Source organism: Bombina bombina, chromosome 2, assembly GCF_027579735.1.
Source record: "Bombina bombina isolate aBomBom1 chromosome 2, aBomBom1.pri, whole genome shotgun sequence".
NCBI classification, from domain to species: domain Eukaryota; kingdom Metazoa; phylum Chordata; class Amphibia; order Anura; family Bombinatoridae; genus Bombina; species Bombina bombina.
Window position 1 is genome coordinate 692,986,232 of NC_069500.1, and position 144,179 is coordinate 693,130,410.

Here is a 144,179-nt window from a genome sequence, read left to right on the forward strand (position 1 = left end):
ATTACTTAATGGGTAAAGGTGTCCAATGGGTATGCGGGCTCCAGGAAGGAGATCGATAGGGCAATCGTATGCCCTATGAGGTGGCAGATTCTCTGCCTCGGTCTTACTAAAAACATCTTTGAATTCAAAATATTGAGAGGGTAAGCCCTCAGAATCAGTAATAGTGTGCAACAAAACAGGACTAGGGAAACATGTTTCTTTGCAATAAGTAGAACAAAACTTTATTTGAAAAGGGTGCCAAACAATAGTGGGGTTATGAAGTTGTAACCACTTCATCCCGAGAACCAAACAAAAATGGGGAGAGGGAAGAACATCAAAAGAGAGTAATTCGTAGTGTCCTGAAATATTCAGCATGAGTGGAACAGTCTCATGAGTTATAGGTCCAGAGAACATGAGTGATCCATCTATGACTCTGATTGGTATGGGAGTGGTTTTCTTTATTAGAGGTATATTTTCCCTAATGCAATAGTCCTGATCCAAGTAATTCCCTGAAGCGCCAGAGTCGACAATGGCATCACTGATCCTCAGTTGACTTTGCTCCAACTGTAGGGAGACAGATAAAGTACAATAAGGAGAATGTTCAGGAGAAGGTAGAGAAGTAAAAAGGTAAGTGGACTTACATTTTTTGTTCTTCAAAAGTAGGGAACAGTCCTGAACAGCGTGACTTGGGCTAGCGCAGTACAGGCATAGATTCCTTAAGCGTCTGCGTTGTTTCTCCTCTTGGGAGAGGGGACCTCTAAGGAAGCCAATCTCCATGGGTTCCACAGAGGGTTTCGTAGCAGAAACACTGCTTGGGGTCGAAGAGCCAGAAGTGGGTTTAGGTTTTAGGTCTGTTGCATATTTTTCTGCCTTCCTTTCTCGTAGACGGCGGTCTATCTGAATAGCTGTTTTCATAAAGGCTTCCAGGGTTGTTGGTAATTCAATTCTGGCGAATTCGTCTTTTAAAGACTCTGAAAGTCCCAACCGGAATTGATTACGCAGGGCGACTGGGGTCCAGAGAGCATCAGTGGCGAACTGTTTGAAGTCTGTGATATAGTCCTCCACAGGTCTCTTTCCTTGTTTTAAACTCCTCAGACTCATCTCAGCAGTAAGCTGAATATCTGTGTCCTGAAACATTTCATCCATACTGGTGAAGAAATCTACAAGGGATCCGAGAATGGGATCCTGGTTCTCTATGAATTTATCAGCCCAATTTCTAGGATCCCCCCTGAGAAAGGAGATTGTAGTGAGGACTTTCACTCTCTCAGTGGGGTAAGTCCTAGGTTTCATTGAAAACAATAAAAGGCAGGCGTTTTTAAATTGCCTATATGCTTTTCTGTTACCACAGAAGAGGTCTGGAAGAGAGACTTGAGGTTCAATAACAGTTTCAGTCTGGTTGCCCTTTATAGAGATAGACTCTGTAATTACTTTTCTGAGTGCAGCATTCTCAATTTGTAAATCATGCAGGCCTTGTGCCAGTTGATCTACCTTTTGATTGAGATTATACACTATTTGATGTAGGTCTGCTGGTTCCATATTTTTTAGGCTCAGTATTATATCAGGAACTGGTAAATATGTGTATAGGTGGAACACAACTGCAGAATGAATAATAATATGTATGTTACACAGGACTGTCTAAAACCTCTATTACTGAAAAGGCTTCCTCCAGTCATGTGAATGAGTATAATATAACAAGCATTGATAACTTATTCAGCAGAGAGTGAATAAGAAAATGAAATATACTGTTAAGATCACCCTTAGATAATAACAGGAAAAGGACAATGAGATAAAGATTCAAACAGGCAGCATATCAGCATCAGAGAACCAAACAAGTGAAGTTGCGGTTTAGGCTTTAAAGTTCATGAATAAACTTCTATCTTTAATACAAGTCTGAGTTGCATATGTTATGAGATATAATGTTTAGCTGTAATTTGTACCTTGGTTATGCAGGCAGCCAGGAGAGCAAGCAGGGTTACCTTCATAGGTGTATCAGAGCAGTTAGTGTGTGACCGGAGCAGACCCGGAAGTGACGTCACGGTGAGTAGCGTAATCGGGAGAATCCGACTGACAGGCTGAATGTACAGTGAGGGTATGAGCTGCGGTAAAAAGAAAGCAGCGAGAGGAAATAGAAAAACACAGTAGGTACTTTTACCCCACAAGGAGAGAGAGTGACATAAAATAGAATTCCAAAGTAGATGTTGCTGATTAGGAAAAAGGCTCAGAACTCCGTATTACAAGGTAGAGAAGGAAATGGCTGAGCAGGCAGGTAATCCTCTCTGTAGCGAAGATCATCAATACTGAGCAAGGTGTAACAGGTGAGCGGCACTCTTAAGGAAGGAGGAACAAATCAGAAAATAGTGGGTGTAGCTAGGAGGAAAATGGGTTGAACCAGGCAGAACCTGACATGCAAACACAATACGCAATAGAACAACTTGACAATCTAAATAACTCTGAGTGGCAACAAGATAAATTTAGTCTAAAATGGATAGATTTTATTAGACACTATAAGAATACTAATATACAGAATCAGTTTTTATTCTCATGAGATAATACGACAAAATGTATTTAAGAATAGGTATTCGGGGCAAGGGGTTTCTTTTTTCTCTTTTTTATTTATTTATTTATTTTTTCCTCCCTTTCCCCAACTCTCTCTTTTTTTTTTTATACAAAATTTGAAAATAGGTTTCTGACAAACGATTTTCTTTTTTTCTTTTTTTGGTGGTCCAACCTTCCTAACTAAACTAAAGACTGATTTTGTGAAAGGAATAAATTGGACGGTCAGTAATGGCAACTGTAATTATAACTTGGTTTTTGAATATTTGTGTATAATATAAACTGATATTGTAATATGATTTTTGTCGATTTAGGCTAAGTTCTGCACTAAAGATTACTGTGACAAATAGAGAAAAGTTAAATTGCTAGAAGTATATGATTTGTGTTTAAATTGTGAAATGTTATTTTTCTCCTTTTGTACTATTTGTATATTTAAGCTGTAAACGATACAGTGGTACTGTTTCTGTCTTTTTTATTCTTTTTTTTTGTATTTACATACTTTGATCTTTACTAATAAAAAAGAATTATATAAATAATAGAATATGTGTTTATGCAGGAAATTATGGAACCTCAGTTTTATATTTTATATCTGGTAGATGGGGCCCACGTCTTACCATGTAGAGGATTTATCGGTTTATCTATTCTAATAGGGTTAAGGCAGATGTGGGGCAGTATTTGTTTGGACGCTTACAGACCAGAGTGGTCTAGAAAAGAGAAAAAAAGAGTTCAGCGGGCAAAAGCCGCTTATGTTAGAAAAGGAGGGGGATATAAGGGAATGGAATGGAATGGGGGGGGCGGAGCCATCTAGAGTGTCAATTTAGTATTGTGAACGGGACTGTTAGAAGGCTTATGATCTAGTTACAAATTTACAGGTAAAGTTATGCATAGGGGAGACAAATATGTAAAGATATGGTGTAGAAGCTATGTGCGAGATCATTCCTTTTCCTAAAGATAAAATTAGCACACTTAGGGCTATTCAGCAAGTAATGGGGAGACTATACCATTTTAAGCCTGAAGATGTCAATGAGCATTAGTGACTAACCTGCCCTACTAATTAGTAGCCTGCAATAAGCTCTACATAAATACAGCATCAAAGCATTAAGCATAGAGCAACTATAAGGCTATATAAGCAGGCCTTAGTACAAAAAGCAATGTATGGGACTCTTATAATCTAATGATCTGTCTTATACCAAATATCCAATTATAGGCAATCAGGAGGCCATTGGATCACCAAGAAGGCAGTCAGCTAAATATTAAGGCCTAGATTTGGAGTTTGGCGGTAAAAGGGCTGTTAACGCTCCGCGGGCTTTTTTCTGGCCGCACCATAAATTTAACTCTGGTATCGAGAGTTCAAACAAATGCTGCGTTAGGCTCCAAAAAAGGAGCGTAGAGCATTTGTACCGCAAATGCAACTCTCGATACCAGAGTTGCTTACGGACGCGGCCAGCCTCAAAAACGTGCTCGTGCACGATTCTCCCATAGGAAACAATGGGACTGTTTGAGCTGAAAAAAAACCTAACACCTGCAAAAAAGCAGCGTTCAGCTCCTAACGCAGCCCCATTGTTTCCTATGGGGAAACACTTCCTACGTCTGCACCTAACACTCTAACATGTACCCCGAGTCTAAACACCCCTACCCTTACACTTATTAACCCCTAATCTGCCGCCCCCGCTATCGCTGACCCCTGCATTTTTTTTTTAAACCCTAATCTGCCGCTCCGTAAACCGCCGCAACCTACGTTATCCCTATGTACCCCTAATCTGCTGCCCCTAACACCGCCGACCCCTATGTTATATTTATTAACCCCTAATCTGCCCCCCACAACGTCGCCGACACCTGCCTACACGTATTAACCCCTAATCTGCCGAGCGGACCTGAGCGCTACTATAATAAAGTTATTAACCCCTAATCCGCCTCACTAACCCTATCATAAATAGTATTAACCCCTAATCTGCCCTCCCTAACATCGCCGACACCTAACTTCAATTATTAACCCCTAATCTGACGACCGGAGCTCACCGCTATTCTAATAAATGTATTAACCCCTAAAGCTAAGTCTAACCCTAACACTAACACCCCCCTAACTTAAATATAATTTACATCTAACGAAATAAATTAACTCTTATTAAATAAATGATTCCTATTTAAAGCTAAATACTTACCTGTAAAATAAATCCTAATATAGCTACAATATAAATTATAATTATATTATAGCTATTTTAGGATTAATATTTATTTTACAGGCAACTTTGTAATTATTTTAACCAGGTACAATAGCTATTAAATAGTTAAGAACTATTTAATAGTTACCTAGTTAAAATAATAACAAATTTACCTGTAAAATAAATCCTAACCTAAGATATAATTAAACCTAACACTACCCTATCAATAAAATAATTAAATAAACTACCTACAATTACCTACAATTAACCTAACACTACACTATCAATAAATTAATTAAACACAATTCCTACAAATAAATACAATTAAATAAACTAGCTAAAGTACAAAAAATAAAAAAGAACTAAGTTACAAAAAATAAAAAAATATTTACAAACATAAGAAAAATATTACAACAATTTTAAACTAATTACACCTACTCTAAGCCCCCTAATAAAATAACAAAGACCCCCAAAATAAAAAATTCCCTACCCTATTCTAAATAAAAAAAGTTACAAGCTCTTTTACCTTACCAGCCCTGAACAGGGCCCTTTGCGGGGCATGCCCCAAGAATTTCAGCTCTTTTGCCTGTAAAAGAATAAATACAATACCCCCCCCAACATTACAACCCACCACCCACATACCCCTAATCTAACCCAAACCCCCCTTAAATAAACCTAACACTAAGCCCCTGAAGATCTTCCTACCTTGTCTTCACCATCCAGGTTCACCGATCCGTCCTGAAGAGCTCCTCCGATGTCCTGATCCAAGCCCAAGCGGGGGGCTGAAGAGGTCCATGATCCGGTCAAAGTCTTCATCCAAGCGGGGCAGAAGAGGATCTTCCATCCGATTGAAGTCATCATCCAAGCGGCATCTTCTATGGTCTTCCATCCGGAGCGAAGCGGCAGGATCCTGAAGACCTCCAGCGCGGAACATCCATCCGGACCGACGACTGAACGACGAATGACTGTTCCTTTAAGGGACGTCATCCAAGATGGCGTCCCTCGAATTCCGATTGGCTGATAGGATTCTATCAGCCAATCGGAATTAAGGTAGGAATTTTCTGATTGGCTGATGGAATCAGCCAATCAGAATCTAGTTCAATCCGATTGGCTGATCCAATCAGCCAATCAGATTGAGCTCGCATTCTATTGGCTGTTCCGATCAGCCAATAGAATGCGAGCTCAATCTGATTGGCTGATTGGATCAGCCAATCGGATTGAACTTGATTCTGATTGGCTGATTCCATCAGCCAATCAGAAAATTCCTACCTTAATTCCGATTGGCTGATAGAATCCTATCAGCCAATCGGAATTCGAGGGACGCCATCTTGGATGACGTCCCTAAAAGGAACCGTCATTAGTCGGGAGACAACGGAAGAAGAGGATGGATCCGCGTCGCCTGCTTCAAGATGGACCCGCTCCACACCGGATGGAAGAAGATCGAAGATGCCACTTGGAGAAGATGTTTGCCGGTCCGGATGTCCTCTTCTTGCCGGATAGGAGGAAGACTTTGGAGCCTCTTCTGGACCTCTTCAGCACCGGATGATGGATCGCCAACCCCCGCTTGGGTTGGATGAAGATGTTGGAGCCAGGACGGATCGGTGATACCTGGATGGTGAAGACAAGGTAGGAAGATCTTCAGGGGCTTAGTGTTAGGTTTATTTAAGGGGGGTTTGGGTTAGATTAGGGGTATGTGGGTGGTGGGTTGTAATGTTGGGGGGGGGTATTGTATTTATTCTTTTACAGGCAAAAGAGCTGAAATTCTTGGGGCATGCCCCGCAAAGGGCCCTGTTCAGGGCTGGTAAGGTAAAAGAGCTTGTAACTTTTTTAATTTAGAATAGGGTAGGGAATTTTTTATTTTGGGGGTCTTTGTTATTTTATTAGGGGGCTTAGAGTAGGTGTAATTAGTTTAAAATTGTTGTAATATTTTTCTTATGTTTGTAAATATTTTTTTATTTTTTGTAACTTAGTTCTTTTTTATTTTTTGTACTTTAGCTAGTTTATTTAATTGTATTTATTTGTAGGAATTGTGTTTAATTAATTTATTGATAGTGTAGTGTTAGGTTAATTGTAGGTAATTGTAGGTAGTTTATTTAATTATTTTATTGATAGGGTAGTGTTAGGTTTAATTATATCTTAGGTTAGGATTTATTTTACAGGTAATTTTGTTATTATTTTAACTAGGTAACAATTAAATAGTTCTTAACTATTTAATAGCTATTGTACCTGGTTAAAATAATTACAAAGTTGCCTGTAAAATAAATATTAATCCTAAAATAGCTATAATATAATTATAATTTATATTGTAGCTATATTAGGATTTATTTTACAGGTAAGTATTTAGCTTTAAATAGGAATCATTTATTTAATAAGAGTTAATTTATTTCGTTAGATGTAAATTATATTTAAGTTAGGGGGGTGTTAGTGTTAGGGTTAGACTTAGCTTTAGGGGTTAATACATTTATTAGAATAGCGGTGAGCTCCGCTCGGCAGATTAGGGGTTAATAATTGAAGGTAGGTGTCGGCGATGTTAGGGAGGGCAGATTAGGGGTTAATACTATTTATGATAGGGTTAGTGAGGCGGATTAGGGGTTAATAACTTTATTATAGTAGCGCTCAGGTCCGCTCGGCAGATTAGGGGTTAATAAGTGTAGGCAGGTGTCGGCGACGTTGAGGGGGGCAGATTAGGGGTTAATAAATATAATATAGGGGTCGGCGGTGTTAGGGGTAGCAGATTAGGGGTACATAGGGATAATGTAGGTGGCGGCGCTTTGCGGTCGGAAGATTAGGGGTTAATTATTTTAAGTAGCTGGCGGCAACGTTGTGGGGGGCAGGTTAGGGGTTAATAAATGTAATACAGGGGTCGGCAGGGTTAGGGGCAGCAGATTAGGGGTACATAAGTATAACGTAGGTGGCGGTCGGCAGATTAGGGGTTAAAAATTTTAATCGAGTGTAGGCGATGTGGGGGGAGCTCGGTTTAGGGGTACATAGGTAGTTTATGGGTGTTAGTGTACTTTAGGGTACAGTAGTTAAGAGCTTTATGAACCGGCGTTAGCCAGAAAGCTCTTAACTCCTGCTATTTTCAGGCGGCTGGAGTTTTGTCGTTAGAGCTCTAACGCTCACTTCAGAAACGACTCTAAATACCAGCGTTAGAAAGATCCCATTGAAAACATAGGATACGCAAATGGCGTAGGGGGATCTGCGGTATGGAAAAGTCGCGGCTGAAAAGTGAGCGTTAGACCCTTTAATCAATGACTCCAAATACCAGCGGGCGGCCAAAACCAGCGTTAGGAGCCTCTAACGCTGGTTTTGACGGCTACCGCCGAACTCCAAATCTAGGCCTAAGTGTATTAGAGGATTTATAGAACCAAATGTAAGTGAGATAAATACTGGAAACAAAAGAAAGTTCAGGAGTCCCAATTGTAAAAATAATCCAACGAACTTTATTGTGAAAAAATAATAAAAGTAAATAGTGACACCAGCAGAGTAACAGAGAAACAGCTGGTCCTACTAGTTTCGGCTAGTTGCCGTAATCTAAGACCTGCTGTGTACTACAACAAGGGCGTTTAAAAGTAGTGCTCTACACAGGTATTGGCTACTGGGGATACAACAATTACCTCCCACTTAACCCATTATTGGACAAATAGCATTTGGGGTTTTACAAGCACAAGCAACATTAATTGACAATTAGGCTGACATGTTAGAAAATACATCACATCAATGCATATGTATATATACTATTGGTTACAGAATACAGAAATATGGAGGTTACAATAATAAAGGAAGACATGCAGTAATAGATGTAAGAACACATTTCAGAGTGATCAGTGCATAAACACAAACAAGCAAAATTAAACCTAATATGGCTTATACCTAGATAAACAAAAGTAGATAGAAATATATAAACAATGGATAAAAAAGTATATATATATATATATATATATACATAAGCAAACAAATGTCAAACATCAAAAGTCCCCAAATGAACCAATCACATATAAGGTTCAACAACAATAGGTGGAAAAAATCTCATTCTCCATTATTATCTATTGTGTGGAAACTATAGTTTGATTTGACTTCATTTAAGAAATATGCTTATAAGTATAGCTACAAGTTTGTCAGAGCAAGGTATATAATTAAAGCTGTATATTGGAGTAAGCAAAAGAAATATACCTAGCAAAGCCAGAAAAAGTCTGGTACTAGATAGAAAGGTATATGGGGAACAAAAAGATTCCAAATGCTGAAACTCACAACCTAAAGTATATTCCCATGTATACATACAAAATACAGCCAAAAATAGCCGGAAAAAGAGTCTTTATGTTTGAAGTGTATATATGCTGGTCAGCTAAAAATACTAGAATATATATATGGCGGCACAGGTGCCAAACAAAAAAGTTCAGCACCAGTGGTTTATTAAATCAAACTCCGAATTGAAGGAGTCTGAGTACGGAGTTTGAATATCCAAAATGCCTCTTGGCGTGCTAAAATAGCATCTTTGTCTCCCCCTCTAGACGGTCTCCTAATGGCTTCAATCGCCCGCCATTTAAAAGATCTAACATCTCCACAGTGAATTTCAATGAAATGCCTGGCCAACTCAGAACAAGTTTTTTCATTTTTGATATAGCCTAAGTGTTCACGCACTCTTGTGCGGACATCTCTGGATGTCATACCAATATATTGCAAATGGTGAATATTACATTCAATAAGATAGACTACATAGCTAGTTGAGCACTTGATGCACCCTTTTGTCTCATATGTCTGATTTGTGACACATGAATAGAAAGTTTTACCTTCTATTATGAAGTCACAGGCCTTACACCTTGAGACTCCACATTTATAGGTACCATTCACAGAGAGCCAGGTAGATGGTTTAGGATCCTGTGGTAGTTGACTAGGAGACAGGATATTTCCTAAAGTAAGGTTTCTGGAATAAACACATTTGAAACCTTTTTCCACTACTGGTTTGAGTTGTTTATCCCCATATAAAATGGGAAAATATTTCTTTAAAATATTGCAGATTTCATAAAATTCTGACGAATATTTGGTTATAAAATGTGTGCGTTTATCAGATATTTTATTAGTTTTGCTCTGCAAAATGTCCTTTCTTTCAGTACTGGTGACTTACTTCAAGACATTATTAACCAGTGAGTGGTTATAACCTCTCTCCAGTAGTCTGTGTTTTACCTCTAGGCTCTCTGATTCCCTATTGCAGATCATTCTAGCCCTAAGCAATTGCCCCTTGGCAATGCCTTTAAAAACATGTTTAGGATGGGCACTTTTTTATGTAGAAGGGTATTTCCTGCAATAGGTTTCCGATACAATTTTGAGTTGATAGTCCCAGTTTTTATCTCCCCCATAAGGCTGACATCCAAAAAATGAATTTCAGATTTCTGCCACTCATGGGTGAATGTAACTCCATTGTTACTAGAGTTGAGAAAATCATCAAATTCAACAGCCGTCTTTTCATCTGAGGACCAGATGATGATCAGGTCATCAATAAAGCGTTTATACATCTGTATATATTGTGTGAAGGGGTTTCTATCTGCATAGACATAATTGATCTCTAACCACCCCATAAAAATGTTGGCATAAGAGGGGGAAAATTTGGCCCCCATGGCGGTGCCCTGTCTCTGCAGATAGAAAACCCCCTCAAACACAAAATAATTGTGCTTTAACAGAAAGCTGGTCACTCTGATGACGAAATCAGCCGCTGACTTGTTCATAGAATAAAAAGATTCCAAGAAGTATTTAATGGCATTGAGGCCCATATCATGTGGGATGGTGGAATACAAAGACACCACATCTATAGTAAGCCAACTGCTCTGTGGTGTCCAAACCACCTCTTCTAAAAGCTGTAGAATGTGTGTGGTGTCCCTGATATGGCTGTAGAGTGAAACGACAATGGGTTGTAAGATGGCGTCCAACCATTCTGACAATGGCTCCAGAAGGGAGCCAATGCCAGAAACAATTGGACGTCCCTTGACTTCCTCTAAACTCTTATGTACTTTTGGCAGATGATGGAAGATAGGGACCACTGGGTTATCAACATATAGATAACTGACTGTGTCATCATCCATGAGGTCCAAGTATCTTCCATCATCTAACAAGCTAGATAATTCTCTTTGAAACTTTTTAGTGGGATCATGTGGCAATGTGCAGTAGGTGAGTGAATCACTCAATTGTCTCACTGCTTCAGAAATATAGGAATCTTTGTCTAAAAGAACCACACTTCCACCCTTGTCAGAATTTCTGATAATGAGAGAATCATTATTTTTAAGAGCACTCAACGCCTCTTTCTCTCTTAGTGACAAGTTGTGGGAGGTTGGTCTGTCAGAATAGTATAGCGAAGTTAAATCTTCAACCACCCTCTTATGGTAGAGTTCTAATGTTTTGCCTCTACTTTGAATCGGGTAAAACTTTTGATGGTGGTTTAAATTTTGGAAAAATACCCTTAGCAGAGTCTTCTAAGGTGTCAGATTCAATCTGTAGACTTTCCAATGCAGTAATATCACAAACATCCTGGAAATTACTGATATTGGAGTAAAGAGGTTCGGTTGTGTTTGGAGTAACAATGTTGTCAGTATTTGTGTATGTCAATTCAGAATTATGAAAATGTTTCTGAAGGGTAAGCTTTCTTATAAATCTGTTTACGTCCACTATGGTGTTAAATAAATTAAAACTATTATTTGGACAAAAGCCCAAGCCATAGTTTAACACCCTAATCTCAGTAGGAGTAAGTGTGTGCGAAGACAGATTTATAACGCTACCTAAGTTGGACGTTTGTTGTCTCTCAGACAATACCTGTGTTTGCTCCCCACATCCGTTCCTCCCCCTGTGGGTTGTTTGAGGACAGGCCAAAAAACCTGCTGTTTGTTAGTGTTATCAGATAACACATTGGACACCCCATCATCCATATTTGACCTAACAGTACCACAATTCCCACTTGTTAGATTTTTACTCACTTTGAGTCTAGCTCCTTGACTGAGTTCTATATCAGTACTGCTAGTATTGCTGGATGCAACTTGTAGATTTAGAGATGTTAGTGGATCTACTGCTAGAGGAAAAGATACAATTTCATTATCAGATCCTGAAAAATCCTCACCTGATGTGGTAGCAATAAATGATGAATGTTCATCATCTGTGGAATCTGTGTCTGCAAAGCTAACCTTTTTCTTATTTTTATTTTTGTTTTTATTTTTGTTTTTGTTTTTTTGATGGCTGAATAATCTACCACCTGATTCCTCACTTCCTGAGGCTTCACTCCCTTCAATAGTACTAGATTTGTTCCTATTTTTGTTATTTTTGTTTTTATTTTTATTAGAATTTCTGCCTCTGAACCTAGCTTGTTTTTGCCATATAAATACTTTTCCCTTACTGTAATCTCTCTGATCTCTGAGAAATTTGGTATGTTTAGTAGAAATGAGGGTTTTTCTGTTATTCTCAACTACCTCAGCCAATAATTTGTCAAAGCTACTATATTCTTGTAGCTCTTTATATTTTGCAAGATCATTTTGAAGATTAACAATATCATTCCTCACTACTTGAAGTTGATTAGACTTATACTTAACTAACAAAACCATCAATCTCAGTGAGCATTCAGATAAAACATCATTCCACTCACCAATAAATACACTATCAGTGATGACAAAATTAGGAAACTTTTTTACCCTCAAAACTCTAGGTATCATTTTTAGATCAAGGTATTTGTTAATAATCCATGTGTCCAATTTAAGACGAATTTCCTTTAACCTTAATATTTCCAAACTATAAAACATGTCCCCCAATTTAATGTCTCCGGATTCCTGGATAAAGAAATCTTCCAGCTCCAACCCTTCAAAGTCACAATCACTAGGGGGTAGTAGTGAATAAAACTGTGTTGATACTGATGCTTCCATATTAGGATATGGTGTCAATTATTTTACAAAAAAAGTCCCAGATTCAGCCTCCAAAGAAACAGGAAAAAACCATAGGGATCAAGGAAAAACACAAATAGTAAACAGCGAATTTCCCATAGGTATACTAACCCTGTATCCAATAAATGATATGGTATGATATATGCACATTCGTGGCAAAAAAGTCATGTGACCAAGATAGCTTTATAACCCCCCAGGGAGAGCACACTATATGTGCACCAAGTAAACCTGTAAATCCAGACAGAGAGAATGCAGCAACAGTTCCAAGGAGACAACTTTCAAACTCACCCCGCAAGTGCTGCTAGGCGTATTCAATCCTCCTTGTTCTTTGGCTTTTCCGTTTACTATGCAACAAAGGATCCCACGTCTGCAGGATACAGGCTCCGTCGTCCCGGTGAACCGCAGCTCCGGTGCGGAATTATTCACTAGACGAGCCTCCTTACGCAGCGTTGCCTTTGATTTTGCAAAACCGGCGTGTGACGTCACGCCGGGGGCGTGCCAATGCAGGAACTTGCAGCGTGTGTATCTCCCAAAATCTTGGTGCCGTTTCTTCAGCTCTCCTAGGGGAAACAGGTAAACCAGCAACTTGCCATAGAGAATGTTGAGGCTGTATGGGCTCCTGATGAAAAGCGGACTCCTTGTAGCCCGTAGGTAATAGAAACAAAAGAAAGTTCAGGAGTCCCAATTGTAAAAAATAATCCAACGAACTTTATTGTGAAAAAATAATAAAAGTAAATAGTGACACCAGCAGAGTAACAGAGAAACAGCTGGTCCTACTAGTTTCGGCTAGTTGCCGTAATCTAAGACCTGCTGTGTACTACAACAAGGGCGTTTAAAAGTAGTGCTCTACACAGGTATTGGCTACTGGGGATACAACAATTACCTCCCACTTAACCCATTATTGGACAAATAGCATTTGGGGTTTTACAAGCACAAGCAACATTAATTGACAATTAGGCTGACATGTTAGAAAATACATCACATCAATGCATATGTATATATACTATTGGTTACAGAATACAGAAATATGCAGGTTACAATAATAAAGGAAGATATGCAGTAATAGATGTAAGAACACATTTCAGAGTGATCAGTGCATAAACACAAACAAGCAAAATTAAACCTAATATGGCTTATACCTAGATAAACAAAAGTAGATAGAAATATATAAACAATGGATAAAAAAGTATATATATATATATATATATATATATATATATATATATATATATATATATATATATACATAAGCAAACAAAGGTCAAACATCAAAAGTCCCCAAATGAACCAATCACATATAAGGTTCAACAACAATAGGTGGAAAAAATCTCATTCTCCATTATTATCTATTGTGTGGAAACTATAGTTTGATTTGACTTAATTTAAGAAATATGCTTATAAGTATAGCTACAAGTTTGTCAGAGCAAGGTATATAATTAAAGCTGTATATTGGAGTAAGCAAAAGAAATATACCTAGCAAAGCCAGAAAAAGTCTGGTACTAGATAGAAAGGTATATGGGGAACAAAAAGATTCCAAATGCTGAAACTCACAACCTAAATTATATTCCCATGTATACATAAAAAATACAGCCAAAAATAGCCGGAAAAAGAGTCTATATGTTTGAAGTGTATATATGCTGGTCAGCTAATAATACTAGAATATATATATATATATGGCGGCACAGGTGCCGAACAAAAAAGTTCAGCACCAGTGGTTTATTAAATCAAACTCCGAATTGAAGCCATTAGGAGTCTGAGTACGGAGTTTGAATATCCAAAATGCCTCTTGGCGTGCTAAAATAGCATCTTTGTCTCCCCCTCTAGATGGTCTCCTAATGGCTTCAATTGCCCGCCATTTAAAAGATCTAACATCTCCACAGTGAATTTCAATGAAATGCCTGGCCAACTCAGAACAAGTTTTTTCATTTTTGATATAGCCTAAGTGTTCACGCACTCTTGTGCAGACATCTCTGGATGTCATACCAATATATTGCAAATGGTGAATATTACATTCAATAAGATAGACTACATAGCTAGTTGAGCATTTGATGCACCCTTTTGTCTCATATGTCTGATTTGTGACACATGAATAGAAAGTTTTACCTTCTATTATGAAGTCACAGGCCTTACACCTTGAGACTCCACATTTATAGGTACCATTCACAGAGAGCCAGGTAGATGGTTTAGGATCCTGTGGTAGTTGACTAGGAGACAGGATATTTCCTAAAGTAAGGTTTCTGGAATAAACACATTTGAAACCTTTTTCCACTACTGGTTTGAGTTGTTTATCCCCATATAAAATGGGAAAATATTTCTTTAAAATATTGCAGATTTCATAAAATTCTGACGAATATTTGGTTATAAAATGTGTGCGTTTATCAGATATTTTATTAGTTTTGCTCTGCAAAATGTCCTTTCTTTCAGTACTGGTGACTTCCTTCAAGACATTATTAACCAGTGAGTGGTTATAACCTCTCTCCAGAAGTCTGTGTTTTACCTCTAGGCTCTCCTTTTTGTAATCTGATTCCCTATTGCAGATCATTCTAGCCCTAAGCAATTGCCCCTTGGCAATGCCTTTAAAAACATGTTTAGGATGGGCACTTTTGTTATGTAGAAGGGTATTTCCTGCAATAGGTTTCCGATACAATTTTGAGTTGATGGTCCCATTTTTTATCTCCCCCATAAGGCTGACATCCAAAAAATGAATTTCGGATTTCTGCCACTCATGGGTGAATGTAACTCCATTGTTACTAGAGTTGAGAAAATCAACAAATTCAACAGCCGTCTTTTCATCTGAGGACCAGATGATGATCAGGTCATCAATAAAGCGTTTATACATCTGTATATATTGAGTTGGGGATAAACAACTCAAACCAGTAGTGGAAAAAGGTTTCAAATTGCTTAGGGCTAGAAGGATCTGCAATAGGGAATCAGATTACAAAAAGGAGAGCCTAGAGGTAAAACACAGACTACTGGAGAGAGGTTATAACCACTCACTGGTTAATAATGTCTTGAAGGAAGTCACCAGTACTGAAAGAAAGGACATTTTGCAGAGCAAAACTAATAAAATATCTGATAAACGCACACATTTTATAACCAAATATTCGTCAGAATTTTATGAAATCTGCAATATTTTAAAGAAATATTTTCCCATTTTATATGGGGATAAACAACTCAAACCAGTAGTGGAAAAAGGTTTCAAATGTGTTTATTCCAGAAACCTTACTTTAGGAAATATCCTGTCTCCTAGTCAACTACCACAGGATCCTAAACCATCTACCTGGCTCTCTGTGAATGGTACCTATAAATGTGGAGCCTCAAGGTGTAAGGCCTGTGACTTCATAATAGAAGGTAAAACTTTCTATTCATGTGTCACAAATCAGACATATGAGACAAAAGGGTGCATCAAATGCTCAACTAGCTATGTAGTCTATCTTATTGAATGTAATATTCACCATTTGCAATATATTGGTATGACATCCAGAGATGTCCGCACAAGAGTGCGTGAACACTTAGGCTATATCAAAAATGAAAAAACTTGTTCTGAGTTGGCCAGGCATTTCATTGAAATTCACTGTGGAGATGTTAGATCTTTTAAATGGCGGGCGATTGAAGCCATTAGGAGACCATCTAGAGGGGGAGACAAAGATGCTATTTTAGCACGCCAAGAGGCATTTTGGATATTCAAACTCCGTACTCAGACTCCTAATGGCTTCAATTCGGAGTTTGATTTAATAAACCACTGGTGCTGAACTTTTTTGTTCGGCACCTGTGCCGCCATATATATATATATTCTAGTATTATTAGCTGACCAGCATATATACACTTCAAACATATAGACTCTTTTTCCGGCTATTTTTGGCTGTATTTTTTATGTATACATGGGAATATAATTTAGGTTGTGAGTTTCAGCATTTGGAATCTTTTTGTTCCCCATATATCTTTCTATCTAGTACCAGACTTTTTCTGGCTTTGCTAGGTATATTTCTTTTGCTTACTCCAATATACAGCTTTAATTATATACCTTGCTCTGACAAACTTGTAGCTATACTTGTGTTGAACCTTATATGTGATTGGTTCATTTGGGGACTTTTGATGTTTGACTTTGTTTGCTTATGTATATATATATATATATATATATATATATACTTTTTTATCCATTGTTTATATATTTCTATCTACTTTTGTTTATCTAGGTATAAGCCATATTAGGTTTAATTTTGCTTGTTTGTGTTTATGCACTGATCACTCTGAAATGTGTTCTTACATCTATTACTGCATGTCTTCCTTTATTATTGTAACCTGCATATCTCTGTATTCTGTAACCAATAGTATATATACATATGCATTGATGTGATGTATTTTCTAACATGTCAGCCTAATTGTCAATTAATGTTGCTTGTGCTTGTAAAACCCCAAATGCTATTTGTCCAATAATGGGTTAAGTGGGAGGTAATTGTTGTATCCCCAGTAGCCAATACCTGTGTAGAGCACTACTTTTAAACGCCCTTGTTGTAGTACACAGCAGGTCTTAGATTACGGCAACTAGCCGAAACTAGTAGGACCAGCTGTTTCTCTGTTACTCTGCTGGTGTCACTATTTACTTTTATTATTTTTTCACAATAAAGTTTGTTGGATTATTTTTACAATTGGGACTCCTGAACTTTCTTTTGTTTCTATTACCTACGGGCTACAAGGAGTCCGCTTTTCATCAGGAGCCCATACAGCCTCAACATTCTCTATGGCAAGTTGCTGGTTTACCTGTTTCCCCTAGGAGAGCTGAAGAAATGGCACCAAGCTTTTGGGAGATACACACGCTGCAAGTTCCTGCATTGGCACGCCCCCGGCGTGACGTCACACGCCGGTTTTGCAAAATCAAAGGCAACGCTGCATAAGGAGGCTCGTCTAGTGAATAATTCCGCACCGGAGCTGTGGTTCACCGGGACGACGGAGCCTGTATCCTGCAGACGTGGGATCCTTTGTTGCATAGTAAACGGAAAAGCCAAAGAACAAGGAGGATTGAATACGCCTAGCAGCACTTGCGGGGTGAGTTTGAAAGTTGTCTCCTTGGAACTGTTGCCGCATTCTCTCTGTCTGGATTTACAGGTTTACTTGGTGCACATATAGTGTGCTCTCCCTGGGGGGTTATACAGCTATCTTGGTCGCATGACTTTTTTGCCACGAATGTGCATATATCATACCATATCATTTATTGGATACAGGGTTAATATACCTATGGGAAATTTGCTGTTTACTATTTGAGATAAATACTGGCCTGGTTAGTAAATTCCATTGATCACTACTGTAGTATGTGGACTGCTTATAATATTTTAGTGAGAGCTAGGGCTAAACCAGTCAGAGCAGAAAGACACAGACCTATACACATGCACATAGATACATCTACAGATATATACACAAATGTAAGTTAATAATCATTGCTTAGTCTACTTTCTCTGGGACATATATGGGTACACAACTGAGCCTGTCACAGATAAATATGGAGATATAACTTGGGAGTACATACATATAATCATAGGCATATGAATCTGTATAGTAGAGGTTTCATAAAGGAGTGATATATGTCTAGGGAGCTGGGACACACAGGCTGGCAGTGGCAGGCTGGCCTGGCAACTGAAATTAGATTACACTAGCAGACTGATGTAAAAGTTGTTTTTTTTTAAAAAAATTACACTAATGTTACAACAGATATGAGTGGTGGCACTGAGGAAGTAGGCACTTTATATGCTGTGAGCCTGACACACAGGCTGGCAGTGGCAGGCTGGCCTAGCAACTCAAATTAGATTACACTAGCAGACTGATGTAAAAGTTTTTTTTTAAAATTTACACTAATGTTACACCAGATATGAGTGGTGGCACTGAGGAAGTAGGCGCAGTATATGCTGTGAGCCTGACACACAGGCTGGCAGTGGCAGGCTGGCCTGCTGGCAACTGAAATTAGATTACACTAGCAGACTGATGTAAAAGTTTTTTTTTTTTAAATTTACACTAATGTTACACCAGATATGAGTGGTGGCACTGAGCAAGTAGGCACAGTATATGCTGTGAGCCTGACACACGCTGACAGGCAGGCAAATGCAATTAGATTACAAAGAAAAAAAAAAAAAACGACTGATGTTCTAGCCCTAAAAAGGGCTTTTTGGGGCGCTGTCCTTACAGCAGAGATCAGATGAGTCCTTCAGGACTGTAGTGGACACTGAATACACTAACCTAGCTATCAATTTCCCTATAAAAGCAGCAGCAGCAGCAGCACTATCCCTCCTCTCACTAAGAATGCAGGATCAGAATGAATCTAATATGGCTGCTGCCCAGGAGCTGGGAGGGTCTGGGAGGGAGTGTCTGCTGCTGATTGGCTGAAATGTGTCTGCAGACTGTGAGATACAGGGTCCAAGTTTACTCAATGATGACGAATAGGGGGCGGATCGAACATTGCATATGTTCGCCCGCCGCAGCGAACGTGAACAAGCTATGATCGCCGCGAACTGTTCTCCGGCGAACTGTTCGCGACATCACTAAACCTCTATTGTTGAACCTTTCTTTTAATTCAAAGCTTTGCTTAAGGTAGTCAGTGTCATCTGAACATATCCTTTTCGTTCTGATGAATTGACTTTCAATGATCCCCTTAAAAACATGCTTAGGGTGTGCACTTTTAGGGTGTAACAGGGAATTCCCAGCAATCTTTTTATAGTAGAGGTTAGTTTTGATTTGTCTTGTCCTAGTAGAACCTGTAAGTTCGATGTACAAAAAGAACATATTCTCCTTATCCCATTCAAAGGTGAATTAAACTCCTGTATCTTGTTCATTTAGATACTGAACAAATTGTTCAGCTTCTCTTTTCCCTGATCCCCAGATGATCAAAAGATTGTCTATGAAGCGCTTATATAAAATAATGCTTCCTCTCATGGGATTAATGTCTGTATATACAAATTTGCACTCAAGCCATAAAAATGTTGGCATATGGCCCCTATTGCCATGCCTCATAATTGCAGGTAAAAAGTTCCCTCAAACATGAAAAAGTTATGCTCTAAGAGGAATCTTGTAACCCGCAATACATATTCCTTTTCCACGTGACTCATGTCTGTGTCTAAGTCCAGAAAATAACCAATGGCTAAAAGGCCTTTGTCGTGAGGTATACTTGAATACAATGATACGACATTGATTGTGAGCCAACTGTGTTCCTCTAGTCATTGAATAGACAAGACATGGGTGGTGTCTCTCAAATAACTGTGGAGTCCCTTCACTATATATGTACTTACCCTGCAGGTATCCTCCAAACTCTGTAGTATAAATAACTGTAATCCCTTACACTTAAACACACACCGTTTTTACCATCAGTAGAAACACTTCCCTGAGCAAAGGTGTAAGTCTCACACAACAACAAGGTAATTAAAAAAAAATTAAAAATATGCTATGCTCAACCAATCTAGATGCTGTGTTTTGCAGAACTACACAATGTGAATCTACTAAGTTTGATCAGGAATCACTGTATTTATTTTCTCATGACCCAGAATCCCCCTCTCAACAGACAGAATATAGTGAGTGTGTTTATGGGGGTAGATATACATCAGTAATATGGGTGATTGTTAATATGGTTTAGTATAAAAATAGCAGGAAAAATTAATATTTACCCACACAACTGATAAGAAACTATGTTACGCACTTTTGAAACTATGTAAAGTTTCAGTTTTATAGATACATTTCTTAATTGCTTCTGGCAGTTTGACTCTAAAAAGCAAATTAAATCAATTCAGCTGAGCAAAGAATATAAAATATTTATAGTAAAATGCATATAGAAAATCATTACCTAATGGGATAGATGTGTTAGATTTCTTGAATCATGAAACATTTTCTATTTAACAGAAATATAATTTCAGAACTTTCTTTTGGATGAAGATTTGGGAAATGATTTTAACCCCCCCCCCCCAAAGTTAAAAATAAAATCATAACAAACTGAAATACAGCATTTATTTTTTCAAAGTGCAAGATCATAGCTCACTACTTTAAGCAGTACAAGCTCAAAATCCTGAAGTATATTTATAATTCTATAAATAACATTTTTATGAATTGAATTACAATAATTGAAATTACATTGCATACATGTATTTTAATGAATCTTCATCTTGTCTAAATTATTATTTATTTTTTTACAAAAAAAAGTGGTAGTGCTGCAGACTTTAAATAGTTGAAATGACAGAACAGGGTAGTTCTATCTCAAGCATGTATCGCTGTATGCTTTTACCTAAGGGATACTATTAATTGCTTTGTATCTTTATTAAGATCTCAAGCAAACTGCTGTTTGAATCAGTCTTTTCTGCCTTTGAAAAAAGTGAGGGGTCAGAAAATCAGTAACTGGAAAGATATGGATGGTAAAATACATTTATGTATTGAGCTATCTTGAATGGGATTTAGACATTATATGTAAATACAATATCTCACAGCTTCACAAAATAGTTATATTATGTACAAGTAATCAGAGTGATAGACAACATTACATTGTGTATTGCCTGAAAACCATTCTTTTTAGTTCTACTTCACTCTGTAGTCACTCCAGAATTATTTTTTTTATTTAGCACCATCAATCATAAAACTTGCTTAGACACAAAAATATAAAGTGAAAGACAATATCTAAACTAACTCTAAAGATGTGATGTGGTAACTTAACAAGGGGGATTGTCCTCTACAGTCAATCCCAAAAGTGCAAACAATTTTTTTTTTATTAAGAAATGTGCGCTAAAAAAGCAATCACACCCACCACTACGTGTTAATAAGAAATGTACTAATATAAAGCAATGTTAAAATCAATCCTAAATAATAACCACCAGTGGTGTTATGAAATGGATAAGTCCCCAATGCAAGCTTGCAACAACATTTAATTAAAAAAGATAGAAAAAATTATAAAAAGCCTCTATGGCATAGTTCACAGTATTGCTGATTTTCCAGAGAAGTAATTAACAAACCACTGAACCACAATCTTAAGAAGCCGTTATTTGATACACGGTCAGAATCCAGACACATTCAAAGCCACCATGAGCTCACCTTGTACATCCAACTTCGTGTGTGTACTTGTTCTACTTTATTGCAGTCCTAACTTACTTATATATACACTTCTAGGTGATCAAGAGTGTAGCCACTTCGGCTTTCCTACTATCGTGCCTCCAGTCACATTATTCTTGCAACCAATCAAATTCTCTTTTGTATGTGTTAGCATCAAGACGACATTCAGGTTAAAAAACAAACAGCACTCTATATTAAAAGCGCAGGTGCCTGCCCTGCTGAAATCATCTACTGATTATATGATATATAAATATATTTTGTTTTATTAAATCACAACTACTTTATCAGAATACCACACATTTAAATTGTATTTAGGGGAAAAATGGGGCTTAATTACCTTTTTGCCCATGTCAATAATTTGTTAAGGTTTCTAAGCGTGTTCTGTTCAATATAGATTCCTATGAAAATGTCTCTTTTTTACTGCCATGCTGCTCCTGGTTAACCTTTTTATCAATGAGATATCCCTAATTCTAAAACTCAGCTTTCTCTACCACTTACATTATCTTTTAGTGTCCCTATGCCCCCCTTCTTACTAAAGCTGATGCTTGTCCTTATATCACTGGTAATCTATATTCCGTTACCACAGACTCACTACAAGTTTTATTTCATCATATTCTCTGTAACATTGTCTTTTAAAAATAGGAGGAGCTGAAACATTTTGTTTAACTGCACTTACATCATTACCCTCTTTATAAAACATTTTAAGGGGTATGAAGTCACATTTAACTTTTATGATTCAGACAGTGCATATAGATTCAATTGACAAAAATAAAAACATTAGATTTTCAAGTTTGCCATTTTCTCTTGGCTCATTTCCATGAGGGCATAATGAAGCAGGCCCGTGAGTGTACAAGTGTCTTGGCCACTATGTATAGCAATGTATATTTAGCTTATTCTATATTGCCCCACCAGTTACTACTTACCTTTTTCCTATCCTTTGCCTCCACCATTAGCTATTCAACCAAAAACAGCCACCCTATATAAATCTAATTCCTCCAACAAACAAAACTAACATAGGTGTTGATGTTTGTTCTGTTACATTGTGTGTTTATTTTTAAGACAAGATAAAGTTGTTGGATTTGTTTTCTCATTTTTCTATAAAGTGGTTTGTGTTGCTTTCTTTCACAGTATTCCAATATTTCAATAACATGGATCAGCCTCTTTTTTGCTTCATCATGTATGTTGTTTGATGTTATTTAGTATTTGATGAACTCTGCACTGACTGCTTGAAAACAGTTGCTGAGCAGGAGGTGATTAGTGCCTTTATTTAACATCATAACACAAAGTAAAGATTATCCATTTACAAAGAAAGCCCGTTGATTGATATACATACAGAAATAATAGGCAGCAGCAATTACATTCATGAACAGAAAAGTAACTGGAGTAGTGAGCCATCAGAAAATGCAGCTTCCATATCAGAAACACCAGAGGGTAAGGTAGCAACTCAATTTTTGTAAGAGGTAAATATTTCAACAATATAAAAAGACAGTTAAAAATATTTGAGGTCTGTTTTAATACAGTATATGTCCTACCATTGCTATTTTATCATTTGAATCTGCTTATCCATCCCAGTTCAAGTTATAAACCTCAACTTTCTTCAACTCCTGGTGAATAAATCAAATGTATTTTGACAGTCTTAGAAAATTGCTCAGTGTGCCTAGAGGGATTTGGCTGCACCTCACTGATGAGGCCCACACTAGGCCGAAACGTACGTCTGGGGTTTTGCCGTTTCTCTTGTTCAGAGAAGGATTGCCTGGTATTTCAGGGCTGGACTATACTGTTAAATCAGGATCAGACTGATATGCTACAGGACAGTTTTTCTCTGTGAAAGGCACATGTTGAGCAAAAAGAGGCTGCTTCTTGGGTGGTAGCTAGCCATAAAACAAACTATTATGCTATTGTTCGTTCCCAGGTTGAGCGCTTCTCTCTTTTTATTTATATATATATATATATATATATATATATATACACATACACACAATATATATATATATATATATATATATATATACACATACACACAATATATATATATATATATACACATACACACAATATATATATATATATATATATATATATATATATATATATATATATATACACATACACACAATATATATATATATATATATATATATATACACATACACACAATATATATATATATATATATATACACATACACACAATATATATATATATATATATATATATAAACATATATATATATATATATACACATACACACAATATATATATATATATATATAATTTTAAAAGCCCTTTTACAGTTTTTAGTATGTTTCAAAAATAAAAGCTTATAGCTTAACATGTATAGTCACTATCAGTGAACTTAATGAATGCATTACTATGCCATATTAAGTCACCACTATACAAAAATGACCACTGTTAGTCCTAATATTTGCAAATTACTGAAAAAAGAGAGAGAGATAGAAAGAAACCATAAGTATTTAAATTTTCAAAATATGCTGAACTAGTTTTTATGAGAGCCGTAACTGATAGCTGTAGAGTTCTCTTGGGACAACTAATTTGCCCTCAATTTTGAGGTCACATTCATGAATCAACTAGTTATTTAAACCAAAACTATAATAAATAATTAAAGGGACATAATGCTCATATGCTAAATCACTTGAAAGTGATGCAACATAACTATAAAGAGCTGACTGAAAAATATCTCCTGAGCATCTCTATGTAAAAAGGAAAAATTTTACCTCACAATTTCCTCAGCTCACTAGAGTAAGTGCTGTGTAAAACGTTATCTTTCAGTTACTGCCCGGCTGCAGGTAAAAAAATAAAATAAAATGAAGAAATGAACAGCAGCCAATCAGCATCAGCAGTACTGAGGTCATGAACTCTTTTACTGTGATCTCATGATATTTCATAGTAAACTTCCTTAAACTGAATAGGGAAATAACATGAGTGTGCATGAGGCACACTCCCTTGCAGCTCCCGGGACAGGTATACAGATTTTCTGCTTAAAGTCCTTTACAACGGGGTCTGAATACTTAGGACATTTTAAGGTAAAATAAATTTCTTTTTTACATAGAGATGTTCAGGTAATATTTTCTAGTCAGCTATGCTGCATCACTTACAAGTGTTTCGCCATTTGGGTATCATATCCCATTAATCATGGTTTTATTGTATAGTGAAGTTGACTATATTGTCTGTCAGTCAGAAGATACAATGACCTAGATTTATAGATGCTCATGAAAAGGTAAGACCATGATTGAAATTAATTGAACCTCTCTTTAGCTGTCTTTTCCACTGTTTGGTTTGTGCTTGTTTTGTCCATTAACCAATATAGTTGCATGAGATGCCTGATACAAAATATCTTATACATCAAATAGAGCTGTTTGGAATGTAAAAAAAAAAAAGAAAACAATAATTACAGCCTCAGCACTTAGGAAACATGCTAGCAAAACTCTGAACATTGAAGCAGGGAGTATTGTAATAAACTGTTGGTGCAAAATGTGCACCTTTGTTTAATTTCTGTACATTTTAGAGATATATATCCTCTAGCTAGTATTATAATACTAAAATTGGTGCAACATGTGTGCCTTTGTCTAATCTTAGAGCATTTTTAGTGGTATATACCCTCTAGCTAGTATTATATTAATATTGGTGCAAAATGTGCGCCCGTGTTTAACCATATAGAATTTCTGTGATAAATGCTCTCCAGCCAGTTTTTATAACAACTATTGGTGATAAATGTGCACCTCCAATTGATTAAATAGCATTTTCGTGACCTATATTTACTAAGCTTTCAGTTATTAAAAAATAGCTGGTGCAAAATGTGCGCCTTTATTTAAATATATAGCATCTTAGTGACTCATATTTACCAGCTAACATTTGTTTCACAGCTGTAATTTAATTTGCCTATATGCTCTTAGACCAGTAGTACTAATACTATACAGTGGTGACTACCCTACCTATTCTAAGCTATAAAATATATATTATCTCCTACTACATTAGGTTTGCAGTCCCATACGACTAATGTTTGGTCTTGCAGAGTAGATAGAGGCCACACGATAACCATAAACATGCTCTCTATTACCAGTATACAATCTAATCTGAATACTACCATCTTAATTTAGCTCACTAATTTAGTCACAGTATTCTATGTGATTAAGTTTATAATTATACGTATGAACATAGACCATTAGAGTGACCACACAAGGGAGGAAACCGTTTCCAAATACTTATACCTTTGTCCCTCAAAAATAAAGTAGTGAGTAGATGTATTCCTAATACATTGGATTCAATATACAATCCTTTTCTTTTCTTTTGATAATTTGGTTTTGACATCATATCTGTGAGTTTTCTGTTCTATGTTAGCTGTGATACATTGGTCACTGGGGGACACCCTGGTGTACCATTTAACTGCAACAATAATCCAGCCCCTACTTACTAGCATATATGGCCTAGCATACGGTCAATATATTTTTACAATACTGCATCATTTTGTTCACTTTGTGGTTTTAATCATTTATTTTATACGATTAATTAAAAGTTAAGTTTTACCCCCTTCTTTCGGGGAATAATCTATTTCTGTCCACCTATAAGACATATCCAAAAGTGTTGTGACTGCTAGTTAGGACACACTTCTCAAGTGTTTTTCACTTGATATTTCTCTAATGCTAGCAAAACTGTTTATGTAAATGACAAGGCTGTCTCTTTTTTTCTTTTAGCACAGGCCCTGGGATCTTCTGCACTAAACTATAAGCACTGCCTGGGGCTCTGTGAAAAAGGCCTGGGATTAGTGCAGCTCTCCAGCTCACTAGAGGTAAGTATAATGCTACAGATTAACTATTTCACAGGTAGCAAAGGAACATTTACATTTGTTTAAAATAAACTAATGTAAATGTTCCATGAATATTCAGTATTTGTTTCATTTTAAACTAAACAAATAGTGCAGCAGACAAATATTCAGAAAAATACAATTTTCAGAATATTTGTTCTGAAAGATTCAGACAAACTTTAATTTTTTTGCAAGTTAGATGTGGCTCTACTGATTGTAATGGAACTTAACTTGCAAAAGGGATGAGTGGCAAGTACTAATCTTTATGAATTCCTCAATTTAATAGTTGTGATGTTGAGGTGAATTTTTGTAGTGAGATATTAGTTTCATGGACAGATTTTATTGATTCTAGGCCTATGTTTAATATAAAAGCAATTATGCTAAGAGCACTTGTAAGTACACCCTTTTGCTAACTTTTACAAACATTGTTTTTTCAATTATTTAATCAATATTGCATATAAAATCAACCCACTTCCTGTCCCACAACTACTTGCTTGACCCCATGCAATCTGGCTTCCATCCTCAACACTTAACTGAGACTGCCCTCACCAAGGTTACTAACAATATTGTTTCTGCTAAAAATAACGACCACTACTTGATACTTATCATACTTGACCTATCAGTTGCCTTCAACACCGTTAACCATCCCCTCCTCCTACAGACTCTCAGTTATTTGGTCTCTGTTACACTACCCTCTCTTGGATTCACTCTTATCTCTCTAACAGGCCCTTTTCTGTCTCATTTATTGGTGAATCCTCCTCTTCAATGCCCCGGTCTGTTGGAGTACAACAAGGCTTTGTCCTGGGTCCTCTACTCTTCTTGATTTATACTTCTTCACTTGGTAAATTTATTAACAGCTATGGCTTCAAATATCACCTCTATGCTGATGATACTCAGATCTATCTTTTTTAACCCTGCTCTCTCTATCTCTTTTTTCTCATGTCAGCGACTGCTTAACTGGCATTTCTTCCTGGATGGCCTCTCACCACCTAAAGATTAACATGAAACAAAAACTAAACACAAAGGTACATTAAACACACTCAGAGTGTCCCCTTATATATTTGTAACTAGAAGTCCAAATATAGAATTAGTGCATGTATTAGTAGTGGGATCCAAGTATCCACAAAATGATTTCAAATAATTGGATGCCCCAAGTAAAGAATGTCACTATACAGTTCACTGATATCCGATGTATGTATATACACAGTGGTGCTGACTCAACCAGTAAAGCGTTAAATAGGTGTTTTTTGTCTGTGACCCTTATTTGATTTTTTGGCATAGACCAATACACTTGGACATTCATTGAGCACTTTACAAATTTGAAGTAGTCTGTTTGCGGCATCACTATATCCACATCACCCCAAATCTGCTGCCTCTTAATTACACTTCACTCGAACTTATCCTTCATCCTCCACATCCAAATGCTCTCTTCATCCTGTCACAACCGCCTAGACACTATTTCCAAAAATAAACAAGATTATTGTCCAAGAGAGAATTCATTATATATATATATATATATATATATATATATATATATATATATATATATATATATATATATATATATATATTTTAAATAATATAAAAGAATGATTGTGTTAGAATTATTGATGGTGGCACAATGCTAATTAATGTTTAGACACAAATCAACACCCACATATATCTATCAATCTATCTATCTAACATAACTGTATTTGTCTTTTTAAACTTGAGGGAGACTGACCAGCTCCCATTGGTTAAAGCACCCCACCCAAGTGTAGGTGTGCTCATGACAGTGTTATGGAGTTGCATATAAAGCCAGGGAGTCCCATTCTATGCAGTAATGATTTGAGGCAGAGTACTGCAGTGTTAGAATTCTATTTTAGAAAATAAGAAAGAATGTTTCAGCCCATAACGGCTAAATATTAGAGCGTTAGGACCAGTCAATATTGGGACACCTTGTAAGTTGGTGACTGGCTAAGCAGAATATAGCCATATTGTGTGACTAAGATCACAATTTTATTTAAAAGTATAGATGTTTTTGCAGGTATTTTTTTGTAGCATTTATAAATGTGTTGTTGAAATCTAAATGGATGTGCGCCAATACCTCTTGTTTTTGTTATTATTTGATCATTTTTGGCAGCACTCACAAGTGTATATATATTTTTGTAAGGTGTGCTTAACCAAACTGTATTTGTCTTTTTAAACTTGAGGGAGACTGACCAGCTCCAATTGGTTAAAGCACCCCACCCAATTTCAGGTGTGTTCATGATAGTGTTATGGAGTTGTACATATAAAGCCAGGGAGTCTCATTCTATGCAGTAATAATTTGAGGCACAGTACTGCAGTGTTAAAATTCTATTTTAGAAAATAAGAAAGAATGAATTCAGCACATGAAGGCTAAATATTGTAGCGATAGGACCAGTCAATATTGGGACACCTTGCAAGTTGGTGACTGGCTAAGCAGAACATGGCCATATTGTGTGCCTAAGATCCAAATTTTATTTAAAAGTAGAGATGTTTTTGAAGGCATTTTTTGCAGCATTTAAAAATGTGTTGTTGAAATCTAAATGGATGTGCGCCAATACCTCTTGTTTTTTTTTTATCTATCTATCTATCTATCATCTATCTATCTATCTACACTAAGGGTCTAAAGACAGCTACTCCATAACTTGTCCGCCTGCTCTGTGGTTGCGGACATCATTCCACCCGATCCTGTACGATCGGCTGATTGACACCCCCTGCTAGCGGCAAATCTGCAGGGGGGCGACATTGCACAAGCAGTTCACAAGAACTAAATGCCGACAATGTATGCACTGCCGATAAATGCCGACAGTGTATGCTGTTGGCATTTATCAATATGCGGTGGACATGATACGCTACATCGTATCATGTCCATCCGCACTTTTATAAATCGGCCCCAATATATGTAAATAAAGACCAAGCATATTTTTAATGCATGGACATTTTACCTTGAAGGAACACCAGGATTAAACATTTCAGTGCAACTAAACCAGCAGACTGATTTAAACCTTCATTCTTTTTCAAAATAGAGGCTTGTTTTTTCCTAAACTTTCTAAGGTAATTCCAGTTGAATAAACAAGTGCTTTTAATAATCAATAATATTGAGGTATCTTCAAGCTTTAATAATTGCAATCACTTTTTAATGTAAAGTTGTATACCCCCAAATTAAATAAAAAAATAAAATTTAAAGGACAATTTAAAGCACAATTTTGTAAAATGATTTAGCATGATAAATAGCACAGAAGTAGATTTAGTATTTCAGTAACATGAAAAATGTATTTTAGAACATTATCTTTGATTTATGTTTGGTTAATTCTCACCAAATAGTTATTTACATACGGCTAGATTTGGAGTTTTGTCGGTAACGACCCGAAAAACTAACGCCTGCTTTTTTCTGGCCGCACCATAAAAATAACTCTGGTATTGAGAGTCCACAGAATGGCTGCGTTAGGCTCCAAAAAAGGAGCGTAGAGCATTTTTAACGCAGCTTCAACTCTCGATACCAGAGTTGCTTACGCAAGCGGCCAGCCTCAAAAACGTGCTCGTGCACGATTCCCCCATAGGAAACAATGGAGCTTTTTGAGCTGAAAAAAAAACAAAAACCTGCAAAAAAGCCGCGTTCAGCTCCTAACGCAGCCCCATTGTTTGCTATGCGGTAACCTTCCTACGTCTGCACTTAACACTCTAACATGTACCCCGAGTCTAAACACCCCTAACCTTACACTTATTAACCCCTAATCTGCCGCCCCCGCTATCGCTGACCCCTGCATATTATTATTAACCCCTAATCTGCCGCTCCATAAACCGCCGCTACTTACATTATCCCTATGTACCCCTAATCTGCTGCCCTAACATCGCCGACCCCTATATTATATTTATTAACCCCTAATCTGCCCCCCACAACGTCACCTCCACCTGCCTACACTTATTAACCCCTAATCTGCCGACCGGACCTGAGCGCTACTATAATAAAGTTATTAACCCCTAATCCGCCTCACTAACCCTATAATAAATAGTATTAACCCCTAATCTGCCCTCCCTAACATCGCCGACACCTAACTTCAATTATAAACCCTTAATTTGCCGACTGGAGCTCACCGCTACTCTAATAAATGTATTAACCCCTAAAGCTAAGTCTAACCCTAACACTAACACCCCCCTAAGTTAAATATAATTTACATCTAACGAAATTAATTAACTCTTATTAAATAAATTATTCCTATTTAAAGATAAATACTTACCTGTAAAATAAATCCTAATATAGCTACAATATAAATTATAATTATATTATAGCTATTTTAGGATTTATATTTATTTTACAGGTAACTTTGTATTTATTTTAACCAGCTACAATAGCTATTAAATAGTTAATAACTATTTAATAGCTAAAATAGTTAAAATAATTACAAAATTACCTGTAAAATAAATCCTAACCTAAGTTACAATTAAACCTAACACTAGACTATCAATAAATTAATTAAATAAACTACCTACAATTACCTACAATTAACCTAACACTACACTATCAATAAATTAATTAAATACAATTGCTACAAATAAATACAATTAAATAAACTAGCTAAAGTACAAAAAATAAAAAAGAACTAAGTTACAAAAAATAAAAAAATATTTACAAACATAAGAAAAATATTACAACAATTTTAAACTAATTACACCTACTCTAAGCCCCCTAATAAAATAACAAAGCCCCCCAAAATAAAAAAATGCCCTACCCTATTCTAAATTACTAAAGTTCAAAGCTCTTTTACCTTACCAGCCCTGAACAGGGCCCTTTGCGGGGCATGCCCCAAGAAGTTCAGCTCTTTTGCCTGTAAAAAAAACATACAATACCCAAGCCCCCCAACATTACAACCCACCACCCACATACCCCTAATCTAACCCAAACCACCCTTAAATAAACCTAACACTAAGCCCCTGAAGATCATCCTACCTTGTCTTCACCTCACCGGGTATCACACCGATCCGTCCTGGCTCCGATATCTTCATCCAACCCAAGCGGGGGCTAGACATCCACTGAAGAAGTCCAGAAGAGGGTCCAAAGTCTTCATCCTATCCGGGAAGAAGAGTAGATCCGGACCGGCAACCATCTTCTTCCAAGCGGCATCTTCTATCTTAATCCGATGAGGACCGGCTCCATCCTGAAGATCTCCACCGCGGACCCATCTTCATCCGTCGACGTCCAACTGAAGAATGACGGTTCCTTTAAGGGACGTCATCCAAGATGGCGTCCCTCGAATTCCGATTGGCTGATAGGATTCTATCAGCCAATCGGAATTAAGGTAGGAATATTGAATTGGCTGTTCCGATCAGCCAATAGAATGCGAGCTCAATCTGATTGGCTGATTGGATCAGCCAATCGGATTGAACTTGATTCTGATTGGCTGATTCCATCAGCCAATCAGAATATTCCTACCTTAATTCCGATTGGCTGATAGAATCCTATCAGCCAATCGGAATTCGAGGGACGCCATCTTGGATGACGTCCCTTAAAGGAACCGTCATTCTTCAGTTGGACGTTGACGGATGAAGATGGGTCCGCGGTGGAGGTCTTCAGGATGGAGCCGGTCCTCATCGGATGAAGATAGAAGATGCCGCTTGGAAGAAGATGGTTGCCGGTCCGGATCTACTCTTCTTCCCGGATAGGATGAAGACTTTGGACCCTCTTTTGGACTTCTTCAGTGGATGTCTAGCCCCCGCTTGGGTTGGATGAAGATATCGGAGCCAGGACGGATCGGTGTGATACCCGGTGAGGTGAAGACAAGGTAGGATGATCTTCAGGGGCTTAGTGTTAGGTTTATTTAAGGGGGGTTTGGGTTAGATTAGGGGTATGTGGGTGGTGGGTTGTAATGTTGGGGGGCTTGGGTATTGTATGTTTTTTTTTACAGGCAAAAGAGCTGAACTTCTTGGGGCATGCCCCGCAAAGGGCCCTGTTCAGGGCTGGTAAGGTAAAAGAGCTTTGAACTTTAGTAATTTAGAATAGGGTAGGGCATTTTTTTATTTTGGGGGGCTTTGTTATTTTATTAGGGGGCTTAGAGTAGGTGTAATTAGTTTAAAATTGTTGTAATATTTTTCTTATGTTTGTAAATATTTTTTTTATTTTTTGTAACTTAGTTCTTTTTTATTTTTTGTACTTAAAGGGACATTCCAGTCAAAATTTAAATGCACATAGATTAATTACATATGTGAATAGAAACATGTTTACAATATACATGCATTAGCAAAAATGCTTCTAGTAAAAGTTATCATTGTTTTAGTGTTAACATTTTTTCTCTGCACGTTCATGTGAAGTATAGCTAGATAGTGTCACTGCACTCACATTTTAAATACTGCAGCTGCTCAGATCATCACAGGGGCTTGTGTCATGTAACCAATTAACAAATTGAATCATTACCAGATGGTACAAGCACCTAAGGCTCTCTGAGCAAGTACTGTGTATAAAATGCTGGTGCACATTGCATATGTAAATACTCTTTTGAAACAGCTATAGCTTTTATTAGAAGCATTTTTGCTAATACATGTATATTACAAAATTGCTTCTGTTCAATACTGAAATGCATCCATGTGGTTTCCAATTTTGGCTGGAATATCCCTTTAAGCTAGTTTATTTAATTGTATTTATTTGTAGCAATTGTATTTAATTAATTTATTGATAGTGTAGTGTTAGGTTAATTGTAGGCAATTGTAGGTAGTTTATTTAATTAATTTATTGATAGTCTAGTGTTAGGTTTAATTGTAACTTAGGTTAGTATTTATTTTACAGGTAATTTTGTAATTATTTTAACTATTTTAGCTATTAAATAGTTCTTAACTACTTAATAGCTATTGTAGCTGGTTAAAATAAATACAAAGTTACCTGTAAAATAAATATAAATCCTAAAATAGCTATAATATAATTATAATTTATATTGTAGCTATATTAGGATTTATTTTACAGGTAAGTATTTAGCTTTAAATAGGAATAATTTATTTAATAAGAGTTAATTAATTTCGTTAGATGTAAATTATATTTAACTTAGGGGGGTGTTAGTGTTAGGCTTAGACTTAGCTTTAGGGGTTAATACATTTATTAGAGTAGCGGTGAGCTCCAGTCGGCAGATTAGGGGTTAATAATTGAAGTTAGGTGTCGGCGATGTTAGGGAGGGCAGATTAGGGGTTAATACTATTTATGATAGGGTTAGTGAGGCGGATTAGGGGTTAATAACTTTATTATAGTAGCGCTCAGGTCCGGTCGGCAGATTAGGGGTTAATAAGTGTAGGCAGGTGGAGGCGACGTTGAGGGGGGCAGATTAGGGGTTAATAAATATAATATAGGGGTCGGCGGTGTTAGGGGCAGCAGATTAGGGGTACATAATGATAACGTAGGTGGCGGCGCTTTGCGGTCGGCAGATTAGGGGTTAATAAGTGTAGGTAGGTGGAGGCGACGTTGAGGGGGGCAGATTAGGGGTTAATAAATATAATACAGGGGTCGGCGGTGTTAGGGGGAGCAGATTAGGGGTACATAAGGATAACGTAGGTTGCGGACGGCATATTAGGGGTTAAAAAAATGTATTCGAGTGTCGGCGATGTGGGGGGACCTCGGTTTAGGGGTACATAGGTAGTTTATGGGTGTTAGTGTACTTTAGAGTATAGTAGTTAAGAGCTTTATAAACCGGCGTTAGCCCAGAAAGCTCTTAACTACTGACTTTTTTCCTGCGGCTGGAGTTTTGTTTTTAGATGTCTAACGCTCACTTCAGAAACGACTCTAAATACCGGAGTTAGAAAGATCCCATTGAAAAGATAGGATACGCAATTGACGTAAGGGGATCTGCGATATGGAAAAGTCGCAGCTGAAAAGTGAGCGTTAGACCCTATTTTGAGTGACTCCAAATACCGGCGGTAGCCTAAAACCAGCGTTAGGAGCCTCTAACGCTGGTTTTCACGGCTAACGCCAAACTCCAAATCTAGGTCATAGTTAATAAACCAAAATATGTGTATTTTAGTGGCATTATATTAAGATATCTATTTCAAACCATTCCACAGCTTTTTTTTTCCACCAATGGGTACTTTTAAACTACAGAGTTGACTTTACCTGAATAGTGCATGCTGTTAAACTAAAAGCATTCCTTTCATAATACGGCTAACTAAAAAATAAAGTCCATCTGGGAAAAATATACTTAATATACCGTACATCAAAATCTATCTTTTCTTTTCATGAAAAATTCTACTTAAATTGGAGAGTCTATAAATTAAGTTTATTATCACATAGGAAATCCCATACAAAATTGTATCTGCTACAAGCCTATTATTAGTAAACTATTATCATTAGCTTTTCTTATCGTACTAATCAGTCAGTTCATTCTCAGATGACCAGTGCTAGAGGAAATTGCACAAAATAACTTATTATTACTTATGGATTTGTACAGCATTTCTAGATTAGTGTATTATTCATGTGCACAATTTAATAAAATGTGTGCACAAAATAGACTTACTTTGGAACCATTAAATTACATTTGAGGACCCTATGAGGACACATTTACTTTATTATTTTTATGTGTGTTAGTGGCACAAAATGCATGCTGTATTTTACAATTTAACATCAGTATTACAATAAAATAATGGTATCATTTTTCTAATATTTATTTTAAATGAACAGCATTTGCTTTTAACCCCTTAGACCTGTTTTAAATACATTTTGGCCTCTATTGAGTGCAAGAATTTAACTTATTTAGTTGATTTATTTAATGTTTTTGTTCTTGCAATTGCTGTCTAAAAGTTAGATGAAGAGCTGTGCTTTGGTTTTTAATTTAATGATATTTTTGCAAGTGTGAATTGCTTAATGAAAAAAAGTCTACTTAGCACATTTTCTTATACTTAAAGGACATAAAACCCAAAACTATTATTTTATGATCCAGTTAGAGCATGCAATTAAAAAAAAAAATATATATATATTTTACTTCTATTATCAACTTTTCTTTGTACTCTTGGCATCTTTTGTTGAAAAGCAGAGACATAAGCTTAGGAGTGTGCACGTCTGGAGCACTATATGGCAACAGTTTTCACGAATGATATCCATTTGCAATAGCATTAGATGGCAGCACTATTTCCTGCCATATAGTGTTCCAGACACCTACCTAGCTATATTTTCATTAAATTAAATACAATTTAATAATAGAAGAAGGCTGGAATATTTTTTGAGTTTGGGTATCTTATCCCTTTAAGATAATATTCTTGCTCAAGCATCTAACAAATCAAGATGAAGTTCAACAATACTTGAAGGGATAGAAATGTCAAAAATGAAAAGTGCATGGGTGTACTTACATTTGAAATATTAGCATTTTTGCAGTATACTTTGTCTAGCAAAAATGCTTCTAGGAAATGTTATTACTGTTGTTCAGAGGCATACACACATTTCCTGACCTGTGTACCAGTATTTAATCACCATACCTACTCAGAGAATTAGCAGTGGTGTTTATTGCTTCTGAAGACTTCATTTGTGTCAAACAAGCCACTGCTGACTCTCTAAGAAGGTGCAGTGTTTAACTATTGGTGCATGAGCCCTCACAGGATATGCGTGTATGCCACAGAAAAAACAGTAGTAACTGTTTACTAGAAGCATTTTTGATAATGGAAGTATATTATGGGGGATCAGTGAAAAAAGTGTTTGATCAGGGATCCCCCTGCATGTCATGTGCATCAAAGGGTTTAAATGAAATAGTTTTTTTCTATTTCAATGACTATAAAAAATGTATATGCAGCATATGTACTAATATCAGTTTATTCAATGAAGATCATTCTCTCTGCTGTTTAGGGTGGGTTTTACATTTCTCTAAATGTAACATTGTGACTGCTATAGAATACAGCAATGCATTGCTTTACAATGCACTGCAGTAGTATACAGAACATTAAATAATCTAGGCACAAAAATCTTATACAAACAATATAAGAGGGAATTTTATAATCTGATTATTAAAAATTATACAACTTCTTACTATTAATATATTACGTCATTGACAAAGGAACATTTAGGCCCAGATTACATGTCATGCGTCAAACACCAATTTTGCAATTTTCCCTGCGCTGCCATTACAAGTTTTAAAATAACTTACTTTTTGCATGCTCTACGGTGCGTTAAGCCACATATTTTTTTTTTAAGGTAGTTAGTTTATTTTAATTGTTAATTGTTTACTTTAATGTAGGTATATTTTAATTGGGGATAAGTAAGGGGGTGTTAGGTTAGGGGTTTTAGGTATTAGTTGAATACTTTGCAATGTGGGGGGATGGTGGTTTAGAGGTTAATAGTTTTATTTAGTGGTTGCGATGTGGGGGAATGGCCGTTTAGGAGTTAATAGTTTTATTTGGTTGTTGCAATGTGGGGGGATGGCCGTTTAGGGGTTATTCATTTTATTTAGTGTTTGGGATGTGGGGGGGGGTGGCGGTTTAGGGGTTATTAGTTTATTTAGTGGTTGCTATGCAGGAGGATGGTGGTTTAAGGGTTAATACATTTATTTAGTGGTTGCAATGTGGGGGCTGGCGGTTTAGGGGTTAATATGTTTATTTAGTGATTGCGATGGGAGGGGTGGCAGTTTAGGGGTTAATAGTGTAGTTTATAGGTGTAGGTGTACTTTGTAAGGTATTTTTGATGAGTTTTGTGAAACTTTTTTGTTTCGCGAAACACATTACTACAGGTCTTTGAGTGCGGAATGGATCGTTGTGGTATAGGCCATATTGCGCACGGTAAAGACAGAATGCCCGACTTGTAATACCAAATCAATGAATACAAATACTCTCTGAGAACAGAGAGAGAAGACACTGTTTTTGCTCCCAAAATAGCTTAATCAAAGACTGCTAGACAGATCAAAAGGTATAAATGAATTAAAAAAAGTAACATTTAATAAAACATGAATAAAAACAATCTCATACAGTGATCACATGTATCTAATACAATTAGTAGCTACAGAAAGTTACAATCATAGCACAAAATAAAAAATAAAAACATAACTTTTTATTATCCCTTCTCTTCAACCACATCTCCAGAACTATTGTGATTTTGTTTTACGTTTTGGGATACTGCACCTTTTTTATGTTTGTTCACTCTGTGTGACAAACTATATGCCATTGCTTTTATTTTTTTTATTTTGTGTTACAATTGTAACTTTCTGTAGCTACTAATTGTATTAGGTACATGGAATTACTGTATGAGATTGTTTTCATATTCATGTTGTATTAAATATTACTTTTTTAATCCATTTATACCTTTTGATCTGTCTAGCAGTCTTTGATTAAAGGGACAGTCAAGTCCAAAAAAACCTTGCATGATTCAAATAACATAATTTATGTAAGAACTTACCTGGTAAATTCATTTCTTTCATAGTCGCAAGAATCCATGAGCTAGTGACGTATGGAATATATATTCCTACCAGGAGGGGGCAAAGCTTCCCAAACCTCAAAATGCCTATAAATACACCTCCCACCTCACTCATACCTCAGTTTAATGTATTACCGAGTAGTGAGGTGTAAAAAAGTAGTAAAAAGCATACAAAAATCATAACCACAAAAAATAGTGTGGGTCTCATGGACTCTTGCCACTATGAAAGAAATTAATTGATCAGGTAAATTATTACATAAATTTTGTTTTCTTTCATGTAAGTGGCAAGAGTCCATGAGCTAGTGACTTATGGGATATAAGTGTTACTATGTAGGGCACACTAAGAGGCTCATTAGAACTAGATAAAATGAGCATTGTTGCAATATCAAAAATAAGCTAGAAACCCATAGTGTGTCGGGACATCATAAGTTTTACCATGATGCTAATACCAAAGGGCTTGGCATTATGATTATTGATTGGATTCCACCTAACAGCTCTAATAACAGGTTGAGGAGTCTGCGACAATGTGAAACCTTTTGGATCCACGAGCTACAGACACTCAATACTGAGAGTTCCAAAAGTCTGAATATTGATTTAGACCTGCAGATTTTTAAGTAACCTTCTATAATGTTTAGGGCAGGTTACTAACAATAATATAATTTTTTTCATTAACTTCACCTCTTAGCCACTGCATACTCATATTGAGATCAACTTATGATACAGTTATGAGTACAATCAGTTGTTTCTAGGGTTTAGTCTTATTAAGGCTTGCCACTCCCAAATCAAATTTATATCATCTAGCCCAATATTTAGATTACATTATATATGGCATTATAGAACCCATATATGTTGTGTTGTATAGATATTTTTTTTTAAAAAAAGCAGAAATATATTAATTTCTTTTTTAATATAGTATTAATGACCTTTTAACTTTTTGCAATACTGTGTTCTGATATATCTTTGTTTTTGTTCATAGTAGAACAATAGATGGATACAAACTTTCCATGCAACTGTTATGCATGGTGTGTCACTGTTTCATTCTGACCAATTGGAGACATTTACTTGTTGGGAAGCCTTTATAGCCCGGATGTTTCAAAATAATCTCAGACTGCATAATCTCTTGAGAAAGTTGGGTCGGAGTAGAGTAACCAGCCAGTCAGTCTTCTCTGCATTCCTTCGGACGCCAGGTCGGTGTGAAGCAACTCCCAGCCTCTTGTTTCCAAACAGCGATCCGGAAGCGCTTGGAACTTTGCAAGGGACAGGACGGAACTCTCTCTCCACCACCTATGGCCCAAGCAGGATGTGGTGATTTACACACGATATATACATTGACTTTTTTTATTGTGCACATTGTGCGTGTGATTTTATTTATGCGCATGTTAACTACATTAAATCTCAGTTTTACCTTTAGAGTGGCGTGCACTCTGTTTCTTCTTTTGTCACTTATGGGATGTAATACCCAAGATGTGGATGTCCATGAGTCACTAGAGAGGGAGGCATAAAATAAAAACGGCTATATCCGCTGAGAAATGAAATCCCAAAAAATAATTGTTTTCTTAAAAATTTCAAAAAACTCAAATCAAAGGCACTAGAATCAAACTGAGACAGCTGACTGAAGAACCTTTATACCAAAGGCTGCTTCCAAAGAAGCAAACACATCAAACTGGTAAAATTTAGTAAATGTATGCAAAGAAGACCAAGTTGCTGCTTTGCAAATTTGATCAACTGAAGCTTCATTCTTGAAAGCCCAAGAAGTGGCAACTGATCTAGTAGAATAAGCTGTAATTCGCTGAGGCGGAGACTGCCCCGCCTCCAAATAAGCTTTGTGGATCAAAAGTTTCAACCAAGATGCAAGAGAAATGGCAGAGGCTTTCTGACCTTTCCTGGAACAAGAAAAAATAGCAAATAGACTAGAAGTCTTTTTGAAATCTTTAGTACCCTCAACATAATATTTCAAAGCTCTTACCACATCCAAAGAATGTAAAGACCTTTCAAGAGTATTCTTAGGATTAGGACACAAGGAATGAACAATAATTTCCCTATTAATGTTGTTAGAATTTCCACAAAACAGCTTTATCTTGATAGAAAATCAGATAAGGAGACTCACAAGAGAGAGCAGACAATTCAGAAACTCTTCTAGCAGAAGAGCTAGCCAAAAGAAATAACACTTTCCAAAAAAGTAATTTAATATCCAGAGAATGCATAAGCTCAAAAGGAGGAGCCTGTACAATCTTCAATACCAAATTGAGACTCCAAGGAGGAAAAATAGAGTTAATAACAGGTTTGATACGAATCAAAACCTGAACAAAACAGTGAATATCAGGAAGCTTAGCAATATTTCTATGAAATAAGACAGAGAGAGCATAGATTTGTCCTTTCAAAGTATTTGCAGACAACCCTTTATCCAAACCATCCTGAAAAAATGGTAAAATCCTAGGAATTCTGAAAGAGTGGAACACCATGAAATATAGGTTTTCCAAACCCGATGATTAATCTTCCTTGAAACAGACTTACGAGCCTGTATCATAGTGCTAATCACTGAGTCAGAGAAACCTCTATGACTATGCACCAAACGTTCAATTTCCATGCCTTCAAATTTAGAGATTTGAGATCCTGATGGAAAAACGGCCATTGAGACAGAAGGTCTGGCCTTAAAGGAAGTGGCCAAGGCTGGCAACTGGACATCCGGACTAGATCCGCATACCAAAGCCTGTGAGGCCATGCTGGGATTGTTCCATTATAATCTTGGAGATCACCCTTGGAAGAAAAAACAGAGGTGGAAAAATGTAAGCAGGTTGGTAAAACCAAGGAACTGCTAAAGCATCCACCATCTCGGCTTTAGGATCCTTGGACCTGGGAAGCTTCTTGTTTAGATGAGAGGCCATCAGATCTATTTCTGGAAGACCCCACATCTGTACAAGATGAAAAACACATCTGGATGGATAGACCACTCCCCCGGATGTAAAGTCTGATGGCTGAGATAAGCCGATTGCCAATTGTCTACACCTGGGATATAAATCACAGAAATTTGACAAGAGTTGGATTCTGTCCAAGAAAGTATCCAATATACTTCTTTCATTGCTAAAGGATTGCAAGTCCCTCCTTGATGATTGACATATGCCACTGTTGTGATATTGTCTTGTCTGAAAACGAATGTAAAGTTCTCTCTTTAATAGAGGCCAAGCCTGAAGAGCTCTGAAAATAGCACATAGTTCTAAAATATTGATTGGTAACCTTGCCTCTTGAGGATTCCAATCCCCTTGTGCTGTCAGAGACCCCCAGACAGCTCCCCAACCAGTAAGACTTGCATCTGTTGAGATCACAGACCAGGAAGGCCTGACAAAGGAGGCCCCTTGAACAATAAGGTGATGGTTTAACCATCAAGTCAGGGAGAGTTGAGTGTTGGGATTTAAGTATATCAACTGTGATATCTGAGTATAATCCCTGCACCATTGATGCAACATGCAAAGCTGTAGAGGTCTCATATGAAAACAAGCAAAGGGGATCATGTTCAATGCTGCAGTCATGAGACCTAAAACTACCATGCACATAGCTACTGAAGGGAATGATAGAGACTGAAGGTTTAGACAAGCTAAAGCCAACTTCATTCGTCTCTTGTCTGTTAGAGAAAGAGTCATGGACACTGAATCTATCTGAAAACTTAAAAAGGTAACCCTTGTCTGAGGAATCTAGAAACTCTTTTTGTAAATTGATCCTCCAAACATGTCTTTGAAGAAACCACACTAGTTGTTTTGTGTGAGATTCTGCTAAATGAAAAAATTGAGCTAGTACCAAGATATTGTCCAAATAAGGAAACACCGCAATACCCTGCTCTCTGATTACAGATAGAAGGGCACCGAGAACCTTCGCAAAAATTCTTGGAGCTGTCGCTAGGCCAAACGGAAGAGCGACAAATTGGTAATGCTTGTCTAGAAAAGAGAATCTCAGATAATGATAGTGGTCTGGATGAATTGGAATGTGAAGATAAGCATCTTGTAAGTCTATTGTGGACAGGAAATGATCTTGCTGAATAAAAGGCAGAATAGTCCTTATAGTCACCATCTTGAAAGTTGGGACTCTTACAAAATGTTTTAAAATTTTCAGATCCAGGATTGGTCTGAACGAATCTTCTTTCTTTGGGACAATGAACAGATTTGAAAAAAAAATCCAAACCCTGTTCCTGCTGAGGAACTGGGACAATCACCCCTTAAAGCTCTAGGTCTGAAACACACTTCCAAAAAGCCTAAGCCTTCGCAAGGTTTGTTGGAACATGAGAAAGAAAGAATCTTCCCATGGGAGGTCTTATTCTGAAACCTATTGGATACCCTTGAGAAACAATATCCTGAATCCACTGATTTTGAACAGAATCTGTCCAAATGTCTTGAAATAATTTCAATCTGCCCCCCACCAGTTGAAATTGTTTGAGGGCCGCACCTTCATGCAGTCTTAGGGGCTGGATTTAGTTTATTATAAGGCTTGGATTTATTCTAATTTGGAGATGGTCTCCAATTAGAGCTAGAGGCCTTAGGGGAAGGAGAGGTTTTTTGTTCTCTATTCTGGTGAAAGGAACAAAAACAATTGGGAGCTCTGGGGGAAAATCCACTATCACTGGGGGAAAATCCCTTTCCCCCAGTGATAGTGGAGATAATAGAATCCAATTGAGAACCAAATAAATTATTACACTGAAATGATAGAGATAGTAATCTAGATTTAGACACCATGTCAGCAATCAAGATTCAAGCCATAAAGCTCTTCTAGTTAGAATAGCTAAAGACATAGATTTAATATCAATTTTAATTACATCAAATTTAGCATCACAAATGAAATGATTAGCATGTTGAAGTAAAAGAACAATGCTAGACAGTTCAGGACCTGATAACTGCTGTGCTAAGCTGTCCAACCAAAAAGTTGAAGCAGCAGCAACATCAGCAATATAAATAGCAGGTCTGCGAATATAGCCAGTAGGTAAATATGCTCTTCTAAGATAAGATTCAATCTCCCTATGTAAAGGATCCTTAAAAGAAGTACTATCTTCCATAGGAATATTAGTAATATGTTTGGAGATAGCATCTGGAATAGGAAAAACTTCAGGAGTAACCTCAGAAGTTTTAAAAACAGAATTCAAACAATTGCTAGTTTTGTTATCAAGAGGACTAGATTCCTCAATACCCAAAGTAAACAATACTTCCTTTAATAAAGAACAAATATATTCAATTTTAAAAAGAAAAGAAGATTTGTCAATTTCAGTCTCTGATGCAGGATCATCTGAGCCAGAGAGATCCTCATCAGCAGAGGATACTTCAGTATGCTGTTGTTCAATACAAATTTCATCAGATTTAAGAGAAGTTTGGAAAGACCTTTTATGTTTTTTTGAAGGTAGCATAGCAGTCAAAACCTTCTCTATGGCTGCAGCAATATCATTTTCATATCTACAGGAATATCATATACATTAGACTGTGAAGGAATAACAGTAGATGTATTTGTACTTATAGAAACATTATCAGCATGTAATAATTTGTCATAACAAGTGCCACATATTTGAGCTGAAGAAATAAGATCAGCTAATTTACAACAAACACACTTAGCTTTGGTAGAATTGTGTTCAGGCAGCTAAGTTCCTACAGTAACATCAGAGGCAGGATCAGTTTGAGACATCTTGCAAAATGTAACAAAAAATTAAAAATAACATTTAAACAAAATATCCCATTTCCTCAAAATAGCAGTTTCAGGAATGGGAAAAAATGCTTATGATAAAATTCTTATATAAAAGTAAAATCAAAAGCAAACATCATAGCCCTCTATAAACAAATGAGAGCAGTGAGCAAAAGAGGGAGAGACTTAATATAACACATTTTAGTGCCAAGAATGAAGCAAACAAAAATTATGCAAATGCAGAAGTAAAAACTTTTGGCGCCAAAGATAACACATTGAAAATGACGCAATTAAAAAGTAGCATTTTGTGCCATCAAGAGCCGAGTTTGCCCACAAAAATTTTAAAAAATTACAACTAACTGGAACCCCAGGTAAGAAAAAACACCTAAATTCTTCCATAAACATAAACTCCATGCTGAAACTGTTAGACTGCAAAGGGAAATATACACAGATCTGACTCATGGCAAATATATGCAATATATATTAAAAACTTTATAATATAAAGTGCCAAACATAGCTGAGAGTGTCCTTTCACATATAGCAAACAGCCAAACCAGTACTGAAACATATTAGTAGAGGTAATTGTAGAGGAGTATAATGTTGATCTGTAAAGGGAGTGAGCAGATAAATCCCTGCGACTGATTTACAGAGAGCCCTAGAATAGATTTCCCATAGGCATAAACATGGTATCATCAGGCAATACTCCCTTCACATACCTCAGACAAACACTGTACTTTTAGAGGAATTAGGCTTCAAAATGCTTAGAAGCGCCTTTCACAGAAGAAATCAAGCACATCATGCTTCACCACCTCCAAAGGATGCAAAGTTTGTAAAACTGAGGTATGAGTGAGGTGGGAGGTGTATTTATAGGCATTTTGAGGTTTGGGAAACTTTGCCCCCTCCTTGTAGGAATGTATATCCCATATGTCACTAGCTCATGGACTCTTGCCACTTACATGAAAGAAAGGGCATGTAATTTTAAACAACTTTCCCATTTACTTTTATCACCAATTTTGCTTTGTTCTCTTGGTAATCCTAGTTGAAAGCTAAACCTAAGAGGTTCATATTCTAATATCTTAGACCTTGAAGGCTGCATCTGCATTTGACAGTTTTTCACCACTAGAGGGCGTCAGTTCATGTGTTTCAAATAGATAACATTGAGCTCATACACATGAATTTACAGAGGAGTGAGCACTGATTGGCTAAAATGCAAGTCTGTCAAAAGAACTGAAATAAGGGGGCAGTCTGCACAGGCATTAGATACAAGGTAATCACAGAGATAAAGCGTGTATTATTATAATTGTGTTGGTTATGCAAAACTGGGGAATGGGTAATTAAGGGATTATCTATCTTTTAAAACAACAAAAATTCTGGTGTTGACAGTCCCTTTAAGCTATTTTGGGTAGCGCAAACAGTGTCTTCTCTCTTTGTTCTCAGAGAGTATCTGTATTAATTTACTCAATTGAGGAGTTTGGGGGATCTCCTCTTTTTCTACTTGTTTTGCTTTCTTTGACTTTTTTACAGCACAATTGTCTATTCTTTGTAATACCAAATCAATGACCATTCCGCATGCAAAGACCATATCGTGCGCAGAAAAGCAATACTGCATGACTTGTAATCTAGGAGGCCTATTTATCAAGCCGTCAACCGCAAATACGCTTAAATTCTGCAGCGTAATTGTGGCGAGCCTGATTCGCCTTATTTATCAAAGCCTACAGACCGGCAAAAGTTGAAATTTGTGACATAACATACAATCTGCCGGTCTCAATCCGACACAGATTGATGCTTACGTCATTACAGATGTTCTGAATACAAGTTCAGCACTATCTGACACCTTTTGCAAGTTATCAAACTGCTAACAGGTACGTTCGCCACTATTCCGGCCCAGCGTACCTGGTTTTCAATCCACTAACCCTGGAGGCCGCAAATGCCATAGGAATCAATGGGAGTCTGAAAGCAGCGAAAGCTCATGTTCGCTGCTGCCCAATATCCCATTGATTTCCGTGCTAGATTAAAAGTTACGTTTACACCTTACACCCTAACATGTACCCCGAGTCTACACACCCCTAATCTGCCACCCCCGACATCGCCGCAACCTACATAATGTTATTAACCCCTATCCCGCCGCTCCCGGACCTCACCGCAACCTACATAATGTTATTAACCACTATCCCGCCGCTCCCAGACCCCACCGCAACTAAATAAAGTTATTAAACCCCTAAACCGTCACTCCCGGAGCTCACCGCAACTAACTAAATGTATTAACCCCTAAACCCCTGGCCTCCCACATCACTACCACTTACTAAACCTATTAACCCCTAAACCGCCAGCCCCCCACATCGCCATAAACTAAATTCAGCTATTAACCACTAAACCTAACAACCCGCTAACTTTACATTAAATATTAACTCATCCCTATCTTATAATAAATTTAAACTTACCTTTAGAATTAAAATAAACTATATTAAACTATTAATTGACCTACCCTAACTATTATACTAAAATTATATTAAACTACTAATTAACCTACCCTAACTATTATACTAAAATTACATTACACTACAAATTAAATTAACTATATTACATATTTAAAAACCTAACCCTACTCAAATTATTTAAATCTACTATTAAAAATGACTAAGTTACAAAAAACTAACAACTAAGTTACACAAAATAAAAATCACTGTTACACAAAATAAAAAACTCTAAGTTACAAAAAAATAAACACTAAATTACACAAAATAAAAAATAAATGATCAAATATTTAAACTAATTACACCTATAGAATTAAACTATATTAAACTATTAATTAACCTACCCTATTATACTAAAATTACATTAAACTATATTAAACTATTAATTAACCTACCCTAACTATTATACTAAAATTACATTAAACTACAAATTAAATTAACTATACTACATATTTAAAAACTTAACCCTACTCAAGTTATTTAAATCTACTATAAATAATTACTAACTTACAAAAAAATAACATCTAAGTTACACAAAATAAAGAACACTAAGTTACAAAATTCTATTGGCTGATTGGAATAGCCAATAGAATGTGAGCTCAATCCTATTGGCTGATTGGATCAGCCAATAGGATGAAAGCTCAATCCTATTGGCTAAATGCAACAGCCAATAGGATTTTTTCCACCTTAATTCCTATTGGTTGATCTTGGATGATGTCATTTAAAGGGAAACTTCATTGTTCCAGAAGACGTCGGAAGAAGAGGATCCTCCACGCCGGATGTCTTGAAGATGGAGCCGCTCCGCGCTGGATTAATGAAGATAGAAGATGCCGTCTGGATGAAGACTTCTGCCCGGTTGGATGAAGACTTCGGCCTGCTTGGATGAAGACTTCTGTCGGCTTTGCTGAGGACTTCTGCCGCTTCATTGAGGATGGATGTCAGGTCTTCAAAAACTGTAAGTGGATCTTCGGGGGTTAGTGTAAGGTTTTTTTAAGGGTTTATTGGGTGGGTTTTATTTTTAGATTAGGGACTTTGGGCGGAAAAAGAGCTAAATGCACTTTTTTGGGCAATGCCCATCCAAATGCCCTTTTCAGGGCAATGGAGAGCTTAGGTTTTTTTAGATAGAATTTTATTTAGGGGGTTTGGTTGTGTGGGTGGTGGGTTTTACTGTTGGTGGGTTGTTTGTATTTTTTTTACAGGTAAAAGAGCTAACTTCTTTGGGGCAATGCATCGCAAAAGGCCCTTTTAAGGGCCATTGGTAGTTTATTGTAGGATAGGGTTTTTTTATTTTGGGGGACTTTTTTATTTTCATAGGACTATTAGATTAGGTGTAATTAGTTTAAATATTTGATAATTTATTTTTTATTTTGTGTAATTTAGTGTTTATTTTTTTGTAACTTAGAGTTTTTTATTTTGTGTAACAGTGATTTTTATTTTGTGTAACTTAGTTGTTAGTTTTTTGTAACTTAGTCATTTTTAATAGTAGATTTAAATAATTTGAGTAGGGTTAGGTTTTTAAATATGTAATATAGTTAATTTAATTTGTAGTGTAATGTAATTTTAGTATAATAGTTAGGGTAGGTTAATTAGTATAATTTTAGTATAATAGTTAGGGTAGGTTAATTAATAGTTTAATATAGTTTATTTTAATTCTAAAGGTAAGTTTAAATTTATTATAAGATAGGGATGAGTTAATATTTAATGTAAAGTTAGCGGGTTGTTAGGTTTAGGGGTTAATAGCTTAATTTAGTTTATGGCAATGTGGGGGGCTGGCGGTTTAAGGGTTAATAGGTTTAGTAAGTGGTAGTGATGTGGGAGGCCAGGGGTTTAGGGGTTAATACATTTATTTAGTTGCAGAGGGCTCCGGGAGTGGCCGGATAGGGGTTAATAACTTTATTAGAGTTGCAGTGGGCTCCGGGAGCGGAGGGATAGGGGTCAATAACTTTATTAGAGTTGCGGTGGGCTCCGGGAGCTGAGGGATAGGGGTTAATAACTTTATTAGAGTTGCGGTGGGCTCCGGGAGTGGAGGGATAGGGGTCAATAACTTTATTAGAGTTGCAGTGGGCTCCGGGAGCTGAGGGATAGGGGTTAATAACTTTATTAGAGTTGTGGTGGGCTCCGAGAGCAGAGGGATAGGGGTTAATATCTTTATTAGAGTTGCGGAGGGATAGGGATTAATAACTTTATTAGAGTTGCGGTGGGCTCTGGGAGCAGAGGGATACGGGTTAATAACTTTATTAGAGTTGCGGTGGGCTCCGGAAGCGGAGGGATAGGCATTAATAACTTTATTAGAGTTGCGGTGGGCTCCGGGAGCGGAGGGATAGGGGTTAATAACTTTATTTAGTTGTGGAGGGGTCCAGGAATGGCAGGATAGTGGTTAAACATTTTAGTATAGTGGCAGTGTTTAGTGACAGGGTATAAATAAAGCTGGGAAAAAGCCGAAAAGCAGCGAAATTGATGACTGTTAGTTAACAACAGTCCGCTGCTCATTGCCCCGTACTTGGTGCATGTCTTTTTGACAGCTTTTTTGATAAATAAGGAGAGCGTATTCAGGTCCGCGGCTGCGATGTTAGGCAATGTTAGGTGAGGGTATTGGTGCCGGCGAATGCAGCATAGTTGACGGCTTGATAAATAATCATCTAGATCTTAAGATGTTAAGTATCCTGGCTATTGTTAACTTGAATCTGAGTTTCCTGGTGACTGTTATATAATGTACCAGTATTTCAGCATGTCTTACTGGTATATTCTACAATCTCTGAGAACTTACTACCCAGTTCTAGCTACTGTCTCCCATTGTCCTGTAAATTATTAATTGTGCTTTATAGCACAGTTTCTATGGTCCTAATCATACTGTTATACTACTTCAGTATATAATGCTGTTAAAATACTTCAGTTTACTACTTATTTAAACACTCTAGAACTCGGTGTGCTCACCCTCTTGAATATTTGTTTTTAATACTTATCTGACATATATTTATCTTGAAATATCACTCTATCCACAACAATTTCATTTATTTGCATTGTGACTCTTTAACACCTGACAAACATTATGAAAGTATAATCCAAAATGTTAAATATTATCCCTGTATTTCTGTGTGTAACTATAAATTTACCATTAACCATACATTACAATATATTACAGATTACATTTGTACTTTAGCTGGACATAGGTTATGTTAGTCAGAGGTTGGTATTAGTAAGCAGCTATCAACATCCCAAATCATTTGTGTTGTTTCTTTTATAAAGGCAAGTTTATTAGTGCACATCATATAAGCAGTTCCTGAGAGAACCAAAAATAATTATGCCCTGTGCCCTGAAACCATAAAATGTATATATAATTAACAGAGCACACTAGATGACTTACACACAACATGTTATGGCTACAACATACATTTAAAAATAACATATATGTATGCATATCATCCTACAGGATTTTCTGCTTACAATACAAGAATGTGCTTACAAGCCAGGTCAGACATTCCAATATAGACTCCTGCCCAGGGATAGGCAAGGTGTCCGAACACGGACACTGGTGTCCGTGACTGGCCCTTGCAGTGTCCGCCACCCATTTTGTGGAGGGGATGGAGGAGTAGGACAGATGAATGCTGGTCCTCACTCCTCCTTGACCCAAGCGGTGCCACGCTTAGTAGTGGGAAAGTGAAGGAAGAAGCAAGCTGCCTGCAGTCAACTAACCGTGAGTCGTGACCCATCCTAATTCCTTGATCTGTGCAGCAGTGTGGTGGTGGTGTCTGTGTGTAGAAGACCACTGTCAACTCTGACAAACCTTACATACTCAAGTAAGTAACCAACCATGATGATCATGCAATTAATATCAAGGTGGGTGGGTTTGGTCAGGAGTTGCACACTTGCAATATAAACCCCCAAAAATGAAAGGTAATATTACAAGCAGTCTTTATATGAATGTTATTTTAAACTTGTTTGATTAGATGACTGATTTGTACTTGTGGAACTAGACCAGGGGCGTTCATCGTGCAGCCCATTTGACAGCAAAGTGTCGCCCTCCTGACTTACAGAAACATAGAATATGTCGGCAGATAGGAACCATTTGGCCTATCTAGTCTGCCCAATTTTCTTAATACTTTTATTAGTTCCTGGCCTTATCTTATATCTAGCATAACCTTATGCCTATCCCATCAATGTTTAAATTACTTCACTCTCTGTACCACTTCTGCTGGATGGCTATTCAACCATGTATCCACTACCCTCTCTTTAAAGAGAGTGTTTCTTGATGTTTTTAATTTGAAATGTACCTTGGTGTCCTTCACTAACGTCTTTACTTTTGAAAATGTTCGCCACAGCCTTGGTCCGTATCTATCCCTGCTCCTGCCTTCTATAAAATAAAAATAAAACACTACCATCTGCTAATAGAACAAGAATGTATTGTGAATTCCACACTAAATGACTATCTTATCAAAAATTCCCCACTTTGTAGTATTTCGGCTAAGAATAGCTCATCCCAAAGTCATCAGCACTAACACTAAACAACAGCACTTTATGGTAGGCAATATATTCATAGTTGCCACTGTACGAAGGTCATATGCACTGAATATAATCACTATTGCATTTTTACATATACAAATATAATAAAAAGTTTCAATTTTACATTTTGTTGATATACATATACTCCACTATGTGCAAATGGAGAAATGTATGAAATTAATGGATCACAGAGGGCAGTATAACAACCCAGTCCCCAACAATCATTCCCTGTTCAAATCAATTCTCTTAAGAAGAGACTAAACATTTGAATTTAGCATGTGTAAAGAATTAGAATATACCAAACATTTACATGATGTCAATAGATATTACATGGTATATTATAAGTTCTGGTGGTCAGGAGAATCATACTTTGCTCTAATTAAATTATCCCAATCTATCTCCTAAATGACCTCTTCAAAAAAATGTTACCACAGTTTAACTTGCATTTGTCTCCAGTTTAATATATCTTACTTTTATTTCAGTTAAACATGTGTATTATGCATTTTGAACAATCATTATCAGCATTCAGCTTGTGAGATAAGTCAGTGAGCCCTTCAGATGTAAAATGCTTAGAGACAAACTCAATGAACATCATTTTTCATCCTACAGAACTCTCCTGTCCATCAAACTCACAGAAACTACTAGAGTTATTTTGTGTAGATTCATGGGTACACATGAACTGTAAAGAGTATGACTATAATGTGTTAAAGTTACACATAAACATTCAATCAGTACAGTCAGAATTTCTACGAATTACAACTCTAAATACAATACATCTAAACGCATTAAAACACAAAATAGAAAGTACAGAATAAATTTAATAAAACAAAGGATAAAATCTGATGTTTAATATGTGAATATCATGATGAACTATGATGAACTGTATATTTCTTCACATCTAAAAAATGTAGAGAGATATACCAAATGTTTCCTATCTACAATCTTGTGAGGGATCTTGCCATGCTGGACAATCATTTTAAATAATCTCATCTGAGTGGAGAGATTTAGAGAAGCAAATCTCTAAAGCGCTCCACTTGTGAACTGCTTGTGCAATGCCGCCTCCTGCAGATTCGTGGCCAATTGGCCGCTAGCAGGGGGTGTCAATCAGCCCGATCATATAGGATTGGGGCGGATTGATGACCACAGCCTCAGAGCAGACGGACACGTTATGGAGCAGTGGTCTTTAGACCGCTGCCTCATAACTGCTGTTTCCGGTGAGCCTGAAGGCTCTCGCTGAGACAGGGGCATCAAGCTCCGTTCAGAGCTTGATAATTCGACCCCATTATGTCCAAGGTAAATATAATACCAACAACACTCACAGGAATTTCAAAACCAGATGTTTATTAATTTTAGTAATGTTTCAGGGGCATTTTCCCCTTCTTTACGCATTTGGATTTGATCATGTTCAAAAAGTCAATAATTGTGCTGTGCAAATTGAAAGTTAATTTAATGAATTAAAAAACAAATGACTGATGGCATTGAAATCCACTATCCAACCATATCACTTTCAATTGATTGACTCCTCTGTCAGGCAACTAGCAGGTAACTTTTACTCATGTTCTTGGTCAGTCCTGACTCCATTAGGGATAGCATAATAACATTATATAACTCTCAGCCTTTCCATTTGTTTTTACTTGGTCAGCTTGCTACTAAAATTGCCTGCCTTTCCTATGCAGTTCTGCGCTGTATTGTTACTATGGAAGAAGAATAAAGGGTGCTACATAAATGGGAAATTTTCTGGAAGGGAACAACAAGCATATAAACTGCCTGCCCAATGCCTTTGCCTACATTATAATTGTATTAGGAGAATAAAGGGGGGTGCTACAGACTTTTCTTTTTACAGAGTCTGGATTAAAGTGTAGCAGAAAACAAACAATTTAAAACATTTTTCTTCTGTTGCGTTTGAAATTGTTATCTAAGCAGTCCACTGCAATACCATATTTCACAGCATGTCATTTGACTGCTTTCCCTTGTCCACTGCCTAGTATCACTGCCTATAAGTAAATGCCCAGTGACTCTGTCTACATTATAATACTATAATGGAAAATAAAGATGGGTAGTATAGGCTTGAATTTGCACTGAAGGAGAAACAGGGAAGAAACAACTTAAAACTGTTTTGATGCATTTGACATCTACATCTATCCCCCTGCAATATCAATTTCCCTGCAATAACATAGCATGCAATTTGTAGGGATGGGTGAATGTTTCTAAAAATTCAAAATTTAAAACAAATTTTTATACATTTGTTTGTTCAAATCGAATTTCGAATGTTTATATAACATTCTAACATTCTATTTTCAAATCTTTGTTTTCGAATTTTTCAATAAAATTCGAAAATATTAATTAGAATAATAGATTGTTTAGCTATGTCTTCATTCAATTTCGAAATTTAATATTCAAATTCGAATGTGACATTCAAATTTGAAATAGTATTTCTAGTCTACAACTGTGTTTAATAAATGTAATATTCGAATTTGAATGCTACATTCGATTGTCACATTCGAATTTGAAATAGTATTTCTAGTCTAATACTGTGTTTTAAATGTAATATTCGAATTCAAATTTGACATTCAGATTCGAATGTGACATTCAATTTCGAATGTGATATTGGAATTTGAAATAGTATTTCTAGTCTAATACTGTGTTTTATAGATCCAATATTCAAATTCGAATGTGATATTCGATTCAAATGTGATATTCGATTCGAATGTGACATTCAAATTCGAAATAGTGTTTCTAGTTTACAATTGTGTTTTATAAATGTAATATTCGAATTTGAAAGTGACATTCAAATTCGAATGTGACATTCAAATTCGAATGTGACATTCGAAAACTGTAAATAACATTTGAAAATCGAATTTTTAAGAATATTCGTTCTTATCAACATTCTATTATGTAATTTATACAATAACATCCGTTCTAACATTCAAATTAGAATATAAACACATTCGCCAATCCCTAGCAGTTTGTCTATTAACTGCCTACCCAGTGCCCCTGCCTGGGGCCTACCAGTACCTGCCAAGTGCCTAGAGCTCTAAGAGGAGCTACAGTCTTGAATTGGATTGGGGAAAAGTGGTTGGTGTAGCAAAATAGGAATGGGTTAGAATCAATTTTTTTTAGAAAATCTACAAATAATTCTGTGACGAGACCAATCTCGCCACTGTGCATTGGAGGAGCCGGAGGTCAGATACCCTGTTAGTCTGTTTGGAAAAGGGGAGAGATGTGACGAGACCAATCTTGCCACTGTACATTGGAGGAGCATGGTTGCCCGCCTGCTGCCTTTAGACTATGGCCCGATGTTGAAATGCTTACTTTTCCCCTGCAAAGACACAAATGCCGGGTCATTCAGTACTTGCCCTATTTGGACAGTGATACGCCAGATAGCTATGCCATGTAGCCCATTTGTATAACGAAAGACTTTGGCTCCATGGCAATTGAACTATATTTCTCTGCCTGTGATAATTACATCAACCATTGTGTAAGGTAATTGTATCAACCATTGTGTAAGGTAACTGCATCACAGTCAGAGGGGATGATTTTGTGTGGGAGTGTCTGAGAGTATTGTATGTGTTTATTGGTTGTTTTACAAAACCCTGTGGGTGGTAATAATGTGTAAGAATGTGTATATAAGAACAATAAACCCACAGCTCTTGCTGATATCTATTTGACCCTCACCATGGAGCTTTGACTCATGTTCGGGGGGAGGGAGAGGGGAAATTTACTGTATGCTGTGCCTCTGGAAGGGAAGATCTACTAAACGCGGTTTAACCCTTTTATGCTTGGGGGTGCCGTTACAAATTCAAACTTAGGCTAAGGCCTAGTTTTCCTTGCTGTTTTATACTGTGTAAACTTGTGATAAAAGCAAGTATTTATATTAAAATATATAGAGATGTTTTATGTTACCACCAGTTTACACAGTTTACAACAGCAATAGAAACTAGACCTTAGTCCACTAGCTCTATGTGACCGATCTACCCATTGGCAACGTAACATTTGTAGCCAAAAAATGCCTTTATTTTTATTCAAGTTGTGGCTGTATCTTCCTTCAAATGTAGCATTACAAAAATATTTTTTTGCGGGGGTGTTCCTGGTGCCTTGTGACCATTTATCCAATACAGTAAAAATTGTGGCAGTCTTCATATTATGAAACTTTCTGTGGCTGCAACAATAAATCAAAATAGCTACACATGGTTCACTGTTTTTGTTGCTTTCAGTTGGTGCACCTGGCCTAGTAGCCACAAAGATGGCATACCTTTGTCTAATACAGCACCAATCTCCATATTTAATATTCTAAATCATCTGTAACATTGCATCAAAATTGTTATAACAGAGATCACTGTTACCTTTTTTCAGTGGGTGCACCTGGTCTAGTGCCCATATTGCAGTTGGCCCATCTGTGTCAAACAAAACAGCCAAATTATATATTGCCAATATGTTATGGCTGTAATATTTTGAAAAGAAAAATATCAAAATTAGTTTATTTGGATGGATAATAATAATAACAAAACATTAATGTATGTGACAGTACATAGAAAAGGTATGAAAGAGAAACTGCAGGGCAAGCAGTAGCTACCACACAAAAAATCCATCCCTCCCTTATTGTTATTATTATTAGTATCAATCCATTCCTGGCCCCAGCAGCATAAGCACACAGATGTCCAGCCCACCTCCAAAGAAGGATTTGTTTTTGAGGCAGCCAAAAATAAACTAGGGTGGTGCTGTCTTCAAATTGTTTCATGGGTCAAAGGAACAGTTTACAGTGACACAAGCTCTTTACTGTCAAACCTGGCAAAAAGAAGCAAGCACATAAATTAATACATTGGGGCCTATCTATCAAGCTCTGAAAGGAGATTGACGGCCCGTGTTTCTGGCGAGTCTTCAATCGGGTTGATTGACAGCTCCCTGCTGGCGGCCCATTTTCTGCGAGTCTGCAGGGGGTGGCGTTGCACCAGCAGCTCTTGTGAGCTGCTGGTGCAATGTTAAATGCGGAGAGCGTATTACTCTCCGCATTCAGCGATGTCTTGCGGACCTGATCCACACTGATGGATCAGGTCCGCAAGACATTTCTTAAATATGCCTCATTGTCATGTATTATTTATCTGAGACAATTATTCTCTCTCTCTCTCTCTCTCTCTCTCTCTCTCTCTCTCTCTCTCTGACACACACACACACACACATATATATATAGACATATATTTATACATACACAGTATGTATAGAATCTTTATTACTCCATCTACATTTCAAAATATTTCTATAATACCACTTGTAGAGCTGATGTGAATTTTACTTCTTGTCATAAAGTAATACTTGCTTCTAATGCCATCCAAAATATATTTATTTTAAGAACCATGTAGTTGAATTATTGGAATCTGGTTCAAAGCCCAGTTTTCCTATTACAAACATAACAACTTGAAATGGCTTTGAAAATGTCCTTGTTTAACAGAGTTTATTATCTTTGTTCCCTTGTTTCTAGTTATCTCATGCCAGCTATAAAACATTCCTTATATCAAAAGACGTTTTATTTTAAAGCTTTTATAGATGATGATAATGTTAGCATACAGATGTTCTTTTTTTTTTTTTTTTTTTTTTTGGTTTTAGTGTTAAAGGGGCAGTCTACACCAGAATTTTTATTGTTTAAAAAGATAGATCCCTTTATTACCCCTTCCCCAGTTTTGCATAACCAACACAGTTAAATTAATATACTTTTTACCTCTGTGATTACCTTGTATGTAAGCCTCTGCAGAATGCCCCTTATTTCAGTTGTTTTGACATTTTGACTTGCATTTTAGCCAATCAGTGCTGGCTCCTGGGTAACTCCATGTGCGTGAGCACAGTGTTATCTATATGACACACATTAACTAACACTCTCTAGTGGTGAAAAACTGTCAAAATACATTCAGAAAAGAGGCAGCCTTCAAGGTCTAAGAAATTAGCATATGAGAGCTCCTTGGTTTAGCTTTCAACTAAGAATACCAAGAGAACAAAGCAAAATTGGTGAAAAAAGTAAATTGGAAAATTGTTTAAAAACGCATACCCTATCTGAATCATGAAAGTTTATTTTGGACTAGACTATCCCTTTAAGAAATTAGATTACCTGTGGAATATTGGTGTTGCTGATTTACATTCTGGAATGAAATATTCATAAATAAAAGTAAAATATTTATTATTTTCTGCACAGATTTATTAAAGGACCACTAAACACAGTAGAATGTCATAATAAAAACAAATGCATATTAAAGAGACAATGCAAAAGCACTTAGTTTGAATTTTCAAATGATTGATTTTTTTTACTGACAAATGTCCTTCAGGTAGATTACGAGTTTTGCGTTACATCTTTTAACGCTGGCAGTTTCAGCGTAATAGCAGTAACCCAGTCTGGGTTGCTTTGTTCCTTGTTCAGAGAGGAATTGCCTGGTATTTCGGCGCTGGACTGACCGTAATAGGCGGGATCAGAGTGATATACTACAGGAAAGTTCTACTCTGTGAAAAGCATTGCTGGGCTAAAAGAAGTTGCACCCAGGTGGTAAATCATCATAGAACAGGCTAACAATGGTATTGAGCTGGTTGTTCGTTCCTGTGAGTGCATTTCTCTCTGTGTGTATTTAGTCCCCCTATGGGAAAAAGGGGAAACCAGAAGTGGACCATTGCTCAGTGTGCTTAGAGGAATACTGCTACACCCAGGGCCGTCTTTAATATTGATTGGACCCTGGACAAAAATTTTCTTGGGCCCCCCACCCCATGCAATTTCACTCTCCACCCCAACATCCCAAAAAACAACTAAATCAATTTTTTTATTATTATTAGCCCAGCGGTGGATCATCCACTGCTGGGCTAATCATTTAAAAAAAAAATAATTAAAAAAAAATTGCAGTATGTGAAACTGGACCTAAGCAGTACTAATAAGTAAATAAATATATAAATTCCTCCACTGTGGATTCATTTAATATTCTTTTGAATGTGATTCTGGTGTGAGGTTAGCTGGTTAAAGAGATTTAGGGCAGCCAACAGGAGCAAAGCAATTTAAAGGAGGAAGCATGGAGGTGCAGACAAATATAAGTTTACTGACTGGAACAGCAGAACTACTATGGGAAGCTGTAAAATCTGAGACAGAGAGAAAATAAAAACAATAAAAATAAACCTTACATTAATGTGTGAAGTATCAGCATGACGCTATACATCAGCCACACCAGCACATGTCGCTTCTTTGCTAGGAACAAGTTCCCTCTCACCCTGAACTAGACAATGCTGCATGGGGAGGGGCGTGTGTGCACTCACTTATTCTTCCCACTGACACCTTTCTAACAAAGCACTATTCCCCTAACAAACTTCAGTTAGTTGATCTTAGGGCCACAGCAGAAAGAGCAGGGCTAAGGGAACCAGTAGACTGGATGCTGTCTGTCCAAGGCTGCATGGATACAGTGTGAGATGAGTCACACAGCCTCAAGACTGAAGAGAGCAGTGTGTGCAGCTGTACAGGTGCTCAAATCCTCACGTGCCTGCCGCTCCAGCTTTCTGCTGCATGCGCCTACAGTCAGCCCTACCCAGAAACAATCCCCACCACCAGAGCAGTTACCTGGTAACAGTGGTAACCCCAGTAGGACCTTTTATGATGCAGTGGGAAATGGCTGGATGCCGAGTTAGGGCTTTGCATTCAGTGCTGCACAGTGCACATCTAAAACAGCACATGGCACTAGCTTGGCATGTCACATGACACCGGCACGGTCTGGCACATTTTTTAAAAAAAATATAAGCAGAGTACTTTTGACTGTGACAGTATTAGGACTGAATGTGTGTGTTCCCCATGTCACACCAGCAGTCTGGTATGAACCATAAAAAAAAAAATTTTTTTTTTTTTTTTTTTTTAGGACTCTTGGGCCCCTCAACAGAGACTGGGCCCAGGGCAGCTGCCCCTTTTGCCCTGTGTTAAAGACGGTCCTGGCTACACCTCACTGACGAGGCCCAATGAAGGCCAAAACGATCGTCTGGGGTTGCTGTGTTCCTTGTTCAGAGAGGAATTGCCTGGTATTTCGGCTCTGGACTGACCGTAATAGGCGGGATCATACTGATATACTACAGAAAAGTTCTACTCTGTGAAAAGCATTGCTGGGCTAAAAGAAGTTGCACCCAGGTGGTAAATCGCCATAGAACAGGCTAACAATGGTATTGAGCTGGTTGTTCGTTCCTTAGAGTGCATTTCTCTCTGTGTGTATTTAGTCTCCCTATGGGAAAAAGGGGAAACCAGACGTGGACTCCTTGCTCAGTGTGCTTAGAGGAATACTGCTACACCTCACTGACGAGGCCCAATGAAGGCCGAAACGATCGTCTGGGGTTGCTGTGTTCCTTGTTCAGAGAGGAATTGCCTGGTATTTCGGCGCTGGACTGACCGTAATAGGCGGGATCAGACTGATATACTACAGGAAAGTTCTACTCTGTGAAAAGCATTGCTGGGCTAAAAGAAGTTGCACCCAGGTGGTAAATCGCCATAGAACAGGCTAACAATGGTATTGAGCTGGTTGTTCGTTCCTGTGAGTGCATTTCTCTCTGTGTGTATGAACCCAGTATTTTAGCCTGTAATGCAACATCCATTTCGAACTAAAAAAATGATGTTTGAGTGCGGGATTTCCATAGTGCTGGTATTACAGGTTGTGCAGTCCGGCTTAAATGCTTGCATTACAGCCTATGCCGACACTATTCATACTGCCATCTGAGAGCAGTAGTTATGAGTTTTGTATAACAAAAATGTTTCACAAAACTCATAACTAAAATGTTACAAAGTACACTAACACCCATAAACTACCTATTAACCTCTAAACCGCCACCCTCCTACATTGCAAACACTATATTAAATCTATCAACCCCTAATCTGCCACCCACCCACATAGCGACTATTAACGTTATTAACCCCTAATCTGCCACCCCCAGACATCGCCGACACTATAATAAAGTTATTATCCCCTAAACCTCCGGCATCCCACATCGCTGGCACTAAATAAACATATTAACCCCTAAACCGCTGGCCCCACACATCGCAAAACACTAAATTAAACTATTAACCCCTAAACCTAACACCCCCTAACTTTAAATTAAAAAAAAAAATACTACCAATTAAAAAATCTAAATTACAAAGTTAAAAAACCTAATACGAGAAAAGTGGCCCCAGCAGCATAAGCACACAGATGTACAGCCCAACTCCAAAGATGGGTTTGTTTTTGAGGCAGACAAAATAAACTAGGGTGGTGCTGTCTTCAAATTGTTTCATGGGTCAAAGGAACAGTTTACAGTGACACAAGCTCTTCACTGTTGAACCTGGCAAAAATAAGAAGGAAACACATAAATGAATACATTGTCATGTTTTGTGTTACGGCTTTTAACACTGAAAAAATGGCAATTTCAGCGTAATGGCAGTAATGCACTATTACAAGTCTAGTCGGTATAGCTATACTGCAATCATTTTAGCCTGTAATGCAACATCCATTCTGCACTCAAAAAAAAATGCTTGCGTTACAGCCTATACTGACACGATTCATACTGCCATGTAAGAGTAGTAGTTATGAGTTTTGTGTAACAAAATGTTTCACAAATCTCATAACTAAAATGTTACAAAGTACACTAACACCCATAAACTACATATTAACCCCTAAACCGCCACCCTCCTACATTGCAAACACTATATTAAACCTATTAACCCCTAATTTGCCACCCACCTACATTGTGACTATTAAATAAAGTTATTGACCCCTAATCTGCCACCCCCGGACATCGCCTACAGTATAATAAAGCTATTAACCCCTAATCCACCGCTCCCCGACAACGCCACAACTATAATAAAGTTATTAACCCCTAAACCTCCGCCCTCCCACATTGCCAACACTAAATAAACCTATTAACCCCTAAACTGCCAACCCCCACATTGCAAAACACTAAATTAAACTATTAACCCCTAAACCTAACACCTAACCTAAATTAAAATGACAGTATAACTATATTTAAATAAATAAAAACTTACCTGTGAAATAAAAATAAACCTACAATTAAACTATAAATTATCCTAACCTTACTATTCTAATAAAATAAAAAAATACTACCAATTAAAAAATCTAAATTACAAAATTTTACAAAAAACTAACACTATGAGAAAAAATAAAAATTCTAATATTTTTAAAAATAATAAACACTAAATTAAGAAAAATAAAAAACATTAAGCTTACAAAAAATAATAAACGAAATTATCAAAAATAAAAACAATTACACCTAATCTAAAAGCCCTATAAAAAAATAAGCCTCCACAAAATAAAAACACACCCTAGCCTACAATAAATTACCAATAGCCCTTAAAATGGCCATTTGTAGGGCATTGCCCTAAGTTAAACAGCTCTTTTACCTTTAAAAAAATACAAAGTCTGGCCAACAGTAAAACTCACTACCCAACCAACCCCCAAAATAAAAAAAACTAACTTTTTAAAAAAAACTAAGCTACCCATTGCCCCTAAAGGAGCATTTGTATGGCCATTCAGCTCTTTTTCATTGCCCTTAACCCCTTAATGACCGGACCATTTTTCAATTTTCTTACCCTTAATGACAATGGCTATTTTTACATTTCTGCAGTGTTTGCGTTTAGCTGTAATTTTCCTCTTACTCGTTTACTGTACCCACACATATTATATACCGTTTTTCTCGTCATTAAATGGACTTTCTAAAGATACCATTATTTTCATCATATCTTATAATTTACTAAAAAAAAAAGATAAAATATGAGGAAAAAATGGAAAAAAACAAACTTTTTCTAACTTTGACCCCCAAAATCTGTTACACATCTACAATCACCAAAAAACACCCATGCTAAATAGTTTCTAAATTTTGTCCTGAGTTTAGAAATACCCAATGTTTACATGTTCTTTGCTTTTTTTGCAATTTATGGGGCAATAAATACAAGTAGCACTTTGCTATTTCCAAACCACTTTTTTTCAAAATGGGCGCTAGTTACTTTGGAACCCTGATATCTGTCAGGAATACCTGAATATCCCTTGACATGTATATATTTTGTTTTAGAAGACATCCCAAAGTATTGATCTAGGCCCATTTTGGTATATTTCATGCCACCATTTCAACGCCAAATGCGATAAAAAAAAAAAAACTTTTTTCACCTTTTCACAAATTTTGTCAAAAACTTTAGGTTTCCCACTGAAATTATTTACAAACAGCTTCTGCAATTATGGCACAAATGGTTGTAAATGCTTCTCTTGGATCCCCTTTTTCAGAAATAACAGACTCATATGGCTTTGTGGTTGCTTTTTGGTAATTAGAAGGCCACTAAATGCTGCTGCGCACCACACATGTTTTATGCCCAGGAGTGAAGGGGTTAATTAGGGAGCTTGTAGGGAGCTTGTAGGGTTAATTTTAGCTTTAGTGTAGTGTAGTAGACAACCCCAAGTATTGATCTAGGCCCATTTTGGTATATTTTATGCCACCATTTCACCACCAAATGCGAGCAAATAAAAAAAAAAAACTTTACATTTTTCACAATTTTAGGTTTCTCACTGAAATTATTTACAAACAGCTTGTGCTATTATGGCAGAAATTGTTTTAAAAGCTTCTCTGGGATCCCCTTTGTTCAGAAATAGCAGACTTATATGGCTTTGGCGTTGCTTTTTGGTAATTAGAAGGCCGCTAAATGCTGCTGCGCACCACACGTGAATTATGCCCAGCAGTGAAGGGGTTAAATTAGGTAGCTTGTAGGGAGCTTGCAGGGTTAATTTTAGAGATCAGCCTCCCACCTGACACATCCCACCCCCTGATCCCTCCCAAACAGCTCTCTTCCCTCCCCCACCCCACAATTGTTACCGCCATCTTAAGTACTGGCAGAAAGTCTGCCAGTACTAAATAAAAGTTTTTTTTTTTTTTTAAATAAAAATTATAAAATATTTTAGTTGTGATGGACCCCTGCCTTAGCACCAACCTCCCTGATCCCCCCCTCCAGCTCTTTAACCCTCTCCCCTACCTAATTACCGCCATCTTGGGTACTGGCAGCTGTCTGCCAGTACCCAGTTTGGCCCCACAAACCAAACTATTTAAATGTTATTTATAACTTTTATTTGTATATTTAATTATTTCTGTAGTGTAGCAGCCCCCCCACAATACCCCCACCCTCTCCCCCTCCCAGATCCTTTTATATGTAAAAAAAAAAAATGTAACTTTTTTTTTAACTTCTTTTTTTTTTTCCCTTCCTTCATTGGTGTCAGTGTGGCTAATGCGTGCACGTGTATGTGCACGTGCGTCCATGTGCACACACGCCAACGTGCACATGCGCACTCGTGCGCGTGTGCGCGCATCATGCACGCGCGCACACGCTCCCTCCTCCCACCGGACAAAGGCACCATCGGCACCATCACTACCGGTGCAGAGAGGGCCACAGAGTGGCTCTCTCTGCATCGGAGGCTTGTAAAGGGGTATTGCAGGATGCCTCCATATCGAGGCATCACTGCAATACCCTCAGAGCTGCTGGAAGTGATTGTGATAACTTCCAGCACTCTGTTAGACAACTGACGTACCAGGTACGTCCATTGTCATTAACTGCTTGTTAATGCATGACGTACCTGGTACGTCAGTTGTCATTAAGGGGTTAAAAGGGAATCTAGCCTTTTTAAAATTGCCCAAACCCTTATCTGAAAAAACACCCCAAAAAATAAAAAAATACCTAATACTAACCCCAGAATATCTACTCACAGTTTCTGAAGTCCGGACAGCCAATAGTATGAAAGCTACTGAAATCCTATTGGCTGATTTGAACAGTCAATAGGATTTCAGTAGCTCTCATACTATTGGCTGTTTTGAACAGCCAATAGGATTTCAGTAGCTCTCATCCTACTGACTGATTTGAATTTGAAGAATCAAATCAGCCAATAGGAATGGAATGCAAGGTATGCCATTTTGAAATGGCTACATTGCATTGAAGTTTCAGTGTAAGGTGGGGACCACATGAAGAGAATGCTCTGTGCTAGATGTCTTCGCCACGCTGCCAGGATGAAGATGGAAGACACCCCCGCGATGGATGAAGATGTCGCCGCATGGATGAAGACTTCTTGCCGCCTGGATGGAGATGGATGTCCGGACTTCAGGAACCGTGAGTAGATATTCTGTGGTGAGTGTTAGATTTATTTTTTTTTTGGGGATTTTTTTTTTTCAGATTAGGGTTTGGGCAAATTGAAAAATATCTAAATGCCCTTTTAAGGGCAATGAAAAAGAGCTGAATGCCCTTTTAAGGGCAATGGCCATACAAATGCCCCTTTAGGGGCACTAAAAAGCTTAGGTTTTTTAGAGTTAGTTTTTTTTATTTTGGGGAGTTGGTTGGGTGGTGGGTTTTATTGTTGGGGGGACTTTGCAGGGCCGGACTGGGAAATCAGACTAGCCCTGGAAATTTTTATAGACCAGCCCCGCCCCCTCCATCATAGCCATGCCCCTCCGACCCAGCCATGCCCCCTCCAAGCCAGCCAATTATTTTCTGGCAAATAATTTTACCTTTGAGGAGCACTCACATACAGCATTACTACGTAAAGCCATAATGTATAGCACTATTACAATTAGTTATTAATTAAAATTAACTTTAATCCACAGACCACTAATGCACTATAAAATAGATTTTTTTTAAATTATGACAAAAGTTAATTAAAATAATGAATAGGATAATGCTGACTCATTTCAAATAACATACACTATATACTATGCAACAGCCTTAGAATAAAGTAAGGAGCCGGTTTATATGCATTATTTATACAGACAGATCACTGGACACTAATAATCCTGAAAGGGATTTAAGATTTTTTTTTTTACTGCCTGCTCGCTCTGAGTTAAAAGTATTCTTGCATCAGAACATTATTTCACAGAATATTAAGTATATATATATACACTTCATATTCTGTGACTGTGAGAATGTTCTTTATGATGCAAGAATGCTTAAAAAAAAAAAACTTAAATCCATTTCAGGATTATTACGGCTAGATTTAGAGTTTTGTCGGTAACGACCCGCGTAGCTAAAGCTGGCTTTTTTCTGGCTGCGTTAGGCTCCAAAAAAGGAGCGTAGAGCATATTTAACGCAACTTCAACTCTCGATACCAGAGTTGCTTACGGACGCGGCCAGCTTCAAAAACGTGCTCATGCACGATTCCCCCATAGGAAACAATGGGGCTGTTTGAGCTGAAAAAAACCTAACACCTGCAAAAAAGCCGCGTTCAGCTCCTAACGCAGCCCCATTGTTTGCTATGGGGAAACACTTCCTACGTCTGAACCTAACACTCTAACATGTACCCCGAGTCTAAACACCCCTAACCTTACACTTATTAACCCCTATTCTGCCGCCCCCGCTATCGCTGACCCCTGCATATTATTATTAACCCCTAATCTGCCGCTCCGTAAACCGCCGCTACTTACATTATCCCTATGTACCCCTAATCTGCTGCCCCTAACACCGCCGACCCCTATATTATATTTATTAACCCCTAATCTGCCCCCCACAATGTCGCCTCCACCTGCCTACACTTATCAACCCCTAATCTGCCGAGCGGACCGCACCGCTATTATAATTAAGTTATTAACCCCTAATCCGCCTCACTAACCCCATAATAAATAGTATTAACCCCTAATCTGCCCTCCCTAACATCGCCGACACCTAACTTCAAACATTAACCCCTAATCTGCCGACTGGAGCTCACCGCTATTCTAATAAATGTATTAACCCCTAAAGCTAAGTCTAACCCTAACACTAACACCCCCCTAAATTAAATATAATTTAAATCTAAGGAAATTAATTAACTCTTATTAAATAAAGTATTCCTATTTAAAGCTAAATACTTACCTGTAAAATAAATCCTAATATAGCTACAATATAAATTATATTTATATTATAGCTATTTTAGGATTTATATTTATTTTACAGGTAACTTTGTATTTATTTTAACCAGGTACAATAGCTAAAATAGTTAAAATAATTACAAAATTACCTGTAAAATAAATCCTAACCTAAGTTACAATTAAACCTAAAACTACACTATCAATAAATTAATTAAATAAAATACCTACAATTACCTACAATTAAACCTAACACTACACTATCAATCCATTAATTAAATACAATATCTACAAATAAATACAATGAAATAAACTAACTAAAGTACAAAAATAAAAAAGAACTAAGTTACAAAAAATAAAAAAATATTTACAAACATCAGAAAAATATTACAACAATTTTAAACTAATTACACCTACTCTAAGCCCCCTAATAAAATAACAAAGACCCCCAAAATAAAAAATGCCCTACCCTATTCTAAATTACTAAAATTCAAAGCTCTTTTACCTTACCAGCCCTGAACAGGGCCCTTTGCGGGGCATGCCCCAAAGAATTCAGCTCTTTTGCCTGTAAAAAAAACACATACAATACCCCCCCCAACATTACAACCCACCACCCACATACCCCAAATCTAACCCAAACCCCCCTTAAATAAACCTAACACTAAGCCCCTGAAGATCTTCCTACCTTATCTTCGCCATACCAGGTTCACCGATCGATCCAGAAGAGCTCCTCCGATGTCCTGATCCAAGCCCAAGCGGGGGGCTGAAGATGTCCATGATCCACCCACATACCCCTAATCTAACCCAAACCCCCCTTAAATAAACCTAACACTAAGCCCCTGAAGATCTTCCTACCTTATCTTCACCATACCAGGTTCACCGATCGATCCAGAAGAGCTCCTCCGATGTCCTGATCCAAGCCCAAGCGGGGGGCTGAAGATGTCCATGATCCGGCTGAAGTCATCATCCAAGCGGGAGCTGAAGAGGTCCATGATCCGGCTGAAGTCATCATCCAAGCGGGATCTGAAGAGGTCCATGATCCGGCTAAAGTCAATCGGAATTCGAGGGACGCCATCTTGGATGACGTCCCTTAAAGGAGCCTTCATTCGTCGGTAGTCCGTCGGGCAAGCAGGATGTTCCGTGTCGGAGGTCTGCAAGATGGATCTGAAAGAAAGAAGATTGAAGATGCCGTTGATAGAAGACTTTAGCCGGATCATGGACCTCTTCAGATCCCGCTTGGATGATGACTTCAGCCGGATCATGGACCTCTTCAGCTCCCGCTTGGATGATGACTTCAGCCGGATCATGGACATCTTCAGCCCCCCGCTTGGGCTTGGATCAGGACATCGGAGGAGCTCTTCTGGATCGATCGGTGAACCTGGTATGGTGAAGATAAGGTAGGAAGATCTTCAGGGGCTTAGTGTTAGGTTTATTTAAAGGGGGTTTGGGTTAGATTAGCGGTATGTGGGTGGTGGGTTGTAATGTTGGGGGGGTATTGTATGTGTTTTTTTTACAGGCAAAAGAGCTGAATTCTTTGGGGCATGCCCCGCAAAGGGCCCTGTTCAGGGCTGGTAAGGTAAAAGAGCTTTGAACTTTAGTAATTTAGAATAGGGTAGGGCATTTTTTTTATTTTGGGGGTCTTTGTTATTTTATTAGGGTGAACACAGAAGTATAGCGCTAATAACTAAAAGAGAACTAGGCCACTCTAAAACAGTCACCCCAGGACAGTCACGATAGGAACAAAAAGTTTAGGAAAAAAAGAGGGCGCTAAAAGCTAAGTTCCCACCACACTTAGTCAAATAACAAGAGATACAACGATATTAAAATTGATACCTTTACTTCACAATAAAATACAATTAGTTACAACAATAAACATTAAAAATGAGTATAATGTGATAGAAGGGACTTCTCCCTTAAAAAACTGGATTACCACCTTAAAATATGTGAATGAAATTCTTTTTAAAATGTTTTAAAAGAGCGTTATAGTAAGATTCAGCAAAAAATGTTATAATGTTAATATCGATCTTGAGTGAACTGGTCACAATCTTTGCAACAGAGTTTCTTAATATTACCTGATCAAAAAGTGCTACAGTTCATCAGATAGTGTCAGCGTGAGATAAGTTTAATTAGGTTGTTCATATGTTGTTAAGCGATCATGTTAAACACCTTAAAATCAGGTTTCCTTTGTACTCACACTTATCCAAATGACTGTGATAACGGTTTGTTGGCTCACACTGTTGGAGATTATTATAAGTAGGCGATATCTTCCAATGTGTTAGCAACCTTTCTTACTTGCTTGAGTCAGCTGAACCCGGTCAGAGTGATTGGATACTGCTTTTTTTACTCCAAAATCCTTATGCTTGAGTCGGCTGAACCCGGTCAGCGTGATTGGAAACTGCTTTTACCAAACTTCTTATGCGCCAGATATTGCAGGATTCCAAAGGGAGAAAGGATATCCACAGACCCGCACTTAGCGTGGAACACGTGCGGGCTAAAAAGTAAAACTAGGTACCTAGATTTGGAAAATAGAATAAAGTCCTTAGCTGGGAACAACACAAAGTAAGTCTACGCATTTCACCCGATAGGGCTTTTTCAAGATACTGGTTAGTTCCCGGAGCAAGATTTAAATGTTCATTGAAATGTGTTCATTGGTTGTGAGTCTTTCCAATTAAAGGTGGAATTTGATCAGGCTTGCTTGTACTTAAGGTGGTTTATTATATTCATTTTCAATGGGTCATTCATTCGATCAAATAGAAAGCTGAATCATATATTATTTATGGATATTTATTGCGCTCAAACTTAGAGATATACTAATATGTGTTAAATACTAAGTTAAGGTGGTAAAACCAGAGGTGGTATTTCACGTTAAAAAAATATTAAAATTTAAAGTTATATGTTTCATATCTATTAAAATAGATAGTTTAATCAACTATTACATAATAAAAAATCATCATAAGAATTATTTTTAAAATTCATTAGACATCAGCTTATCACCATTAGCTTATATACTAAATTGTTCTAGAGAGTAGAGAATAATTTACATTATATTTAATACAACCTTATAAAAATGGACATAATATTTTATCTGAAATATAATAAATTAATCAAATTGTAAAACCTTCTAAAAATTCCTAAATGTTCTAAAATTATTTTTCCTTTTAATTTCTAAAATTCTAAAAGATTTTTTGTCTTTTAAAATCATTTTAGAGTTGATGTTGTCAGTTTAAGATATTTTCATATGTTGTTTGTGTGTTAATTATAAGTTCATCATATCTTGATTCCTAGAAAAGGGGATAGGTCTATCTCTGAATTAAGGCCTCGGGGGAAAAGGGTATCAAATTTATAAATTAGTTCGGCTTCTTTTTTAAGTAATTTACTCTCAAAATCCCCTCCTCTCCAGTCTCCTCTGACCTTACATATTCCCCAATATTTTAGATGCTGTAAATTATTTTTGTGGATCTCTCTAAAGTGCTTGTATAGGTGGGTGTCTAGATTCCCTTTTTCAATATTGCAGAGATGTTCTCTGATCCTGTCACGTAAAAGTCTGGTGGTCTCTCCAATATAAAACAAATCACATGAACATTTTAAAAGATATATGATACCTTTGTGAGAACATCTTATGATATCTTTAATTTTAAAATCTGCATTTGTCCCTGTTATGTGGATAGAACTAATTTTACTACTGTACTTACAAGCCCTACATGAGAGGCAGGGGAAAAAACCTTTTAAATTATTCCCTCTGAGATCTTGATCTACCATAGAGATATTGTCTTTTTTTAAAACACTGGGAGCAAGAATTTGTTTTAAATTTCTGGCTTTTCTAAAAATGATTTTCGGTTTGTATGCTAAGAGATCTCCTATCAAGGGATCTTTTTTGACTATATGCCAGTGTTTTGTGATTATTTTACGTAATGTTTGGTGATCATCATTATAATTTGTTATTAGTGCTACATCATACTCATGTTTGTTATCTCTAATGGCTGATGTATTTTTCTCTTTATACTGTAAGAGAGAACTTCGTTCAGTTGTTTTAGCTCTAATCATGGCTCCTTCTAGTTCTTGCTCGCTATATCCTCTTTCATAGAATCTCTGTTGGAGGACATTCACTTGGGTCTCAAAGTCTGTATACCTTGAACAATTTTTCTTAATTCTAAGATACTGACCTATGGGTATATTGCCTTTCCATCTTTCATGGTGGCAACTCTTCTTATGTACATACCCATTACAGTCTACTTGTTTAAAGAATGTTTTGGTAACTAGACTACCCTCATCAACGAATAATTCTAAATCCAAAAAAGAAATGGAAGTTTTACTATATTGATAGGTAAAATGAAGACCCTTATCATTGTTATTCATAGCTTGAAAGAACAATTTAAGATTTTCTTCCGAGCCTTTCCATATAATTAGTATATCGTCAATATACCTCTTGAAGAGCACGAGGTCCGTGCCAAATTCATGTGACCTAAGGAAGTGATCCTCCCAGTCTCCCATGAATATATTAGCGTAACTTGGCGCGAACCTCGTGCCCATTGCAGTACCCTCTAATTTAAGATAATATCTACCATTGAATTCAAAGTAATTATTTTCTAATATAAATTTTATTCCTTTTAAAATAAACTTTCTAAGATGAGTATCCATATCCTTATCTGATTCCAGAGTGTTTTCGATGGCCCTTAGGCCCTGTTGATGATCAATGATTGTATAAAGAGATGTAACGTCACTAGTTGCAAGGAAATAGTTATCTTCCCATTTAATTTTTTCAACTAATTGTAATACTTGAGTGGAGTCTTTTAAATAAGTGTTGAGGTTTTTAACGTATTTCTGAAGAAATATGTCCACATATCTGGAAAGGTTAGATGTTATAGAACCTATTCCAGATATGATGGGTCTCCCCGGAGGGTTTGCAAGATCCTTATGAATTTTTGGGAGGAAGTAAAAGATGGGGGTTCTTGGGAATTCGGGATACAGATAATTGAATTCATTATCATTAATGGTAGCCCCATCCTTTCCCTCCTCCAAAATGCAAAGTAAACTTTTCTTAATCTTATTGATCGGGTTTAATTCTAATATTTTATATGTTTTGGGATCACTCAATATTCTGCTCGCTTCTGTTATATAATTAGTTTTGTTCATAATTACAACCCCCCCACCCTTGTCTGCTGGCTTTATAATTACATCTTTATCTTTCTGTAGTTTGTCTACAATTTCTTTATCTTTTTTTGATAAATTAAAATTGGGCCTCGATTTTTTAGGGTTAAATTCTTTTAAATCTTGTAGGACCATCTTTTCAAAGGTTTCTATGTTAGATCCTTTAGCATATGAAGGGTAGAATTTGGATATGGGTCTAAGGTTAGTATGGGTTCTCTTATCGTCATTATCTGTTATAATTTTAGGGAATTTTGATGGATTTACCTGTCTTTCTATGGGATTCCTCAAAAAATAACGTTTCAGTGTTAACTTTCTGATGAATTGTTTTACATGAATATGGGTATTGAATTTGTTCAGAGTAGTAGTTGGCACAAATGATAAACCTAATGATAATATCCTTTTTTCATCATTATTCAATTCTTTATTGCTCAAGTTGAAAATACCTGTGTTACCAATAGTTATCTCACTCTCTTTGCCTCTCCTTCTATTCTTTCCTCCTCTTTGTCCTCTAATTGTCTTTTTCTTAGATTTGATGGGGTGTAAGTTTTCTCTCTTTTTTCTAGAGCTGCAAGGTTCTTTGAGGTGCCCTCCCTCGGAGGGCTGTTGCCTAAAATTCTTTCTCATTATTGATCATCCCGATCTCACATTCGTTATCTAAGGTTGCGAATCTATTGTTGGTTTCTAGATGCCAACTGTCCATCCTAGATCTATTTCTCCTATTGTCATAATATTCATCATTTGAGTCATAGTATGAATTTCTTGATTGTCTTGTATTTTGCCAATAATTGTGATTATTGTGATTTCTATTCTCATAATATTCAGATCTATACCCATTCCTATATGTGTCCCTAGAATTTAGGGGCATTCTGTTACCATGATAATTTTCAGAGTTTTCTTGGTATGTTCTATTATTATAATTAGGATTGTGACGGTATTGTTGAAAAGGAACCTTATATCTATGTGTCCCATAATTAGAACGGTCTCTCCAGTTGGTCTTAGATTGATATTGCTCAGGGTATTGTGTATCATAGGCATTCTCATGCTGACCACTTTGTATGTTTCTATTCCCATATATCTAAAAATTTCTATTTTTTGGTATATTAGGTGGTATATGACCTCTAGAATGTTGTCTATTGATATGTTTATGTTTATCCCAATCATCTGATTGTATTGTTTCTTTGTTAGCATTTTCAATTTTATCTTTCAATTCTTTGGTTTGTTCCAATAGATCATTCCTATCTCTTTCTAATTTTTTCCATTTGGTATCTAGTAGGCCATGTTTTAGTTCTATCAATTTGTTTACTAAAATGTTCTGCCTTTCTTTAAAGTTAGGGTGTTCCCTCTTGTTTTCTAATTGATTTTTTAAATCTGTGATTTTAGTATTAATCTCTTCTAAAGTTTCATTACGTGATTTTTTTATAATTTCAATCAGTTTTAGTGAAATTTCTTTTAGTGCCAAATCCCATTCTTTTTGGTGTGTTTGTTTTAAAGTGAATGTGCAGGCTTTCTTAAATTTCAAGCCTCTAGGAATTAAATTTAAATTAGTGTATTTTTCTAAAAAGACTAATTCCATTTTTTGTTTAATTTCTTTCACCATTAATTTATCTAGTTCATTGACTAGTTGGTGAAAGTCTAAAAAATTGCCTTGTGGGCGTTCCTCAGTGATATGTGCATTACTTAATTCAGTTAGTAAATTATCTCTGAATGAAAAAAGTTCAGAGTCCATAGTGAAAAAAATATGTAAAAAGTGCTAAAAACCAGGTGCGATGTGAGATTCCTCAAATTATATAATTAATAAAATTAATTAAATATATAGATGAGGGTGAGAGTAGGTAATATTGCTCAAATATTGTACTGGTGCCACCCTTTAAAAAGTATAGACATTAAATTCGTATAGAGAGACTAAAGTTTCAGAGCATATATAAATACTCTGAAAAAAGCAAGGGTAAAAATAGGCACACAGACAGCTCCTTTGTAAAAAATATTTTTTCATTTATTTAGATTTCCCATTCACGTCAGTGAAAAATACTTTGAGCTTTGCCACACCACATAAGATGAACAATATATACAAAATGAATAAACACCACAAAGTGTAGGTAAAACACAAAAACTGGGACCTGAATTGACTAAAGCATACGTATGCTACCCAGATCTAAAATAGTGTGTAGCAAAATATGTGTGTTGTGGTAATTTATCTATAACGATCTAGTTGCAAAATACATTCAAACATGCTAAATGTTGCAAGAATCTTCGAAATACATGTAGCAAGCAAACAACAGATGTATGGATAAAGTCCACAAATATAGATATGGAGCAAGGATAAGCAAATTTGATAGTAATCTGGATCAAAAACAGTGGTTTTGGAAACGGATAAGCACTTATCTTAAGCGTGTAATTCCTAAGCGCTTCTAGAACCCAAGTACTCTCCGTATAACGCTATCACAGCGTGTGACGTCACTAGAGGACGGGCGGTGAAATTGTCAAGTCTCTCTGATTGGTAGAATAGATAGGAGTGTATCCACAGATCTCCGGTGAGTATCCGCTCGCCACCAATGAAAGAACCAGGCTTCCACTAGGTATGATGGGCGTTGTTAACTAGTAATGAAAGAACCAGGCTTCCTTACTAAAAGCGGACAAATCTTTATACCAAGATGTACCTCAACAAATTTTCACAAGCACAATCCATATTAGATATAGGTCACCGATGTAAATAGTAATGAAAGAACCAGGCTTCCTTACTAAAAGCGGACTGCTTGCCTTTCCTCAACGTGTCTTTGCAACCACAGTGCTTATTATAAGCCAAACACAGTTCACATGTGAAATAAATGAATGAATGATCCAAAATATCCTTATTCCAATGTCAAAACACAATGCAAATGTCCCAAGATGTAGAAATCACATGAATTTGCTTTACCATAATTTTTTCATATAGAAGATAGGAGTTAAATAGGGTATACTCCTAGAAATTAAAACACAGCACAGCCAACGACCGTTTCACCCCCACAGTAAGTGTGTGTCACAGGGGCTCATCAGGGCATATTGTGTCCTTACCGGACTTCCTCTTTTAAAGGTACACCTGGCCAATCACAGGTGATCCTTCTTTTTGTAGGTGATTCCTCTCTTAAAGCTATATACACCTAGATTGCCCTAAGTTATCGTGTAGTGTTTATTTACATTAATAAAGTGACCATATTATACTGAACTTGCTTAATTCCTTAGCATTCCAGAATTGTATCACTAAATTGTACATCCTATATTACAACAGATACTCTGCCAGATACATTTAGGGACTTAAGAGATTTTTATTTTATTATTTTATTTTGACCATTTACAGGAAACTGGCATATTCCAGTTTCTCATTTAAACCAGTTGGAAATCTAGTACCAAGTCTATAGATCCATTTTGTTTCTTTTTGAAGGAGTGTCTTGTCATTATTACCACCCCTGCCATTCGTTATACCTTTGTCAATAATGATAAATTTTAAAGTTTCTGTATTTCCATTGTGGAAAATGCCAAAATGTCTTGCTACATTTGTGTCCCTAGAATGTATGATATCATCACGATGCTCCTGAACCCGGTCCTTCACTAATCTCTTCGTTTTTCCAACGTAAAAAACCGGGCATGAGCATCGGAGAAGGTAAATCACCCCTTCAGATTGACAATTGAAGAAGAACCTTATATCATAGCTTTTACCAGCTTGGACAGAGAATTGCTTGGTGCTGTCCATGTGGACACAGTATACACAGTGTCCACATGGGTAGCTCCCTTTAACTCCTCTGTCCTTTCTCAGCCAATCAGCAGAAGAAGGACTTCTCACGAATTGACTTTTTACCAAAATATCTCTCAGGCTTAGTGCTTTACGGGCTGTCAGAAGTGGCTTATCGCCAATCACCTTTTTGACTTTGTCATCCAGAGTCAAAATGTGCCAGTTTTTTCTCAAAACTGATCTGACATTTTGCCATTGGTTGTTAAATTTTGAAATAAATCTGATATTACCTTGGTCAGATTTTGATCTAGTGCCATATAGAAGATCATCCCTACTGGCATGTTTAGCCTTCCACATTGCTTTTTTTAGGGATTTGTTTGAGTACCCCCTTTGGAGAAATCTCTCTTTCATAAGTGATGCATGGATATTAAATTTAGACAGTGAGGAGCAATTCCTTCTCAGGCGAAGGAACTGACCATATGGAATCCCTTTAATTAGGTGTGAAGGATGGCCACTTCCTGCATGCAAGATATTATTAGTGGCATTCTTTTTCCTGAAATTTTCAGTGACAATTTTTTGTTTTTTACCTACACTTTGTGGTGTTTATTCATTTTGTATATATTGTTCATCTTATGTGGTGTGGCAAAGCTCAAAGTATTTTTCACTGACGTGAATGGGAAATCTAAATAAATGAAAAAATATTTTTTACAAAGGAGCTGTCTGTGTGCCTATTTTTACCCTTGCTTTTTTCAGAGTATTTATATATGCTCTGAAACTTTAGTCTCTCTATACGAATTTAATGTCAATAAAATTAATTAAATGACTATAAATATGTGCAAAAAGCTGCTATACAAAGGGGAAATAAGAACAAGGTGAACACAGAAGTATAGCACTAATAACTAAAAGAGAACTAGGCCACTCTAAAACAGTCACCCCAGGACAGTCACGATAGGAACAAAAAGTTTAGGAAAAAAAGAGGGCGCTAAAAGCTAAGTTCCCACCACACTTAGTCAAATAACAAGAGATACAACGATATTAAAATTGATACCTTTACTTCACAATAAAATACAATTAGTTACAACAATAAACATTAAAAATGAGTATAATGTGATAGAAGGGACGTCTCCCTTAAAAAACTGGATTACCACCTTAAAATATGTGAATGAAATTCTTTTTAAAATGTTTTAAAAGAGCGTTATAGTAAGATTCAGCAAAAAATGTTATAATGTTAATATCGATCTTGAGTGAACTGGTCACAATCTTTGCAACAGAGTTTCTTAATGTTAGCTGATCAAAAAGTGCTACAGTTCATCAGATAGTGTCAGCGTGAGATAAGTTTAATTAGGTTGTTCATAAGTTGTTAAGCGATCATGTTAAACACCTTAAAATCAGGTTTCCTTTGTACTCACACTTATCCAAATGACTGTGATAACGGTTTGTTGGCTCACACTGTTGGAGATTATTATAAGTAGGCGATATCTTCCAATGTGTTAGCAACCTTTCTTACTTGCTTGAGTCGGCTGAACCCGGTCAGCGTGATTGGATACTGCTTTTTTTACTCCAAAATCCTTATGCTTGAGTCGGCTGAACCCGGTCAGCGTGATTGGAGACTGCTTTTACCAAACTTCTTATGCGCCAGATATTGCAGGATTCCAAGGGGAGAAAGGATATCCACAGACCCGCACTTAGCGTGGAACACGCGCGGGCTAAAAAGTAAAACTAGGTACCTAGATTTGGAAAATAGAATAAAGTCCTTAGCTGGGAACAACACAAAGTAAGTCTACGCGTTTCACCCGATAGGGCTTTTTCAAGATACTGGTTAGTTCCCGGGGCAAGATTTAAATGTTCATTGAAATGTGTTCATTGGTTGTGAGTCTTTCCAATTAAAGGTGGAATTTGATCAGGCTTGCTTGTACTTAAGGTGGTTTATTATATTCATTTTCAATGGGTCATTCATTCGAATGAATCATATATTATTTATGGATATTTATTGCGCTCAAACTTAGAGATATACTAATATGTGTTAAATACTAAGTCAAGCTGAATCATATATTATTTATGGATATTTATTGCGCTCAAACTTAGAGATATACTAATATGTGTTAAATACTAAGTTAAGGTGGTAAAACCATAGGTGGTATTTCACGTTAAAAAAATATTAAAATTTAAAGTTATATGTTTCATATCTATTAAAATAGATAGTTTAATCAACTATTACATAATAAAAAATCATCATAAGAATTATTTTTAAAATTCATTAGACATCAGCTTATCACCATTAGCTTATATACTAAATTGTTCTAGAGAGTAGAGAATAATTTACATTATATTTAATACAAACTTATAAAAATGGACATAATATTTTATCTGAAATATAATAAATTAATCAAATTGTAAAACCTTCTAAAAATTCCTAAATGTTCTAAAATTATTTTTCCTTTTAATTTCTAAAATTCTAAAAGATTTTTTGTCTTTTAAAATCATTTTAGAGTTGATGTTGTCAGTTTAAGATATTTTCATATGTTGTCTGTGTGTTAATTATAAGTTCATCATATCTTGATTCCTAGAAAAGGGGATAGGTCTATCTCTGAATTAAGGCCTCGGGGGAAAAGGGTATCAAATTTATAAATTAGTTCGGCTTCTTTTTTAAGTAATTTACTCTCAAAATCCCCTCCTCTCCAGTCTCCTCTGACCTTACATATTCCCCAATATTTTAGATGCTGTAAATTATTTTTGTGGATCTCTCTAAAGTGCTTGTATAGGTGGGTGTCTAGATTCCCTTTTTCAATATTGCAGAGATGTTCTCTGATCCTGTCACGTAAAAGTCTGGTGGTCTCTCCAATATAAAATAAATCACATGAACATTTTAAAAGATATATGATACCTTTGTGAGAACATCTTATGATATCTTTAATTTTAAAATCTGCCTTTTGTCCCTGTTATGTGGATAGAACTAATTTTACTACTGTACTTACAAGCCCTACATGAGAGGCAGGGGAAAAAACCTTTTAAATTATTCCCTCTGAGATCTTGATCTACCATAGTGATATTGTCTTTTTTTTTAAAACACTGGGAGCAAGAATTTGTTTTAAATTTCTGGCTTTTCTAAAAATGATTTTCGGTTTGTATGCTAAGAGATCTCCTATCAAGGGATCTTTTTTGACTATATGCCAGTGTTTCGTGATTATTTTACGTAATGTTTGGTGATCATCATTATAATTTGTTATTAATGCTACATCATACTCATTTTTGTTATCTCTAATGGCTGATGTATTTTTCTCTTTATACTGTAAGAGAGAACTTCGTTCAGTTGTTTTAGCTCTAATCATGGCTCCTTCTATTTCTTGCTCGCTATATCCTCTTTCATAGAATCTCTGTTGGAGGACATTCACTTGGGTCTCAAAGTCTGTATACCTTGAACAATTTTTCTTAATTCTAAGATACTGACCTATGGGTATATTGCCTTTCCATCTTTCATGGTGGCAACTCTTCTTATGTACATACCCATTACAGTCTACTTGTTTAAAGAATGTTTTGGTAACTAGACTACCCTCATCAACGAATAATTCTAAATCCAAAAAAGAAATGGAAGTTTTACTATATTGATAGTTAAAATGAAGACCCTTATCATTGTTATTCATAGCTTGAAAGAACAATTTAAGATTTTCTTCCGAGCCTTTCCATATAATTAGTATATCGTCGATATACCTCTTGAAGAGCACGAGGTCCGCGCCAAATTCATGTGACCTAAGGAAGTGATCCTCCCAGTCTCCCATGAATATATTAGCGTAACTTGGCGCGAACTTCGTGCCCATCGCAGTACCCTGTAATTGAAGATAATATCTACCATTGAAAAGCAGCTTTTTGCACATATTTATAGTCATTTAATTAATTTTATTAATTATATAATTTGAGGAATCTCACATCGCACCTGGTTTTTAGCACTTTTTACATATTTTTTTCACTATGGACTCTGAACTTTTTTCATTCAGAGATAATTTACTAACTGAATTAAGTAATGCACATATCACTGAGGAACGCCCACAAGGCAATTTTTTAGACTTTCACCAACTAGTCAATGAACTAGATAAATTAATGGTGAAAGAAATTAAACAAAAAATGGAATTAGTCTTTTTAGAAAAATACACTAATTTAAATTTAATTCCTAGAGGCTTGAAATTTAAGAAAGCCTGCACATTCACTTTAAAACAAACACACCAAAAAGAATGGGATTTGGCACTAAAAGAAACTTCACTAAAACTGATTGAAATTATAAAAAAATCACGTAATGAAACTTTAGAAGAGATTAATAATAAAATCACAGATTTAAAAAATCAATTTGAAAACAAGAGGGAACACCCTAACTTTAAAGAAAGGCAGAACATTTTAGTAAACAAATTGATAGAACTAAAACATGGCCTACTAGATACCAAATGGAAAAAATTAGAAAGAGATAGGAATGATCTATTGGAACAAACCAAAGAATTGAAAGATAAAATTGAAAATGCTAACAAAGAAACAATACAATCAGATGATTGGGATAAACATAAACATATCAATAGACAACATTCTAGAGGTCATATACCACCTAATATACCAAAAAATAGAAATTTTGAGATATATGGGAATAGAAACATGCAAAGTGGTCAGCATGAGAATGCCTATGATACACAATACCCTGAGCAATATCAATCTAAGACCAACTGGAGAGACCGTTCTAATTATTGGACACATAGATATAAGGTTCCTTTTCAACAATACCGTCACAATCCTAATTATCATAATAGAACATACCAAGAAAACTCTGAAAATTATTATGGTAACAGAATGCCCCTAAATTCTAGGGACACATATAGGAATGGGTATAGATCTCAATATTATGAGAATAGAAATCACAATAATCACAATTATTGGCAAAATACAAGACAATCAAGAAATTCATACTATGACTCAAATGATGAATATTATGACAATAGGAGAAATAGATCTAGGATGGACAGTTGGCATCTAGAAACCAACAATAGATTTGCAACCTTAGATAATGAATGTGAGATCGGGATGATCAATAATGAGAAAGATTTTTTAGGCAACAGCCCTCCGAGGGAGGGCACCTCAAAGAACCTTGCAGCTCTAGAAAAAAGAGAGAAAACTTACACCCCATCAAATCTAAGAAAAAGACAATTAGAGGACAAAGAGGAGGAAAGAATAGAAGGAGAGGCAAAGAGAGTGAGATAACTATTGGTAACACAGGTATTTTCAACTTGAGCAATAAAGAATTGAATAATGATGAAAAAAGGATATTATCATTAGGTTTATCATTTGCGCCAACTACTACTCTGAACAAATTCAATACCCATATTCATGTAAAACAATTCATCAAAAAGTTAACACTGAAACGTTATTTTTTGAGGAATCCCATAGAAAGACAGGTAAATCCATCAAAATTCCCTAAAATTATAACAGATAATGACGATAAGAGAACCCATACTAACCTTAGACCCATATCCAAATTCTACCCTTCATATGCTAAAGGATCTAACATAGAAACCTTTGAAAAGATGGTCCTACAAGATTTAAAAGAATTTAACCCTAAAAAATCGAGGCCCAATTTTAATTTATCAAAAAAAGAAATTGTAGACAAACTACAGAAAGATAAAGATGTAATTATAAAGCCAGCAGACAAGGGTGGGGGTTGTAATTATGAACAAAACTAATTATATAACAGAAGCGAACAGAATATTGAGTGATCCCAAAACATATAAAATATTAGAATTAAACCCGATCAATAAGATTAAGAAAAGTTTACTTTGCATTTTGGAGGAGGGAAAGGATGGGGCTACCATTAATGATAATGAATTCAATTATCTGTATCCCGAATTCCCAAGAACCCCCATCTTTTACTTCCTCCCAAAAATTCATAAGGATCTTGCAAACCCTCCGGGGAGACCCATCATATCTGGAATAGGTTCTATAACATCTAACCTTTCCAGATATGTGGACATATTTCTTCAGAAATACGTTAAAAACCTCAACACTTATTTAAAAGACTCCACTCAAGTATTACAATTAGTTGAAAAAATTAAATGGGAAGATAACTATTTCCTTGCAACTAGTGACGTTACATCTCTTTATATAATCATTGATCATGAACAGGGCCTAAGGGCCATCGAAAACACTCTGGAATCAGATAAGGATATGGATACTCATCTTAGAAAGTTTATTTTAAAAGGAATAAAATTTATATTAGAAAATAATTACTTTGAATTCAATGGTAGATATTATCTTAAATTAGAGGGTACTGCAATGGGCACGAGGTTTGCGCCAAGTTACGCTAATATATTCATGGGAGACTGGGAGGATCACTTCCTTAGGTCACATGAATTTGGCGCGGACCTCGTGCTCTTCAAGAGGTATATCGACGATATACTAATTATATGGAAAGGCTCGGAAGAAAATCTTAAATTGTTCTTTCAAGCTATGAATAACAATGATAAGGGTCTTCATTTTACCTATCAATATAGTAAAACTTCCATTTCTTTTTTGGATTTAGAATTATTCGTTGATGAGGGTAGTCTAGTTACCAAAACATTCTTTAAACAAGTAGACTGTAATGGGTATGTACATAAGAAGAGTTGCCACCATGAAAGATGGAAAGGTAATATACCCATAGGTCAGTATCTTAGAATTAAGAAAAATTGTTCAAGGTATACAGACTTTGAGACCCAAGTGAATGTCCTCCAACAGAGATTCTATGAAAGAGGATATAGCGAGCAAGAACTAGAAGGAGCCTTGATTAGAGCTAAAACAACTGAACGAAGTTCTCTCTTACAGTATAAAGAGAAAAATACATCAGCCATTAGAGATAACAAAAATGAGTATGATGTAGCACTAATAACAAATTATAATGATGATCACCAAACATTACGTAAAATAATCACAAAACACTGGCATATAGTCAAAAAAGATCCCTTGATAGGAGATCTCTTAGCATACAAACCGAAAATCATTTTTAGAAAAGCCAGAAATTTAAAACAAATTCTTGCTCCCAGTGTTTTAAAAAAAGACAATATCACTATGGTAGATCAAGATCTCAGAGGGAATAATTTAAAAGGTTTTTTCCCCTGCCTCTCATGTAGGGCTTGTAAGTACAGTAGTAAAATTAGTTCTATCCACATAACAGGGACAAATGCAGATTTTAAAATTAAAGATATCATAAGATGTTCTCACAAAGGTATCATATATCTTTTAAAATGTTCATGTGATTTATTTTATATTGGAGAGACCACCAGACTTTTACGTGACAGGATCAGAGAACATCTCTGCAATATTGAAAAAGGGAATCTAGACACCCACCTATACAAGCACTTTAGAGAGATCCACAAAAATAATTTACAGCATCTAAAATATTGGGGAATATGTAAGGTCAGAGGAGACTGGAGAGGAGGGGATTTCGAGAGTAAATTACTTAAAAAAGAAGCCGAACTAATTTATAAATTTGATACCCTTTTCCCCCGAGGCCTTAATTCAGAGATAGACCTATCCCCTTTTCTAGGAATCAAGATATGATGAACTTATAATTAACACACAGACAACATATGAAAATATCTTAAACTGACAACATCAACTCTAAAATGATTTTAAAAGACAAAAAATCTTTTAGAATTTTAGAAATTAAAAGGAAAAATAATTTTAGAACATTTAGGAATTTTTAGAAGGTTTTACAATTTGATTAATTTATTATATTTCAGATAAAATATTATGTCCATTTTTATAAGGTTGTATTAAATATAATGTAAATTATTCTCTACTCTCTAGAACAATTTAGTATATAAGCTAATGGTGATAAGCTGATGTCTAATGAATTTTAAAAATAATTCTTATGATGATTTTTTATTATGTAATAGTTGATTAAACTATCTATTTAATAGATATGAAACATATAACTTTAAATTTTAATATTTTTTTAACGTGAAATACCACCTCTGGTTTTACCACCTTAACTTAGTATTTAACACATATTAGTATATCTCTAAGTTTGAGCGCAATAAATATCCATAAATAATATATGATTCAGCTTTCTATTTGATCGAATGAATGACCCATTGAAAATGAATATAATAAACCACCTTAAGTACAAGCAAGCCTGATCAAATTCCACCTTTAATTGGAAAGACTCACAACCAATGAACACATTTCAATGAACATTTAAATCTTGCCCCAGGAACTAACCAGTATCTTGAAAAAGCCCTATCGGGTGAAACGCGTAGACTTACTTTGTGTTGTTCCCAGCTAAGGACTTTATTCTATTTTCCAAATCTAGGTACCTAGTTTTACTTTTTAGCCCGCGCGTGTTCCACGCTAAGTGCGGGTCTGTGGATATCCTTTCTCGCCTTGGAATCCTGCAATATCTGGTGCATAAGAAGTTTGGTAAAAGCAGTCTCCAATCACGCTGACCGGGTTCAGCCGACTCAAGCATAAGGATTTTGGAGTAAAAAAAGCAGTATCCAATCACGCTGACCGGGTTCAGCCGACTCAAGCAAGTAAGAAAGGTTGCTAACACATTGGAAGATATCGCCTACTTATAATAATCTCCAACAGTGTGAGCCAACAAACCGTTATCACAGTCATTTGGATAAGTGTGAGTACAAAGGAAACCTGATTTTAAGGTGTTTAACATGATTGAAGGTAAGAAGGCGCCAGACATAGGGTAATATTGTTACAAACTGCAAACACGCTCAGGTAACATATAGATGGAATACTTACAAACGCGGCGGCACCAAATTGTGCCTAGCGAAGCAGACCGGGACCTCAACCGTCGCCCGGAAGACCAACCAATGGCGTGCACCAAACTCCCGCAGTCACGTGAGTGTTGAAGCCAATCCACAATTCTTTGGGCTCACACACCTTCCTTTCAATAGTCCGATTTAAACAATAGAACCACAGTGTAGACAAACCAGGTGTCCCATACACTGCGGTTTCTGGATACTGATTGGTAATAGTGCTAGAGTGAAAGTATGACCCACAATTTGGTGCCGCCGCGTTTGTAAGTATTCCATCTATATGTTACCTGAGCGTGTTTGCAGTTTGTAACAATATTACCCTATGTCTGGCGCCTTCTTACCTTCAATCTAGATTCGCTCATCGTACCCCAAACATTTGGAAGAGCTGCCGTTTATTGGACTTGATTGGACTTTTTATCCGACATTTGCTTCCGTGAGCGCACCTCTACAGGGAGTCCATTAAACCCTGAAACCTGTTTAACATGATTGCTTAACAACTTATGAACAACCTAATTAAACTTATCTCACGCTGACACTATCTGATGAACTGTAGCACTTTTTGATCAGCTAACATTAAGAAACTCTGTTGCAAAGATTGTGACCAGTTCACTCAAGATCGATATTAACATTATAACATTTTTTGCTGAATCTTACTATAACGCTCTTTTAAAACATTTTATAAAGAATTTCATTCACATATTTTAAGGTGGTAATCCAGTTTTTTAAGGGAGACGTCCCTTCTATCACATTATACTCATTTTTAATGTTTATTGTTGTATCTAATTGTATTTTATTGTGAAGTAAAGGTATCAATTTTAATATCGTTGTATCTCTTGTTATTTGACTAAGTGTGGTGGGAACTTAGCTTTTAGCGCCCTCTTTTTTTCCTAAACTTTTTATTTTATTAGGGGTCGTGGCTGAAGTGAGTGTTAGAAATCTAACGACAAAACTCCAGCCGCAGAAAAAAGTCAGTAGTTAACAGCTTTCTGGGCTAACGCCAGTTTATAAAGCTCTTAACTACTGTGTTCTAAAGTACACTAACACCCATAAACTACCTATGTACCCCTAAACCGAGGTCCCCCCACCTCGCCGCCACTCGATTAAATTTTTTTAACCCTTAATCTGCCGACCGCCACCTACGTTATACTTATGTACCCCTAATCTGCTGCCCCTAACACCGCCGACCCCTATATTATATTTATTAACCCCTAATCTGCCCCCCTCAACCTGCCTACACTTATTAACCCCTAATCTGCCAAGCGGACCGCACCTCTACTATAATAAAGTTATTAACCCCTAATCCGCCTCACTCCCGCCTCAATAACCCTATAATAAATAGTATTAACCCCTAATCTGCCCTCCCTAACATCGCCGACACCTTACTTCAATTATTAAACCCTAATCTGCGGACTGAATCTCGCCGCTACTGTAATAAATGGATTAACCCCTAAAGCTAAGTCTAACCCTAACACCCCCCTAAGTTAAATATAATTTAAATCTAACGAAATAAATTAACTCTTATTAAATAAATTATTCCTATTTAAAGCTAAATACTTACCTGTAAAATAAACCCTAATATAGCTACAATATAAATTATAATTATATTATAGCTATTTTAGGATTTATATTTATTTTACAGGTAACTTTGTATTTATTTTAACCAGGTACAATAGCTATTAAATAGTTAAGAACTATTTAATAGCTAAAATAGTTAAAATAATTACAAAATTACCTGTAAAATAAATCCTAACCTAAGTTACAATTAAACCTAACACTACACTATCAATAAATTAATTAAATAAAATACCTACAATTACCTACAATAAAACCTAACACTACACTATCAATACATTAATTAAATACAATACCTACAAATAACTACAATTAAATAAACTAACTAAAGTACAAAAAATAAAAAAGAACTAAGTTACAAAAAATAAAAAAATATTTACAAACATTAGAAAAATATTACAACAATTTTAAACTAATTACACCTACTCTAAGCCCCCTAATGAAATTACAAAGCCCCCCAAAATAAAAAAAATGCCCTACCCTATTCTAAATTACAAAAGTTCAAAGCTCTTTTACCTTACCAGCCGTGAACAGGGCCCTTTGCGGGGCATGCCCCAAGAAATTCAGCTCTTTTGCCTGTAAAAAAACACATATAATACCCCCCCCAACATTACAACCCACCACCCACATAACCCTAATCTAACCCAAACCCCCCTTAAATAAACCTAACACTAAGCCCCTGAAGATCTTCCTACCTTATCTTCACCTCACCGGGTATCACCGATCGGTCCTGGCTCCAAAATCTTCATCCAACCGAAGCGGGGGCTGGCGATCCATAATCCTGCGGCTGAAGAGGTCCAGAAGAGGCTCCAAAATCTTCATCCTATCCGGGAAGAAGAGGTGATCCAGACCGGCAACCATCTTGATCCAAGCGGCATCTTCTATCTTCATCCGATGAGGAACGGCTCCATCGTGAAGACCTCCAGCACGGATCAATCTTCTTCCGACGACATCCAACTGAAGAATGACGGTTCCTTTAAGGGACGTCATCCAAGATGGCGTCCCTCGAATTCCGATTGGCTGATAGGTTTCTATCAGCCAATCGGAATTAAGGTAGGAAAATTCTGATTGGCTGATGGAATCAGCCAATCAGAATCAAGTTCAATCCGATTGGCTGATCCGATCAGCCAATCAGATTGAGCTTGCATTCTATTGGCTGATCGGGACAGCCAATAGAATGCAAGCTCAATCTGATTGTCTGATCGGATCAGATGGTCTGGATCGCCTCTTATTCCCGGATAGGATGAAGACTTTGGAGCCTCTTCTGGACCTCTTCAGCCGCAGGATTATGGATCGCCAGCCCCCGCTTGGGTTGGATGAAGATTTTGGAGCCAGGACCGATCGGTGATACCCGGTGAGGTGAAGATAAGGTAGGAAGATCTTCAGGGGCTTAGTGTTAGGTTTATTTAAGGGGGGTTTGGGTTAGATTAGGGGTATGTGGGTGGTGGGTTGTAATGTTGGCGGGGGGGTATTGTATGTGTTTTTTTACAGGCAAAAGAGCTGAATTTCTTGGGGCATGCCCCGCAAAGGGCCCTGTTCAGGGCTGGTAAGGTAAAAGAACTTATATGGGAGGCGCCGCTGCTGGATGCCACACTTTCCTCAGGCTTCTGACCTCTTCTGGATTTATCTTAATTTTAATCTTCTTACATTCGAAATTCATTATAATTATTTCAAGGACCAATACCGACTCCACATAACGCACAACTAGACTCATAAAAATTGAACGGATGACATTACTAAAGTGAGATACTCAGCGGATGGAAATATACTCCCACCGGACCATCTTACTACCAGAAAGAGATATCTTCAGCTGAACACAGCTAAACTAAAAAAAAAAAAAAAAAAAAAAAAGACTCAACCCATGCACAAATTGGATTTTGGATTTCATCATCCATTTAACAATGCTCAGATTTCATTTCTAAACACAAGAAAAACTAATTGATTAAGTCTATTTTACTAAAATACATTGGTTTTAAAAACCCCTGCATGCTTTCTTATCTGTTATCTACAATGCAGCCTGAAGTGCAAAATTTCACACCTCACTCTGGCCTGAATCCTATAGAGCAGGGCAATGTAACCAGCCCCCACTGCTAACATTCCTACAAATACTAGAAGCTATTTTAACCCCTTCACTGCAGAGGGAATGACCACCTATACAACCTCACATCTGCACTCCTTAAGACCCCAAAAAGCGGTCGAAGCACTCAGTCCCTCACTAGTGGCTACCCTAAAATCACTCAGCATTTTCAAAGGGACCAACAGGGGCTGTCGTGGAGGAAAATCACAATTTAAAGTTCTATATCCTGACACTATCACAGCTGCCCCACCATCCTGTCCACCCGCAAGCCCAATTGAAGTGATCCAACCTAAAAGCCACAAAAAACGCACTATCAAATCAAGAAAATCTCTTTGTGTGATCCCTATTAGAAGACACGTTGTCTCCAAAGTACAGAGCAAAAACTCAGAATCCCAAGACTGTCCTATCAGAGCAATCCTATGCAATGCCAGATCAATAAAGAACAAAACAGCTATTATTTCCGACCTTATTGAAACATGTGAATTAGCATGCATCACAGAATCATGGTTAGATGAAAATGCAGGGCCTATTCTAGAGGCAGCTATTCCAGACAATTACACAGTGTTCCACCGCCCGAGACAAGATCGCAAGGGAGGCGGAGTTATGATCTGTGCAAAATCATCCTTAAATCCCAGACCAATATCAGTCCACAAAACCCAATCTTTTGAATGTGTATCTGCCAGCCTCTCAATAGAAAGAGGATTCCGAATACTGCTAATATACAGACCCCCAGGAGATGGGAAGAGATTTCTTCAGGAACTCCCAGACCTTTTGGCTGGCGTAATCCTTGATTACCCCAGATGGCTTATATTAGGAGACTTCAGCACTTGGATTGACAACACCCTATCCCTGCTTGGGCAGGATCTCCTCAGCTTGATGAGTACACTCGGCTTTACACAAATCGTCACCACTCCCACCCACAGAAAAGGTCATACACTTGATCTAGTGTTTCAGTCTGGACTAGAAGTGTCACCAGTAACTGTAAACCCAGTTACCTGGTCAGACCACCACTCCATTCACTTCTCCATTGTATCACAATCAACCAGACACCAGCCTCAGAACCTGGTCAAACACCGCTCATTAAAAGGGGTGACACCACTGGATGTAGCATCACATATGGATCTAAGTGAACTAATGGGCACCTGCGAAGACTCCAGCTCCTTAGTCCAACTCTACAACAAAACCATGAGGACACCCTAGAAAGCATTCCACCAACTCGCATACGCACTGTCCAAACCCACAACCATGCACCGTGGTTTGATAGCTCCATCAGATAAATGAAAAGAACAGGACGTAAGCTCAAGAGAAAGTGGCGCAGAACACATGATCCAGAGGATAAAGCCGCTCTTACCAAACATCTAAATAAATATCAATCCAAGATAACTCAGAAAAAATCTTCATTTTTATCACGTGAAATTGCACTCTCCCACAATAGACCCAGGCAACTGTTTCGCACAATAGAAAGGCTCTGCAAACCAGCATGCATGCTTAGCCCCACCAAGTTTTCTCAGGATAAATGTGAAGCATTTGCAAACTTCTTCAGAGACAAGATTTCCTCAATCCAAACTGCTATCACAGCAGGCCAAACAGTTACACACCAGAACCACTACAATGGAATGCCAGACTGCCCCAGTTTATGGTCCACTTTTACAAATGTGGATATAAAAGAAGTTAAAAACACCATGCAAAAGTTGCACCCTACTACGTGTGACTTAGACCCTGCTCCAACTCAGCTCATATCTGGATGCATTGAAACACTCGCCCCAGTCCTCACAAAAATAATGCAGTGTTCACTAAAAACAGGAGACTTTCCAGATCCTCTAAAAGAAGCTGTGGTAAAACCACTCCTAAAGAAACCTTTATTAGACCCAGACTGCATGACTAATTACAGACCGGTATCCAACCTCCCATTTCTGGGGAAAATAATTGAAAAAGCAGTGGCAACTCAACTGGAAGCCCATCTATCACGCCTAAACATATTCGATCCCTTCCAGTCAGGCTTCAGATGCCGCCACAGCACTGAAACAGCGCTAGTCCGAGTGCTAAATGATCTCCTCATGGCAAGAGACAAAGGTGATTACTCCATTCTAATCCTCCTGGATCTCTCAGCTGCATTTGACACCATTGACCATAGGATTCTAATCGAGCACTTGCAGTACATCTGTGGTCTAGGAGGCACAGTCCTTAACTGGTTTAAATCCTTCCTCACTGGTAGATCACAGAGAGTAATATCTGGATCAAGCTCATCAGCGCCAACAGAACTGGCCTGCAGAGTTCCACAAGGATCTATCCTGTCTCCCATGCTATTCGCAATTTACTTATTACCACTGAGAGACATCATTAACCGACATGGCCTAAGGTATCATTGTTACGCTGATGACACACAACTCTACTTCTCCTTTGCTCCAGATACTACAGACCCAGCATGCCGCATAAACAGTTGCTTAACAAACCTCATAGAATGGATGAATGCTAGCTGTCTCAAAGTGAACCCGGACAAAACAGAGTTACTCTTGGTGAGGGGACCCCGGGCATCAAAAATATCCCACGATTTCCCAACTGGCCTGGAGCTTGGAGGTTCTGAACTCGTTAGTTCAGCAAAGGTACAAAACCTCGGAGTGCTGATTGACGCTGGACTATCTTTTAAACAGCAGATTTCCTCCGTAATAAAATCTGCCTACTTTCATCTGAAAAACATAGCCAGGATACAACACTTAATTCCACCGGATGATATGCCAACATTAATCCATGCATTTATATCCTCTAGGCTAGATTACTGCAATGCACTTTACTTGGGCCTCCCAAAAAAAGAACTCCATCACCTTCAGACAGTACAAAACGCAGCAGCAAGACTATTGACCAATCAAACTCGCTCCTGCCACATAACACCTGTTCTCCACTCCCTGCATTGGCTTCCAATTAAATGGCGAACATATTTAAAAATTGGCCTGCTGACCTTCAAAGCCTTAAACAACTAAGGCCCACAGTACCTGAAAGAGCTCCTGACACCCTACATCCCATCCCGTTCACTTAGGTCAGCCAACACATCCCTCCTCTCAGTGCCAAGAATAAGGACAAACTCAGACTCCAGAGCATTCTGCCACGCTGCGCCTACTTTCTGGAACTCTTTACCGTGCGCAATCAGAGAGGCACCGTCCTTACAGACTTTTAAAAAAAAGCTAAAGACCCACCTCTTCCATCAGGCATTCAGTCCGCTTATCTGACCTTCAGAAACTCCTAACTTTTATGTCTTATGTTGGTACAGTATATTTGTAAAGCGCTATATAAATCGCAAATTATTATTATTATATATTATTATATATATATATTATATATATAACTTTGAACTTTTGTAATTTAGAATAGGGTAGGGCATTTTTTTTTATTTTGGGGTGCTTTGTAATTTCATTAGGGGGCTTAGAGTAGGTGTAATTAGTTTAAAATTGTTGTAATATTTTTCTAATGTTTGTAAATATTTTTTTATTTTTTGTAACTTAGTTCTTTTTTATTTTTTGTACTTTAGTTAGTTTATTTAATTGTAGTTATTTGTAGGTATTGTATTTAATTAATGTATTGATAGTGTAGTGTTAGGTTTAATTGTAGGTAATTGTAGGTATTTTATTTAATTAATTTATTGATAGTGTAGTGTTAGGTTTAATTGTAACTTAGGTTAGGATTTATTTTACAGGTAATTTTGTAATTATTTTAACTATTTTAGCTATTAAATAGTTCTTAACTATTTAATAGCTATTGTACCTGGTTAAAATAAATACAAAGTTATCTGTAAAATAAATATAAATCCTAAAATAGCTACAATATAATTATAATTTATATTGTAGCTATATTAGGATTTATTTTACAGGTAAGTATTTAGCTTTAAATAGGAATAATTTATTTAATAAGAGTTAATTTATTTTGTTAGATTTAAATTATATTTAATTTAGGGGGGTGTTAGTGTTAGGGTTAGACTTAGCTTTAGGGGTTAATATATTTATTAGAATAGCGGTGAGCTCCAGTCAGCAGATTAGGGGTTAATGTTTGAAGTTTGGTGTCGGCGATGTTAGGGAAGGCAGATTAGGGGTTAATACTATTTATTATAGGGTTATTGAGGCGGGAGTGAGGCGGATTAGGGGTTAATAACTTTATTATAATAGCGGTGCGGTCCGCTCGGCAGATTAGGGGTTAATAAGTGTAGGCAGGTAGAGACGACATTGTGGAGGGCAGATTAGGGGTTAATAAATATAATATAGGGGTCGGCGGTGTTAGGGGCAGCAAATTAGGGGTACATAGGGATAATGTAAGTAGTGGCGGTTTACGGAGCGGCAGATTAGGGGTTAAAAAAAATATGCAGGGGTCAGCGATAGCTGGGGCGGCAGAATAGGGGTTAATAAGTGTAAGGTTAGGGGTCTTTAGACTCGGGGTACATGTTAGAGTGTTAGGTGCAGACGTAGGAAGTGTTTCCCCATAGCAAACAATGGGGCTGTGTTAGGAGCTGAACGTGGCTTTTTTGCAGGTGTTAGGTTTTTTTTCAGCTCAAACAGCCCCATTGTTTTCTATGGGGGAATCGTGCACAAGCACGTTTTTGAAGCTGGCCGCGTCCGTAAGCACCGCTGGTATCGAGAGTTGAAGTTGCGGTAAATATGCTCTACGCTCCTTTTTTGGAGCCTAACGCAGCCATTCTGTGAACTCTAAATACCAGCTGTATTTAAAAGGTGTGGCCAGAAAAAAGCCAGCATAGCTAACGCACCCCTTTGGCCACAGAACTCTAAATCTAGGCGTAAGTCTTTATATATATATAAATATAGTGGTGTGGGGCGGGGTTTATGAAATCATGGGGGCTAAACATCACACACAGCAATGATGTATGTTGTAGTAGTATATAGAATCAATGTAATTATGCCAAAACTACATTACAGTTGAGCAGTTAACACTACTATTTTTTATTTTTTTTAAAACAGCCAGGGTAATTGAATTTTAATAATTACATAATTACATTACATATTATAATACTGCACAAGCTGGTGGTAGTACTTGTTCTATTCATTGTTTGACACAGTTCACTGAACTTAGACTTAGTCTTCACTGAGACTTACAGACTCCGCTGAAATTTCTGCCTCTGCGTGTCCTGTGACCGACCGTCGTTGTCTCTCGTCTTTTCTAGTTAGACTGTGACTGACTGCTGTCCCTTCACATGGCATGGGTGGCTTCCTCCCTCAACTAGGCTCATAGCTCACGCTCCTCAGGCTGGGTAGTGCTCCAGGCTCCCTCCACTCCACTATATGTCACGTGGTTGTGTGAGACAACTGAGTGTGACGTCATGTAAGCGGCAACCGGGAAGGCCCGACCCACCTCCGCATTCCTCCCTAGCTGCCCAGTGACAGACTGAGCTGTGTGATTGACAGACGAGACAGTCAGACACAGACTCAGTCTGATTGGCTTGCGCTGCGGGCCGGACCCGGCCAGAGGGGGTTAAACTGAGTGAGCTGAGAATAGAAAGTCACTGTCAGTAGTAGCATACTAGCGTGCCTCTTAGGATATTATACAACTAATACTGTACTTTACTGGCTAAGTAAGAAGAACTAATTAGTTACCGCCAAATCACAAATATAAATATCAGACAGTCACTGTCATAACAGCTGAGTGCTGAGCCCAGCCCAGCTGAGCTCCCGGCCGGCGACCCACCGGGATTTTTCCCGGTATCCCGGCTGCCCAATCCGGCCCTGGGACTTTGTATTTTTTTACAGATAAAGGAGCTGTTTAACTTAGGGCAATGCCCTACAAAAGGCCCTTTTAAGGGCTTTTGTTAGTTTATTGTAGGCTAGGGGGTGTTTTTATTTTTATAGGGCTATTATATTAGGTGTAATTGTTTTTATTTTTGATAATTTCATTTATTATTTATTGTAAGCTTAGTGTTTTTTATTTTTCGTAATTTAGTGTTTATTATTTTTTGTAATTTTATATTTTTTAATTTTTCTAGTTTAATGGTAGGTTTATTTTTATTTCACAGGTAAGCTTTCATTTATTTAAACATAGTTATTTTGTAATTTTAATTTAAAGTTAGGGGGTGTTAGGTTTAGAGGTTAATAGTTTAATTTAGTGTTTTGTGATGTGGGGGTCGGCAGTTTAGGGGTTAATAGGTTTATTTAGTTGTTGAGATGTGGGAGGCCAGAGGTTTAGGGGTTAATAGGTTTATGTAGTGACGGCAATGTGGGAGGCCAGATTTTTAGGGGTTAATAGTTTTATTTAGTGGCGGCAGTGTGGGAGGTGAAGGTTTAGGGGTTAATAGGTTTATTTAGTGGTGACGATGTGGGAGGCCAGAGGTTTAGGGGTTAACTTTATTTTAGTGGCGGCAATGTCAGGGAGCGGCGGAATAGGAGTTAATAACTTTTATTAGTGTCGGAGATGTTGGGGAGCAGCAGATTAGGGGTTAATAACTTTATTTAGGTGTCAGCGATGTCGAGGGCGGTGGATCTATGGGGAAACTTTGTTTACCCATAGACATCAATGGGGCTGCGTTACAGAGATTTTTTATTCCACACTTCAAGTTTTTTCTAGCACTCTTTCCACATTGATTCTATGGGGGAAAGCGTGCATGAGCACATCAAATCAGCCTTTGTATTTTGTGTGGTATGGAGCTTAACGCCACCATATCGCACGCACAAGGAGACTTTTCAGTAACTCGTAATGGCAGCACTATGGAGAGTGAAATAACGCAACTTTTTTGGCGTTAGTTTTGCACCCTGTTTAGCGCAAAACTCGTAATCTAGGTGTAAGTTACATTTTCCTTCCTAGTGCATCACATGACAGCCAAGCACAAAATGCATATATGTACAATTTGTGAATCTTGCACATGCTCAGTAGGAGCTGGTGCCTCAGAAAGTGTGTATGTAAAAAAGATTGTGCATAGTTAGATAATGGAAGTAATTTGGAAATGTGTTTAAGATTGTGTGCTCTATTTGAATCATGAAAGTTTAATTTTGACTTGACTGTCCCTTTAACCAGTATCTATATGTTGGATGTTATCATCGTATTAATGTGGCTCAATTTGCCTCCACGTCCTTCCTTTATTATATCATCTTAGGAAATCAAAACATAATGGAACACAACTTAAATTACCTCTACATATGAAAGTTTATTCTGAAAAATGTTGTTAATAGCTCAGAGCAAGATTACAAATAGCGTATTATGAGTTTTCTGCATGCGATGTGGTCTTTTCACAATCAATTTCCATTGCACAGGTATTACAAGTCTTGAAAAATCGCGATTGTGTGGGCGTATTCTTCTTTTATGCAAAAATCCTTTCCCCCACTCGAAGAGCTGTAGTTAACAGTTTTCCACAACATAAACGTTTTAGAAAACACTTAAAAAATACTATACAAAGTACAGTTACACTCATATTAACACTGTCTAATAAAAATTGTTTAAAAAAAATATTTCACACAAAATAGAATACATCATGGGCTTTGCGCAACATATTAGTTTTTATTTTCTTTCTATTTGTCTTCTCCTTTGACTTCTATCGGGAATACGTGAATGATGGGTATATTATATACATTATATATATTATTATGTTTGTCGGGACTTTTAAACAGACATTTAATGGGGATTTTACAACTTGTATGAAATATTTATTATGCAGCACACAGCATTCCATAGCAACATTCCACAAGTGTCCTTAATATAAGTTTTAACATATGGTTCTAATATAAGATTCTCTCCACATACGCTTATATGGGAATATTATGTTATTTTGCTATAACTACATTCTTGCACCCCCCTTATTTCCTGTGGCCTCATCCAAATGTGTAACTGCTAACTAAGGCCTAGATTACGAGTTGTGCGTTAGGGTTAAAAAGTTAGGGTTAAAAAGCAGCGTTAAGAGATCCTAACGCTGCTTTTTAACGCCCGCTGGTATTACGAGTCTTGCAGGTACAGGTGTACCGCTCACTTTTTTGGCCAGATTCGGAAATACCATAAATCCACGTCAATTGCGTATCCTATATTTTCAATGGGACTTGCATAGCTCCGGTATAACGAGTCTGACAAAAAGTGAGCGGTAGACCCACTTCTGTCAAGCCTGGTACTGCATTTAAAAGTCAGTAGTTAAGAGTTTTACACTACAATGCCGTAGCATAAAACTCTTAACTAAAGTGCTAAAAAGTACATTAACACCCATAAACTACTTATTAACCCCTAAACCGAGGCCCTCCCACATCACAAACACTAAAATAAATATTTGAACCCCTAATCTGCCGAACCGGACATCACTGCCACTATAATAAACATATTAACTCCTAAACCGCTGCACTCCCGCATCGCAAACACTAGTTAAATATTATTAACCCCTAATATGCCGTCCCTAACATCGCCGCCACCTACCTACATTTATTAACCCCTAATCTGCCGCCCCAACATTGCCGCCACTATAATAAATGTATTAACCCCTAAACCGAAGTCTAACCCTAACCCCCCTAACTTAAATATAATTACAATAAATCTAAATAAAATTACTATCATTAACTAAATAATTCCTATTTAAAACTAAATACTTACCTATAAAATAAACCCTAAGCTAGCTACAATATAACTAATAGTTACATTGTAGCTAGCTTAGGGCTTATTTTTATTTTACCGGCAACTTTGTATTTATTTTAACTAGGTACAATAGTTATTAAATAGTTATTAAGTGAGCGGTAGACCCTCTCCTGTCAAGCCTGATACCTCATTTAAAAGTCAGTAGTTAAGAGTTTTACACTACAACGCCGTTAGCATAAATCTCTTAACTAAAGTGCTAAAAAGTACACTAAACAATATCCATTGTCTAGAGAAAAGAAAAAGGGATAATGCCCATTATAGAGGAATTCCTTAAACAAGGAATCCTCCATCCAATATTTTCTCCCTATAATACTCCCATAAATCCGATCTCAAAGAAAGACAATGAATATAGGTTAGTACAAGACCTAAGGGTAATTAATGAAATAGTAATCCCAATTGCCCAAATAGTCCCAGATGTTACAACCTTACTCACAGCCATTCCACATGATGCCCGTATATTTACAGTCATTGATTCAGCTAATGCTTTCTTTTCGGTCCGATTGGACCCTGAGACACAGCTACTTATGGCTTTTTGGTATGAAGGGCGTCAGCTTACCTGGACCCACCTCCCTCAAGACTATGTGGCCTCACCTTCGGTCTATTTGCTGGTGCTTCAACGTACCTTGTGGTCATGGACACCCAGCCAAGGTTCAGTCCTCCTTCAGTACATCGATGACCTACTGTTGTGTAGTCCTAACCAGGAGGCAAATACAGTAGATACAATTAGTCTGTTAAAACACATTTCTGCCAAAGGTCACAAAATAGCAAACCATAATCTACAAGTAGGAGTGACAAAAGTGGATTACCTTGGTTTTGTGCTTTCCCAAGGCCACTGGTCCATTAGTCCCAAACGAATCCAAGTGATTCAACAGATCCCAAAGTCAGTCACTAGAAAGGACATGCTCACCTTTCTAGGTATGGTTAATTATTTCAGACAATGGATTCCTGAAATGCTCCCATCACGATTCAATTTTAAGGCAAGCCACAAAAAGCGATAGCCCAGAACGTATACAATGAACCACAGACATGACTAAATCCTACATAGCTCTAAACACTAGCATTATTAGTGCCCCTGCTTTAAGACTACCTGATTATTGTAAACCATTTCACTTGTATGCGAGGGAAAATTGTAAAACCATGGCTGCTGTCTGTGCCCAAGAGCATGGTGGAGGCAATATGCATCCCGTAGCTTTCTTTTCCAAAGTAGTTCCAATACCAGTACAAGGGATGCCGGCATGTCTCCGAGCATTGGCGGCTTGTGCCATGGCTGTAGAGATGGTTGAAACAATCACACTAGGCCACCCAATAGTACTACACACTAGTCACCAAGTTTTACATCTTGTAAAAAATGTCACTACCCAACATATGACTTCTCAAAGACTTTTTGGTTATGAATGTATATTACTGAATAATACAAATCTGACTATTAAATATAGTAGTGTATCCTCAGGGCCAGCCCAAATACTTAGTGCCTTACTCACAGGTTCACCAGACTTTCCAACAGACCATGACTGTATAGAGGTAATACACCACATTACCACACCAAGACCTGACTTGATGGACAAACCTATTGACCATGCTAATAATGTGTTTGTTGATGGTTCTTGTTCCCAACCTAGTGACAGTATTTATAAGATAGGCTATGCCATTGTGCCACTACCAGACATTGTGCTAGATGCAGGCCCCATTCCTTATCTTTCTGCACAAGCTGCAGAATTAATAGCACTCACAAAAGCATGTAAATTGTTTAAGGATAAATCTGTTAACATTTACACTGACTCTCGCTATGCCTTTGGGGTTGTGCATGATTTTGGTTTGATATGGAAACAACGTGGTTTTGTTTCAACAGATGGCAAGACCATCTCTCATACAGACCTGATTAATGACCTTTTAGAGGCCATACAACTCCCAAAGGACATAGGGATCATATATTGCATGCACATACATACAAGTCTGACCCCATTTCCTCAGGTAATGCACTTGCAGATAAAATTGCTAAAGAAGCTGCTTATGTTTCTCATACACCCAGACCACATGTCCATATGTATGCTGTTTTAGCACCACCTTCATGTCCTACAGACCATATGCTTCTTGAACTCCAGGGACATGCCACTCTTAGTGACATATCTTTCTGGACAACTAATGGGTTAACTTTAGACGAGAATGGTTTGTTTTCTAAAGAGGGAAAAGTGGGCATACCAGAAAGCAGTGCACCACTCTTTATAGCACAAGCCCATGGTGTTGGACATCTAGGTATAAACCAACAATTAACTTGCTGAAACAATCCTTATACATTAGAGGCATAGATGATCATTGCAAGGCATATATTAATAGATGTGTATATTGCTTACAGACCAATGCAACCACCCCCAATAAAGCCCAGAACGACCACTTACCCCACCTACAGCCCCATTCACACATCTACAAATTGACTTTACACATATTCCAAAAACTGTCACTAAACAATTATATCTTCTTGTAATAGTTGACCAATTTTCTAAGTGGCCAGAAGCCTTTGTTACTCAGAGGGAAGATGCAAAACAGTCACTAAAATTTCAGCCACTGAAATAAATCACAGATTTAGTTGTCCGCTTCAGATTAATTCTGATAACGGTCCAGCATTCATTAGTAAAATCACACATGAGTTAGTACAATGGTTACAGATTAATTGGAACTTCCATATTCCCTACCACCCTCAAAGCTCAGGGATTGTAGAAAGAATGAATCGTAATATCAAGGAAAAACTTTTAAAGGCAACAACAGGTACATGGGTTAATGGCAAAACTATTTACCTGCGATTTTAGCAGAAATCTGAGTGACCCCAAATCGGACAACCAGGTTGTCTCCATTTGAGGTCCTAATAGGTAGACCATTCCCGACTCCATGGGTAAAAGGCCCACTTATCATTAAAAATGGTGATTTAGATTGTATTAAGGAACAATATGTAAAACAATTGATTGATAAGTTGAATGGCATCTATGGCAATATGTCTTCCCATTTACCTCTTCCCTCACAGGAACCAACCCATCCTTTCAAGTCTGGAGATCGTATCTGCATTCGTCAGCTGAATAATGTAAAGAAAGGAGGTTTCCCATTCAGCAAACCCATCACTGTGATCACTGTAACCAGGACTGCCATACTGACTGACAACAAGGACATCTGGATACACGCTTCACGAGTGAAACTCTGTCCAAAGAGGAGAAGCGGGTGATAAGGTATCGGTCACCCCTCACAAAGGAGAAGCGGGTGATAAGGTATCGATCACTCCTCACAAAGTCCAGGATGACAACCTCAATCATGGATCCAAGACATTCCTGCAAGATCTTTCTTTTTCTGATGGGGATATTGATTTTTGTGTATATCCCAATAGTATTAATAATGGCATGTTATTACTCACCTGAAGATGCTGGACATTTTACACTTGTTTGTGAACTATTTAACACAAATAATAACTCTATTCCTTTAGAGAGACCAAAAAGGTCTGCACCATTACATAGGACACCCCGTGTATCCGTAAAATATTATAATTTGTTTGCTTGGTACGGTGATACTTCACATAATTATGGCATAAACCTAGAAGGTAAGGATCCAAAATGGTGTAATATCGAAGAAAGATGTGAGATATTTATTTTGGAATCTGCATCTAAAAATCTATGTTACAATAACATTTAAAATATATTAACATTATCCCCTCACAATGATACACAACAATGTAGCATGCAAGTTACTTCTTATATCAACTATACAAGCCACCTCTTGTCGGACCTTCCCCCCGTTTTATGGGAATGATGAATAAATTTAGATTCAAAATGAATTCACATTCAAGTTCACATGAAGATGATACAAAAATATTCAATAACATACAATATTTTCTATTTTTTCTTAGACGTAACAATCTATCAACGCCTAACATAACAACCATACAAAATGATGGAAATCAAACTGCAGAGATTACATAGCCTCAGAATACATACCTTGTATTTAAGAGTACACGGTATGTAAGTGGGGATATAATTGTGCATGGTGGTTTTATACAATTCTGTAATCCACACACAACACCCAATATTACACAGTTACATACAATACCCCTCCCCATCACTTGTGTAAATACTACAATGTTCTCCCATATGGTACACATTTCCTTGAATATTTCTACCCCAGATGTCTCTTTATGTCGCCCTTCAGACGATGTGAGTGGTATAATACTATGTTAGGGGGAACTGGTGTAACTTTAGGTGTTCTTAATGGTATTGATAGTGAAATTATACAGAACAAAATATCAACCGCTGGTGCAGATATTGAATCAGCATTACATTTGACAGGTCAATGGGCCCCTACTATATATGAACCGCAAAGAAAGGGTTTACAACTTGAATCTAGTATGTATAAATATTTGAATAACATCACAATCGCCATGGAGAATTTAGTCTCTGATAGTAGTAGTGGGAGCCTTTGTGGTTTACGTTATGTATATATGAGACAACAATGTTTAGATTTAGAAAACATTCTTATGCTCCCTAATAGTGATAAACGATGCACCTTGTTAAAATTAGATAACCCCAAGGATAATGTATGGTTGAATATTGACACTTCTAGTGTACAGTGCGTTGAATAGGAACATAATGGTGATGTTTCAAAACATTATTGTTTAGTATCAATTACTGCCTACACACCTGATGTTGTTAAATTAGCTTGTAAATGTTTTGCTTTACCTCATCCGGTTTTTAATCTCTTACATTCTAATTGGACGTGGTGGAAACCTACATTATTAGCTTGTAAATGTTTTGCTTTACCTCATCCGGTTTTTAATCTCTTACATTCTAATTGGACGTGGTGGAAACCTACATTTATTGGTAAATATATAATCTCTGCTTAGAACACCACCATATCCCTTAAGCATTGTGATAGAACTGATCATGGTTTAGCTTGTAGACATGCCTCTCCAATCTTTGAACCCTGTTTATTAGCATCTGAGATTAATTCTTGTACATGGCAGATATATCCTGAGAGTTTTTCTGTCATGATAAAAATAGCCCCTCAAACTGTGTGCATGTCTACGAGTGTGCCAGTTGGCATTTCTATTGTTGACAGTCAGCTACCATTCTCTGGCTGTGTGTTTAATGTTAGCTTTTTGACTTGGGAAGATACTAGTTACTTTCTGCACGCTCTACTTACTGTTCACAAACACACTTTCTTTGCCCCCAATGCCCTACCTCTTTCTTCTTATCAATTGTTTCTACCATCCTTCAATTAATGGAAGGTCAAAAAGAAATGTTCACTCACCTACAAGGACATGCTAAAGCTATCTCTCATGGGTAAATGCAGACCCATTTTGTTAAAAACAAATTACTAACTGTTTCTTCAAAAGTACAACAAGATTTAAGCCATTATTGGTAGGATTTCCTGACAGGATGGTCCCCCTCTGGCACAAAAATGGTTAAATTTGCCTTTTATCCTCTGATCATTATTGTAATTTGCTTACTATTACAAACATTGTTTAACTGTTACATGTCCTGTACTATACAAAAGAAAATATCAGGTATGATACAAGATGCAGAAAAGGTACAACTTCAAAATTTAATTAGAGGTAGACCCGGATAGTTTATATTTTAGGAACTTTATAATGTTATTTATAATACCCATGTTATTTTTATTAAGGACTCCACGTGATGTTCCAGTCTCCGTGTTATAGGAACATTACAGGTTATGTGATCAAGTTGTGATCAAAGAGGGGAATGATGGGTATATATATATATATATATATATATATATATATATATATATTATGTTTGTGGGGACTTTTAAAAATACACATAACTTGTATGAAATGTTTATTATGCAGCACACAGCATTCCATAGCAACATTCCACAAGTTTCCTTAACATAAGTTTTAACATATGGTTCTAATATAAGATTCTCTCCACATACGCTTATATGGACATATTATGTTATTGTCAAGGTGCCAGGAATCAGACTGAGATGAGAAGTGCAAAAATAATCACACCTTTATTAATAGCAAAAAATAATAAAAAGTCCACAAGTCAAATAACAAGCCAGGAGTCAAAACCAGAGCTGGTAGTCAGACGAGCCGAGTCAGGAGCCAAAGCGAATAGTCAGACGAGCCGAATCAGGAGCCAAAGTGAGTAGTCAGATGAGCCGGAATCAGGAACAAGGAAAACAGCAAAGTCAGGAACAAGCCAGGGATCAGGAACCAGGAAAAATTCAGACAGCCAGGTAATACACAGGAACTCTCACAAACAGGTCTGAGACAAACCAAAGGCAAAGTATACTGAACAGAGGCCCTTTAAATAATAAGTGATGACATAACAATTCTGAGACTGCATCCTGTCTCACACGGATGATGCACACCAGTTTGGCCATAAAAGGAAGTGCAGGAAATGAGCAGCATCCCCCACAATGCACCATAGTCAGCAAGAGAGGTGAGTAAAATAGCTGCCAGCAGCACATGGCAAACAAAACAGGGAAAAAACCCTGACAGTACCCTCCCCTCAATGACCCCTCCCCCCGCAGGAGGACAAAAGGCTTATTGGGGAAACAGGCATGTAAGGCAAGGAGAAGAGCAGGAGCATGAACATCAGAGGAGGGAACCCAAGAACGCTTCTCCGGACCATTGCCCCTCCAGTGAACCAAATACTGTACACAGCCCCTGGACATACGAGAGTCAATAATGCTGCTGACCTCATACTCCTCATGGTTGTCATCAAATATAGGACAGGGACGAGGCAACACAGTGGTAAACAAATTACAAACCAATGGTTTCAAGAGGGAGACATGAAAAACATTGGAGATGCGCATTGCAGGAGGAAGGTCAAGAGCGTAGGCCACAGGATTGACCCGTCGGAGTATTTGAAAAGGACCAACATAACGGGGAGACAGTTTATTGGAAGGCACACGAAGGCTCAAGTTGAGGGAGGACAGCCAAACTCTCTCACCAACCTGGTAGGAAGGCGTGGACAGACGCCTACAATCAGCCTGGAACTTTTGGCGCTGCATAGAACGATGAAGGCAATCCTGAATCTGCACCCACGTGGAACGGAGTTGCCGGAGATGCTCCTCCAAAGCTGGAATACCCTGAGACATGAATGAATTGGGCAACAAGGATGGTTGAAACCCATAATTTGCCATGAATGGGGATAACTTGGAGGAAGCATTAAAAGCACAATTATGAGCAAACTCTGCCCAAGGTAACAGTTCAGACCAATTATTGTGGTGAACTGAGACATAGCAATTGAGGAACTGTTCCAGAGCTTGATTAGACTGTTCCGCAGCCCCATTGGATTGAGGGTGATATGCCGAGGAGAAGGAAAGCTGGATCCCAATTTGAGCACAAAAGGAACGCCAAAATCTGGAGACTAACTGGCTACCCCGGTCGAACACTATCTCCTTGGGTAACCCATGTAAACGGAAGACCTCCCGGGCAAAAATTGAAGCAAGCTCCTGAGTGGTAGGCAACTTCATCAAGGGAATGCAATGTGACATTTTCGAAAAACGGTCAACCACCATAAGGATAACAGTATTGCCATTTGAAATCCATGGAAAGATGTGTCCAAGGATGCTCACCATTAGCAATAGGATGAAGAAGACCCACAAGAAGATGTCGAGGAGTCTTATTCTATGCACAAACTGAGGAGGAGGCAACATACGCAGCAACATCAGAACGAAGACCTGACCACCAGAATTGTCGAGTGACAGACCAAATCATTTGGTTCTTGCCTGGGTGACCTGCGGCTTTATGATAGTGGTAAGTGTGCAAAAGTTTAGTTAGAAGATTCTCAGGAACAAAACACTTACCACTAGGTTTCTCAGGAGGTGCATTGGTTTGTGCAGCCAGGATCTCCTCCCCCAAGGGAGAAGTCAAATTAGTACGTATGGTAGCCAAAATATGGTCAGGAGGTATAACAGGAGTAGGTACAGACTCCTCCTTGAACAGAGGTGAAAATTGTCGAGAGAGGGCATCAGCCCTAACATTCTTACTACCAGGCAGGTAGGAGACCACATAATTAAACCGAGACAAAAATAGCACCCATCTGGCCTGTCGGGGCGACAAACGTTTTGCTTCAGATAGATAAGTTAAATTCTTGTGGTCAGTAAGAATGAGCACTGGCACGCTAGTACCCTCGATAAGATGCCTCCATTCCTTGAGTGCCAAAATTATGGCCAGTAATTCCCTGTCACCAATTTCCTAATTGCACTCTGCTGGAGACAATTTCTTAGAGAAGAAACCACACAGATGCAAGGAACCGTCAGGCGTAGGACATTGAGACAAGAGGGCACCTACTCCAGTCTCAGACACATCGACCACAAGAACGAAAGGCAGGACAGGGTTAGAATGAGCCAGAACTGGAGCGGCAGCAAAGGCAGTCTTAAGACTATAAAAAGGCCTTAATGGCAGTAGGTGACCAATGGAGTGGATCATTCTCTTTATGGGTCATGTCTGTGATAGGTTTGACCAAGGAACAAAAGTTTTTAATAAACTTTCTATAGTAATTGGTGAACCCCAAAAAACGTTGAATAGACCGAAGACCAACTGGGCGAGGCCACTGCAGAACTGCAGATAACTTGTCAGAATCAATGGATAACCCTGCAACAGAGATAACATAACCTAGGAAGGTTACTTGAGTCTGATGGAACTCACATTTCTTGAGTTTACAAAACAGGCTGTTCTCACGTAGTCTCTGAAGAACCCATGTAACATCAGAACGATGGGCCTGAAGTGTGGGTGAGTGTATGAGGATGTCGTCTAAGTACACCTCAACACACTGTTGCAACATATCTCGTAGGACATCATTAAAGGGACACTGTACCCAAATTTTTTCTTTTGTGATTCAGATAGAGCATGCAATTTTAAGCAACTTTCTAATGTACTCCTATTATCAAATTTGCTTTATTCTCTTGGTATGTTTATTTGAAAAGCAAGAATTTAAGTTTAGTTCGAAGATTCTCAGGAACAAAACACTTACCACTAGGTTTCTCAGGAGGTGCATTGGTTTGTGCAGCCAGGATCTCCTCCCCCAAGGGAGAAGTCAAATTAGTACGTATGGTAGCCAAAATATGGTCAGGAGGTATAACAGGAGTAGGTACAGACTCCTCCTTGAACAGAGGTGAAAATTGTCGAGAGAGGGCATCAGCCCTAACATTCTTACTACCAGGCAGGTAGGAGACCACATAATTAAACCGAGACAAAAATAGCACCCATCTGGCCTGTCGGGGCGACAAACGTTTTGCTTCAGATAGATAAGTTAAATTCTTGTGGTCAGTAAGAATGAGCACTGGCATGCTAGTACCCTCGAGAAGATGCCTCCATTCCTTGAGTGCCAAAATTATGGCCAGTAATTCCCTGTCACCAATTTCCTAATTGCACTCTGCTGGAGACAATTTCTTAGAGAAGAAACCATACAGATGCAAGGAACCGTCAGGCGTAGGACATTGAGACAAGAGGGCACCTAGTCCAGTCTCAGACACATCGACCACAAGAACGAAAGGCAGGACAGGGTTAGAATGAGCCAGAACTGGAGCGGCAGCAAAGGCAGTCTTAAGACTATCAAAGGCCTTAATGGCAGTAGGTGACCAATGGAGTGGATCATTCTCTTTATGGGTCATGTCTGTGATAGGTTTGACCAAGGAACAAAAGTTTTTAATAAACTTTCTATAGTAATTGGTGAACCCCAAAAAACGTTGAATAGACCGAAGACCAACTGGGCGAGGCCACTGCAGAATGCAGATAACTTGTCAGAATCAATGGATAACCCTGCAACAGAGATAACATAACCTAGGAAGGTTACTTGAGTCTGATGGAACTCACATTTCTTGAGTTTACAAAACAGGCTGTTCTCACGTAGTCTCTGAAGAACCCATGTAACATCAGAACGATGAGCCTGAAGTGTGGGTGAGTGTATGAGGATGTCATCTTAGTACACCTCAACACACTGTTGCAACATATCTCGTAGGACATCATTAAAGGGACACTGTACCCAAATTTTTTCTTTTGTGATTCAGATAAACCATGCAATTTTAAGCAACTTTCTAATGTACTCCTATTATCAAATTTGCTTCATTCTCTTGGTATGTTTATTTGAAAAGCAAGAATTTAAGTTTAGATGCCGGACCATTTTTGGTAAACAACCTGGGTTGTCCTTGCTGATTGGACAGCACCAATAAACAAATGCTGTCCAAGGTTCTGAACCACAAATTTTCTGGCTCCTTAGCTTAGATGCCTTCTTTTTCAAATAAAGATACCAAGAGAACGAAGAAAAATTGATAACAGAAGTAAATTAGAAAGTTGCTTAAAATTGCATGCTCTATCCGAATCATGAAAGAAAAAATTTGGGTTCAGTATCCCTTTAATAAATTCCTGGAAAACAGCAGGAGCATTACATAGGCCAAACGGCATTACAACATACTCATAATGCCCGCTCCTGGTGTTAAATGCTGTTTCCCATTCGTGGCCCTCCTTGATCCTAACGAGATTGTACGCTCCTCTCAAATCAAGTTTAGTAAAGACTGTAGCTCCCTTGAGTTGGTCATAGAGTTTTGTAATGAGCGGAATAAGGTAAGCATTCTTAATGGTAAGACGATTAAGACCCCTATAATCGATGCATGGTCTTAACTCGCCACCCTTTTTCTTCACAAAGAAGAAGCCAGCCCCTGCAGGAGAGCAGGATTTGTAGATGATTCACCGCAACAGAGCATCGGCAACATACTCCTCAATAGCATAATTCTCTGCAACAGACAGAGGGTAAACCCAGCCCCGAGGAGGAATGGCTCCGGGTTGCAGGTCTGTGGCACAATCGTAAGACCGGTGAGGAGGCAACGTACTGGCACACACCTTTTCAAAAATTTCTAGGAACTCTCGGTACTCCTCTGGCAATTGAGATACCAAAGAAGTGCACAAGACTTTAACTGGTTTCCGAAGACAAGTGGAAATACATTGCGAGGACAATGACAAAATTTCAGACCTGCGCCAGTCGAGATTGGGATTGTGCTTTTGGAGCCAGGGATAACCCAGAACAACCGGAAAATGTGGAGAGTTTATCACCTGGAACTGGAGGGTTTCAAAATGGAGAGCCCCAACAGCCATGGACAAAGGAGCATGTTACAGAAGCATTAGTTATTTTGTTGTGAAGAGCTTATTTCCCAGCAGCAATGCCTGAACCAGCCAAGCCAGCGCCTAAGAAGGGCACCAAGAAAACCGTAACAAGTATCATTTCATAAAGAGTTAACTTTTTTTCAGCTTTTAGAAACTATTTTCTAAATACAATTTTGCTGGCCTCAGCTCTAATTAAGTTTAGTGATAAAACATTCTCATTGTCTAATCACCTCCGGAGTCAGACTGCTAATTGATAAGATGGACTGCATTGTTTTTTTATGTGTAACTTGTTATCTGAAGTACTGTAATCCTATTGTGGCCTGTCAAAGGACATTGTCTCTCTATCTAAATGTGTGATGGGGGATTTTATGCTTCCCCCCCTGGGAGTGCCCTATGTGCATGTAACCTCAATAAAAAGCAGGCTGGGCATCCCAGTCCTGAGTTCTTGGTTGACCCTCAATCGCAGCGTTGACTCGTTTTTGTGGTCAGAAGGGTATCCTAGCTGTACTACAGCTAAGGGGGATTATTCTACATTTGCAAGACTCATATAGAATACTATGGAAAGCAGCTTCTCCCCTCTTCAGCAATAGGGATCCAGGCTACTAAGCGGTCCATCTCTCAGCGAGACTAAGGGTAACCGTAACATTTGGCGGCAGCGGTGGGATTTTCCTGGATTTCCTAGGAGAGGTACAGAACAGATGGAGAGCGCTTACGAAAAATTGAAGCGTACAACCCTAAAGGATTTACTTGAAAGCAGAGGGGGGTACGCCAGCAACCGGCCGAGGAGAGAGCTGATAGCAGAATTGACTGAACTGGATCAGAGCTTCACAATGGCGGAAACACCGACCACGATTAGTGATGAAAAAAACAGGATTGTTCGGGAGAGGCTCTCACTGTACGGGCCAAACCCCTCCATGGAATTGGTACAGCAGTTGATGGCAGAAGCGGACAAGGATATACTAGAGACTCGAGCCCACAAACTCAACCTAGCGAACGCACACCGCAATGCTGAAGCCCCGCAGGTAATCATCCCTGTCGAAAATGCTGGGAGGCCCAAGATACCCTATGCGGCATTTCGACCCTTACTAGAGAGCGAGACAGGGATTGATAAATATTTGGCGGACTTCGAAAGGCAATGTGCCCTGCACCAGATTCCCAACAGAAAGTGGCCCACGATATTGTCTGGGAAACTATCCGGGCGAGCCCTGGAAGCCTTTCGTACTCTGGGTGCTGAGGAAGTGACACAGTATGAGCTAGTTAAGGAGACACTGTTGCGACGGTACGCGGTAACTCCGGACACGTATCGCCGACAGTTTCGGGGCACGAAAAAGAAGCCTAACGATACCCATGTGGAATGGGCGCACCGAATGCGGAGAGCGGCAAATCACTGGATGAGCGGAAGTAAAGCGGTGACTGGTGAGGAAATTTTACAATTGTTTCTCTTAGAACATTTTTATAATGGCATGGAACAGCAAGGGAAGGAATGGCTGCGAGGCAGGCGGCCTTCTACCTTAGAAGAAGCAGCCAAATTGGCCGATGAACATTATGACTCCCATCTTCACGAAACCACGAACTACCGAGCTCCAGCACGGGTCGAACCCAGAGAGGTTTACCGTGCACCCCCTCATGCTGAATTCCGAGCCCCGGTGCCCGCAGGGCCCGCCCGACACTCAGGACCACCCAATAACAGCTCTGAGCGTCCCAGACCAACTTGCCACCGATGCAAGCAACCAGTGCATTTCATGGCTAGCTGCCCTCTTAATACGCACCAGACACCCAGGAATTACAATTACCCCTCTGGGTCATATCGTCCAGCCCGGGCCCTCTGTGTTAACCAAGAGGCCCCTATGGAGGAATATTTGGGGCCGCTTCACGAGGCGGACCCTGTATATGCTGCCTCAGATAACCGCCAGCACCATCGGCAGAAGGTATGGCTCGAGGGGCGATCTACCGAGGGATTGAGAGACACAGGGGCTACTATCACGCTGGTACAGAGTCATTTGGTGCCGGAGCACAAGCGATCCGGACAGACTGTGGCCATTAGAGTGGTGGGGGGGATGTGTACAAAATTCCAACAGCTAAAGTGCATCTTGATTGGGGAGCGGGAAAGGGGGCATAATGGATAATTTACCTGCCGAAGTACTACTGGGCAATGATTTGGGCCCCATGACTTCTGCCTATGCTCCAGTATGCAACAACGAGGCGGACCCAGTGACTACATGGGCCCAAGCCCGGACGGAGAGATAGCTCTCACCAGTGCGGGAGACACAGGTAAGACCTACCCCGACCTTGCCTGACATGTTAGGCCCCATACCCTGGGACACCCCAGATGCTTTCGAGACAGAGTCTAAGACTGACCCGACCTTACAAAAGTACCGGGAACGAGCAGAGACCGGAGGGGGCAGATAACGAAACATTCTTATGGGAAAAAGGGAAACTATACCGCTGGACAGAGAAAAGGGGACAGCGTAGGCGACAGCTGGTAGTGCCCCACATATACCGTCAAGAAATCCTCAAGATAGGCCACGACATCCCCTTAGCAGGCCACCTAGCCATAACCCATACCCTACACTGCATTACTCACACGTTATTTTGGCCAGGGGTACACGCTGACGTTAGAACTTACTCTAACACCTGCGATGTGTGTCAACGAGTAGGAAGGCGAGGCGATCACCCTAAAGCCCATCTAGTAAATATGCCCATTGTAGAGGAACCCTTCAGCCGGGTTGCTATTGACCTAGTGGGACCACTGGCTACCCCTAGTCCCTCCGGTAAGCGCTACATTCTTACCGTAGTGGACTAAGCTACCAGGTACCCAGAGGCTGTCGCCCTATCCAACATACAAGCGGATACGGTAGCAAATGCAGTAGTACAGGTGTTCTCCCGGGTAGGATTTCCAAAAGAAATCCTATCCGACCGAGGCACCCAATTTACGGCTGAATTGACCCAACAACTCTGGCAGGTTTGCAAAATTAAGTCCCTCTTGAGCTCCCCATACCACCCCAAGACGAACGGGCTGTGTGAGAGGTTCAATGGGACCCTCAAGCAAATGCTCAAGACGTTCACTCAGGAATACCGAGACTGGGAACGCTTCCTGCCGCACCTCCTATTTGCTTATCGGGAGGTGCCCCAGGAAACGACAGGGTTCTCTCCCTTCGAGTTGCTCTATGGAAGAAAGGTACGGGGACCCCTAAACCTGATCCGGGAGCACTGGGAGGGAGAGATGGACACTGACGGTGTCCCCATTGTGCCATACGTGCTGGAACTCAGGGATCAAATGGAGCAATTAGCCAAATCCATGCGGGCTAATCTCCAGTCGGCCCAGAGAAGACAGAAAGTATGGTACGATCAGGGGGCCCGAAAGAGAATCTTCACCATAGGACAAAAGGTGTTAGTACTTAAGCCGGTGAAGACAGACAAATTGCAGGCGTCCTGGCAGGGTCCCTACCAGATCGTAGAGAAAAGGGGAGACACCACTTATGTGATAGCTAGCTGCCACAACAACAATCTTAGAAAGACATTCCATGTAAACATGCTCAAGGAATATTTTGAGCGACCAGAGAACGTGACGGCCGTATGTTGTTCCCCTCAGGAAGACCCCGACAGTCTACCCATTCCAGACCTATTAGAAAAGAGTCTCCCCACAGGTATAGTGGCTCAGGTTCAGATAGGAGACCGACTTAGCCCCACTGAAAGGGAGCAGCTCAACCAACTCCTACAGTCCAAATACCTCACCTTCTCCCCGAAGCCAGGGTACACTACTTTAACCACCCACCAGGTAGATACTCCGGGACAAGCTCCCTTGCGCCAGGCTCTGTACCGAATCCCTGAAGCAGTTAGGACAGGAATGAAGAAGGAGATTGATGAGATGCTCCAACTCAGGGTAATTGAGCCCTCCGATAGTCCCTGGGCCTCCCCAGTTGTCTTGGTGCCCAAGAAAGATGGGACCACTTGGTTCTGCGTAGACTATCAGAGGCTCAATGAAAAAACCGTGACGGACGCTTACCCTATGCCCAGGGTAGACGAGCTACTCGATCGTATAGCCAGGGGAAATTACCTGACCACTATTGACCTCTGCAAAGGTTACTGGCAGATTCCCCTGGCCCCGGAGGCTATCCCTAAGTCGGCATTCGTCACCCCATTCGGCTTATATCAGTTTAGGGTAATGCCGTTTGGGATGAAGAATGCCCCAGCTACATTCCAGCGCTTGGTGGATAGGCTCCTGGATGGCTTCCAGAGTTTTGCTTGCGCCTACCTGGACGACATAGCGGTCCACAGTGAGTCCTGGGAGGACCACTTAGCTCACGTAGGAATGGTTCTGGATCAGATCCGGGCTGCTGGCCTGACTCTGAAGCCAGAAAAATGCCACTTTGGGATGGCCGAGGTACAGTACCTGGGTCATCGGGTGGGGTGTGGAAAGCAGCGACCAGAGCCGGCCAAGATAGAAGCTGTCACCAATTGGCCCACCCCCATCACTAAGACTCAGGTCCTAGCCTTCCTGTGCATAGCAGGGTACTATAGACGGTTCGTACCAGACTACAGCACACTTGCCAAACCCCTGACTGACTTGACCAAGAAGAACTTACCTCGACAGGTCCTGTGGTCTCCCCACTGTGAAATGGCTTTTCAGGCTCTCAAAAATGCTCTAATTAACGCTCCTGTCTTGGCGGCCCCAGCCCTTAACAAACGTTTTATCGTCCATACAGATGCTTCCATGTTCGGGCTGGGAGCCATCCTCAGCCAAGTGGGCGAAGATGGAGGGGAGCATCCAGTTGCCTACATCAGCCGGAAGCTCCTGCCCCACGAAGTCAGCTATGCAGCGGTCGAAAAGGAGTGTTTGGCTTTGGTGTGGGCATTAAAGAAATTGACTCCCTATTTATATGGGCAGGAGTTCACTCTGGTCACTGACCATAACCCGTTGGTGTGGCTGAACCGGGTCTCTGGAGATAACGGCAGGCTATTACGTTGGAGTTTATCATTGCAACCCTTTAATTTCACCATTACTTACATACCTGGGAAACAGAATGGCAATGCCGACGGGTTGTCCAGACAAACCGACCTCGGCCCCGCATAACCAGCGGTCTGGACAGCCTTAGTCTGCCCCGAAAAGGGGTCAGACCGTGTCTGCCAGAGTGTTCCACAGAAAGGGAGCACTGTTACAGAAGCATTAGTTATTTTGTTGTGAAGAGCTTATTTCCCAGCAGCAATGCCTGAACCAGCCAAGCCAGCGCCTAAGAAGGGCTCCAAGGAAACCGTAACAAGTATCATTTCATAAAGAGTTAACTTTTTTTCATCTTTTAGAAACTATTTTCTAAATACAAGTTTGCTGGCCTCAGCTCTAATTAAGTTTAGTGATAAAACATTCTCATTGTCTAATCACCTCCGGAGTCAGACTGCTAATTGATAAGATGGACTGCATTGTTTTTTTATGTGTAACTTGTTATCTGAAGTACTGTAATCCTATTGTGGCCTGTCAAAGGACATTATCTCTCTATCTAAATGTGTGATGGGGGATTTTATGCTTCCCCCCCTGGGAGTGCCCTGTGTGCATGTAACCTCAATAAAAAGCAGGCTGGGCATCCCAGTCCTGAGTTCTTGGTTGACCCTCAATCGCAGCGTTGACTCGTTTTTGTGGGCAGAAGGGTATCCTAGCTGTACTACAGCTAAGGGGGATTATTCTACATTTGCAAGACTCATATAGAATACTATGGAAAGCAGCTTCTCCCCTCTTCAGCAATAGGGATCCAGGCTACTAAGCGGTCCATCTCTCAGCGAGACTAAGGATAACCGTAACAGAGCAGTTTCGTGAGTAACGAGTGTAGGCTGAAGGGTCCTGCCATCAATGGCCTCAATAGCAAATGGAACGGACCGAGGCAAAACAGGAATGCAGTGCTTTGATACAAAAGCACTGTCGATGAAATAGCCCGCAGCACCGGAGTCAACAAAAGCCTGGGTGACTATGGAGGAGTCAACCCAGGAAAGGACAACTGTGACCAAAGGTTTCTCCTTAAGCAGTTCCGGGGACGAGGATAAACCACCCAAGGTCTGCCCCCGACAGGACCTTAGGTGTGAGCGTTTCCCGGCCAAGTAGCTCAAGACTTCAAAAGCTGGACCTGTAACCCACAATAGAGGCAGAGCCCCTCCCTCCTCCTAAAGGCCCTCTCCACCACGGAGAGACGCGTGAATCCCAACTGCATCGGCTCAGCAGTACCTGGTGACTCAGAACCAAGAGGCATGCGAGGAGAGGGAGGCATGGGTGGAAATGCACATATTGGAGACAACGGAACAGGAGGATTCTGCAAGCGCTCCTTGAGGGCCTCTCTCTGAGTCTGATGTCAATTAGGATCAAAAAAGACACCAATGCCTCAAGATTCTCTGGTAAATCTCTGGCAGCAACTTCGTCTTTAATCGCATCAGAGAGCCCATGAAAGAAGGCGGCAACAAGGGCTTCATTGTTCCAACCTACCTCTGTGGCAAGCGTACGGAACTCAATAGCATACTGAGCAACAGATCTTGTACCTTACTGAATGGACATGAGTCATTTAGCAGCAGAGGAGGAGTGAGCCGGAACATCAAATACCCTTCGAAAGGAGGCCACAAATTCATGGTAATTTGAAATCATAGGTTTATTAGTCTCCCACAAGGGATTAGCCCAGGCAAGAACTGTGTCAGAGAGTAACGAGATGAGAAATCCCACCTTAGCTCTGTCAGAGGGAAACGCCAGAGCTAACATCTCAAAGTAAATGCCCACCTGGTTCAAAAATCCTCTGCACTGAATAGGATTGCCTCCATATCACTGAGTTAGAGGTGCAGAACTGGACATGCTCTTGGTAGGACTAGGTGCAGCTGCGGAAACAGGAGCAGCCATAAGTTGCGGGACACTTTGGTCCAAATGTGCAGTGCGAGTCAGCAGGGTTTGCAGGGCTAGTGCAAATTGATCCAAGCAGTGATCCTGTTCATCTATCCTGGAAATGATGGCAGGTAAAGGTGGACTATTAGAACCATCAGGATTCATGGTTTTGCATAATGTCAGGGTGCCAGGAATCAGACTGAGACGAGATGTGCAAAAATAATCACACCTTTATTAATAGCAAAAAAATAATAAAAAGTCCACAAGTCAAATAACAAGCCAGGAGTCAAAACCAGAGCTGGTAGTCAGACTGTATCCTGTCTCACACGGATGATGCACACCAGTCTGGCCATAAAAAGAAGAGCAGGAAATGAGCAGCATCCCCCACAATGCACCATAGTCAGCAAGAGAGGTGAGTAAAATGGCTGCCAGCAGCACATGGCAAACAAAACAGGAAAAAAAAAACCTGACCGTTATTTTGCTATAACTACATTCTTGCATCCACCTTATTTCCTGTGGCCTCATCCAGATGTGTAACTGCTAACTAACACCTAGATTACAAGTTTTGTGCTAGAGGCTATGCGGTGCTAACGAGCAGTTTTCTCTTACCGCTCACTTACCTGCAGCGCTGGTATTACGAGTTTTCAGAAACCCATCGTTAAAAGACAAGAAGTGAGCGTTGAGCAAAATTTTGCTCATTACCGCACTCCTATACCGGCGCTGCTTAAGTCAGCGGTGAGCTGGTGTAACATGCTCGTGCACGATTTCCCCATAGCAATCAGCGGGGAGAGCCGGTTGAAAAAATGTCTAACACCTGCAAAAAAGCAGCGTAAAACTCCTTAACGCAGCCCCATTGATTCCTATGGGGAAATCAAAGTTATGTTTACACCTAACACCCTAACATGAACCCTGAGTCTAAACACCCCTAATCTTTCACTTATTAACCCCTAATCTGCCGCCCCCGACATCGCCAACACCTACATTATAATTATTAACCCCTAATCTACTGCTCCGGACACCGCCGCCACCTACATTATACTTATGAACTCCTAATCTGCTGCCCCCAACATTGCCGCCACCTACATTATATTTATTAACCCCTAATCTGCCGCCCCCAACATTGCTGCCACTATATTAAAGTTATTAACCCCTAAACTTAAGTCTAACCCTAAACCTAACACCCACTAACTTAAATATAATTTAAATAAATCTAAATAAATATTCCAATCATTAACTAAATTATTCCTATTTAAAACTAAATACTTACCTATGAAATAAACCCTAAGCTAGCTACAATATAACTAATAGTATACTAATAGTTTATTTTACAGGCAAGTTTGTATTTATTTTAACTAGGTACAATAGTTATTAAATGGTTATTAACTATTTAATAACTACCAAGCTAAAATAAATACAAATGTACCTGTAAAATAAAACCTAACCTAAGTTACACTAACACCTAACACTACAATATAATTAAATAAATTAACTAAATTAAATACAATTACCGAAATTAAATTAGCTAAAGTACAAAAAAACCACTAAATTGCAGAAAATAATAAATTACAGAAATTTAAACTAATTACACCTAATCTAATAGCCCTATTAAAATAAAATATCCCCCCAAAATAAAAAAAAAACCTAGCCTAAACTAAACTACCAATAGCCCTTAAAAGGGCCTTTTGCGGGGCATTGCCCCAAAGAATTCAGCTCTTTTACCTGTAAAAATTATACAAACAACCCCCAACAGTAAAACCCACCACCCACACAACAAAACCCCCCAAATAAAATACTAACTAAAAAAACCTAAGCTCCTCATTGCCCTGAAAAGAGCATTTGGATGGGCATTGCGCTTAAAAGGGCAGTTAGCTCTTTTGCCACCCAAACCCTAATCTAAAAAAATAAAACCCACCCAATACACCCTTAAAAAAACCTAACACTAACCCCCTGAAGATCGACTTACCGGGAGACGTCTTCATCCAAGCCGGGCGAAGTGGTCCTCCAGGTGGGCAGAAGTCTTCATCCAAGCCGGGCGAAGTAGTCCTCCATACGGGCAGAAGTCTTCATCCAAGCCGGCAGAAGTGGTCCTCCAGACAGGCAGAAGTCTTCATCCAGACGGCATCTTCTATCTTCATCCTTCCGACGCGGAGCAGGTCCATCTTCAAGACATCCGACGTGGAGAATCCTCTTCATCCGACGACTTTCCGACTAATGAAGGTTCCTTTAAGTGACGTCATCCAAGATGGCATCCCTTAGATTCTGATTGGCTGATAGAATTCTATCAGCCAATCAGAATTAAGGTAGGAAAAATCCTATTGGCATCAGCCAATAGGATTGAGCTTGCATTCTACCGGCTTGGATGACGACTTCTGCCCATCTGGAGGACCACTTCGCCCGGCTTGGATGAAGACGTCTCCCGGCAAGTCGATCTTCAGGGGGTTAGTGTTAGGTTTTTTTTAAGGGTGTATTGGGTGGGTTTTATTTTTTAGATTAGGGTTTGAGCTAACTGCCCTTTTAAGGGCAATGCCCATCCAAATGTCCTTTTAAGGGCAATGGGGAGCTTAGGTTTTTTTAGTTAGTATTTTATTTGGGGGTTTTGTTGTGTGGGTGGTGGGTTTTACTGTTGGGGGGTTGTTTGTATTTTTTTTACAGGTAAAAGAGCTGATTTCTTTGGGGCAATGCCCCGCAAAAGGCCCTTTTAAGGGCTATTGGTAGTTTAGGCTAGGGTTTTTTTTTATTTATGGGGGCTTTTTTATTTTAATAGGGCTATTAGATTAGGTATAATTAGTTTACATTTCTGTAATTTGTTTATTATTTTCTGTAATTTAGTGTTTGTTTTTTCTGTACTTTAGCTAATTTAATTTAATTTTGTTAATTTTAATTTATTTAATTTTTTTAATTGTAGTGTGGTGTTAGTGTAACTTAGGTTTGTTTTTATTTTACAGGTAAATTTGGATTTATTTTAGCTAGGTAGTTATTAAATAGTTAATAATAAATACAAACTTGCCTGTAAAATAAAAATAAAGCCTAAGATAGCTACAATGTAACTTTTAGTTATATTGTAGCTATCTTAGGGTTTATTTTATAGGTAAGTATTTCATTTTAAATAGGAATAATTTAGTTAATGATAGGAATATTTATTTAGATCTATTAAAATTATATTTAAGTTAGTGGGTGTTAGGTTTAGGGTTAGACTTAGGGGTTAATAACTTTAATATAGTAGCGGCGAATTTGGGGGGCGGCAGATTATGGGGTTAATAAATGTAGGTAGGTGGCGGCAATGTTAGGGACGGCAGATTAGGGGTTAATAATATTTAACTAATGTTTGGGAGGCAGGAGTGTGGCGGTTTATAGGTTAATATGTTTATTATAGTGGGGACGGCAGATTGGGGGTTAATAAGTATAGGTAGGTGGCGGTGACATTGGGGGTGGCAGATTAGGGGTTAATAAATATAATGTAGGTGTCGGCGATGTTGGGGTTAGCAGATTAAGGGTTTATAACTATAATGTAGGTGGCGGCGGTTTCCATAGCGGCAGATAAGTGGTTAAAATTTTTATTTTAATATTTGCGATGCGGGAGGGCCTCAGATTAGGGGTTAATAGGTAGTTTATGGGTGTTAGTGTACTTTTTAGCACTTTAGTTATGAGTTTTATGCTACAGCGTTGTAGTGTAAAACTCATAACTACTGACTTTTAAATGCGTTAGGGATCTTGACAGGGTAGGGTGTACCGCTCACTTTTTGGCCTCCCAGGACAGACTCGTAATACTGGCGCAATGGAAGTCCTATAGAAAAAGACTTTACAAAGTTTACGTAAGTCATTTTGCGGTAGTGAAAAAGCAGCATTAGGACCTCTTAACGCTGATTTTTTACCCTAATGCACAACTCGTAATCTAGCCATATGTTCTTTCTATATTTCCTGGGGCCTCATGTGATGTATAACTTACTATGACCTAGATTTGGAGTTTGGCGTTAGCCGTGAAAACCAGCGTTAGAGACTCCTAAAGCTGGTTTTAGGCTACCGCCGGTATTTGGAGTCACTCAAAATAGGGTCTAACGCTCACTTTTCATCCGCGACTTTTCCATACCGCAGACCCCCTTACGTAAATTGCGTATCCTATCTTTTCAATGGGATCTTTCTAACTCCGGTATTTAGAGTCGTTTCTGAAGTGAGCGTTAGACATCTAACGACAAAACTCCAGCCGCAGGAAAAAAGTCAGTAGTTAAGAGCTTTCTGGGCTAACGCCGGTTTATAAAGCTCTTAACTACTGTGCTCTAAAGTACACTAACACCCATAAACTACCTATGCACCCCTAAACCGAGGTCCCCCCACATCGCCGACACTGGAATAATTTTTTTTAACCCCTAATCTGCCGACCGCCACCTACGTTATCCTTATGTACCCCTAATCTGCTGCCCCTAACACCGCCGACCCCTGTATTATATTTATTAACCCCTAACCTGCCCCCCACAACGTCACAGCCAGCTACCTACAATAATTAACCCCTAATCTGCCGACCGCAAAGCGCCGCCACCTACGTTATCCTTATGTACCCCTAATCTGCTGCCCCTAACACCGCCGACCCCTATATTATATTTATTAACCCCTAATCTGCCCCCCACAACGTCGCCTCCAACCTGCCTACACTTATTAACCCCTAATCTGCCGACCGGAGCTCACCGCTATTCTAATAAATGTATTAACCCCTAAAGCTAAGTCTAACCCTAACACTAACACCCCCCTAAGTTAAATATAATTTACATCTAACGAAATTAATTAACTCTTATTAAATAAATTATTCCTATTTAAAGATAAATACTTACCTGTAAAATAAACCCTAATATAGCTACAACATAAATTATAATTATATTATAGCTATTTTAGGATTAATATTTATTTTACAGGCAACTTTGTATTTATTTTAACCAGGTACAATAGCTATTAAATAGTTAAGAACTATTTAATAGCTAAAATAGTTAAAATAATTACAAATTTACCTGTAAAATAAATCCTAACCTAAGTTACAATTAAACCTAACACTACACTATCAATAAATTAATTAAATAAACTACCTACAATTACCTACAATTAACCTAACACTACACTATCAATAAATTAATTAAATACAATTCCTACAAATAAATACAATTAAATAAACTAGCTAAAGTACAAAAAATAAAAAAGAACTAAGTTACAAAAAATAAAAAAATATTTACAAACATAAGAAAAATATTACAACAATTTTAAACTAATTACACCTACTCTAAGCCCCCTAATAAAATAACAAAGCCCCCCAAAATAAAAAAATGCCCTACCCTATTCTAAATTACTTAAGTTCAAAGCTCTTTTACCTTACCAGCCCTGAACAGGGCCCTTTGCGGGGCATGCCCCAAAGAATTCAGCTCTTTTGCCTGAAAAAAAAAACATACAATCCCCCCCCCCCCAATAAATAAATTGGAATTAGTGAGAAAGACTTTGTGCCTGTGTCATTCTTGCTGATTTCCCAGAGCTCTGAAGAGAAAGTGTTTTTGCATCCTGTCAGCCAGTACAAGGAACAAATGCAGTACCCAACACGTATACAAAATAAGTTATTTTGCAACTTGTAATAGCTGAGCAAACTCCAAATGTGAAAAAGCCATAGTGTGCGCATTGTTTTCGCAACTGTTTCACCGCGTGACTTGTAATCTTGCTCTCAATGTTTTGTAACACTGGGTGTAAACACAAAGAGCCCCATAGAACATGATGATTATTCTACATGGTAACCATATTTTATAATTAAACTATGAGAGATTGTAAAGGAAAAGGGAAACTTGAATACAAATGTGTCAGTCCTTTAGCATTCAGCTCAGCATAAAAGTGCAGGTTAATAAAGGTACTTTCAGCACTGGTAAAAAGTCCTTTACTTTTAGCACTGGTGAATCCTAGTGCTTCAAAAACACTAGGAGTTACAATCACTTTAAATAAGCAAGGAGAATCATGCAACAGCAACGCATCAAATATTAGTAGAATCAGATACATATAAAAATGTATAATATGTTGTCTATTTTAACCATGTTTTTAATTTAGAAATATGGAGAAACAATGGTCATTGTGAGATTGTGAATATATTCAATTAGATTACAAAATGATGTTTTTGTGCCACCATCGTCTACATGATATATTAACCACTTAACGACCAGTGTCGTACCCCGTACGACACTGGTCGTTATACCCTTAAGGACCAGTGACATACCCTGTACATTGCTGCAGTCCTGGACTTCTCTCTGCTGTGATCTCACTAAAAATAGTGAGATTGTGCTATTTCTGCATGCCCCACGAGTAGGGCACTGCAGAAATAGATTTGCAGAGTTACTGATAAAGAGAGATCCACTCTGTGGCCCTCTCTGCATCGGAAAGCAGTGGAGCCATTTGTTGGTGGGTGGGAGGGTAAGGAGGGAGGTGGGGGGCCTATTGCTGTAGGGGGCAGGAGGAGGGTGGCTAATTAACCCCTTCACTGCTGGGCATAATACAAGTGTGGTGCGCAGCGTCATTTAGCGGCCTTCTAATTACAAAAAAGCAATACCAAAGCCATATATGTCTGCTATCTCTGAACAAAGGGGATCTCAGACAAGCGTTTACAACCATTTAAATAAGTTAAGTAAGAAACCTAAAATTGTGAAAAAGTTAATGATTTTTTTTATTTGATCACATTTGTCTGTGAAATGGTGGCATGAAATATACCAAAATGGGCCTAGATAAGTACTTTGGATTGTCTACTAAAAATAAATATACGGCTAGATTACGAGTTTTTGTTTTGAGCTTTGCGGTGCTAACAAGCAGTTTATGCTCACCGCTCACTTACAGACAGCGCTGGTATTACGGGGTTTTACAACACATACAAGAAGTGAGCGTTGAGCAAAATTTAGCTCATTACCGTACTCCAATACCAGCGCTGCTTACGTTATCGGTGAGCTGGTGTAACGTGCTCATGCACAATTTCCCCTTAGGAATCAAAGGGGAGAGCCGGCTGAAAAAAAGTCTAACACCTGCCAAAAAGCAGCGTAAAGCTCCTTAATGCAGCCCCATTGATTCCTATGGGGAAATCCAATTTATGTCTACACCTAACACTCTTACATGAACCCCAAGTCTAAACACCCCTAATCGTACACTTATTAACCCCTAATCTGCCGCCACCGACATCACCGACACCTACATTATATTATTAACCCCTAATCTGCCGCTCCGGACACCGCCGCAACCTACATTATACTTATGAACCCCTAATCAGATGCCCCCAACATCGCCGACACCTATATTATATTTATTAACCCCTAATCTGCCTTCCCCAAAGTCGTCACAACTTACCTACACTTTTTAACCCCTAATCTGCTGCCCCCAACGTCGCCGCCACTATAATAAACATATTAACCCCTAAACTGCCACACTCCTGCATCACAAACATTAGTTAAAGATTATTAACCCCTAATCTGCCGTCCCTAACATCGCCGCCACCTACCTACATTTATTAACCCCTATTCTGCCGCCCCCAATGTCGCCTCCACTATTCTAAATTTATTAACCCCTAAACCTAAGTCTAACCCTAACCCTAACACTCCTTAACTTAAATATAATTTAAATAAATATAAATAAAATGACTATAATTAAATAATTAAATTCCTATTTAATACTAAATACTTACCTATAACATAAACCCTAAGCTAGCTACAATATAACTAATAATTACATTGTATCTAGTTTAGGGTTTATTTTTATTTTACAGGCAAGTTTGTATTTATTTTAACTAGGTAGAATAGTTACTAAATAGTTATTAACTATTTAATAAACTACCTAGCTAAAATAAATACAAAAGTACCTGTAAAATAAATCCTAACCCAAGTTACAATAACACCTAATACTACACTATAATTAAATTAATTCCCTAAACTAAATACAATTAAATACAATACAATAAAAAAAATAAAAAAACAACACTAAATTACAGAAAATAATAAACAAATTACAAGATTTTTAAACTAATTACACCTAATCTAATCCCCCTAACAAAATAAAAAAGCCCTACCCTACACTAAATTACAAATAGCCCTTAAAAGGGCTTTTTGCGGGGCATTGCTACAAAGTTATCAGCTCTTTTACCTGTAAAAAAATTACAAATCCCCCCAACATTAAAACCCACCACCCACACAACCAACCCTACTCTAAAACCCACCCAATACTACCCTTAAAAAACCTAATACTAGCACCTTGAAGATCACCTTACCGGGAGAAGTCTTCACCCAACCGGGCTGAAGTCATCAACGAATCCGGCAGAAGTGGTCCTCCAGATGGGCAGAAGTGGTCCTTCAGATGGGCAGATCCATCTTCAAGACATCTGACACGGAGCATCCTCTTCTTTCCACAGCAACTGAAGAATGAAGGTTCCTTTAAGTGACGTCCAAATGGCTTATCTAATCAGCCAATAGGATTGAGCTGGCATTCTATTGGCTGATTGGAACAGCCAATAAAATGCCAGCTCAATCCTATTGGCTGATTTGATCAACCAATAGGATTGAAGTTCAATCCTATTGGCTGATTGCATCAGCCAATAATTTTTCCTTCCTTAAGTCCGATTGGCTGATTAAATTCTATCAGCCAATCGGAATCTAAGGGACGCCATCTTGGATGACGTCACTTAAAGGAACCTTCATTCTTCAGTCGCCGTGGAAAGAAGAGGATGCTCCGCGTCGGATGTCTTGAAGATGGACCCGCTCCGTGCTGGATGGATGACGATAGAGGATGCCATCTGGATGAAGACTTCTGCCCATCTGGAGGACCAATTCTGCCCATCTGGAGGACCGCTTCTGACAGATTCGTTGAGGACTTCGGCCCGGTTGGGTGAAGACTTCTCCCGGTAAGGTGATCTTCAAGGGGTTAGTGTTAGTTTTTTTTTAAGGGGGTATTGGTTGAGTTTTAGAGTAGGGTTGGTTATGTGGGTGGTGGGTTTTAATGTTGGGGGGGAACTGTCATTTTTTTCACAGGTAAAAGAGCTGATTACTTTTGGGCAATGCCCAGCAAAATGCCCTTTTAAGGGCTATTTGTAATTTAGTGTAGGTTAGGGCTTTTTTATTTTGAGGGGACATTTTTATTTTGTTAGGGGATTAGATTAGGTGTAATTAGTTTAAAAATCTTGTAATTTGTTTATTATTTTCTGTAATTTAGTGTTTGTTTTTTTGTACTTTAGATAATTTTATTTAATTGTATTTAATTGTATTTAGTTTAGGGAATTAATTTAATTATAGTGTAGTGTTAGGTGTAATTGTAACTTAGGTTAGCTTTTATTTTACAGGTCAATTTGTCTTTATTTTAGCTAGGTAGTAGTGATGTCGCAAACCTAAAAATTTGGGTTTGTGAACTGCGAACGCGAACTCCTGCAAAAGTTTGCGAACCGGTGAACCGGGCGAACCCCCATTGACTTCAATGGGCAGGCGAATTTTAAAACCCACAGGGACTCTTTCTGGCCACAATAGTGATGGGAAAGTTGTTTAAAGGGTACTAACACCTGGACTGTGGCATGCCGGAGGGGGATCCATGGCAAAACTCCCACGGAAAATTACATAGTTGATGCAGAGTCTGGTTTTAATCCATAAAGGGAATAAATCACCTAACATTCCTAAATTTTTTGGAACAACATGCTTTAAAACATCAGGTATGATGTTGTATCGATCAGGTAGTATGAGGGTTACGCCCGCTTCACAGTGACAGACCAAACTCCTGCAGCGTGTACAACATCATCATCATCACACCGTACGTCCATGTGTGTAATGCTGCCTGAATGAGACATATCCCTGTTATCTACATCCTCTGGCAATAATGGTTGCGCATCACTCATTTCTTCCAACTGATGTGTAAATAACTCCTCTGACAGATCAAGTGAAGCGGCTGTGGTGCTAGTGTTGGTGGTGGCGGCAGGCGAGCGAGTGGTAACTTGAGAGGTGCCGTCCGAAGATAAGCTGGAGGAGGATGGTGCGTCAAGGTTCGAAGCGGAAGCTATAGAAGATTGGGTGTCCTGTGTTAAAAAGTCAACTATGTACTCAGAACTTTTCGAGTTCATGGTACGTGGCCTCTGAACACTGGGCATTATTCTAGGGCCAAAGGAATCACAGCACCATGACCACGATGGCACCTGCGGGGTGGCCTGCCTCTGTCTGTCATTTTTTTTTAAATGTACACTTACACTACTATTAAACAAGATATGAGTGGTGGCACTGGGCAAGTGGGCACAGTATACTCTGTGAGCCTGACACAAAAAAGCAGACTGATGTTTCACAGTCCAAAAAGTTTTTATTTTTTAAATGTACACTTACACTACTATTAAACAAGATATGAGTGGTGGCACTGGGCAAGTGGGCACAGTATACGCTGTGAGCCTGACACAAAAAAGCAGACTGATGTTTTACAGTCCAAAAAGTTTTTATTTTTTTAAATGTACACTTACACTACTATTAAACAAGATATGAGTGGTGGCACTGGGCAAGTGGGCACAGTATACGCTGTGAGCCTGACACAAAAAAGCAGACTGATGTTTCACAGTCCAAAAAGTTTTTTTTTTTTTTAAATGTACACTTACACTACTATTAAACAAGATATGAGTGGTGGCACTGGGCAAGTGGGCACAGTATACACTGTGAGCCTGGCACACACGCTGGCAGGCAGGCAACTGCAATTAGATTACACAAGCAGACTGATGTTTCACAGTCAAAAAAGTTTTTTTTTCTTTTAATTTACACTACTGTTACACCAGATATGAGTGGTGGCACTGGGCAAGTGGGCACAGTATACTCTGTGAGCCTGGCACACACGCTGGCAGGCAGGCAACTGCAATTAGATTACACTAGCAGACTGATGTTTCACAGTCAAAAAAGTTTTTTTTTTTAAATTTACACTACTGTTACACCAGATATGAGTGGTGGCACTGGGCATGTGGGCCTGGCACACACGCTGGCTGGCAGGCAGGCAACTGCAATTAGATTACACTAGCAGACTGATGTTTCTGTCAGGTATGGGGTGTATGTCTTTAAATCCAACTTTACTTAAGGCTGCTCCTCCCCCTTCACCTGCCGTTTAATTCAGTTGTGAACTCTTTCTCTAGCAGAGATGCTACCACAACTAAATCTCCTGGCTCTAGAACCACTGTTCATTGAAAGTATTCCAGTAAAGGATTACACTACCTCAAAGAGAACCTTTGTTCCTGCTCAGACCCTCAGCTTCTCACGGGACTTATAACCTAACTACAGCTCAACGCTGTGAAGTCTTCTTCCTTACCACTCAGGGCTTCCCAGCCTGGGGGCGGATCACCAGTTACCGGTACAACTCCGGAGCCTGCTGTACACAGCTCCCTCTTCCACTCATCTCCTCTGAACAACGCGGTATTAACCGCTCTCTATAATAGACTGTGACCTAATCAGCGCGGGTCTCCCCGCAATCCGGTGCACTCAGCCTCTCACTCCATTACGCTACACTGTAGCCTGTCAGTAATTCCGGACTGCTGATTGGTGCACACGCACACACCCACTTCACTCACAGCACAGGCTCTGCAGCTGTACACCTCTCCCTCCACTGCTGACAGCTACAAACGTAAGCGCTACAAACCTCTCACACTCAAGAGGATTTCCACTGGCTACTGTATATATAGCCTTTTATTAAGTATACCTCACTGATCATACTGACCACCATCCTAGCAAATGCTTCCAAGTTACTATATATATAACTCCAACCTCTCTCCTGTAACCTGTTAAACAGAACTTCCACAGGAGTGCTAACTATTTCCTACCTCTTCCCCAATCAGAGTTATAAACCATTGAGTTTCTGTGAAACTGCTCTTAAACAACACCTATACAGCTATCTGCATATCTGCAGTTGAGATCCAGCTACCTAACTATACCTGAATTCTGAGACAGAGTGTGACAGTTTCACAGTCAAAAAAGTTTTTTTTTTAATAATTTACACTACTGTTACACCAGATATGAGTGGTGGCACTGGGCAAGTGGCTTGGCAGGCAGGCAACTGCAATTAGATTACACTAGAAGACTGATGTTTCACAGTCAAAACAGTTTTTTTTTTTAAATTTACACTACTGTTACACCAGATATGAGTGGTGGCACTGGGCAAGTGCACCTGGCACACACGCTGGCAGGCAGGCAACTGCAATTAGATTACACTAGCAGACTGATGTTTCACAGACAGAAAAGGTTTTTTTTTAATAATTTACACTACTGTTACACCAGATATGAGTGGTGGCACTGGGCAAGTGGGCCTGGCACACACGCTGGCTGGCAGGCAGGCAACTGCAATTAGATTACACTAGCAGACTAATGTTTCACAGTCAAAAAGGGTTTTTTTTTTAATTTACACTACTGTTACACCAGATATGAGTGGTGGCACTGGGCATGTGGGCCTGGCACACATGCTGGCAGGCAGGCAACTGCAATTAGATTACACTAGCAGACAGATGTTTCACAGTCAAAAAAGTTTTTTTTTTATAATTTACACTACTGTTACACCAGATATGAGTGGTGGCACTGGGCAAGTGGGCCTGGAACACATGCTGGCAGGCAGGCAACTGCAATTAGATTACACTAGCAGACTGATGTCTCATAGTCAAAAATGTTTTTTTTATAATTGACATTACTGTTACACCAGATATGAGTGGTTGCACTGGGAAAGTGGCATGGCAGGCAGGCAACTGCAATTAGATTACACAGGGACAAAAAAAGCAGACTGATGTTCTAGCCCTAAAAAGGGCTTTTTGGGGTGCTATCCTTACAGCAGAGATCAGATGAGTCCTTCAGGACTGTAGTGGACACTGAATACACTAGCCTTGCTATCCATTTACCTATTAAATCAGCAGCAGCTACACTGTCCCTCCTCTCACTAAGAATGCAGCTTCCAAATGAATCTAAAATGGATGCTGTCCAGGAGGTAGGAGGGTCTGGGAGGGAGTGTCTTCTGCTGATTGCCTGAAATGTGTCTTCTGACTGTGAGGTAGGGGGTCAAAGTATTACTCAATGATGACGAATAGGGGGCGGATCGAACATTGCATATGTTCGCCCGCCGCGGCGAACGCGAACATGCTATGTTCGCCTGGAACTATTCGCGACATCACTACTAGGTAGTTTATTAAATAGTTAATAACTATTTAGTAACTATTCTACCTAGTTAAAATAAATACAAACTTGCCTGTAAAATAAAAATAAACCCTAAGCTAGATACAATGTAACTATTAGTTATATTGTAGCTAGCTTAGGGTTTATTTTATAGGTAAGTATTTAGTTTTAAATAGGAATTATTTAGTTAATGATAGGAATTTTATTTATATTTATTTAAATTATATTTATGTTAGGGGGGGTTAGGGTTAGAGTTAGATTTAGGGGTTAATAACTTTAGTATAGTGGCGGCAATGTTGGGGGGCGGCAGATTAGGGGTTAATAAATGTAGGTAGGTGTCGGCGATGTTAGGGACGGCAGATTAGGGGTTAATAATCTTCAACTAATGTTTGTGAGGTGGGAGTGTGGCGGTTTAGTGGTTAATATATTTATTATATTGGTGGTGATGTCTGGTTCAGCAGATTAGGGGTTAAATAAATTATTTTAGTGTTTGCGATGTGGGGGTGCCTCATTTTAGGGGTTGATATGTAGTTTATGGGTGTTAGTGTACTTTTTAGCACTTTAGTTAAGAGTTTTATGCTACGGCATTTTAGTGTAAAACTCTTAACTACTGACTTTAAAATGCAGTACCAGTGTTGACAGGAGAGGGTGTACCGCTCACTTTTTGGCAGACTCGTAATTCCGACTCTATGCAAGTCCCATTGAAAATATAGGATACGCAATTGACGTAAGTGGATTTATGGTATTTCCAAGTCTGGCCAAAAAAGTGAGCGGTACACCAGTACCTTCAAGACTCGTAATACCAGCGGACATTAAAAAGAAGCCTTGGGACCGGCCAACGCTGCTTTTTAAGCCTAACGCAAGACTCGTAATCTAGCCAATAGTTTTCATAGGTAAATATAAAAAAAGTCTCTATTTCTGTTTAAATATAGTGATTGCAAAAATGCTCTGGTCTTTTGGGGAAGTTTTTGTCTGAAATGCTCAGTACTTAAGGGGTTAATTATATGGGACTGTAATAGGAAAAAATGTATACATTTGTTATCCCTTAAACTAATTTATAGCAAATATGTACGTGGTACGTGGCTTTATGTTTAGATTTACCAGAGAATTTTAGAACAGCCAACATTATATATATATATATATATATATATATATATATATATATATATATATATACACACACACATACATACAGTATATATATTTATCAAATAAAAGTAAAAGGCAATATAACATTCAATAGTAAATAGAAAAAAGAGGAATGCATTTTGTACATTCATGACACATTCAAGTATAAGAAAATTAATATACTTAATTTCACTTACAGTAATGGTTTATTAAGCAGGAGCTTAATCTTCTCTTTCAGGAGTGGAATAAACTTGTAATACCTAATTTGCATGTTATTCTCCAGAGTCTAGTATAATTTGTTTGATTTTACTCCCAAACCCTAATAAATAAATAAATAAATATATATATATATATATATATATATATATATATATATATATATATGATCTGTCCATCAGGGAAGCCAGCTCCACACCTTCGCTCCGTGTCGCCTTCGCTCCGGAAGAAGATAGAGGATGATGGAGCTGCCTGGAAGAAGACCTTCCCCGCCGGACTTCAGGAACGGTGAGTACCTATTTGTTGTTTTGTTTTTTTAAGATTAGGGATTTAATGGGCATGTAAAAGAGCTGAATGTCCTTTTAAGGACAATGCCCATACAAATGCCCCTTTAGGGGCAATGGTAGTTTAGGTATGTTTATTGTTATTTTATTTTATTTTGGGAGTTTGGTGGGTGGGGTTTTTTTACTGTTAGGGGAGACTTAGTATTTTTTAAAAGTAAAAGAGCTGTTTAACTTAGGACAATGCCCTACAAAAGGCCCTTTTAAGGGCTATTGGTAGTTTAGTTTAAATTAGGGGGTGTTTTTATTTTGGGGGGGCTTTTTTATTTCCCTAGGGATTAGGTTTATTTTTTTAATTTTGATAATTTTGTTTATTTTTTTCTGTAATGTTAGACTTTTTTATTTTTTGAAATGTTAGATTAATTTTTTGTAATTTAATGTTAGGATTTTTTATTTTAATTTAGTAGTAATTGGGGTTCATTTAGGGGGTGTTAGGTTAGGGGGCTTGTAATTAAATTACGCCTAGATTTAGAGTTCTGCGGCCAAAGGGGTGCGTTAGCTACGAATGTTTTTTTTTTCCCCGCACCTGCTGCTGGTAATTAGAGTTCACAGAAGTGCTGCGTTAGGCTCCAAAAAGGGAGCGTACAGGCATATTTACCGCCACTGCAACTCTCAATACCAGCGGTGCTTACGGACGCGGCCAGCTTCAAAAACGTGCTTGTGCACGATTCCCCCATAGGAAACAATGGGGCCGTTTGAGCTGAAAAATACAGCGTTCAGCTCCTAACGCAGCCCCATTGTTTCCTATGGGGAAACACTTCCTATGTCTGCACCTAACACTCTAACATGTACTCCGAGTCTAAACACCCCTAACCTTACACTTATTAACCCCTAATCTGCTGCCCCCGCTATCGCTGACCCCTGCATTATACTATTAACCCCTAATCTGCCGCTCCGTACACCGTCGCAACCTACGTTATCCCTATGAACCCCTAATCTGCTGCCCCTAACCGCCACTGACCCCTATATTATATTTATTACCCCCTAATCTGCCCCCCCCCAATGTCGCCGCTACCTACCTACAATTATTAACCCTTAATCTGCCGACCGGACCTCACCGCTACTCTAATAAATGTATTAACCCCTAAAGCTAAGTCTAACCCTAACCCTAACCCCCTTACAAGTTAAATATAATTTTTATCTAACAAAATAAAATAAATCTTATTAAATAAATTAATCCTATTTAAAGCTAAATACTTACCTGTAAAATAAACCCTAATATAGCTACAATATAAATAATATTTATATTGTAGCTATTTTAGGATTAATATTTATTTTACAGGCAACTTTGTATTTATTTTAACCAGGTACAATAGCTATTAAATAGTTAATAACTATTTAATAGCTACCTAGTTAAAATAATTACAAAAGTACCTGTAAAATAAATCCTAACCTAAGTTACAATTAAACCTAACACTACACTATCAATAAATTAATTAAATACAAATACCTACAAATAAATACACTAACTAAAGTACAAAAAATAAAAAAAGAACTAAGTTACAAAAAATAAAAAAGAACTAAGTTACAAAAAATAAAAAAATAATTTACAAACATTATAAAAATATTACAACAATTTTAAGCTAATTACACCTACTCTAAACCCCCTAATAAAATAAAAAAGCCCCCCAAAATAAAAAATGCCCTACCCTATTCTAAAATAAAAATTGAAAAGCTCTTTTACCTTACCAGCCCTTAAAAGGGCCTTTTGTGGGGCATGCCCCAAAGAATTATGCTCTTTTGTCTGTAAAAAAAACATACAATACCCCCCCCAACATTACAACCCACCACCCACATACCCCTAATCTAACCCAACCCCCCTTAAATAAACCTAACACTAAGCCCCTGAAGATCTTCCTACCTTGTCTTCACCACGCCGGGTATCACTGATCTGTCCAGAAGAGGGTCCGAAGTCTTCCTCCTATCCGGGGCTGAAGAGGTCCATCATCCGGCTGAAGTCTTCCTCCTATCCGGGGCAGAAGAGGTCCATCATCCGGCTGAAGTCTTCATCCAAGCGGGGGCTGAAGAGGTCCATCATCCGGCTGAAGTCTTCTATCAAGCAGCATCTTCAATCTTCTTTCTTCCGGCTCCATCTTCATCCCGCCGAGGCGGAACATCCATCCTGGCCGACGACTTCCCGACGAATGACGGTTCCTTTAAGGGACGTCATCTAATATGGCGTCCCTCAAATTCCGATTGGATGGATGTTCCGTGTCGGCGGGATGGATTTATTTTACAGGTAATTTTGTATTTATTTTAACTAGTTAGCTATTAAATAGTTATTAACTATTTAATTGCTATTGTACCTGGTTAAAATAAATACAAAGTTGCCTGTAAAATAAATATAAATCCTAAAATAGCTACAATATAATTATAATTTATATTTTAGCTATATTAGGGTTTATTTTACAGGTAAGTATTTAGCTTTAAATAGGAATAATTTATTTAATAAGATTTATTTTATTTTGTTAGATTAAAAGTATATTTAATTTAGGGGGTGTTAGAGTAAGGGTAAGACTTAGCTTTAGGGGTTAATACATATATTAGAGTAGCGGTGAGGTCCGGTCGGCAGATTAGGGGTTATTAATTGTAGGTAAGGTAGGGGCGATGTTGGGGGGGTAGATTAGGGGTTAATAAGTATTATGTAGGGGTCGGCGGTGTTAGGGGCAGCAGATTAGGGGTCCATAGGGATAATGTAGGTTGCGGTGGTGTGCGGTCGGCAGATTAGGGGTTAAAAAATTTTATTAGAGTGGTGGCGATGTGGGGGGGCCTCGGTTTAGGGGTACATAGGTAGTTTATGGGTGTTAGTGTACTTTAGAGCACAGTAGTTAAGAGCTTTATGAACCGGCGTTAGCCCATAAAGCTCTTAACTCCTGGCTTTTCTCTGCGGCTGGAGTCTTGTCATTAGATTTCTAATGCTCACTTCAGCCAAGACTCTAAATACCGGCGTTAGAAAGATCCCATTGAAAAGATAGGCTACGCAATTGGCGTAAGGGGATTTGCGGTATGGAAAAGTCGCAGCTGGAAAGTGAGCATTAGACCCTTTCCTGACTGACTCTAAATACCAGCGGGCGGCCAAAACCAGCATTAGGACCCCCTAACGCTGGTTTTGACGGCTAACGCAGAACTCTAAATCTAGGCGTTAGTTATTTGAGTTGTCGGAGGTTGGTGGTTTAGGAGTTAATAGGCTAATTAGGTTTATTATGATTGGGGGTTTGTCAGTTTAGGGGTTAATAGTATAATTAGTTAGTTGGTGTTATAGAGTTTGGTAGTTTAAGGGTTAATATTGTTATTTATTTAGTTGGTGTTGTGGTGGTTTGGCGGTGTAAGGTTTCAATTTTTATCATATACCTTAATGTTCATTCTGGAAAATACTTTTCTTCAGCATCACTCACCATTACCAACAAAGGTTCTGTGAAACATAGAAACATAGAAGTTCTCTTCTTTGCAGCTTAACACTGATCCTTAAACTGTATAACTTACTTAACTGATCAGAAGAATCGTTTAGATATGAATTTGATTCATACCACTTCCAGAGTTGTTAAAGTCTGGAAAAAAATAAGATTACTTAAAATATATATTTTTAAATAGGTAAATGACCAAAAATACTAGCAGTTAAACATAGTGTTGACCTGTCAATATTTTAATTACTTTTAATGTTATATTGTTTTAACTTTAAAAATAACAATGTTACAGACTCATACTCAACCCTTAATCATCTTTCATTGTCATTTTTAAGATGGATTTGGAGGGTTAAATAAATGTCTATTTTATGATTTTTTTTGGGCTAGGCTAATTCATTGACTTACATGTATGGGAAGTGTCAATCTGTGTTTGTGTCTAAAGTGCAACAGTTAAACAGTTGGTGCTATCTCTACTTTGTTTATTTGCAAGTTAGGACTGTTGTTACCTAAAGGCTCATGACAATATTAAATGCATATCTTATAAACTTGGCCTCTGTTCTTATCTGTAAAGTTATTAGATAGGCAGTAATAAAAGCCTACATGCAAAATACAGAGAGGCCTCGCAAATTTGCAGGGGCCTTTATTTCTTTGAATGCGCAGATAACATTTTGATATGCAATTTCAATTGAAGTGCATCTGTTTATCACCTGTTTCTGGCTTCTTTTGGCAATTCCTTACAATGACTGCCAAAAGCTGATCAAATTAACTGGTAGGTAAACTCAAGTGATTATTTTTAAAAATAAAACATAATTTATGGAAAAACTTACCTGATAAATAAATTTCTTTCATATTGGCAAGAGTCCATGAGCTAGTGACGTATGGGATATACAATCCTACCAGGAGGGGCAAAGTTTCCCAAACCTCAAAATGCCTATAAATACACCCCTCACCACACCCACAATTCAGTTTAATGGATAGCCAAATAGTGGGGTGATAAAGAAAGGAGTAAAAAGCATCAACAGAGGAATCTGGAAATAATTGTGCTTTATACAAAAAAATCATAACCACCATAAAAAGGGTGGGCCTCATGGACTTTTGCCAATATGAAAGAAATGAATATCAGGTAAGTTCTTACATAAATTATGTTTTCTTTCATGTAATTGGCAAGAGTCCATGAGCTAGTGACGTATGGGATATCAAATACCCAAGATGTGGAACTCCACTCAAGAGTCACTAGAGAGGGAGGGATAAAAATTAACAACAGCCATATGCTGAAAAATAAATCCACAACCCAAATTATAAGTTATACTCATGAAGAAAAGAAAAACGTAAAACATCAGCAGAAGAATCAAACTGAAACAGCTGCCTGAAGAACTTATCTAACAAAAACTGCTTCTGAAGAAGCAAACGCATCAAAACGGTATAATTTGCAAATCGCTGCTTTGCAAATCTGATCAACTGAAGCTTCATTCTTAAAAGCCCACAAAGTGGAGTCTGATCTAGTAGAATGAGCTGTAATTCTCTGAGGCAGGGCTTGACTGGACTCAGAATAAGCTTTGAAGAAACAAAAGCTTTAACTAAGAGGCAAAGGAAATAGCAGAGGCCTTCTGACCTTTCCTAGAACCAGAAAATAGTAGCTTCAACATAATATTTCAAAGCTCTAACCACATCCAAAGAATGTAAAGATCTTTCCAAAGAATTCTTAGGATTAGGACACAAGGAAGGAACAACAATTTCTCTACTAATGTTGTTAGAATTCACAACCTTATGCAAAAATTTAAATGAAGTCTGCAAAACCACCTTATCCTGATGAAAAATCAGAAAAGGAGATTCACAAGAAAGAGCAGATAGCTCAGAAACTCTTCTAGAAGAAGAGATGGCCAAATAAAACAATACTTTCCAAAAAAGTAGTTAAATGCCCAAAAGATGCAGAGGCTCAATATGGAGGAGCCTGTAAAGCCTTCAAAACCAAAATAAGACTCCAATGAGGAGAAATTGATTTAATGACAGGCTTAAATATGAACTAAAGCCTGTACAAAACAGTGAATATCAGGAAGTTTAACAATCTTTCTATGAATAAAACAGAAAGAGCAGAGATTTGTCCCTTCAAGAAACTTGCAGACAAAACCTTATCCAAACCATCCTGACAAAACTGTAAAATTCTTGCAACTCTAAAGAATGCCAAGAGAATTTATGAGAAGAACACCATAAAATGTAGATCTTCCAAACTCGATAATAAATCTTTCTAGAGACAGATTTACAAGCTTGTAACATAGTATTGATCACTAAGCGTTCAATTTCCATACCTTCAAATTAAATTATTTGAGATCCTGATGGAAAAATGGACCTTGAGACAGTAGGTCTGGCCTTAACGGAAGTGGCCAAGGTTAGCAACTGAACATCCGAACAAGAACCGCATACCAAAACCTGTGGGGCCATGCTGGAGTCACCAGCAACACAAACGATTGTTCCATGATGATTCTGGAAATCACTCTTGGAAGAAGAACTAGAGGCGGGAAAATATAAGCAGGTTGATAACACCAAGGAAGTGTCAGCGCACCCACTGCCCACTGCCTCTTGTTTAGATGAGAGGCCATCAGATCTATCTGTGGAAGACCCCATATCATGAACAATCTGAGAAAACACATCTGGATGGAGGAACCACTCCCCAGGATGTAAAGTCTAACGGCTGATAATCCGCCTCCCAATGTCTATACCTGGCACAGAGATCTAAAATATTGATTGGTAATCTCACCTCTTGAGATTTCCAAAACCCCTTGTGCTGTCAGAGATCCCCAAACAGCTCCCCAACCTGAAATACTTGCATCTGTAGAGAATATAGTCCAGGTTAGCTAAACAAAGAAGCCCCTTGAATTAAACGCTGGTGATTTACCACCACGTCAGAGAGTGTCAAACATTGAGATTTATGGATATCAATTGTGATATCTTAGTATAATCCCTGAACCATGGATTCAGAAAACAAAGCTGAAGAGGTCTCATGTGAGAACGGGCAAAGGGAAATGTGTCCAATGCTGCAGTCATGAGACCTAAATTTTTCATGCACATAACCACTGAAGGGAATGACTGAGACTGAAGGTGCCGACAGGCTGCAACCACTTTCAAACGTCTCTTGTCTGTTAGAGACAGAGTCATGGACACTGAATCTATCTGGAAACTTAAAAAGGTGACCCTTGTCTGAGGAATCAAGAAACTTTTTGGCAAATTGATCCTCCAACCATGTTTCCGAAGAAACAACACTAGTTGATTAGTGTGAGATTCTGCAGAACGGAAGGACTAAGCTAGTACCAAAATACCGTCCAAAAAAGGAAACACTGCAATACCCTGCTCTCTGGTTTCCATAAGCAGGGCACCAAAAACCTTTAAAAAAGATTCTTTGAGTGGTTGCTAATCCAAAAAATGGAAAAGCAACGAATTGGTAATGCTTGTCTAGAAAAGAGAATCTCAGGAACTGAAAATTATCTGAATGAATCGGAATATGAAGGTATACATCCTGCAATCCATTATGGACCTAAAATGTCCTTGCTGAATAAAAGGCAGAACAGTCCTTAAAGTCGCCATTTGAAAATTGGTACACATACATAACGATTCAAAATTTTCAGATTCAGAATTGGTCTGAATGAAATTTCCTTCTTAAAGATTATGAATAGATTTGAATAAAAACCCCAGACCTTGTTCCTGAAAAGGAACTGTCATGACTACCCCTGAAACTCCAGGTCTGAAACACACTTCAGAAAAGCCTGAGCTTTAACTGGATTTGCTGGGATACGTGAGAGAAAAAAATCTTCTCACAGGAGGATTTACTCAGAATCCTATTCGAAACCCCTGAGAGACAATACTCTGAAACCATTGATTTGGACCGAATTATCCAAAACATTCTTGAAAAAAACCTTAATCTGCCCCCATACCAGCTCAGCTGGAATGAGAGTCGCACCTTCATGCGGACTTAGGGGCTGGCTTTTTGGTTTCTTAAATGGGTTGGATTGATTCCATTTAAAGAAGGTTTCCAATTGGAAACAGATTCCATAGGGAAGGATGAGGTTTTTGTTCCTTATTGAAAAAAAAGAACGAAAACAATTTAGAAGCTTAAAATTTACCCTTAGGTCTCTTATTACGTTGGAAAGAAGAGATAGCAATCTAGACTTCAAAAGTCATATCAGCATTCCAAGATTTTAAGCCTCAAACTATTGTAGCTAAAAATAGCTAATGACATAGATCTAACATCAATCTTGATGATATCAAAAAATGGCATCAGAACTGAATAGTATGTTGCAGAAAGCGAACAATACTAGATAAATCAGAATCCAATTCTTGTTGCGCTAAATCTCCAACAAAAAAGTTGATGTAGCTGCAACATCAGCCAAAGAAAATGGAGGCCTGAGACGACCTGAATATAAATAAGCTTTCCTTAGATAAGATTCAAGTCTCCTATCTAAAAGAACTTAAAGGGACACTATACCTAAAAAAACTATTTCATGATTAAGGTAGAGAATACAATTTTAAACAACATTCCAATTTACTTCTAATATCTAATTTGCTTCATTCTTTAGATATCCTTTAATTAAGAAATAGCAATGCACACGGTGAGCCAATCACAGGAGGCATCTATGTGCAGCTACCAATCAGCAGCTACTAAGCATATCTAGATATGCTTTTCAGCAAATAATATCAAGAGAAAGAAGCAAATTAGATAATAGAAGTAAATTAGAAGGTTGTTTATAATTGTATGCTCTTTCTAAATCATGGAAGAAAAAAAATTGTGTTTCATGTCCGTTTAAGTACTATCTTCCATAGGAATAGAGGTACATTCAGCAAGAGTAGAAATAGCCCCAACAAGTTGAGGAACTTTTCCCAAAACTTTATAGAAATTGCTGGTAAACAGATACCATTTTTTTAAACCTTGAGGAAGGAATAAAAATAAGTACCCGGCTAATTCCATTCCTTAAAATCATAAGAGAAATAGTATCAGGAACGGAAAAAAACCTCTGGAGCAACCACAGGAGGTTTAAAAACAGAATTTACTAGTTCTAATAACAAGATGACACGTTTCCATGATATCCAAAATAATTAACACTTCTTTAACAAAGAACGAAAATACTTCATTTTAAATAAAAAAGTAGATTTGTTATTGTCAATATCTGAGGAAAGATCTTCTAAATCAGATAGATCCTCATCAGAAAAGGATAATTCATTATATTGTCGGTCATTTGAAATTTCATCAATCTTATGAGAAGTTTTAAAAACCTTTTATATTAATTAGAAGGCAGAATAGCAGACAAAGCCTTCTGAATAGAATTTAGAAACTAACCGCTAGATTTAGAGTTCTGCGGCCAAAGGGGTGCGTTAGCTACGCGTGTTTTTTTCCCCCCGCACCTTTCACAGAAGGGTTGCGTTAGGCTCCAAAAAGGGAGCGTAGAGCATAATTTACCGCTACTGCAACTCTAAATACCAGCGGTGCTTACGGATGCGGCCAGCATCTAACATCTGCAAAAAAGCAGCATTCAGCTCCAAACACAGCCCCATTGTTTCCTATGGGGAAACAGTTCCTAAATCTGCACCTAACACCCTAACATGTACCCCGAGTCTAAACACCCCTAGCCTTACACTTATTAACTCCTAATCTACCGCCCCCTGCATATTATTATTAACCCCTAATCTGCCGCTCCGTACACCGCCGCAACCTACATAATCCCTATGTACCCATAATCTTCTGCCCCTAACACCGCCGACCCCTATATTATATTTATTAACCCCTAATCTGCCGCCCCCAACATCGCCGCCACCAACCTACAATTATTAACCCCTAATCTGCCAACCGGACCTCACCGCTACTATAATAAAGTTATTAACCCCTAATCCGCCTCACTCCCGCCTCAATAACCCTATAATAAATAGTATTAACCCCTAATCTGCCCTCCCTAACATCACTGACACCTAACTTCAAGTATTAACCCCTAATCTGCCGACCAGACCTCACCGCTACTCTAATAAATTTATTAACCCCTAAAACTAAGTCTAACCCTAAAACTAACACCCCCCTAACTTAAATATATTTTTTATCTAACGAAATAAATTATTTCTTATTAAATCAATTATTCCTATTTAAAGCTAAATACTTACCTGTAAAATAAACCCTAATATAGCTTCAATATTATAATTATATTGTAGCTATTTTAGGATTAATATTTATTTTAAAGGTATTTTTGGATTTATTTTAACCAGGTACAATAGCTATTAAATAGTTAATAAGTATTTAATAGCTACCTAGTTAAAATAATTACAAAATTACCTGTAAAAATAAATCCTAACCTAAGTTACAATTAAACCTAACACTACACTATCAATAAATTAATTAAATAAAATACCTACAATTATCTACAATTAAACCTAACACTACACTATCAATAAATTAATTACATACAAATACCTACAAATAAATACAATTAAATAAACTAACTAAAGTACAAAAAATAAAAAAAGAACTAAGTTACAAAAAATAAAAAAATAATTTACAAACATTATAAAAATATTACAACAATTTTAAGCTAATTACACCTAATCTAAGCCCCCTAATAAAATAACAAAGCCCCCCAAAATAAAAAAATGCCCTACCCTATTCTAAAATAAAAATAGAAAAGCTCTTTTACCTTACCAGCCCTTAAAAGGGCCTTTTGCGGGGCATGCCCCAAAGAATTCTGCTCTTTTGCCTGTAAAAAAAAACATACAATACCTCCCCAACATTACAACCCACCACCCACATACCCCTAATCTAAAACAAACCCCCCTTAAATAATCCTAACACTAAGCCCCTGAAGATCTCCCTACCTTATCTTCACCACGCCGGGTATCACCGATCCGTCCAGAAGAGGCTCCGAAATCTTCATCCAAGCCCAAGCGGGGGCTGAAGAGGTCCATCATCGGGCTGAAGTGGTCCATCATCCAGCTGAAGTCTTGATCCAAGCGGGGGCTGAAGAGATCCATCATCTGGCTGAAGTCTTGATCCAAGCGGGGGCTGAAGAGATCCATCATCCAGCTGAAGTCTTCTATCAAGCGGCATCTTCAATCTTCTTTATTCCGGATCCATCTTTATCCTGCCAACGCGGAACATCCATCCTGGCCGACGACTTCCCGACGAATGACGGTTCCTTTAAGGGACGTCATCCAAGATGGTGTCCCTCGAATTCCGATTGGCTGATAGGATTCTATCAGCCAATCGGAATTAAGGTAGGAAAATTCTGATTGGCTGATGGAATCAGCCAATCAGATTCAAGTTCAATCCGATTGGCTGATCCAATCAGCCAATCAGATTGAGCTCGCATTCTATTGGCTGATCGGAACAGATACTTCTGAGGCAGGATCAGATTGAGACATCTTGCAAAATGTAAAATAAAAAATAACATATAAAGCAAAATTTGTCAATTTCCTTATATAACAGTTTCAGGAATGGAAAAAAAATGCAAATAGCATAGCCCTCTGACATAGAAAAAAGCAAGAGGCAAATAAATAATGAAAAAAATTTAGCGCCAAGTATGACGCACAACGTAACTGAAATTTTTTTTGACGCCAAGCATGTCCGGAAATGACACACTCACATCACTAACGACGCAACCCTGTGTGAACCTCTGCGTCAATTACGATGCCGGAAATGATGAACTTGTGTCAACGGACGTGCCTTTCGTGCCAAAAAAAATTCACGCCAAGAACGACGCAATAAAGTGTAGCATTTGGCGCACACGCGAGCCTAAGACAGCCCCCAATTTCAAACAAAGTAGTCAATTGAAAAAAAGACTAAACCCCAGGTAAGAAACATATTTCTTAATATTAACTTTCCCCAAATATGAAACTGACAGTCTGCAAAAAGGAAATACATGAACCTGGCTCATGGCAAATATAAGTACAATACATATATTTAGAACTTTATATAAATGCATAAAGTGCCAAACCATAGCTGAGGTGTCTTAAGTAATAAAAACATACTTACCAAAAAGACACCCATCCACATATAGCAGATAGCCAAACCAGTACTGAAACAGTTATCAGTAGAGGTAAGGGTATATGAGAGTATATCGTCGATCTGAAAAAGGAGGTAGAAGTTGAATCTCTATGACCGATAACAGAGAACCTATGAAATAGATCCCCGTTAGGAAATACTAGGTAATACTCTCTACGTCCCTCTTACATTCACTGTACTCTGAGAGGAATCGGGCTGCAAATTGCTGAGAAGCCCATGTCAACGTAGAAATCTTAGCACAAACTCACTTCACCACCTCCATAGGTGGCAAAGTTTGTAAAACTGAATTGGGGTGTGGTGAGGGGTGTATTTATAGGCATTTCGAGGTTTGGGAAACTTTGCCCCTCCTGGTAGGATTGTATATCCTATATGTCACTAGCTCATGGACTCTTGCCAATTACATGAAAGAAACATCTGTTTACAGCTTTGCAAAAAACTTATGTCAACTGATTCAAATATAGAATACCTTTTTTAATTGTTATAAGATTAAGAAATATTGGTTCAAAATAATAGTGCATCTCTTAACAGACAATAGGAATAATGTGTCTTTGTAAGAAAATTACTCACATGAGATGAAGCTGTAACAAGCTGTATTATATAAGCACTTTCAGTATGATTCCGGGGTTCATACTAACCACACCACAGATAATAAAAATATTAAATAAAAGAAAAAACACAAGAAAGCTAATAAAGGTATAATGGAGGAGTGAGTGAATCACAATAATACCAGTGTCTAAGGACCAAATATACTTTATCACCCCTGCATACACACCATAGGGTTGTGTTTAGCTTGGGAACCTGGTATTAAATACAAGTACACATTACCAGTCCAAAGTTCTTAACATGCAAAATAGAATTCCATGACACATGTTTCACCTTATAATGGATTTTTAAGCAATGATTGCTCAATTGCTATATAGTCACTTTTAGTATTTATTTTACAATATTTTTGTAAATATACAGTTATTATTACAAGCATTTACAATATTTTTTTATTCCGGATTTTAGCACAACTGAAACTGTAAAGTGGGAACTGTTTATCTCACAACTTGTTATCTACATAGAAGATGCTGAAACCAGATTGTGCCTTTGTGATCAAATGTTTAGAAAAGCTCGCAATTTAGGCAAGAAGAAAAAGTGGAGCATAGTTGGTTACAAAAAGAAGCATAAGGATTTTATTTAAGTGGGGTATGCATTGAATGCACTTCTTGTTAAAGAAGAGATAGATATCAGAAAGAATTTATACGATGAACAATTTTTAAATCTCAATATTTTCAATTCCATTTTTTTTCTAGTCTAAGGAATAAAGATGTATATAACAAATATAATTAGAAAACATGCTTTTACAATTACAATTGGAGTACTTACAGTTACGTGAGATTGATAAGGGGTTTATCATGGTTGTTAGTGCTCATCGGGTTTACCGCTCGTATTACGCGTTGAAAGTAAAGGCAATCACGATTTACACTAGAAGGATTACCGTGTCCTAAGAGCTCTGCTTAACTGTGTCGCGAAACAAGACGAGTTGCACAAAACACATAAAAAATACATTACAAAGTACAGTTACATTCATAATAACACTATCTAATAAAAATTATTTAAAAAAAATATTGCACAAAAAAGTTATAAGGGCTCAAAGATATGAGGTCTCAGGTGTTAAAAAAAGGCTGCAAAGGGCTTTTACATTGAGATACATACATATAAATGTCTAAAGATAGATATGTAGGTATATATATACTGTATATTTGTATATATGTGTGTAACAATGTATTTTTGTATTTATATGTGTATATATGTATTTACAGAGATATACACATATAAACACATAAATACATATGTATACATATATAGACATGCACACACACACACACATGCATATATATATATATATATATATATATATATAGGTCTGATGAAGGGGTGTATTCCCCAAAACGCCACTGAATAAATCCAGTATTGTCAAGACCAGTGAGTGCTGTCTCCTGATTTCCAAATTCTACACCATATTCTAGCAACCTGGCATTTGGAACTAAAGTGTTTGTGAGAGTGCACCTGCCACTACCTGCTGAATATATATATATAATTGTGTGTGTGCATTGGAGCCCTTTGCAGTTAAAGGGACATGAAACCCAATTTTTTTCTTTCAAAATTTAGAAAGAGCATGTCATTTTAAACAACTTTCTAATTTACTTCTATTATCTAATTTGCTTCATTCTCTTGATATCACTTGCTGAAAAGTATATCTAGATATGCTCAGTAGCTGCTGATTGGTTGCTGCACATAAAGGCCTTGTGTGATTGGCTCACACATGTACATTGCTATTTCTTCAACAAAGGATATCTAAAGAATTGAGCAAATTAGATAATAGAAGTAAATTGGAAAGTTGTTTAAACTTGCATGCCCTATCTGAATCATGAAAGTTTAATTTTGACTAGACTGTCCCTTTAAGTAGATGAAAACCTTTTAAAAGCATATTTTATGCACAACCTGATGAGTACAAAAAGCTTACTTCTATCGCAGTTAAAGGAATGGTAAACTCAATGACATTTGCAATGCATCAATCTAAAGTACATGTAATTGAAAATTAAAACGCCATGTTTTTTTTTTTTTCTGGAAATAGGATTTATATTTCATTTACCGTTTGTAATTTTTATCTTTTACGATTGCAGACTCCACCTCATGGAAGATTTCTCATGGAGCTCAGTGACGTGTGCAGCTGCCCTACCTCCTGTTTTCGTCACTGGATCTGTGCATTCACGATATGGGCGTTAAAGTGCGCATGCGCAAAATTGGCTTTGTCAATGAACAAGGTAAACATTGAATCATGAGATTCATTGTTTACTTTGTTCACGGATAGTGCACAAGAACGCATAGAACATCTGTTCCTTCCCCTTAGCAAAAACGAGCACGTTTGTATGTTTGTTGTCATGCATGGAAATCTAATTGTTTTTTGTTTAGTTTTTTTGTTTTAAATACTATTCAACCAACTATAGTACCTAAAATAAATAAATACTATTGTAATTTATATAGTGTACATAGATACTATTATATATTATTGAGCAATGTCAGGTTATGTTTTGCAGATTGTGTAAGTTATGTGTGTGTTTTCAAGCAAAATATAGAAATAAAACAAAATTTGGTAATAGCATGCTACAGATAAAAACTATCACCTAGATTACGAGTTGTGCGTTAGCGTTAAAAAGCAGCGTTGGCCGGTCCCAACGCTGCTTTTTAACACCCGCTGGTATTACGAGTCTTGAAGGTACAGGTGTACCGCTCACTTTTTAGGCCAGACTCGGAAATACCGCAAATCCGCTTACATCAATTGCGTATCCTATATTTTCAATGGGACTTGCATAGCGCCGGTATTACGAGTCTGACCCCCCCCCCCCCCCGCAAAAGGCCCTTTTAAGGACTATTTCTAATTTATTGTAAGGTAGGGCTTTTTTTTATTTTGGGGGGATTTTTTATTTTATTAGGGGGATTAGAGTAGGTGTAATTAGTTTAAAAATCTTGTAATTATTTTATTATTTTCTGTAATTTAGTGTTTGTTTTTTTGTACTTTAGATAATTTTATTTAATTGTAATTAATTTTATTTAATTTAGGTAATTTATTTAATTATAGTGTATTGTTAGGTGTTAGTGTAATTTAGGCTAGGTTTTATTTTATAGGTCAATTTGTATTTATTTTAACTAGGTAGTTAATACATAGTTAATAACTATTTAATAACTATTCTACCTAGTTGAAATAAATACAAAGTTGCCTGTAAAATAAAAATAAACCCTAAGATAGCTACAATGTAACTATTAGTTATATTGTAGCTATCTTAGGTTTTATTTTACAGGTAAGTATTTAGTTTTAAATAGGAATTATTTAGTTAATTGTAGTAATTTTATTTAGATTTATTTAAATTATATTTAAGTTAGGGGGGTTAGGGTTAGATTTAGGTTTAGCGGTTAATAACTTTATTATAGTGGTGGCGACGTTGTGGACGGCAGATTAGGGGTTAATAAATGTAGTAGGTGGCGGCGACATTGGGGGTGGCAGAGTAGGGGTTAATAAAAATAATTTAGGTGGCAGCGATGTTGGGGGCAGCAAATTAGGGGTTCATAACTAAAATATAGGTGGCGGCGGTGTCTGGAGCGGCAGATTAGGGGTTAATAATATAATGCAGGTTGCTGCGATGTTGGGGGCAGCAGATTAGGAGTTAATAAGTATAATATTAGGGGTGTTTAGACTCGGGGTTCATGTTAGGGTGTTAGGTGTAGACATAAATCTTATTTCCCCATAGGAATCAATGGGGCTGCATTAGGGAGCTTTACGCTGCTTTTTTGCAGGTATAAGGTTTTTTTTCAGCCAGCTCTCCCCCATTGATTCCTATGGGGAAATCGTGCACGAGCACATTTTACAAGCTCACCGCTAACGTAAGCAGTACTGGTATTGAGGTGAGATGTGGAGCTAAGTTTTGGTCTTCGCTCACTTTTTTGCAGCTAATGCCGGGTTTGTAAAAACCAGTAATACCAGCGCTGTCTGTAAGTGAGCAGTGAGCATAAACTGCTCATTAGCACAGCACCCCTCCTAACGCAAAACTCGTAATCTAGGTGAAAATATTTTACTTGCCATTTTTATTTTGAAACGTATCAATAGATAGGTGTATACAAATAAATAATAAACATTAGCCATTGACAAAGAAAATATATTTGAGCAAAATCATTGTAATAAGAATAAAAAGGGAAAATCCACAATA